Source organism: Epinephelus lanceolatus, chromosome 6 (genome assembly GCF_041903045.1).
Source record: "Epinephelus lanceolatus isolate andai-2023 chromosome 6, ASM4190304v1, whole genome shotgun sequence".
In the NCBI taxonomy this organism is placed as follows: domain Eukaryota; kingdom Metazoa; phylum Chordata; class Actinopteri; order Perciformes; family Serranidae; genus Epinephelus; species Epinephelus lanceolatus.
The window spans coordinates 37,924,197-38,068,375 of NC_135739.1; the positions used below are offsets into that span (position 1 = coordinate 37,924,197).

The window sequence follows — 144,179 nt, forward strand, 5'->3', positions numbered from 1 at the left end:
AAAGCTAAACATGTCTGTTTGACAAACGGTAAGAGTTCATGATGAGTCAAATGGTGGCGGCTAACTCAGACATGTCTGTAATAACAGCAGAATAGAGAGGACTGACAGCAGCAATTAAAGCTTAAAAAAAGTAAAATGACTGTAGAAGAGAGCTTTGATGAGAGTTATAGATATGGAGTAAGAGTACGATGACATAATGCTGCACTACAGTTAAAGTCAGAGGTTGGAAATTTCCAGTAGAAATGTCCAACTTCTGACCATGGAGCATTACAGGTGCACAACACGAGATGTAAACAAAAAACATGGCTGACTGTGAAGAAGCGATGTTTCTTTGGCAGATGTACACACAACTGAACAGTCAGCAGTGCAGCCTCCCTGCATATAACCAGAGGAGGAAACAAATTTACAACACTTTCATACTTGGAAAGGTATCAAAATATTGCATTCACTGTACTAATACAAATACTATATAATACCTACCCCCCTTCCTTATTGACTGAAATGTACAAGACAAGAAATAAATTAATGACATTAAAAACAAAGTAAGGGCGGCACGGTGGTGTGGTGGTTAGCACTGTCACCTCACAGCAAGAGGCAGATTGGGGACTAGGTTAATTGGTAACTCTAAATTGTCCTTAGGTGAGAATGTGAGCGTGAATGGTTGTTTGTCTCTATGTGTCAGCCCTGTGATAGTCTGGCGACCTGTCCAGGGTGTACCCTGCCTCTCGCCCAATGTCAGCTGGGATAGGCTCCAGCACCCCCCGCGACCCTCAAGAGGATGAAGCGGTTAGAAGATGAATGAATGAATGAATGAAAAACAAAGTAAATGTAAAATAAATAAATTAAAAAATGTACTTTATGTTGGCTTTAAGGTGATGGCTTACTAACAGTGCTTTCATGAAGTTAAGGTAGCTAAATTTGCCTTGAGTTAACAAGCAGGAACTTGTGCTTCTTTTTCCGAGTACGAGGTCGGAATATTTCAACTTGTGAGTTGCCTGAGATGCAAGTACAGGTGTTCTCACACTGATACATTTCATGATTTCATGAGAGCTGTAGTTTTGTCTGAGCTCACAAAGTAGTCCTTGTTTAACTTTGTTAAAATCATGAAGGTTTCTTACAATTACATTATAATGCACTACAAACTTTCTAATTTGTTATTAACGGCTTATAAATGCTAAATAGTGGGCTTAAAATAAAATGTTACCAGTAGTGAAAATCACTGCTAACAGTTTTGAAATTTTCCAAATAGTAAATTTCTCACATATTGTACCACTTTGTGCCATCCTGTTCTATTAATCTGAGGTTCTGGTACAGTGGGCAGCAGAAAGAGGACTCTATGTGTTTGCTTATCAACCATATTCATAGGCGAGTCCATGAAAAGCTTTATACACAGATTTGGAGCTTAAAATCTTCATGCTAACTGTAAGACAGTCTGGGGACTTCAGAATGACAGTGTGTGAGCTCTTTTCACCACCAGACAAAATCTTATTAGTCTCCCCTCGGATGGAGGTCAGATTGTCTTTTTTGTGCTGTTGTGATCTCATCTGTGTGGCCTATTGATTTAAGACACATTGGACAATAGTGGATATTGAACACATGACTGTGTGCATGTGCACACTTTCTGTTAGGAGGGCTAAAAGTGCTTCACATTGACTTCTTCATTGATGAGCCTGTCTAATGACTTCCTCACATATCTTAGTGATCTGAGATCACACATGGCAACAAAGCAAGGTCATTGGTCAAGTCACCGAATAACTTCTGAAGGTACGTGTACACTAAAGAGGAGCTGTTATAGATTTTAAAAGCCAGTTATTTTTAATTTCCTGTCAGATCAGATGAAAAGCTGTGAGGAGGAGGAGGAGGAGGAGGAGGAGGAGGAGGAGACAATCATGTAAGAATATGTGCAGATACAGGATTTTACTACCAGGGGAATCCTTGATTATTTTTTCTATTTCAGTCCAACTGACAGATTTGTATGTCCTTTGCTTAAACTATCTCTGGATGGCAAATCAGGCATAAGGGCCCTAGTCCCCCAAGGAGCCTCAAAGACCCAGGTTTACTATTGTTTTGTTGAAATTTGCTTAACTGAAATATCTGAATATACACTACTAAATCTCAATAGAAGCTCACACGATAAGAGCCATGATAGGTTTATTATTTATTTTATTGGCAATGTTGGCACTGTACGTTTCTGCAAATCTTGGATGTGTAAAATTTGCACATTATTAGGTAGTTTTGTTGAAACTTGACATCTCAACAACACTGTTGTTATATTTAGGCACAAAAGCCACTTGGTTATGGTTAGGAAAAAACCATGTTTGGGCTTAAAATTCTCAGTTTTGAGGGCACACTCCCTGCTGAAAACACAGTGATGTCCTGAGAGAAAACAACCACTTTTCATGCCATAATCTGGGCAGGAAATGCTGTGCTGTCTTGGTAAAAGGAACTAGTTTTCTTCGCACTAAAAAACAGCCACGGGGTGCTAAAGCAAATGCCCATGTTTGGGGCCTTAAAAGCCACAGGAAACACAGCAATGACTGGCTAAAAAACAACCAGTTTTGTTGTTTGTTTTTCTTCAACAGTTGTCTGCAGCTTGGCAGGCACCTTGCCTAGGTGACGTGCAATCCACCATCCCCTCTACCTCCTGATGTCGACTCATGTACTACCTCACTTTAAAAATGTGATATGTAATATCAAATATAGTATGAAATGTGCAAATGTAATGTACTCCTGCTTTGCAGAATTGTATAATGCAACCAATTTTTTCCCTGCTGACTTGGCTACTTCCACTGAAAATGTCCAAATGAAACATTCATAGAATATGAATATAAGGCCCAAACCAAAAGAAAAATAATTTGTGTGTCTGGCTTTGTTACACAATCTTGAGGTTCTGTCTTAAAAACCTTCCTTTGTCAAAATTGTTTTAAGACTGATTATTTCAACTGATACTAATGCATGCTCCCAAACTGTATTAAACCCCAGATTACCTGGGGTGATGCAATATTCCCACAGTACAGTACACAGTCCACAGAGATGGGGAGGAACAAGGGGTTAATAGGGGTCCAGCAATGCCCCGGGCCCCCCAAAGAGGTTAATCCGGCTATGCATACAGTATGAATCACTATGGACTTATCCCTATAAATCCTGTTTGGTGTTGCTGTATTCAAATATAATGTTATCATTATCACACTGTCACTTCTCAGTATGTATGTTGAACCTTTACATGGAATGTTATGATAAGGTAATTACGTAACACACATGTATGAACATATCATGCATGTAAATACTTCCCATTATGTTTGATTGGAACTCAGGTGAGCTCTTCATGTGATATCCTGAAGGCCTCTGTAGCAAACTATTACTAAATATTTTACAGTAAAGCCTCTATGGTACATTTTAATGATCTTTACTCCATGTTGTACTTCTGCTACTGTCAGTCTTGCTATTTATCTGATGTGTAATTCCCTTTTACATTTTACATGTCCCTTTATGATAATATAAGTTGTGTTTTTACTGGTGCAGATCTTTAATCTGATGATTTTTGTCCTGCAACTTCCTAATTTTAACTTGAGGTGAGTGCATTAAGCTCACATTTAATAACCTATATGGCATTGATATGCAAAAAAGTACTGCATATAAACACGTCCCATTTTGTATGACTCATCTCAATTTCGATACAGGCACATTTTTGGATATCCTGAATATCTCTGCTCATTATATTCTTATATAACACGTTTTTCTTTTTTTTTCTTTTTACTTTTCTTCATGTCAATTACTGCATTTTTCTGCTGCAGCTGCTGCTATTTTGCAGACCATTTATCCTCCGCTCATTTCCCATATTTTAATTCACATTTCTTCTGAATGATTTTTTGTTGAGTCTGTCACTTGCATATTTATATGTCCTTCTCTGGCGATCATTTCCCACTGCTATGCCTTGTTTTTGTCAGTATTTGTTCTGCAACGATCGGATTTATCCTCGTGGGTGTTGAAGTTTCAACACGAAGTGCATCATAATGCACAAATTGCGCACAAATGCACGCACAAAATATGCATATATGCCCTCAACCATAACAATGGTGCATTACATTTTAAGATGCACGTCAGCATTCTAACATTTTCCCTGTTAATTCGGGAAGAGAGAGAGAGCTATTTATAGCCTCCCTGCACGACTATTACCTTCCCTCTCTAACGGTTTTTTTCTGTTAATGCTCTGCGTGAAATGAGCACTTGACTCTGCAATAAAATATATGAGGGGAAGAGATGCGGGAAAGACCAAATTGTTGCTATATTGGACCATCCACCGGTGCAGCTGGGCTATTTTTAGCTGGGAACTACATCAGCTCTGACTGCAGACACTGTGAGGGGAAATCACCAACGCTGTTTTGCTGCTGTCTTCACCCAACCACTGACATTTCACTGAGGCAAATTAAAGCAGGAGAACGACACACGGCAGAATATAATATTTAGTGTGTGTTTCTGTGTGAGCTGTGTGTCTCAGAGGAGAGAGATGGAAAGAAAGTAAACAAAGAAAAATACTGTCAAATGATTTTTTTTTATTATTATTTTTTGCGACAAGGGTTGTTCGCTGAGCCTCGTGGTGAGCTTGTTTTGATTATCATCATACACAAGCGTGATCCTTCCTCTGAGTCCGGCTGCAGCGCATGAAGGATCACCAGTAACCCTGTGTGTGTGTGTGAGGCACCGCAGGTGGTCCGAGAGAGAGAGAGAGAGAGAGAGAGAGAGAGAGAGAGAGAGAGAGAGAGAGAGGCGTGCTGCACATTGGTCGGGCCACTTTTCTGACGACACACCAACAATCGTCAACCTGTGGATAGGGCGCGCGCGGTGCTCTGTTGTCTCCACTGCCACCCTCTCCCCTCTGACACCGAGCCCGACCCTCGGACATCCAGGACGCATGAACTGGGAGAGGGTGCCGGTTCGATTCCCGAGCGGAGGAGAGGAACCGCAAAAGTTGAGGGGGTCGTGCGCCATCCCCGCTTCATGAATGGCCGGAACATGGAGGAGATGCCATTCGAAAGAGTCAAGACCCGGCGGAGGAAGGGTCACTGCCCGGCCGGTGCACCCCTGGGCGCCATCGCCTGCGAGGACGAGTTCAATAGCCAGGAGCTGGAGGCTCTCTTCCAGAACTACAACCTGAAGCTGGAGCAGACCGCCACCCTCAAAGCGCTGGCGGTGCTCATCGTGGCCGCGTCGTCGCTGTCTCTGGTGGAGCTGCTGTCCAGCCCGCGTCTCACCTTGTCCAAGGGCTCCTACCCGGTGCACTGCGTGGTGTTCTTGTCGCTGTTTATCGTCACTAACGTCAAATACCTGCAGGTGACGCAGCTGCAGCAGATAGCGAAGCTGGCCCTGCTGTTCAGCTTCACCTTTGCGCTGCTCTGCTGTCCGTTCCCACTGGCGCTCGGCACGTCGGAGCTGCTGAGCGCCGCTGCCCCTGAACAAGGCGTGTGGCAGCTCATGCTGGTCACCCTCGTGGCTTACGTGCTGCTGCCGGTGCGAACGCTGCTGGCTGTGTTGTTCGGGGTGATGCTGGCTACGTCTCACTTTATTGTCATAGCGACGTCGTTCACGGGAAGGAAACAGAAGCTGTGGAGACCGGTAAGTGCTGCACCTGCATCCCGGTCAGCTCCTCAGTCACTCAACCAACTCTACTGCCGTATGCTTAGTTAACAGCTTCACTTAAGCCATCATCACGTCAGATAGACAGACAGCTTAGTCTCCATGTCACTCATAAAACACAGTCCAACTATCTTTGAGCAGCTGCTCCAGTGTAGAAGACTTGTAGTTGTACTGGGAAGCTCCCAGCTGGGCTATGAAGTAATTGTTTGAATGTACAGTGGTGCTGAGGAACAGCATGCTTACTCACCCGGCTTTCCCTGGTGAAGCAAAGGTTAAAAACACCCTCAGTGATCGATTCTAGCTCCAGGATAGTGTAGGTGTAAAACTGGAAGCGAGCAGAAAGTTTCACTTCTGCGCACCTCAGTAATGAAGCAGACGAGGAGCTGTCCAGCTGCCGGTGCTGAAACAGAATCCTACAGAGCCACATGCACAACTTACTGGGCAGTCTTAACTGGTCCCCGTGCTCCAGTGATAATTTTAGTATTTAGGATGTGCTTTTTTTTTTTTTTTTAACTAATATGGCTTCTGAGTTATGTAACATCTTGCTATTTCTGGTCCTGTGAAACAGTGGTTGCTAACCTTTTTGGCTTGTGACCCCAAAATGAAGCTGTGTCTACTTTCAACCCCTCCTCAGGTTATAAATGTCATTGGATGGTGACCAGTTCAACCAAAGGCCAATTTTTCTTTCTTGAATTGTTTGAAATTGTTAGGTGGCTTAAAATGTCAAATTATTCATGCATTTTGCTCATGGATTAGAAAAAAAAGATAGAAACATGAATATGATTTTGCGTATCAGTCAATTCTGTTTTCTCGTTACCCTTTAGATTTATCATGACCCCATGTCAGGAACCACTACAATGAGACACAAACATTCCTGTGATTCATATGAGTTTTTACAAACTTTTGTCATTGGTTGTAATACATTATAAGTCAGTGGTTGCCAATCTTTTTGGCTTCTGACACAAAAAATGAAGTCTACTTGCAACCCCATCTTGGGTTATAAATATAATTGGATAGTGTCGAGTTCAACCAAAGACCAATTATTCCTTCTCAAATTGTTTAAAATAGTTAGGTGGTGTAAAATGTCAAATTATTCACGCCTTTTGCTCATTGATTAGAAGAACGTCAGAAAAATAAATATAATTTTATGTAGCAGAAATTTTCAATTCTGTCTCCTCATTACACTTTAGATTCATAAAGACCCCCAAGTTGGGAACCACTGCAATCATCACCAGACGTGACCAGTTCAGTGTTTTTCCTGTGGTTTACCTTTAGATGCCTGAGGAGATAAATCACTCAGTAATTTAGTAGAAAAAAAGGCAAAAATGAGAGAAGCCTGTGGAAAATAAACTTAACTTTGTGCAGACCAAATATGTTTTTTTTCCTATTTATCATATCATGGCCCTTCAGGTTTATTTTGTGGCCCTGTTTTAGAGGTTCAGACCCTTTGGTTGGGAACCACTGCACTAAAACTGAAAGTGTTTCCTTTGTTCCATTAAGAACTGGAGTGAAGTCGTGTTTTGTGTCATCCATCTTACTGTGCTGGATAAGAGTGTTTCTTTGACCTTTCACCTCTGACCTTTTAGGATCAACCACATGAAGTGGCTACAGAGTTCATCCTTCAAATCGAGTGTTCGGCATGATCGATAGCCTCTGATCATTAATCAATAATGCACTTTGTCTGGCAGCCAATCCACCGTGGCTTTTGTTTCTTTGAGTCACACCTACAGTACGATCCATGATGTAATCAATGTGCTGACCTGGATGTCTGCCATTAAATCCATCCCATGGATTAATCAAGGATTGTAAAGTCTAATCCAGCCAGGATGTATGATTGAGTACAGAAATGCACATATGGACATGTGTGTTCCCCTTAGGCTCACATGTACATACAGTAAGGAGATGCTGCCAGCTTTGTTTGGCATGTCTGTTCTTGTTTGTGTGCAGCTGGTGGCCAACGCGGTGCTGTTCACCAGTGTCAACTTGTCGGGGGTGTTTGTGAGGATTCTCACCGAGCGCACCCAGAGGAAAGTCTTCCTACAAGCCCGCAACTGCATTGAGGAGCGGCTGAGACTGGAGGATGAGAATGAGAAGCAGGTGAATTTGCACATGCACCTAAAAAAAAGAAGCACAGATATATATAAAAAAAACTGCAAGACAACAATGATGCGTTTCACCTCGTCTTGAGTGCGTATGTTCATGAAATCTTCACAGTCTCGAGAAGTTGTTTTTCAAAGGTTTCAGGTGCCAATGTATTCTAACAACCTGCCCACAGGCACGCAGTAACTATGACAGCAGCTATTTAAGGAAAGAACAATTACTGTGGCACATGCACCAGTGCCACACGTTCCACCCCCTCTGCGCACACCTACATGAAGCGACTTAACAAAGGAACAATCAGGCAACTTCAACACACAGAAACACTTTGTTATGCGTCGCACCCTCCTCACTGGCCACGTGCACGGATCCCGCCTACACCAGTTTTTAAATACAGAATTAATTATCCCATGTATATGATATGCCTCCATACACGTCTTACCTTCGTTATACACAACGCCGGTGAATGCACACGCACACTTAGCACCTGTGCTTTGTAGATTAGATGATGATATGCTGTGTTTTCCCCAGCAGTAACAGGCTCCCTTCTGACAGGTAATTACACAAGCAGATTGCTTTCATGGCCTCCCTACTCCAGTAAAGGTCACAGTTTATCTGGGTGAGTGAAACACACACAGACCCCCTGATTGGGATCTATCAGCAGCCAGCCAACAGCCTGCAACCAGGCTGCCGCTTATGTGCCCATGAACAAATATCTTGGATTTGAATTTCAGCCTTCAAATAGGTCTCTGGTTATCACTCGGGTGTGTGCTTGGGTTTGTGTCTTGAGCTGGATCCATAGGTTGCATTGACTCCTGGACATGTGTGGGCTATGTGCTGTACGTCTGGGTGGTAAATTGACTTCTCAGGTCAATAGTAATCTCACAGTGCAGGGGAAATGCGTCATTTCCTCTTGACTTGCATTCAGGAACAATACAACCCCTGTTCCAAATGTGACATGACTCGAAAAGTGATTCTGACATCTCTAATGAAAACAAGTTGGCCAGTGTGATGGCAACAAAACTATCCCAACACAAGGTCTACTTGCTAGCTTTTCCTGAACCTTCACACCGTATCTGATAGTCTTCATTTGCAGAAGAATGGTCCTCAGTTGTCATGGAGACTGGTCTGTTGACACTACAGCTTCATCCACAGCACTTTTAGGACTTCTTGTCAAAATTTAAACAACAGTGTTAATTCTTGATGTTGGGACTGGTTGTTAAAAGGTCCCATCTCCTGGTCGACTTATGAGTTTATACTTTAACAGATCCATCTCCATTGACAAACTCTGCTGATGAAGATTATGTGTTATGGATGAAAGCTCTAGGAAAAAGGTAGAATGATGTACCTTGAGTTGGGATTGCTCCATCAAAATACTATTTCAAGAGACAAGAATGAACACGCCAGAAGTGATTAATACTATCGTAACCTGATCTGCTAACTAATTAGTCAAGGATTATAGGAAGGTCAAAGGTCAGTCACACCCCAGCTATCCAGCCTGCCCTTTTCCCTAAGAGGTTTTGTAACGCTGATTCTGTCTTTAGTTCTTTTTAGAGAGACAGAAGTCATTATTCAGATGACCAAAAGTCAAGAAAAAGTAGCTCATTTGCCAAACGGACCCTAAGGGGTAACTTCTGTATTTTTCCAACCTATATTTGTATGGTTTTGTGTCTAAGTGACTAATCAGAACAACAGAAAACAAATTTTTGAAACTGGGGGCACTTGAGCACCCTCAATTTACGTAAACTAAAAGTGCTTGATTTTGCCTCTGATACGCTCAGATTGTTATTCTAAGTGTTTGCAACATTATGGAAAGGATCCCTACAGAGGTAGACCTCTTTGTTAAAGAGTTAGATCCTTTCTGATTAACCAAAAACAGCCCTGAAATTGCTATCGTCACACCCACCAGACTCCATTTAAACAATAATTTTATCATTGTAAAACGCACTTCATTCAAGGTCCACAGAAACAAAATAAAACTTGCAAAAGCTGTATTTGTTTGTCTTTACGCTGTTTCAACAATCACCAACTCTGGTTTGGTTGAAGTAAAACCATAATTTGCCCAATTAGATGTGAAAATATGCTGCCTATAGGCATGCTGAAGTTACTGTTTATTTAAATGGAGTCTGGTGGGTTTTACGATGGTGATTTCTGGTCTGTTTCTGGTTTAAAAAAAGGGATCGTCCTCTGTAGGGATCATTTCCATGTAGTTGTCAAACACTTAAAACAACAAAACAAGCACTTATAGAAGAAGTAAACTGACAGTATCTAATTATCCCCAGGGATTACATTCCACCTTGTTTTTCCAGTTGTTGTTCTGATTATTCACTTACACACAAAAACATGGGAAAATAGGGTCCAGGTTGGAAAATGCAGAACTTTCCCTTAAACTCAAGGTCTAGTTACTTTTTTTCCACAGCTTTCAACCACATCTCACAGTCACTTAGTTGTCATCATGGGACAGGTTGGGAACTTGAATGATCCGTCTTCTTTCCACCAGTTTTATATACCAATACATGGACTCCTGTTATCACACCATTGAAGTTTAAGACATTTGCATGACAGCTGAGTAAACTCAATCTTTAGACTTTAAGTTATGGTCATAAGCCTCAGCAAAGCCTGGCAAGTTGACCTTGAATTAAGATATTTTTGCAAAACTACCATTTCCATGTTTCAAGAAATAACTTTCATGCTTAAACCCAACACATTAAACAAGTTGGATTCGTTCAGTTTCAAAGTGTTCATTTCAAAGATGCAAAGGTTTTCTGGGAATTCCTCCTTCATGTTAATCTGGACGACAGGGGTTCTTCATTTTTAATGTGAGAGAAAGTGGAGCCGTTGGTTCATTAATAAACCACGATGAGAAGAGCCATCGTCAGACTGAGCACACAGTGAATTAAACCTGGGACAGATCAGAAAAATGGGAATTATAACACATTTGGGGAGGAGGAATGGAAGAGATTAATGAAGCAGGTAAATGTATGATTTCATTTAAACAGCAACACCTTGATAACACTTTGTTTATGATGATTTTTTTTTTTTTTTACACCTGATGCACATGTGTGTATAAGTGAAACACAAGGACATATGGACCGACACAGTTTCACACACAGCCTCCGTCAGTAAGTGTGATGGCTGTTTCTAAAAGCCACTCTCCACTTTAGTGTTTCATTCAGCAGGTGAGGAGCAGTTGTGTGAATGGATGTCTAATGTGCAGCCGTGTTGGAGGGAGACACAGGAGAGCCCTGGCTGCTTTTATAACCTGCCTCTCAACAGCTATTCAGCAGAGCCGCCTGATGATTCATTGTGCATTCACAACCATTTGACATCCTGCGAGAGTTTCAAGAGTACTTTGTGCTGCTGCAACTGAGACGATTCACACACACAAAAACAAACATGCTGATCTGTGTAGATACGACTTCAGGCTGGCGCTGAAAGAATTAGCTGATTAATTGATTTGACTGAAAATGAAATGACACAACAGTTTTGATTATCTATTATTGTTCAAACATTTTTCAGTTTGAGCTTCTCCTCATGTGAAGATTCGGTCCTGTATCACAACCCAACACATTACATTTGTTAGTTATTGTGTAGCGGATATGTTGAAACTTTCCATTTCTTTACGTACTATCAACACTGTGTTTGGATGTGGCTAGGTTGGGCTTAAAATACCAGCTTTTGGTGGCACAGTCTCAGCAGAAAAAGCTGCAATATCATTGTAAAAAAACAGCCACTTTTGGTGGTGCTATCCTGACAGAAAACACAGTGACTGGTAAAAAAAATACCAGCCTTTGCTGGCTAAAAAGCTGCTGGAAATGTAGCGATAACGGGTATTGTTGTTTGTTGGTCTCAACAGTGTTCTGCTGCTTGCAGGCATCTTGCCTCAGTGACACTTCATCCACCATCCCCTTCACCTCCAGATTAAAAGTCAGCTCACATACCACATCGTTTTAGAAACACTGATATGATACATTTGAAAAGTAATAAAGTCCATATTAGATGATTCTGTATGTATATCCTCCACTACACCACTGTACTTGCCTAACCCTAACCATAGTTTACTGGCCATAATCACTGTTAACCATTTCCACTTATTGTAGATGCTAGATTTTGGAATGAGCAGTGGAAGTGAACATTAAGAAAACCCTGAACAAAATCTCAGGTTTTTCAGTATCGTCTGATACTGACATTCTTGTGTAAGGGTTTCTGTGTTTTATATCACTATATTTTATATTATTTCTACATTTTATATTGGATTATCTTTTAGTTTTGGACTGTAGGTTCCACACAACAAGAAATCTGAAGATATCATGTTGGGATCTGGAAAATGTGATGCCACTTTTCACACAATTGATTAATCGATTAATTGTCCAGTCGAAAAATCTCAGGTAATAGTGTTAATGCTCAGCGTTGTTCTCAGTGTTTCTAAGAGTTCTAAACCAAAGACATTGAACTGGGGGCTGCAACTTATGATTACCATCATTACTGGTTAGTTTGCTTCTTATTTTCCTGTTAAATAATTTCGTCTATGACATGTCCAAAATTGTCTTGAAATACCCTGCATGATTTTCTAAATGACTAATTAGTGTCTTCAAATTGTCTGTTTTGTCTGGCTAACAACCGGAAACCCAAAGATATTCAGTCTAAGATCGAAGGAAAATAAACTTCTTCACTTCTTAGCTGAATCTTTTATTTGAGCTTGAAAAATCACCAAATCGATCAACCAATTGTGCAAAACAAATGGCTTTAACAATTACTCAGGTAAAAAAAGGTTACTTTTCTGTTAATTGACTATTTATTTGGTCATTTCACTACAATACACAAAGAAGTATATTTATTTTTTGTGTCATTTCGCTCCATATTGCAAAGAACAAAGTGTTTCTGTTTGTCTGCTCATGCCTGCATGAAGAAGAAACCTACAGTATGTACATATATGTCCTCCCAGTTTAAAGTTCTCATGTTGCCTCCTCTTCCTCTGTTTTAACCCCTCCTTCCTCAGGAGCGTCTGCTAATGAGCCTTCTGCCCAGGAATGTTGCCATGGAGATGAAGGAGGACTTCCTGAAGCCGCCTGAGCGGATCTTTCACAAGATCTACATCCAACGTCATGACAATGTCAGGTACGTGGGGTGTCATGACAACTGTGGACCGCAGAGGTGTGCGGAGGGGCTGGAGTGTTTTGATCCAGGTGTCACCTGCTGTGACGTCAAGGTCAAGAATAGAAGGAGAGCAATTAAAGTAAGCCATTAACGCAGATGCAATCAAACTGTGTAAAGGTTAGAAAGAGAAAAGGGACGGAGCACTGTTGCCACCATCAGTAAGTTAGAAACTCTCCTCTGCCTCATCTGCCATTTGTGGTGTTGTTGTTGTTGGAGACAGATTTTTGATTCTGCATGAGAAATGTGTTAAACAAGCAGTGACTGTAAGATTATTTATCAAAACTTAAACCCTTGAGAGTGTTGTTTTATAAGAACCCCTATAGCAGCCAATAGGAGGAATATTTATCTCAAGGTCCACTTACTAGCTTTGTTCTGGAGCTTTGGAGATGCCAACTGCTATTTTCAAGGTTAACAATAAACTTTAATGCCCAGAACTGAACTCAAATAAAACAGCTTCTCTGTAGCATGTACACATCACATCAGGAAAGAGGTCATAAAGTTACAATTTCATCGCATCCAAACATTTGAGAAGCAGCTTTTTGATTGAACAGAACTGAAAGGCCCAGTGTGGAGGATTTAGGGGGATATGTTGGCAGAGATGGAATATAATATAATTATGTAAACTATGTTTTCTTTAGTGTATAATCACCTGCAAATAAGAATCGTTTTGTTTTTGTAGAATGAGTTGTTTATATTTACACAGCGAGTGGATCCTCATTTATAGAGATCGCCATGTTCACCACCTCTTCTACAATAGCCCAGAAAAGACAAACCAAACACTGGCTCTAGAAAGGGTCATTCACGTTTTCGCGTCAGCAACAATAGTTGGCCCCTTTGAGAAGAGAGCGTCGGAAAACATTGATGTTTTAAAATGTGAAACTGCTTTATTCAGTATTTTTACTGGTTTGAATTACTTAGTCTATTTGTTTTGAAGAGGAGGAGACCTCTGCAGATAATTCCGGTCATGGTAAAAACTTCCGTAATGCCTGGGATATACTAACAGATGCTAGCTTGTAGCCCATCTCGAACATGCCAAACAGCACTGGAGAAACATGGAAGGAATTCTAATTCTAACCATTCAGCTGGTTGCAATCTGCAATCCTCACCGCTGGATGTCACTAAATCGCACATACTGTTCCTTTAAATAACACTTTTTAAATGGCTATAATCGATATTTCCAAATATAATCTGCAGCTTCCCTTGGCTTTACAGAACTTTACAGTCAGTTTCAACTCATTGCTCAGCTATCTGGCCCACAACCTCAACCCGCTCTCCCTCCAAAGTCATCGAAATCCAGCACTTAGGCAGTGACCTGCAGTGTCAGACACTGTTGATTAAAGCTGTCGGCATGATACATAGCTGGTCGCCGTTATAGTTTAATGGTGCCTGGCGGGGTCAGAGGGAATCGTGGCAGGACAAGAATGAAAGTTAAGCCTGTGAAAGTCCAAGTGTGGCGGTCGGGAGTGGTGATGGATGGGTCCAACAAACACCAACGTTCACCCAGGAGATGGTGTTCACGTCCCGCAAGACTACAAAGCCAAACCCTACGTGTTTGTTGTTGAGGGGAAAAAAAAGTAAATTTGTGGTATTGTACCGATGCACTGCGTTTATTTTGAAAGAGACTGTATGTAAACATTACATTTCCTGTGAAAACGGAAGTGTATTTGAAAGAAGACAATGCACGTAACAGGCAGAACGTCAACAACCAACGCACCCAGGGTACCTTGCATGTCATATCTGGACATGGAAAATCCATGACCAAAGGTTGATATATGAAGAGGTTGAATGAGAATGTGTTGACAGCTTTATTGTTGTGGTTCGCTGCTCTCATAGTGTTATTTATGGTTGCAGCTGGAAGCTGTTGTCAGCATGTAGACTCAACCATAGAACACATTACTGGTGTTAACAAGAACTTGGTAATACTTAAGCTAAACACTTGTTGTTTCCAGAACCTCAAATATGAGGATGTGCTGCTTCTATCTGTTTAATGACGTTGTAAACTAAATATCTTTGGGTTTTGGATCGTTGATGAGACATTACTTTGGCCATGTGATCAGCATTTTTACACGTATTCCTCACATTTTATATACCAAACAATTCACTGACTAATCATAAACTAATTAACAAGTTGGTAACAAAAGAAAGTGTTAGTCTGTTAGTCACAGCAATAAATTAGTCAACTGATGAAAATCAACTATTAATAACAGATTGTCCTCCAAAATATGACCACATAGGTTGTTTTTAGCAAAGATACAACACTTACTTAAGTTTATTTGTCCTCAAGTAGCCATAGTAATTATTATTAAAGCAAAGGAGGATATTACATTACCTTTGCAACAAAGGTACTTCATGTAACCCAAACCATAATGGTTTTTCTAAACCTGACCAAGAAATGCTCTTGCCTAAACTCAAACACATAGTTTTTGTGCAGCTGTGACCATTTCACCACGTTACAAGTGTCACCTGTGACTTATGTGGTCATATGGGTCGCAGAACTTGTTGATTAATTATTAATCGGCGCAATTTGCAAATTGATTGAAGGTCATTTATTAAGAAAAAACACCAAAATACATTGGTAGCTTCAATATTGCTGATATATCACAAAGTTATATGATTTTAAGTGGAGGTTTTGACTGCTGATTGCACAAAAATTATAGATGAATAAACAATAAAAACAAGCTTTTTTCTGCTCAATCCCTGTACATTTTATCAGCCTTTTCAGCAGCCACCTCTGTTGCACCTGTAATGGAGAAAATATTACAGAGCGTGAGAACCTGGCCTGACTTTGTGCTGATTACATTCCAACGAGGCAGTAAAGAGAAATGGAGAGCTGTATCAGTGCTGCTGAGTGTGGGAGTGGAGGGCTAGGTAGCATGTCAACAGCACTCCTGTCAAGAGACAATCCTCTCCACTCTCCATCTCTCTCTGTCTGTCTTTCTGCTTGGCTCCCACACTCACCCACAGCTCGGAACATTGCTGCCCGTTCATTAGCCTTGCTGCTGCACTGGCACTCGGCCAAACATCATGCCGCTGCACCCAGTGAGCCAGCTCCTGCACGTCTCCGGGGAGCTGCTACAAACACACACATGCACCCGTAAACACATGGGGGTAGAAAAAAACAAAAGGCATCAGCTTTATTTTGCCGAGCAGGAGCGCGACATCTCCCTGATCTGGCCCCTTTTGATGTGGCCCGAAGAACGTTTGATCGCATACCTATTTAGCTCTGCCACCGCTCTGCTCTCCCCCTTCCCTACCCTCTTTCCTCCCCCTATGCCCTCCTCTCGCCTTCTTCTCCTCCTCACCCACCACACACCAGCACGACCTGCAGAACAGCGCCATTCAAAGACAAATCACACAACAGAGCTCCTCTGTCGAGCTGCAGTCGTGATCCCAGCTTTGCATACATCAAGCTCCTGAGCAACTATACTGCACTGCCAAAAAGAGCATGGCAACTCAGTCACGATGCGGGAGAAAGGCCCTCCTTACCCTACTAAAGCTGGGTATTGAACCTCAGTACTTATCGGGTACCAACCAAAATGTTTCCCTAACATGTTTCCCTGGTCAGATACTTCTTGATTATTTGTTCTCTGATCAGAGAGTTCCTCGTTTGGAGGGAAATGTCGCCAATTTTAGAATTTTTTTTTTTTTTTGAGGCAAACAAAATGTACAGCTGCTGGTGTTTGGACAACAAAATGTTTACAAGAAAACACAAGAGCATTGGCTGTTTGTTCAAATACCTTACATCTGCAGAGTATGCAAAATGCCACATGCAGGAGGTCGGGGTGCAGGGATGGATTAATAAAAAGAACCTTAAACAAGTAGTTTTTGCGTCTAAAGCAAACTGACCTTAAATAGTTGCAGGGGAAGGTCAGAAAACAATAATATAAACTAAGTGTTGAAGTTCATTCTTGAAGTAGCACAAAGTGCAGCTGAGGCTGGTGGGAATATCATTTGTTTTGCAGGTATTTGGTCATAAACTTAAGTACTGGACAAATTAGCGATGATGATTCCCGCCACCCCCCCCCCCAAATATCTTTCCTTATACCTATTGTGCTGGTAAAAGGTATTGTTTGACTGATCCATCTCCACTCCCACTTGCCCTATACAGACATTCTTGCTCTTTATACAATGGCATTTGCCGGTGGTGTTAGAAATTGCCACTGCCCAGTGCGTATCATACCCCTCTGAAGAGTGTCTCAGTGAGTCAGTGTCTGACGCTGACATAAACTGACAATGCGGCAGTATTTGATGTGTTTGACTGTGGCCAGGAATAGCGCAGATCAGTGTGTATTATACCTCTGTGAACGTGCCTCTGTAGCAGTGGTATTTGACGAGTTGGAGAGAACAGGCTGATTTTTCCTCTTACCTGTGGTGTTGTTTATTAATCTAGATTGTTATGGTGTGGGTTGCAGAGTGTTGGAGCTATTGGCCATAGAGATGTCTGACTTCTCTCCAAAATAATGGAGCTATATGTAACTCAAAGTGCCAAAAGAAAAAAACCCAACAAACATTTAAATACTCAGCAGCAATATCTCTCTCCAGAAATCATGATTTGGTTACTCAAGATAATCCTTAGACCTTGATGTGAGAAGTTTCATGTAGGAACTATTTTCTTTCTACCAAACTACACCCGCCTACCCTATCACAATGCAGGACAAAGCGTGCTGCTGCTCATGGACAAGAGGCTCGTGCTTGAGATGTAAAGATTAGAAGGTGTCCTCCTCGGCTGAGCTGTAATATTAGCTAGCTCAGTGACTCGAGGTAAGCTAGCAGTAGTTGCATGCTTGAGGCATTTCTATCAAAACCACAAATATGAACCTCATGGTGGCACTGTAATATAAAAGTTGCTGGCTAAAAAATTCCAAAAACTATCAGTTGAGCAAGAAGTAGCAGTGTGACCAAACAAATTGACTCAAGATCCACCAATACGCTTGCACGCAGGTAAACAGTCCACGTGGAGGGCGAAAGAGGCTCCAGATGCATTCTCAGAACCCACTGGCTATTGTCTGACCATGATTTAGCTTGTTATTAGTTAATTGGCTGGCAATTTGTGGAACAATCCAGTCATTGACTTTGTTTTACAACTCTTCTCACGTCTCAAGTTGCTAATCAGACTGTAAAAAATGACCTGCACACAAATGATAAAGTCTTGGCGTGGATAACAGCTTGCAACACTGGAACTGAGGTTTTTTTTCCTAAGATGGCGAAGGCATTAACTTCCTTACTCAGCCATCCTCTGCCTTTAATTGGTTCACATAGACATTTTTACTTTAGTGCTCACCAGTCTTACTTTTCATGCCCAAACCTAACCAGTCCAACTATCAAGGGCAATGGGTACTAGCCAATTAGAGGGAGAGTGGGGCAGTTCATGTCTTCACCATCCCAAACAAAATATTTGGCATGTTGGAACCCCTGAAATATTTACAGCTCTCCCAGAGGCTAAATTGTTGTCAGACTGATAGCCTATAGGTTCAGAGATTATGGAACAACCAACTGAGTTATCTCCATCCGCTGAAGAAGCTGCAAGATGTGGATGATAGATGTGGGGAAAAAGCTAGTCTATGCTGATGTATTTACTAATATTATATGTTAAAATCATTTTTGTAGCAGTCATTTGTAACAGTTGTCAGGCTGACAGAAGCTTCACATCAGAAAATGCACAAATGTGTTGTTTCTGGCAAGGAACTCACAAAAAAAAAGTATTTAGTTGCTTTTTCTTGGAAGATTCCGGACATCGAAAAAAGTATTGTACAGTTTTTTGAAATATTACCCAGCTGTAAACACAGCTCTAGCTCTGATGTATTTACTCCACTGGGAGTAGTGATTTTTTCTTTTGGACTGAGAGTCAATAAGATCCATAACACCTTGTTTTGTTGCCATCTGGCCTCCGAGCAAATGAATGAGGGGCTAAGTAGCTTTCAGCACCTTCTTCATCCCCACTACAGCAGCTAGCCAGCAGCAGCAGCAGGCAATTTAGCTCTGTAATGGATTTAGTGGTTGGCCTAAAAGACACTTTCACTTATCAGGGATTGGATTATGGTACTCTTGCTTCACTTTTGATCGCCATTAGCCAATCTCTCTGCTCCGGTGTGATCTGTGGGTATTTGGTGTCGTAAAGGGGAGAAAAGTATACTTGTTTGTACAGTCAACATACCCTCATTTATTTTTGCGTGTGTGTATTAGGATCTGCAAAGTGTTTCTGTCCTGGACTACATACGGAAATCACCTGTCAGGACAAGTTGAGTTCTTCACATCAGATTATGATTCACCTTTCTCTCTCTTTCTTCTGACAGCATCCTTTTTGCAGACATTGTGGGTTTCACCAGCTTGGCTTCTCAGTGCACTGCTCAGGAACTGGTCAAACTGCTCAATGAACTTTTTGGGAAGTTTGATGAACTGGCTACAGTAAGTGCTCTCCTTTCCCCCCCACAGCTAACCCTTAGTTCATTTGCTTCATCATGAAAATGATATTACATGCACAGTGTGATCACTATGCATCCATATCCATAGATTCATCCAGAGACGTGTTTCTGGCCACCTGATAAATTAAGCCAAATATTTATTCTCCTTTTAGCTCTGTTTCTGGTCTCCAGCAACTCCTGAGGGAAATATGCGGCTTGTTAGCTGTACATGCTCCTCGATGTTCAGCAGCGAGAGGCAGGCAGGTAGCATACATTGGGTTTAGAGTATGTTTTTATGCTGCCTGCCGCTAGAAACTAAGTTGATAACAGTGCAAAGACTAAAGCAAAACATGGGCTGAAATGAGCTGAAAGATGCTCTGTAGGGCTGAAGGGAACTGCAACCTTTTCACATTACACACAGTGATTTCATCTATTGCTCAGTGATTATAGCAGTGGGAGTAGGCAGAAATCTGGAAAAAAATAACCACATCAGAATTTTAAAAAATCACCCTCTTCCTGCCACTCCCCCCTCTTCCCTCTCTGTCGTAAATACCTCCTGAAAGATAACCACAGGCATATGCCAGTGCATTATACAGTAATTCAGTATTTCCCATACATTGATTTATTTAGCCTTATTTCATTATAGAGCTGCAGGCAGTGCATTGATTCACTCAGCCCCTTTTCCCCCCTCTCTCTCTGTTCATCAAATGAGATATGAATTAGCTAGCCACCTCATGGTCCCTCCGCTTCACTCCTCACTACTGTGGATTGCTTCGCTGTGAGGAGAGTGGGCAGCTAGTGTCCCAGGCAGCACCGGGTCTAACCTGTGTAATGGCAGCAACAGAAAGTTTGCTGATCTGGCAGAGAGTCAGGGTTGTCCAGTCCTTGAGCTGCAGTTTGTGTTACCTCAATTTGGGCTGCTGCAGCCGCTGATTGCCTCTGGAGCTGCTGTCCGCTCTCCTCCTAGCGAGCCTGTTTGTAGCGGCGAGGAGTGAGGTGGAGGACACACTTTAATTTGACATTAGCTTAATGTTAGCTACATGGAACTGCAGCTATGAGCCTTTCGCTCCGGTTTGCAATAGGCTAAACTACTGGCTACATTTTCTCTCCATCTCTGAAACACTTGACTAATATTAAAACATTTTTTTATTTTGTTAATTGTGAGACTCTCTTTAAGGCTCTCTTTTTGATACGTCTGGTTTCCTTTTTTGGGTTGCTTTGCAGTGCAGGGAATTCTTTACCAATGCTGGATGCGCATGCATCTGCATTTATAAAACAGCCGATAGGAAAACCCTCTCTCTGAAATGACCAGTGACCAGGTTATGTCCTAATTAAACAAACCTTGTCTGTGTTGTTTGGTGTGATGCTAGCAATGTTTGTAAGTGCCCTAAAACATATCTTTGGGTGTACTGTAATTTCTTGTTACTTTCTTTCCTCTTCTTTTTATTGATATTTAATGAGAATTGTTGGACGGAGCCTGAGATCTAAGATTTTCATTGCCAAGGACAGCTTCTCTGTAACTGTTGTGGCTCAGACAATAAATAACTTGAAACTTATCTGAATACGCTGATACTGATATTATTAATGTATTGGTCAAGCTCTAGTGTATTTGGTCTTGTTAGGTGCAAAACATGGTGCAACTTACACAGAAAAGTGGGCAGATTTAAATTATAGCCTCTGTTATGAAATGTTGTTGAGCCATCACAGCGAGGGAGGGAGGCAGGCTGGCTGCAAGGACTTTTAATAGTTGGTTGGCCTGTTATTTGTCTGAAACACAAAAAGCCTCCAAGAAAATGAAATGTATTATTTAGTCTTGGAGCTCATTTATTATGCCAAGTCATATATTGATCCAATAGTGTAAGTAAAGCTTGAAAGGCTGACTGATGTGGAGGAGGAGGAGGAGGAGGAGTAGGAGGAGGAGATGGAAGAGAAGGAGATGAAGGTCATGAAGGAGAAAGAACTGGAAGAGATGAGTGAACGGATTTTTAGACAGAGGAGAGATAAGGTCTGAGGAGGTGGAGTGTCTCTCTGTATGTGTGTATCTGTGTGTGTGTGTGTGTGTGTGTGTGTGTGTGTGTAAGAGAGAGAGAGAGAGAGAGAGAGAGAGAGAGAGAGAGAGAGCACTACTAGGAGTACTGCACTTGATAAAGACAGAGAGAGTGTGTATGGTAGTACACACTTTACACTGTGTGTCAGTAAGCCTGCGTAGCGTTGTTCTCCGGGAAAGAAGATTAGGTGAGTGATAGGTTATCTGCCGGCAGACTACTATCATATTAATACTGCATGAGACACACACACACACACACACACACACACACACACAGAGAGTTAAATAACCCACATGCTGCAGCTGTGAGAAATAGTATTACGCAAAACGTTTGTAGGTCCACTTGCCAGCACTGATGCTTTCTACCACATCTCATGGTCTTCATCAGCTTCATCAGATGGAGGTGGCTCAGTTTTTATCACTGCATGACCTACAGCCAAGTGTGTGACTCTGGTCAGATGATAACATGTGGTAGTATGTTCAAAGATTATCTCTGTCATATTTCTCTGAGCAAACTCAATGCACTAATGAAGACTGTGAGATGTGGTTGACTGAGTGCCCCAGATAGGTATCCCATGTAGACCTTGAGTTAAGATTGTTTTGTCAAACTCTAGAGTGCTGAGCCAAATTCAACCAACACCAGTCAAAGAGAATTATCACAAACACTGCAACTGCAAGGAGCTTTTTAGCTTCAATGAGCTCCTCGCTTTGTTTGTTATGCACATTTATGCTTTAGTGTCTCTGGGCTCTCATCAATGTTTTTAATCATGCAGGTTACAAGCTCTGATAAATGTACTGTACACCACCTGCCCAGCACCAAACAGCTTACAGACACAGTTAGTAACCAGCTGGTTGGTTGAAAGTGGAAGTGGAAAGTGGAACATTTAGCAGCTAAGAAACCAGGTATTTTTCCTCAGGAGTCTGGAGACCAAACCAGAGCTAAATAAAGAGAGAGTACTGGACATCAGGTGGACATAAAAACAACTCTAAGAGGATGATAATGTTGGATAATATAATCTGTCTGTTTAATTTGATGTTTTTCTGCCTCCTTGTGGCCAAAAATAGATGAATGCAACTTTACAGATGACTAAATTTTGAAATTCTTGACATGTAAATAGGTAATTGTTTGCAAACATGTTAACCATGGATGTATAAAGTGAACTGGATACAGCAGAGGAGGCAGGGCATATTCATTTCTATGTAGTTGCTCAGTGTTGCATGAAGCTGAAAAAAGTTCAACTGCTGCACATAAGATTACCTGGATGATTGGGACTGCTTCTGCACTGTGCGACCCAGAGAGAAGGTGCACTGGAGACTTCCTTCCAGTTTAGTGCTCCATTAACTTGAATGAGGATAAAATGATTCAATCTTGGGTTCTGCAAGACTTACTAGTCAAATGAGCTATTTCCCAGGGCTTGTGATGCTCAAAAAATGTATCCTCTGATCTACAGACGTGTTTTTTGTTGCCATGTAAGTCTATGGAAAAAAGTCTCTTTGGGCCACAGGGCATCACGTGACGGATGGAATTCCCCTGTTAGGCCACTACAGAAATTGGCTTCAAAGTCCAGCACATGCTGGGAACCTGATGTTAACCTCTGCAACTTTCTAAAGGAATCATATGTCAGGGATGTGTGTCCAGTTAATTAATGCAGCTTTAACATCAACAGTAAAAGTGCTTAAACAGCTGAAATTGTTGTTACTTTACACTGTATTGCAATTAACTGACTATGAGTGTTTTCCTTGTTTTAGTTTTGTGACAGATTTGGAGTTTGAATCATTTATCTATTTAGATATTCGTTCAAATGATAACAATTTCTCTAATATATTCATAATTCTAAGAATAATGTGCTTGTGTAGAGCGTTGTTAAAATCTTAGAACACTGAAGTATTTCATAAAATTCACAGGGTTACATTTTAAACATGTCAAGTTTAACCTGTTATCATTTCCAGGTTGTCAAATACCATTGCTTTGTCACACCCCTCTGCGTCTGATAGCGACGCACAGGGCAGCCTTTAACACCTCTGTGACGCACAGCTGAAACACACTGTAACATGTGGTAAATTTTAGGTGTAGGCAACAAAAGTACTTGGTTACTTTTAGAGCAAAAATCATGTTTTAGAATAAAATAAGTCATTGTTATGTAACATGATGTAAATATGCCACGTGAGTGATGTCAGTGTATGATGATGTGTAAATTACATAAAACAAGGGTGGCCTTTGATTTCACACAGGACATGAACTGTGATCTCCTGGGTGAAAGTCCAGTTGTTTGACCCATCTACCTCCCCTCCCCTCCCATACACTAGAGTTAGTTGAAGCCTGACTCATCGCATAAAGATGCCAAAGGGTGTCATTATTACACGCTGAGGGTTGTGACAAAGTGTTGGTATTTGATGGATTGGGGATGAGAACTGGCTGCAAATTCATGGTATACATAGATGCACATATGCCAGTGTTGCTTTAAAAGTAACCTCTGATTTTCACATGAGATGTTTCTTTTGAAATTTTATTTATCATATAATGATTTTAGTGATTTTCAATTACTATGTTGTGATCATCAAATAGATCTTATCTCTCAAGAGCTTTCTGATGACAGCATAAAAGCCAATCTTTTCCATAATGTCGGTTACACCACATTCACACCAAACGATCAGGGTGCCACTTGCCTGACCTCTTCTCTTCAGACAGTTTACTCTCTGCTTTCTACATGCACACACACATATACACACATAAAAGTCACATGATCAGCGGGATTATCCCTCTTGAGTTCATTCTGCATCTCAGCAATCAGTCATGGCTTAACGCAGGGAGAGAGAGAGACAGAAGGGGGGGAGAAAGAGCAAGATACAAGGTGATATGTGGCTTGCTATCAGTGCTCCAGCACTCAGAAAGCCATTATATGGAAATCGTGTGATGAGGATATATTGTGTGCATGTGTGTGTGTGTGTGTGTGTGCGTGTGTGTAGCTGCAGCTGCATCCTAATTGAGATTTATGCCCCGTCGTGTTAGCGAGGGAGAAATTCACTTTCAAACTGGCTCTGTCGCAGCAACTGAGCCTGTCTGACTGCTGTATGCTACACAACACATTTATTCCCCCGCAGGCTCAACCTAAACTTAACCATTACAGACACATACGCCTAACTTAACCCTAACTTTCACATAACCATAATGACATTCATCAAGCCAAACTGCAGACATTGATTTTGGCCCCAATTAGACAAACTGTCCCCAATCAGATGGTTTAAAATAAATCCCAAATTTGTCTCCAAAATCACACACAGATACCTCTCTCCTGGAACATGGCTTTCTGTAAGCTGATCTCTCTCATTTCTGTTCTCACACACACACACACACACACACACACACACACACTCCATTTCTCTTCCTAGCGCTGGGATAATCATCCACGTTGAATTCTCATATCCTCCCACGCCAGAATCTTTCTGCTCCCGTGAGCAGAAAACCAGAGCACCCCGTCTCCTCTCTTCTCATCTCCGCCTCTTACCCTGCAGTTGTCATGAATCCTCTGTATTTGTGTGTGTTTGTGTGTGTGTGCATGCGTGTGTGTGTGTTTGTCACTCAGAGGCTGCCTGCAGGCTAAGCTTTGTAGGGTCTACCGTTACGATTTTCTGATGACTGTGAGTGATACAGAGCCAAATGGAAACCCTGTGTGCCACCGAGCCGAAGTACCTGTACAGTATGTTTGCATGTAAGTGTGCTGCTGTTTGTGCTTTTCTGTAGGTGTGTTTGAGTGTGAGTTCATGTGATGTGATGGTGTGTGTGTGTGTATTGGTGTTTGTGTCATCGTTGCGGAGTTTGTGCACAATGTGCACTGTGACAAATAGCTGATCTGTCTGGGAATGTGTGGGAGGGATTCTACTTCAAGAGCATGTCGGAGCAATTAGAGTTGGCCTCAACTGCACACACACACACGGTTGCACAAGCACACACATCTGATTTACATGAGCAGAGAAGCAGCTGAAGCATCCATGCCGCTTCTGTACAGTCAGATCTCGTGTAAGAGGAGTTAAATACAGTCTGTCTTAATGTTACGCGTGAGTAACTTTCAGCTGTTAGATGTAGAAATGGTCTACAGATGTGCATCATGAGTTCAAACTTTTGCTTCTATCCCAAGAGAGACTATTTCAGTTTTGCTTTTTATCAGCAGAAGAAAAGGTTTAAAAATAGCAATGGTCCTGTCATAATCAATAACTGGTGAGGCACTGAAGCATTTTTAAATCTGTGATCCAGATCCAGAGAATTGGATCCTACTATGTATGATATACGATGAGGTCGACTGTTAAAAACAAGACTATGAATCTGCAGCCATGCTAGTGGCTCTGTGTACTTAGCATGTACTTAGGTACAGCTATGCTTTGTGCTAAATGGTAATGTCATGATTCTGACATGCTCATAATATCAGTGCTAACCTGCTTATGTTAAGCAGGTATAATTTTTCACCATGTTCAACATTTTAGTGTAGCATATAAGCATGCCAGTTAAAACATATGGAAATGTAAAGTGTTCTGCAGGTATTTAATTATAAACCATAGTACTGGAGCAATTGAAATTTTAACCTGGTGGTGATAATTGAGGAAAAATTAGGGGATCACCAAACTTATTACAATTAGCCAAGAGTGTAATGGTTCAGAAAATTTGAATTTTGGTTCGAATCAGATCTTTTCAGTACAGCAAAAAAATAGAAATGCTGGAGAACTTTCCTTGATTTTTAAAAGTTTTGACTTCATCATTATGAAGTATAAACTTATTTGATTTTGAGCAATGATGGAGTTAAACCTTAGTGACCAATCTCCTGGGGTGTCTTCATAACAGCATCTAAAACAAAAACAACTCCTTATAGAATATTAAATGTAGTAGGCCATTGTTCTTATAAACAAACGCAAACCAAAAAAACAACTCTGTTTCTCCAGTGTCAGAGAAATTTCCCCCCTGCCCCTTTTTCTTTTTAACATTTTTAACTGTTTTAAAACCAACATTATAATTATGGTCTGGCTGAAATGGTTTTTGAGGGAATATTGTAACAGGGCTCAATTACATTATGCATGTTTGTAAAGCCTGTGTTTTCCTCTACACAAATGGGTATCCATGGCTTTGAATTTACCAATCCCCTTGGTGATTTCTTTTGCCCTGTCAGAATCAGTTGGAAATGGCTGCCTCAATGCTGTGGAAATATCTTTAGCTTGTAGCTTGTTTTGCTCCTTGTTTTCGTCTAGTTCCACGTACTGACACACTGGGTTGAATTTGGCATAAATGAGTTGACATGTTTGAAGTATTCCCACTGATGTAACTTACAGTCTTACAGCAGATGCAACATACCGTTGTTTTGGTTTTTGGCTCCAAACACCAGACCTGTTGGTGATTGGAGAATCTTCTGGTCTGATAATGGCTTTACTAACAATACTGCAATGAGCTAGCTTAGCATGGCTTACCTTCCAGTGTGTCTCACTGGAGTAGAATGTTATAGTTTGGGGATGGGAGGGACAGACAGCGTGTTGCCTGTTTCATCGTGTGTGCTGCCTTGTTGAGCACAATGGCACTAAGAACACATAAACACACTTAAACACATTTGAAACTGTATATTTCATTTTCCATATGTAATAGGATTAGTTCAATGGATGATTTGGTGTATTGTGTACTGAATAGAAAGCCTTGTAACAAACAGTTCAATATGAATACGTATATTTTTACACCCCTAAATTAGCCTAATCCTGAACCTTATTTCAAGGCAATCCATCCAATAGTTGTTGAAATGTTTCAGTCTGGACCAAAGTATTGGACCATCTCAAGAACGACTTATTGCCATTGTAAACAGTGAAAGCACATCTTTATTATAACTGACATTCTGATGGACTTCAGTAGGTTGTTTCGGATTATCATCTGTCCGTCTCTTTCTTTGTGTCCATCTGTAGGAGAATCACTGCAGGCGGATAAAGATCCTGGGAGACTGTTACTACTGTGTGTCAGGACTGACCCAACCCAAGGCGGACCACGCCCACTGCTGTGTGGAGATGGGACTGGACATGATTGACACGATTGCGTGAGTCACAAACACACACACACACACACACACACACACACACACCTACATCCTCTCTTTAACATCCATCTGGGCGCCCACACATCTGTCAGGTCAACACATGAGGTTCAATCTCATCTCCATGAACAGGGTGACTTGAAAAGGAATTTGCCGTTTATTAAAACTGTAAATTAGAATTGATAACTAACATAAGTGGGAGTTTTTTTGTTTTGCTAAAACTGCTGTTACCTCCAATAAGAAACTTTTCAGTCCAGTCTGTTAGCAGAAATTCATCAGTATTTCCAATCTTTTTTAATTTGCCATTTTTTGATTGCTCTTTACGTACTTTTTTATATTAAGAGCCTAACAGGAAGTGCTGACCTCTCTGCAGCTGGCAGTGCAGATTTTGTACTCGAAGGGACAGTTTACACCAAAATCCAGAAATACATAATTATAAATAACTTGTTCTCATGCCAACTTGCAGATACCACCGCTTTGTTAGTGGACCTAAACATGAAAATATGACACACTAGGTACCCTCCTGCGTCAGTTTTAGATGTTCATGGTTGGCGTTTCAACTGATGCTTGTTACATGGATTGTGTCTTTTCAAAAAACATTTCTGTTTTCACAGGAAATGTACAGTTTCTGCTCGTTACTTGCATACAGACTTTTCAAAATAAACTTACTACGTAGGTAAAACACTTTTTTTTACGTATATATTTACTTAATATTAGGCAATAAAGTTCCTGGTTAGGTTTAGTAAAAAACATCATGGTCTGGATTAAAATAAGTATGGTTTTTATGAACATAATGTAACATCATGTGACGTGCCTTACCAGTGTGCCATGCTATACATACTAGCACACTGTGTGGTTATTAAATTAACTCGACAGCCACAGCTGTTTCAAGACACTCTGGGGGCCCCAGGCAAGAGGCATCTTGGAGCCCCCCCCGTACTCGCCTGTAGAGCTCTGTAGAAAACAAATCACTGTAAGTAAGTAAGTAAGTAAATTTTATTTATATAGCACTTCTCAAGATAAGATATCTTCACAAGATAAAATACAAAAAATACAATAACAGAAACAATGCAAAAAATATACAAAAACAAATAAAAAGTAAAGTGCAGCGAAATACAGAAATGATACAATGGACAATTAATGGAACACAAGCCTAAACACATGTGTTTTTAGCTGCTTTTTAAAAATGTCCAAAGAAGAGGCCGCTCTCAGCTCATGAGGTAGTGCATTCCACCATTTTGGTGCAACAGCCTTAAAGGCTCTATCACCTCTCGTTTTTAATCTTGTGTGAGGGACAGTAAGTAGGTGGCCTTCAGTGGACCGCAGTGACCTGACAGGACAGTGAAAGGACACCAGATCCGTCAAGTATGCAGGTGCTTGACCATGGAAAGCTCTGTAAGTGATGGTTAGAATCTTGTGCTGGATCCTGAAATTAACAGGGAGCCAGTGCAAGGATGCCAGGACTGGAGTGATGTGAGTGAACTTATGAGATCTGGACAGAAGCCTGGCGGCAGCGTTCTGGACCAGTTGGAGGCGGTCTAATGAAGTTTTATTTAGACAGGTGAAAAGAGAATTACACTAATCCAGACGTGAGGAAATAAAAGCATGGATGATCATTTCTAGCTCGGAATAAGTTAACATGGATCTGAGTTTGGAAATGTTTTTGAGGTGGAAAAAGCAGGAGCGAGTGACAGTTTTGGCCTGATCAAATGTGACCCCAAGGTTTCTCAACTTGCGGCGCACATTAGCACTGAGGGACCCTAAGCAGCTGGCCACTTTAGATGCTGAGGCGTCAGGTGCAATAATTAAAATCTCAGTTTTAGCTGCATTCAACTGAAGGGAGTTAGTAGCCATCCAGTCCTTAATTATATTCATACAATCGTACAGTGAGTCAATTCCATCGGTCCTATCAGGGTTAAAAGAAAAATATAACTGGAGGTCATCTGCATACATATGGTATGAGATACCTTCAAAATTACTGACAACTGCCAATGGATTGGACTTCTCCGTCACCGGTAAGCCCTTATCTTGTGCTGTATTTGACAGGAATACAGCGTCTGTGACCCCCATTCAACCCACACAATTGATGTAGCATATAAACAAATCTAACCTACAAGTAAAAAGAAATAAATAGTAACTTTCACTGCTTAAAGATACTCAGTAGCTCAGCTAATACCTGAAATGTCACTGGAAATCAAACCACCGCAGCAGCATATTGAGTGCCAGGTGGCCAGCACACGCCGTTATAAGACGGCGCATGGACACTCACCCTCTTGCAATTGGACTTTGAACTTATCCCACAGTAGTGGTACCGTGAGGTACCGTAGTACTACGGTACTCCAGCAATGCTAGTGCAGGTGGCAACCAGTCATGTGGGACATGGTCTCAATTTGCGTGAAGCATGAAAAGAGACAGAAATGCTGTGCAGTCCCGCACAATGCAGGACGTCTGGTCACCCCACTTAGCCACTCATAAGCAGCAGCTAGTAGGGGGCCCCATTAGGGGGGATTCCAACATGTTGTCGTTGTTGCAGTGTCTATAGGGGTTCCATCATATTGTCATTGATATGGACCAATGTCAGCCGTCTCTGTGGGCCCCGTTCCAGCGTGGGGCCCTAGGCAACTGCCTAGTTTGCCTGTCCGGTTGCGACGGCCCTGTCCGGTGCGTATCATACGGCTGCAAAAGGTCCCTCAGTATGTTGGTGTCTGACACTAAAATCATTGACAAAGCAGCCATATTTGATGAGTTGGGAGTGAGGACATGCTGATTTTTCCTCTTACCTGTAGTGTCATTTGATAATCTAATTTGTTTTGATGCGAGTTGCTGTTGGAGATATCTGTAGAGATGTCGGCCCTCTCTCCAGTATAATGGAACTAGACGGCACTTGGCTTGTGGTGCACAAAGCACCAAACAAACAAACAAACAAAAAAAACAGTTATTTAAGATATGTAGGTACTATTTTCTCTCTACGGAACTATGCTGAGATAGTTAACGTTACAGCTGAGCCGAAGAAGACTCCATTAATGTTTACATCTTGTGCTGCTGATGACTAGATCTTCGCATTATACTGAATTTATTAAGACGATGGTTAAGCATGAACAAAGTTTTGAATTTGTCTTAAACAGAATTAGGAAGAAAAGCCAGTCTAAATCATAATATTCAAAATAAAGGCCTAGTCCTCTCTGCCATGAAGGTTAACAAAGTAAATTAAATTAATCTTTTTGAGAATTTAAAGTTTGGATTAGCACAAAAACATTTATTAATTTGCGCTTATTATTAAAAAGTGCAGCTTTGTTGCATGAATTTTGTCTTTAGTGCTTTATAGTCATGAATCAAATATGTTTGACTGTTTCCTGTTTGAGATTTAGATCAGCTTAAACTAGATGGAACATTTACTGTATTTCCCAGTTTTCTCCTGCTTGTTGCGGAACAAGCTGTCAAACATTTAAATTTACCTACAGTAACATCAACGTAACACACATGTACAGTAGTGGTTTTACGAGACATAAGAGTTTAGCAGCAAGAAGTACTTTTTGTTTGGACATGACAAAGCAATGTTGGGGACTTCCACAAGTTTTAATATTATTGACAGATAGATTCTGTAAACTGAGACAAATTCAATCTGTGACAATTTTGCAATCACAAAGATACACATGTAGCATACCCCCCACCAGCATGTTGACACACACACATACACAGAGAGCCTTTACCTCATTTCCTTGTGCGAGCCCTCTCCTGTCATGTTCTTTCCCTGCTGCACTGTCTGAGTGGATGGATGCTGCTGTAGGAGTCCTTTATCTCAGAAGACAGGTGCTGCCATACACACTCATCATCCCTGTTTGTGTGTGTGTGTGTGTGTGTGTGTGTGTGAGAGAGACATCCCTCCTTCAGCCTGATGGGCAGACCACATTTTCTTTTCCGCCACCCTGTAAACATACACACAAACATCGTCTGAAGTGGCTGACCTTTCACTGGTGACCAGAAGCTTTATGTAGTGATTTAGTGGAGAGGAAGAGTCCTGCTCTATCTCCTGTGCGTCACAACACGGGGGAAGTTGAGATGGTCTGCACGTGTATGTACCTGTACATACATAAATGTAAACACTTTAGATGCAGGCATGCACGCACTCAAGTTTTTCCAGTTCAAAAGAAATTTTTATTTTGAGGATTCATTACATACATTAGTTATTTACACTGGATCAGAATAAAGTTGAAATGTTTCTTTCTTCCACTAAATGGGTCAGTGGGCCAGCAGATTGGCCACCTTGAGGAAAGGAAACCAGAAATGATTTGGACAGACTATATCTCCACCTAGACATGATAAAATGTTGTTTGAAAATTGGTAATATGCATAGCCCTAATGATCTAGCTCAGCATCAATGTAAACATGGTGATAGACAAGTCATAAACTCTAGTAAGTCAAGTCATTTCTAGGAAAACAGCAACAATACTAATAACAGTTTAACACCAAAATAAGCAGATGTATACCAGTTTTTTAAACCCTGGAAAACCTCCCTAAAATAGGGGATAGACTTCTGCTCTGTTCCATTGGCAGTAGACCATGTACACGGCTCTGCAATAGACAATGCATTTCTGTGTGTGTGTGTTTTTTCTTTTACTGGTGTGTCACATTCAATGTCTCAGATGGGCCAGAAAACAGGTTAGTAAATAGTAGATCGCAGCAAGGAGGCCTCTGAAAATGTTACAGTGGTTACTTCTCTTTTATATCTCTTACTTATTCAGTCTCGTTCTCAAACTCGGTGCAGAGTAATTTTGTACAATGTTCGAGAGTTGCTTGGATGGATACGTACAAGATTATGTGGCAAAGGAAAAGGGACTAAAATGAGCTTGTCCACCAGGGTGTTGTATTTATTTCTGCTGATCTAAGCCGATTGGAACTGGAGTCGATGAATACCCATGACTACTGCAAAGTCACTGGACCCAGGAGTGAATGCTGAATATTACCTTTCCCACTGAATACAAAAGCCAGATGTTAGTGGGTGTTGGTGTGTTTTTGGTGCTGTGGGAGACAGGCTTAAGAATACTGCCATGTGAGCAGCTCTGTGAGGCTGTTAGTAGACACAGAGGTGCTTTGCTAGCATCAGCTAGCAACATGCTCACAATCACAATACTAACATGTGGATGTTTAACAGGTATAATATTTACCATGCTCACCATCTTATGCCCACCATACACCAGGGGACTTTGGAAAGACTTTTTAAAGACTAAAGTCTGACACTCTATCACATCTGAAGACCATATGAGTTTTTGGTCACACGCTTTTTTGCATGAGCCAAGACTGTTTGATTTAATCTGAACGTCAAGATGAGAAAAAGTCTGACGTAAGACAACTTGGACTGAGCTATATGACCACCTTACACCAGATCGGGATCAAAGGAGTGTGCACTAACCGAGGTAAAACTTGTACGAGTTCATGCCCACTTTAGGAAATGTCTGTCTGTGGCAGTGAAATTGCTTGTTAAGTCATTTGGTGTTAGGCCAGCATTAGTTTAATGTGTTAGCATGCTAACACTTGCTAATTAGCACTAAATAAAAAGTACAATGGAGGCTAGTGGAAATGTCATTGGTTTTGGAGAGATTTGATGATAAGTATTGAACAAACTGAAATTACAACTACATAATGGTGCTGTAGATGAAAGGCAGGCGATCACAAATGTCAGACAGATTCATCCAGAGCAGACCATGAATATCTGAGCAAACTTTCACAACAGTCCATCCAATAGTTGTTGAAATATTTGAATCTGGAACGAAACAATGTACCAACTTTCCCATAACTGGAGCCCCACATATTCTTGGTTGCACACCTTGTACAAGATCAGCACACTGAAACTAATACCTGTTGTTTGATCCATTACTGAAAGCTACCAAAAACAGTTATACAGTATCCAAACAAACAAAAGAAAGACAGAGAAATGAATCATAACCTCGTGCTGTAGATGAAAGGCAGGCGATCACAAATGTCAGACAGATTCATCCAGAGCAGACCATGAATATCTGAGCAAACTTTCACAACAGTCCATCCAATAGTTGTTGAAATATTTGAATCTGGAACGAAACAATGTACCAACTTTCCCATAACTGGAGCCCCACATATTCTTGGTTGCACACCTTGTACAAGATCAGCACACTGAAACTAATACCTGTTGTTTGATCCATTGCTGAAAGCTACCAAAAACAGTTATACAGTATCCAAACAAACAAAAGAAAGACAGAGAAATGAATCATAACCTCTTAGGGGAAGGTTACATTGTCTTGGTTTTGTTTCAACAGTTTTAGAGATTAACCTCCTATTCCACTTACTCCCTCTTGCAGGTCTGTGGTGGAGGCGACAGAGGTGGATCTGAACATGCGTGTTGGTCTGCACACAGGACGGGTGCTGTGTGGTGTGCTGGGCCTCAGGAAATGGCAGTATGATGTCTGGTCAAACGATGTCACACTGGCAAATGTGATGGAGGCCGGAGGGCTGCCTGGGTCAGTGCTGACTCTTACACCAACTGAAACTGGACTCTGAGCAGCCACAGTAAAAACACAACACAAATACACACACAAACACACACACACACACACACACACACACACACACACACACACACAGTATCCCAGCAACAGAGATAGCCTCATAATGTGTGCATCCATCACAGATGGGGAAATGTATTCCTTATGAACTAGGCGCACCACATGTGTTTCCATAGACTTGTCAAATATCAGTCATAAAGGATAAGGCTAGACAAATTCACTGACAAATTCAAAGACAAAAAACTAAAATTATTTTAGCTGCCTGACAGGAATTGTCAGTTCTCACAACAGCCTCAAAGCATTCTCTAAAACTACAGATGCACATTGCATTCACTAGAGGAAGAAAAACTGAAGACATTGACTTGAAAATATGAGACTATATTATGATTATCTCTATATAGCATCTCTATTAGGATCATGAGATCTTTATCATACTGTAATGAGATCTGTATCCCATAATCATAAGATAGTTTCCTTAATTATGTGCTTATTTCCAGATATAGATGCTGTAATTAAAATGAGACTTAAACATGGTTATCAAAGATGTAGCCAGGATGTCATTATCACGAGAAGTGTTATTATGTGATATATTGTAACTATGAGATCTTTACATGTATAAGTTTAAGTTTAAGTTTATTCACTTTATTAATCCCCCTGGGGGGAAATTCAATGTCTTCACTCTTGCTTGTCAATTACACACAGGTCTGAAAGACACAGACATGCACAAACAGGACCTATACATGCACAAAGTGGAGAGATCTCAGAGTGAGGGGGCTGCCCTTTGGTCAGGCGCCCTGAGCGGTTGGGGGGTTCGGTGCCTTGCTCAAGGGCACCTCGGCAGTGGACTGAGCTACTGCTCATTATATATAAATGTCAGAATGTAATGTGGTACAAAAATCCAATAGCGGCATATCTGATATTCTGATATCTTTGAGTTTGGCTGATTAGAGTGTATTTTTACACTGTGGATTTTACCTCCCTTCTTTTATATTGGAAGCACATTAGGGAGGGATCTCTTAATGGCCAAAATGAACTATGAATTATCTTAACCTAGCTCTATATGATATTCAGAGCATATCTGTGATTCAGTGTCTGGGCCAGGGTAGCTGGTGGCTAGCAGCTAACAGTGCTAACAATGCGATCAGTGCTAAGAGCGCGAACAGTGCTGATAGAGCAAATGGTGTTAACTAAAGAGGAAGGGGAAGGAAAGGGAAGGTTGAATTCAATTCAATTCAGCTTTATTTAAAGTGTAAAATCACCATAAACATGGTCTCGAAACACTCTCCAGTTCACATAGAAAAAAAATACATTGGAAAAATACAAATTGCAAATAAAAAATACAATTTACAAATAAGCACAATTATATACAAAAACAATTAAAATAAATTAAAAAAGTGCTATCAAGTTGTACCATATGCTTGGGAAAATAAATAGGTTTTTAGTCTCGATTTAACGATGTCAACAGATTCTGCATCACTTACTGACTGGGGGAGCCAGTTCCAGAGAAGTGGGGCACGGTGGGAAAATGCTCTACCATTTTTTGTTAACTTTGGGGACTGTGAGGTAGTTACCATTCTGTGAGTGGAGAGCACGTGTTGGAATGTATGGAATGATTAGTTCAGATAAGTATGGGGGTGCTAGGCCATGTAGAGATTTGTAGGTGAGTAAAAGCAGCTTGAAGTCTGATCTGGACTGGATTGGGAGCCAGTGAAGAGTGATTAAAGCTGGGTTTATATGATCATATTTCCTGATTTTGGTTAGTATCCTGGCTGCTGCATTTTGAACAAGTTGTAATTTGTTTGTGCTGCAGTGCGGTAGGCCAGAGAAGAGGACATTGCAGCAATCTAGTCTAGATCAAACAAAGGTGTGAACTAAGATTTCTGCATCTGAGGTATTTAGCAGGGGATGGATCTTTGAGATGTTGCGTAGATGGAAAAATGCTATCTGATTGATTTCCCTGATGCGAGCATCAAAAGACAGAGATGAATCAAAAGTCACATCAAGGTTTTTAACTGTTGAGTTTGGGGTGACAACACAGTTGTTGATGTTTAAACTAAGGTCAGTGAGGAGTGGTAGTTGGGTGCTCGGGCCTATGATTAGTAGTTCGATTTTGTTGGCATTCAGTCGTAAAAATTTTTTGTGACATCCAGCGAGTAACAGCAGCTAAGCAGAATTCAAGATTTGTAAGTTGGGATTGATAGCGGGGTGTAAGTGGAATGTAAATTTGCGTGTAATCGGCATAACAATGGTAGTTAATGCCAAATCTACGGAATATGTCACCAAGGGGCAGTAAGTATATACAAAAAAGTAAGGGACCCAGGACAGATCCCTGTGGTACGCCAAACTGCACTAAGGAAGATATGGATGTAGTGTTTTTATATGAGACAGTGCTTTTTGTCACTCAGATAGGATTGTTACCAGGAAAGTGCAGTACCATGGATGCCTACGTGATTGGACAGACGATCTAGCAGAATGTTATGACTGACTGTATCAAAAGCTGCACTTAAATCCAGGAGAATGAGAAGTGAATAAGAATTGGAGTCTGATGCAAGGAGAAGGTCATTGGTTACTTTTGTGAGGGGAGTCTCAGTGCTATGTAGTGATTTGAAACCAGATTGAAAAGGATCGAGGAGGGTATTGCGTGAAAGGTGATCGGTAAGTTGACTGGAGACTATTTTTTCAAGGACTTTGGAGATGAAAGGGAGATTTGAGATTGGTCTGAAGTTGTTCAGAATTTCAGGATCAAGAGTAGTTTTTTTGAGTAGTGGTTTGATTACAGCTGATTTGGGCACTACCCTTCTGTGACTACCCTCCTTTTTTTTTAGCATTGTCAGCTGCATATTTAAACTTGTGGTACAGCTCTGACTGAGATTATGTCAATTTCTTTACAAATCTCAAATCAAAAATAGCAAGACACACACCATCAAAACTTTCTCATAACAGACCTGAGCATAACCAGTGATGTGTACGCAACACAATGTATTTTTGCAAAAAAAATGACTGTTGAAAGTTGTTTCAGAATGCTTCAAACTTCTTCAAACTTCTGCTGCTCTAATAGAGGAATATGTTATCCAAAAATGCAGTGGCATAAGTTTCTAACAACAATGAATTTTAATGGCACAGACATATATGCAATTCCTTGTTGGATCTGGTCTTTTCATGCAATTTGTAATGATAGTGTAAGTGTAACATAGTCACCTTATCTCATAAGGATTTATTCGGATTGAATTGTTCCTCTTTGATGTAGTTTCATAATTTTTTTTGAAAGGACAGCAACTTAAAATGAGGCGGGCCACTAGTACTAAATTAATACTTGATTCAGGGAAACTCATGTACAGTAACAAGCTGATTTGCATTTTAAAAGCACCGAAATGAGGTCATCTCATTGGCTCAATTTGGTCTTGTTTCAAGTGAAGTAATAAGATTTTAGGACTCGTTACCACATTAAATGAGTCGTTAGGATGAAAATTTCTTCGCTGCAAAGAATTTTGAGCAAGTTGAGGGGCTATTAGGCCGATGAAAATAATGAGGGGGAAAATTGTTTAAGACCTTAGTGCCAGACTTTTATCACTAACTGCCTTGCATCCTCTGCTCTGCTTGTGCTTCCAGCAAGGTGCACATCACCAGGACCACCCTGGAGTGTTTGAATGGAGACTACGAGGTGGAGCCAGGCTTCGGTCATGAGAGACATGCCTTCCTCCAAAAACATCACATAGAGACATTTTTTATTGTGCCATCACACAGACGTAAAGTATGCCACAATCATTTCTTTTTTTTTGATAGATATATCACCTGTCTCTCACTCGACAGGTGATATATCTATCAGTGTTATAATAGTTAATCCTCTCATGCAGAGAGGGAGGCAGGCCGTGTGTGAAGCTGGCATATGCATGACTACTATCATTGTCTCACACTTACTGTACATGTGCGCAATAGCCGAATATGTGCCTCTACTCGTAGCATTTTTAATCCGCAGCTACAGTATTTGTGTGAGCATACACACACACACACACACACACACACACACACATACAAATAAACACTTGACATATGCAGGTTTTCCAACGTTTCACTCACAGTTTGGCGTAAAAATCCCATTCAAGCTTTATTTATTTCCTTGAACAAGACAATACACTCCAAAGCATATTAAAATTCATGCCCTTGTCATGTCTTCCTTTTCCTCCCATCCTTGATGGGCGATGCAAAATTTTGTCTCAGGTTTATTACGGAAACTGTATTTTCTGTTTTCAGGATAATATACTGGAGGATTGTTGGTAAAAATAAGTTGTAAATAATGAGTTCTGTATAATTTAGTTGAATTTACTACAGTTAACCTGCCAAAGACCCAGAGGGCTCTAGTTTCCCGGCGCAGCGCAGGGTGGCAAACCCCGTGGAGAGCTAGTTTCAAGCAGCGCAACCCGAGGCGCGCTCAGTTTGGTAGTTTGGCAGACCGCTGAGATGGGTGTGGCGGCGCAGCAGGGGGAGGTGTCGACAGATCCAGCTTGGCGCAGTGACAGTTCCGTGCCAAAAGGCTTCGCCGAAGGTGCACTAGAAGCTCGCCAGCTGAAACCAGGTTTACTGTCAGCGCAGGCGGAGCGCAGCCGGTGTAAGCCGAAGTTTGGCTGACTGGCGGATAGTGCGCACGTTACCAAAACCTCACAGGCAGGTTTACAGAATATCAGGCACATTAATAATGCAATAAATAGCCACAAAACCACTATTCAATGCAACTATCTGCTATCAGCACATAAATGTATCTCTATATCGACTGTCCCGTCACATCTGATGTCAGATCAAAGGGGATTGGCACCGTTTGGCGCGTTTGGCACGCGTTATGGAAACCCAATCTGATTTGATTAACACAGCTGCAAACTAATGAATTCACATCCCTCTCAGCCAACCACAAACAGCCACAGCATCAGATAGGGAGTATATATTCAGCATCTGTCATCTTAGAAAAGTCAAAAGAAAACAGAGTGAGACTGCGAGAGAGAAAGAGAGAGAGCACGCGCGCACGAGAGAAACGCATCATTGATTTACAATTGTGGTGACCTCCTCCCAGGCTACCTTTGCAACATCAGCCCGTGGAGGTCTGCTCGTAGTTCCGTATATTCGGACACTGCGAGCTTGGACCTCCCGGACCAAAACATCAGTTTCCTCCCGGGAGAAGTTTGGCCGTCTGACGCTGCTGCTCTCTTCTGCCATGGCGAATTGAGTAAACTCTCATTACGCCTTCGCGCGGCGCATTTAAGGGCGAGGAGAGGGGCTCATTTGATTGGTGTGATGTGTGTAAAACCCACTCCACGCCTTCTCTCCTCCCTCTTTCCGACTTGCGCAGGTAGGAGGGACGGAGGTGGGAAAGAGGAGTAGCTGCGCCAGTGCGCACAGTGTGCCAAACTTGCAAAATCCGCCTGGCCGCACCCAGTTGGCGAAGCGCAGGTGCGCTGCGCCCCTGCCTCGCCCGGTCTGCGAAACTAGAGCCCATAGACTGTATAAAGAAATTGATATAGCCACTGTGATGTCATTTGTTCTTGGACTCCTGTTTTAAAGCCCAAAGTTTAGAACTTTGGCCAGAAGTCACCACGTGTGCGTGAGAGGAGCAGTGGCCGCTCGCGGTTTTGCAGCAAAAAATTCCTTGCAGGCCAAAAACATTTTCCCCATAGGCCACCGTTATATTAAGAGACATCTGTAAAACTTTTGACAGGATGCCTCGAACTGCAAATAAGGTCAATTATGAATCTTCCTTTTCTGATTTTTTTTTTTTATAGATTTCATAGTTGTAAAACCTTCCTTGAGCCAAGAAAAGCATTTAAAAATGTCATCACAATGTAAAGTCTATGAGCTCAGCAGGATCTTGAGGGTGGGGCTAGCAGGAGAAACACTACTATGCATATTCAGTGGGCCGCAAACTGCAGAAGTAAAAGCTAGAAACTTTTTGGCGTATGTGCCAAAAATCTATCTATGGTCGGCCACTATAGTTCTCCTACATGCTTGACGAACTGGCAGAGTTTCAGTTGGTTGCAATCTAAAACCTGCCCCTAAATCCTACACACTAGATATCTTTAAATGTACACAGTGCCATGAATACACATATGCCTCTATCATGATTGACAGGCTGCCTAAAGCATGCCTGGCACTATCATCTATTTTACTCAAAACAGGACCCTAATTTCCTAAATGAACATCATGCTGTATTGAAGACTTAAAAGTATCAACTGAGACCAAAAACTAATCATGAAAAAGTTTACTGAGATAATAAATCAAGTGAGAGGTCAGGACATTTTCCCAATCAATTCTATATAATCGCGCTTTTTGCAACAAGAAAAGTTGCATCCCGCTGGCCATTAAAAAGAATGCAGGTTTAAGGCACTTTACGCTGACTTTGCTTTTCTATGTCTGAGCTACGTCCAGTTCTTTTATACAGTTTCTGTAAACAATACATGATGCCAAACAGTAACATGCCTGTTTCCATTTGTTATATGCAAGTTTAATGTCTAGACTTGGTAGATTATAGATAAGAGGAAGTTGGGAACGTTTCATTTATGAAGTTTAAATGTGTTGAAAAAGGGCAGTGCACATACTCTAACCATGTGGGAGGCTATTTCAGAGAGTGAAGTGAATGAACACAAAACAGTCTGGTTTTGGTTTTCAGCCTTGGATAAAGAACTGTTATTATGTGAGTGGTCTCTGTTACATTTACAGTATGTCAGGAGATAATACATGTTACCAAAACCAAACCTTAAAGTGTTTTCTGTACCTCTATAGCGTCTAAGTCTTTCTTCTCTCCTGTTCATCTCATTATCTTTGTCCTCATTTCCAGATCTTTCCAGGTCTTATTCTGTCAGACATCAAACCAGCCAAGAGGATGAAGTTTAAGACGGTGTGCTACCTGCTGGTGCAGCTGATGCACTGTAGGAAAATGTTTAAGGCTGAGATCCCCTTCTCCAACGTCATGACCTGTGAGGATGACGACAAGGTATTTAACAGACACAATCTGTAATCTCAGAATATTATCAATGTTTTTTTCTGTTTGTATGCATGTGTGTGTACCACTACTGTACAGAAAAGATATAAATATTTCTAGGTTACGTAGTAAGAGAAATCCTTTTAATGGGTTTGTATGTCCATTTGTGATGGAAAAAATCCTGCTTCTATTCCTAATCTGCCAGACACACACACACACACACACACACACACTGTATTGTGGTAATCTGGATTTCTAGATTTCGCAGCATCTTTAATCCTACAGTATGCCTGCATTACAACTACTTGTTGAAAAGTAAACCACTGGAATAGATATTATGAGCAACTTTTGACCTAAACCCACTGCTCTTAAGATCGCTGAGTGTGTGTGTGTGTGTGTGTATGTGTGCATGTGTGCATGTTTATATATATATGTTGGTGATTTTTTTCATGCATATGAGCATCAATTTGAGCTTGCTCAGGTGTTTCTCATCATCTTTGTGAGTATATTTGCTTTAATCCAGCAGTGAGTCAGTCACAGTGCTGCTGGTCTGTTCCTGTCACTCAGTGTTTGGTGGCTGATGATTTGGTGTTGTGGCATCACAGGGTCTGACCGTCAGAAATAGCCTGCTAGCCGTAATCCGCCCAACTGTGTGAGCTTGGCCAGGCATTTGTACTTCATGATTCTGATGAGGTTGCATTATGACTGCTGGTAATCACCCACAGCATGGTATCATCTCCTATAATAGCATTAGCCACATTGTTACATGATTATCCAAGTAGCCAAAATCCTAGCATTGTGACACAGTGGAATTTTATAATGGAATTATGACACTGCAAATTGTTTGGCCAAAAGCATATTTAATCATATGATGGATGATAAATCATTTTTATGACCTAAAATAAATGGAGTGGTACATTGGATTATTGGACTATTAACTGTCACTTTCTAGTGAATTTGGATACTCGTGGTGTAGTTACTGAACATGTCAGTCAAAATAAACTTGTTTCTACGTGAGGCAAAGCTGTTCAGCTGTGTGATGCAGAACATGTGTTGGAGTTCAGTCTGAAAGCTGCTGGATAAGAGCTTCAGTTTCTGTTGGCCTGGCCGGTATTGTGGATATAAAGTTTTTAATTTGTGCGAATGAAATACTGTGTTTTGCATATTACAAATGAATAATTTGTATCCTCATATTAATAGCTTTTGTGCACTTTCAGGGACACTAGTATTTTTACACCTTCAGACTTGAGAAAGATGAAAATGAGACTGAATGACTCGTTCAAATGGATGTAGAATCTGTGGGAGCAGAACAGTGATTATATTAGGATCCTTGTATCACTTCCACTGAGACTGGATGATTAAGTGACAGAGCCACTGTTTTTAATGTTATTTTGTAGAAGCAGGTGTAAATTTAAAGAATACTTCACATTCTTTTTATAATGCTGCACTGTAGCTGTAAAATAATGAGAAGAAGAACTGACTGATTCCTCTCTAATAATAGCTACAGTTGAGACTCTAACTATAAATACCTACAGCATACCGTGTGCTTGCTTTATGCACACTGATAACATGCTTAATGATATAAGAATGGTGCAGAGTGTCTCTTATGTATGGCAGGATGCAGCAGTGCGTTTTACATGAATCTTCCAGTTTTTGTTGAAGTGACTCTTTGGCCCAGATTGAAATCAGGCAGCGTGTTTTGTGCGTACTCTATCCACGAGAATCCATTTTGCCTGTTGATGCTGTTGCCTGTTGTCACACTTTTATATGATGCTGATTTTAATATGACGCTGTTGGTCTGACTACATACTTCCACTCACACAGAGGATGCCAGCTGAGTAGACAGTCCTTCAGTATCGACCAGGATACATTCTCATACACACTGCTAAAAGAAAGTGGTCATTCTGTATGTAGCCCGGATCACCTCCAAATGTGGTCTGAGTGATTGGATCTCAATGAGCCTGTTTACACCTGGTACAGAGTGGAGCAGGAATGAGTCCTAAGTTAGCATTTTTGCACTCCCGGTTCCCTCTCGGTCTTTGGTTCAATGCCTGAAATAAGGTCTGTGATTAACACAAGCTGAGGAGACTTTCAAGATTTGTTCTGCAACATAAAAGACGTCAATATTGAAGTCAGTCGTGAATATTGAAGTCTTTATGTGTCTTAACAAAGGCAGTTGCTAACAAGCGGCTAAAGGAGACTGCAGAATGTCATCACACTGAACATGGCTTCACAGCATTGTTGTGGTGGTGTGACCGTGGTGTAGTTTGTTTTCAGCCTAACATTAGCATTTTACCTCTGGCGATTGCATTTATGCTTCAAAAATTATAAAAGTGGTGTTCATTTGTGAAGATAGTCTTGCTGAACAAAACATGCAAGAACCATAAACGTATGTTTGCCACATACTTTTTGATGAGGGAACAAAAGCGATGCTAACTACCACGTCTGCCTACAATATAACATCATCCCTGCAGCGCTGTATTAACATGCTTCTATTATCGGTCTCCAGCTTATCACTTTTGTTCAGATTTTGTCACTGTTTAGGTCCCTTACACCAGAAGGTCAAATGGCCCTACACACACTTGTGTTTATACTCTCATTAGCAGCTTGCTAGCATGCTCTCTAGTCAACGGTTGACCAAATGAAAGAGGACCAAAAAAATTCTGAGAATTATCTCAAGAACATTAAAAACTCCTGTTATAGAGCGTTGTCACCAAAACATCCACCATGTTCTGCATGATAATGTAGTCCTTGTCAGGGACGCATCAGAACTCATGAGCGTTTACACCACAAAAGATATGTAGTCAAATATGTCCCACGCCTCAGAAAGTGGTTTGAGTGATCAGATCACAATGTGTCTTGATGGTCGTTTACACTTGTATTTAGCACTATCCACTCGTGATGGGATCACCAAGATGCAGGTTAATACTGGGTATAAATAAGCTCAATGTGTCCGCAATGCATCTTGGGTGCATTAACACCTGTACCTAGAGCTGTCAACTTATGCATGGATCACCCAAGACGTTAATGCCAGGTGTGAAAAGGGCCTTAATTTAGCTGACAGTTTAGCTCACAACTCTCTACCCCACTAATGGTAATGAGGTGTAAAGTTTTCTGTCTGTATTTCATCAAGCAGTTTCGTTTTTTGGTGTTTAACAAGCATTGCAGCCTGACAGGGCTGAGCCAGCATGGCTGTAGATTTCATATCTTGTTTCCACTGATGTTTGTGAAGTTATTACAAAATCTTATAGCAGTGAATGCTGACTTCACAAAACTCTGCATTGGTATGCCTCAGCACACCAGCTGAGAACCAGCCAAGTTTAACACATCAGACAGGCTCAGCCTCTGCAGAGGCTGATTGTGTTGTCTGTTTGGTGTCTGACAGCGGAGGGCCCTGCGGACTGCGTCAGAGAAGCTGAGGAGTCGGACGTCCTTCTCAGCCACCGCCGTGCAGCACTCGCCAGGAACACGAGTCAACCGCTACATTGGGCGGCTCATTGAAGCGCGGCAGACCGAGTCAGAGACAACAGACCTCAACTTCATCACTCTGTTCTACAGGAGCAGAGACAGGGAGCGCAGGGTGAGGACACACACACACATGCATACACACTGAACATCTGCAGAGAAGCCAGCAGTAACTTGGATTTATATTTACAAAATGTTACAAATATATACTTTCCTCATCACAAGGTAACATGCTTCGTGACTGCCCCCCCCCCCAACCTTATTCTCTCACATAGGCTACACACCCTACACAGTCTCTAATTCTTTCTCCCCTTTCTCCCTCTCTCCCACGCCTGTTGTCTATGATGTCTGTGTGTATGTGTGTGTGTGTGTGTGTGTGTATGAGGAATCCACCCACCCTCTCAGGAGGGGGTGCAGATAATGATTTGGGAACGTCTGAGCGGCACACGTGATAGCTTTCTCCTGTGCTTGCGTGGGTGAGCCATAAAGGGGCCACAGAACAGGGACGGGCATGTGTGTGTGTGTGTGTGTGTGTGTGTGTGTGTGTGTGTGTGTCACAGTTTCTATGTCTGTGTCTTTGTCTGTGTGTAATCTAGACATCCAAACTGGTGGCAGAAGAATCATAGCCCCATACACAGTAAAAACTAGTTAATTATTACTCATTTTCAGAAGTCTTATCCATCAGGAAAATGCCACCAGCAGAAAAAAAAAATCAAGACTCAAATTAGTGTTTATTTACTCCCACGCAGCTACAGTAAAAATATTTCTTTCATAGGATGCTGGTAGAGTTCAGGACACACCATTGTCCCTGAAGTATAGATCTAACTGCACATCGGATTTATAGAGCAAACGTTAGATTGTTTCATATCCAACTACAGAATTTAGATCCATTCAGTGTCATTTGCCTCTAAAACAGTTTTTTATCTCAGGCAGAAATAAAGAATAACTTCTAAGGTAGTGGCTCTCAACCTTTCTTGTGTCAAGGACCCTGAAATTGATACACATTAGGTCATGACCCCCATTTGAGAAAATTTTGCTTCAAGGACCTCCATCTGAAAAGATTTTGGTTGTTAGATATGATTACAACCAGAATTTTATAGCTGTAAACTACAGTTGTGGAGATAACTAAGGAGAAAGTGAGACCTATGATCAGAGTAGTCACTCATACCAGAGCATGTGAACGGAGCGGGTATAAATTTCCGCTCCTCGCTCGCAGACCTGTCACTCTGTGCCGCTCGTCCGCTCCGCTTGGTTCTGCGCATTCTTCACTCCGCTCCGCTCCATCATAAATTTTATCCCGCTCCACTCGCTCACCACTCCGCTCAAAAAACTGTGTCGTACTACCCTAACCTGTAATCTTCTATTCACAAATAAAACGGGGTCTGCCCAATTTTCCAACAGCCCATTGGTCCGACATCCCATTGTTCCGACCATATTAAACCCATTGTTCTGAAGTCCCGTTTTTCTGAAATCATCATGATGCCCTGTGGTTAAGGTCTGGTTAGGTTTAGGCACAAAAACCACTTGGTTAGGGTTAGGAAAAGATCATGGTGTGGGTTAAAATGAAAAAGAAAGTGGCAAACACATAAGCCGTGAGCGTGCTCCACCTCAAGCCTTTCCCAGCTGACCCAGAGCCGGTCGCGGCGCACCATCAAGGCAGAAATACGCCCGTCGGGAGCCGTTCAGCATCGCGGAGCACTCCCCACACAACCCGACCCCAGAGTTAATAACAGGAGGTTATGGTGTTTCACTCTCTCCTCTCTATGACACTTGTATCTCGACCAGTAGCCTACTTTTGTTGCGTTGCTGATCCTCTATGGTACACAAATACAGTAATAATCACATATTGGAACAACGGGACGTCGGACTCATGAGAGGTCAGAACAATGCTACGGCACCAATAAAATATGAGCTTGGTAGATTCTCTGGGGAAGCCCTCTCCCCGCAGTTAGGGACCGTTCTACATGGTACCGCTGGCAGGGTGGAAATAAGTGAAAGTGTGGAGGAGACGGACCAGGTTAAGCGGCCAACCTCCGAAGCCCTCTCACCTCTCCCCACAGTTAGGGACCGTTCTCCAAGGTACCGCTGCTTCTCTTCTCAGTTTCTTTTCTGAGGTACACAGTAAACTCCATAGTTTTGAAAGAAAATAGTGTGGGTGTGCGCAGGTGCAAAGATGCATTCTGGGTCAGGCATGAGCGACCGGAGCAAAATTGGAGCGAGAGATAAGGCTCCGCTCCACCTTTTAAAAAAAATAGCCGCTCCTCCCTCAACACAAAATCCTCCCGCTCCCCGCTCTGCTCACATGCTCTGGTGAGATCTGAACTCATTAAAGATAAAAACAATAAAGCTGTCATGTAACGTAGGCCTCTTCCACTTTATCATCCCTCATTTTCTCTTTTTCTCCAGAGGTCAGTCAGTAGTCGCTTGGTTGGTCTATTGCCATGATTCTTTAGGCCTTTGCACAATGAATCTGTATTTTTTGTCCAAGTGTGTTGCATGTTTAAAAATAAATCAATCACGTTTAAACGCAGACTTCAGACAAAAGTGGACAGCGGGCCAGCAAGAAAAAGAAGTGGAAATATTTGGAAGCAATTATCTTTTTGAAATCTTCCACAACAGAGACAATGTTATCTTAGCCTATCCAGAAATGCACAACAGCAATGATGATACTTACAGCAGAGTGCAAAGCCACACAATATTGTTTCATAATTCGATAACCAAATGCAAGACGCCTTCAGGGAGTGTCGACGGGGAGGTACCTTCAGTGGAGAGAAGCAAGGGAAGCAAATGCTACTCTGCATTTTTGTATAGCGAACTTTCCCAACCAATGGAGTAATGAAATGCATCACACTCAATGTGCAAGATTTCTGTACATAACATAATCTATCAGATGACGGATCAAAACGCATGGGAAAAATACAGACTTGGTCTACAAAGGCCTTTAGCCTGTAACATATCTTGACAACCAGTGAATGGATTCTTTCCTTTATGATCAGGGACCTTATTCTATGATGATGACAGCTGTATCAGGATTGGAGTTGCCATCCTTCTGGTTAGCTGCTGCCTCTCATAACTGAGATGCTACCCTAAGTGAAGGAGTTAACAATCTTCAGGTCTTGTTCACAAGGGTTAGATGGAGCGTGAGAACAGCAGGTGGAATTAGCCCCTCTCAGGTGGCTTATGCTTGAGGCTGAGTCCAAAGGTGAAGCTCCACTGACACTCCAGATATCACCTGTGTTTCAGGAAGGAGGCTTTGGGTACCAACCAGAAGGATATGATGATGGAGGCAAGCAGGTGAAATTAACTTCCCTCTTGGTCTGTCTAAGCTCACCTTGAGGGAGAGAATAAGAGGCTCAAATAGAGAAGAAGAGTGAGCTACTGCTTCTGCACAGTGGAAGGTGCCATTTCAGGTCAATTGTTGGAGGTATTCTGGGCATGCCAAACTTTAAGGACACCCAAAGCCAGAACAGTCTGGAGGGATTCTGTAAATCAACAATCCTGGAGCATCTAATCTGTCGTTCATACCAAGCACACAAGCTTGCATAGTTTGTGTGAGGTTGAACATAAACTGAGAAGAGAGAATTATGTGTATTTTAAGCAAGACAATTACTAACCACAAAAGGTGGTGGTATTTTGGCCACAAAACTTGGCAGAAAATCAATGTGGTGTTTACTTCCATAGCTAAGGTGGAAATTATGATTCTCGGAAGACTCTTTAAATGTCTCAGCAGATCTACGCAGAGAAGGGTGGTATGGATAACTATACATGTAGGTCACCGAGTTTTGCAAAGGAGCTGATGTGATGAACTCAAAAAGTCTGAGTGTGAAAAAAGCTGTTGTTTTATGTGACTCCTGATGGTAGTTGGAAGAACCTTGAACAGCCATGCAACTCTCTTCCAAAGACCCCATGTATATTTGCTGCAGCCCAGAGAAGCATATTCCAGCCTTAAAGGGTAATTTAGGTATTCTTTAATCTGGGCCCTATTTTCCCATGTTTTTGAATCTAAGTGACTAATGGGAATGACAATATTTTAATAGGTCCATAATTGAGCCAGGCAGTACTGGCCAAACAGGCTGCATTGTAACCATTCAGGGCCTTTGTGCACTGTCAATTTACACTTTTGGTGGATGTAAACTGTCACAGGGAATATGCCCTCAGTGTTTACATTGTGGCCTGGCCACTGATGTTGCTCAATTTTGGACCAATTTCAAGTTGTTGTTCTCATTAGTCATATAAGCCCCTTTCCAACTGCATAAAAACCCCACTAACACCGCTAACATCTGGCTTTTGTGTTTAATGGAGATTGTTACGATCGGCATTCACTCCCTGACAAATGACTCTGCAGTAGTCAGGGGTGTTTATCGGCTCCTGCTCTGATTGGCAGTGATGGCAATACAACAGCCTTGTGGATGCACTAATTGTAGCCCCTTTGTCGATGCGACCCAATGATCAACATCCACAGAATACCACCTGTCTCTGTCCGAGCAGCGCTTGAACACCAATGACAATGTAGTCGGCACCAAGTTTGAAAGACTGAAAAAGTAAGAGAAATGAGAAACAAAGTAACCACCGCAAAATTTTCACTGGCTTCCTTACTGCTCTCTACTGTTTACCAGCCTGTTTTCCAGTGTGCAACCCCTCTATGATGTGACACATGACACACCAGATAAAAAAAGGCACTTTATTCACCATTTTTAGTGGGTTTACCGTGTTTAAACGTACATACATACATGCACTAATTTTGGTGGAAAAAAGGTCTTAGACACAAAAACATGCAAAATAGGGTCTGGATCAGAGCATGTGAGCGGAGCGGAGTGGGGAGCGGGGAGCGGGGAGCGGGAGGATTTTGTGTTGAGGGAGGAGCGGCTATTTTTTTAAAAGGTGGAGCGGAGCCTTATCTCTCGCTCCAATTTTGCTCCGGTCGCTCATGCCCGACCCAGAATGCATCTTTGCACCTGCGCACACCCACACTATTTTCTTTCAAAACTATGGAGTTTACTGTGTACTTCAGAAAAGAAACTGAGAAGAGAAGCAGCGGTACCTTGGAGAACGGTCCCTAACTGCAGGGAGAGGCGAGAGGGCTTCGGAGGTCAGCCGCTTAACCTGGTCCGTCTCCTCCACACTTTGACCATTTCCACCCTGCCAGCGGTACCATGTAGAACGGTCCCTAACTGCAGGGAGAGGCGAGAGGGCTTCGGAGGTCGGCCGCTTAACCTGGTCCGTCTCCTCCACACTTTGACTATTTCCACCCTGCCAGCGGTACCGTGTAGAACGGTCCCTAACTGCGAGGAGAGGGCTTCCCCGGAGAATCTACCAAGCTCATATTTTATTGGTGCCGTAGCATTGTTCCGACCTCTCATTAGTCCGACCTCTCATTAGTCCGACGTCCTGTTGTTCCGATATGTGATTATACTAGGATATGCTGTATTTGTGTACCATAGAGGATCAGCAACGCAACAAAAGTAGGCTACTGGTCGAGATACAAGTGTCACAGAGAGGAGAGAGTGAAACACCATAACCTCCTGTTATTAACTCTGGGGTCGGGTTGTGTGGGGAGCTCTCCGCGATGCTGAACGGTTCCCGGCGGGCGTATTTCTGCCTTGATGGTGCGCCGCAACCGGCTCTGGGTCAGCTAGGAAAGGCTTGAGGCGAAGCAGGCTCACGGCTTATGTGTTTGTCACTTTCTTTTTCATTTTAACCCACACCACGATCTTTTCCTGACCCTAACCCTAACCCCTAACCCCTAACCAAGTGGTTTTTGTGCTTAAACCTAACCAGACCTTAACCACAGGGCATCATGATGATTTCGGAAAAACGGGACTTCGGAACAATGGATTTAATATTGTTGGAACAATGGGATGTCGGACCAATGGGCTGTTGGAAAATTGGGCAGACCCCGTTTTATTTGTGAACAGAAGATTACAGGTTAGGGTAGTATGACACAGTTTTTTGAGCGGAGTGGTGAGCGAGTGGAGCGGGATAAAATTTATGATGGAGCGGAGCGGAGCGAAAAATGCGCAGAACCAAGCGGAGCGGACGAGCGGCGCAAAGTGACAGGTCTGCGAGCGAGGAGCGGAAATTTATACCCGCTCCGCTCACATGCTCTGGTCCGGATTGAAAAATACTTAAGTCACTGTGTAACACAAACACTTTAGACAGCACAGATAAACTCTACACTGGAAAAAATATCACACTTGTGCATTTGGTTTTAAAGCAGGGTAAAGATTCTCCACAGAAAAGTATATTTGACCTGCTCCTACCTAGACACAGATAAACATCTGAGTGGATGGATGAATGAATGATTCTTATGTTGACTTTTTCCTCTCTGTTTTGTCCTTTCTTAGTATCACCAGGTGTATGACGACCATTTCATCAGTGCAGTGGTTCTCTCTCTGATCCTCGCTGCTCTGTTTGGCCTTATCTATTTGCTAATGATCCCACAGTACGTACACACACACATACACACACAGACTCTTCCACATTTGCAGCTTGTCCATTCGTGTAGCGTAATTGGATCGCTCTTGCTAGGGTGCAGTGAGACAATTAAGAAGGAAGGTGTTTTCGCTGCAGTCAGTGGAAAAGTGGGGAAGCCCTTCTCACTCTGGTCTCTCCTCTCGTTTCTCAGGGGGATGCTGGTGCTGCTTCTGCTGGTGCTGTGTGTGTGTTTCCACGTGGCCTGTGTCATGTACCTGCATCTTACCAGTGTTCAGGTAGGACTCCCAGACCTCCTCCTTCAGGATGCAGCTCAGAAACCTGATTAAGATTATTCAAAATAACAAATTTATATATAGAAATCAACTAATAAATTGTAATTTGTTATTATGGATAACCTACTGTAAGTAGTAGTAAAATATTAGTAGTAAAATTAGCTTCACCTTTTCCAGCGGCAATGTTAAAGTGATGAACACATTAATGCATCAGTATTTATAATCCAGTTGTATAATATTTATTGTTCTGAAATGAGCCATTCTTTACAATGAGTACTTTTATCAGTACAGAAGTACATACATTTTAACTGCAAGACTTTTACTTGTAACAGAATATTTCTACACTGTACTATTGCTACTTTTACTGAAGTAGAGCCTGTGTGCTTCTTCCTCCACCGCACACTTGTCAGGTTGTGAGTGACCACGCCAACTTATACCCTCTATATGACACTGTGGCATCATGCTACATTGAACTCTCATCATATCCTTTAAGCTTCTCCTCTAATAGGCCTGCATGTAATGAGCCACACCACAAAATGCACCCATTTCATTTCCACTCCTGGCTAATGATGTGTCCAAAATGCCATTGAAGTAGATAAACAGGTGCTTCATTTACTCACTCGTTCTATTTTCCAATCACTTCCCTTCTCTCTCCTCTGGTTTTAGTGCCAACCGGGCTGCCTCACCATCCAGATCCGAACGGTGCTGTGTGTCTTCCTCGTTCTGCTCACCTACTCTGTTACCCAGGCCTGTGTGGTAAGAGTGTAGATTTATATAATAATTAGTTTAATTCACGTTTAGGATTATTTGTAATGCACAATATAATGCTAAATCAATTTGAAGCACTGTGCAGGGGGAAGCAAAAAACAATAAAAACAAATAAAAATAAAGTTAAGAGTGAAAGTTTATTTTTGACCTAAGAGACAGCAGTTTGACAAAAAAAAATCTTAACTCAAGCTATATGTCACTTTTTCTGTAGCTTTCAACTGCATGTCACAGTCCTTCTTAGTGGATGTCTTTCTTTTGCTCAGGTGTCATTATGTGCCTTCAGTTCCATAATGTCAACCGCCACTCTCTGAGAAAGACCATGAGATGCAGCCGAAAGCTTGAGGAGCTCATGGTCAAGACTTTTTGTGTGAGATTAAAACATACTTAAACAAAAACAAAAAAAACATGATAAACTAATTACAGGATACTGGTTTATACTGGCTTATAGCTATATATAGCGAATCATAAAGTATTGATAATGTATTTACTATCTTATTTATTATATGATTACATTTATATTATAATAATATAATATGTGCTCAACCTAGATCAATCTCCATCAAGGACATGTCTGCAACATAGATGATCAGAAACACATATGACTCATGTATGAGATATAATAACCATCTCTGTTTTGCATCATATCACTGTGAATGTAAACTGGTGACAAAGAATTTATTAACTGCTTATAAAAAATAAAGACAGGGGTTCAAATGCTGATATCATACAATGACTTAAAGGCCTAGGCTATGTAAAAATAATAGAACATTAAAGTACACAATGCAGAGCAAAGCAGTTGAGTTAGACACAGTGTCATCATTTCATTGTCATTTCAAGTCTCTGCAGTACACAAGTTGGCAGAGTTGCACCCGAGCAGATGGTGCCGCGGAGTCTCAGAAGAATAAAACATTTATTGTCCAAGTGTAAAATACCCGTTAAAATATTTTAAACGCAAACTGGTTGGTGTCAGCAACGGCCCCAGAACTTGGTCAGGCTGGTGTGTGGGTGTGTGATTAGCCCACTGTAGGTGTAAAAATACAATAAAGCAAAGGTGTAGCAGCAGGGATGTAGTGAAGGGATGGCCCCGCTAGCTACAGACTTTGATCATTTCCTTTTTTGAATAATCTAATTGTTTTCTTTTTTATCTAATTTCTTTTTTTTTTAATATTTCAAGGTTACAAAATACCAAAGATGAACCAGAGCCTTAAGAGACGTTAACTTGTAGCCTCTTTGCTGAGGCACAGCGCTCATTTGAGCTAATTGCAAACGTCACCATGCTACTATACTCACAATGTCAATGCTACCATATTGATGTTTAGCAGGTACATGTTTACAATGTTGACCATCTTAGTTTAGTGTGTGACCATGCCGAATATTAGCATTGTTAGCGTGCTGACGTTAGCTGAAAGCACCACAATACAGCCTCACAGAGCTCCTAGTTTTAGATGTTTTTATATGGTTCGCACAGCTCCCTCTTCACCATAACATTCTGGTGCAGCGCCCGCATCACTACAGACACCGCACCAAACCGCCTATCCATCTCAAGCTCCATTCTACCCTCAGTCATGAACAAGAGCCTGAGATACTTGAACTCTTGAGGCAGTGACTTTCTCTCAACCCAGAGGGGGCAATCCAGTGTTTTCCAGCAGAGAACCATGGCCTCAGATTTAGAGGTGCTGACTCTCATCCCAACTGCTTCATACTCAACTGCAAACCGCCCCAGTGCATGCTGGAGATCACATTGTGATGAAGCCAACAGAACCACATCATCTGCAAAAGCAGAGAAACAATTCTGAGGTTCCCAAATCGGACCCCTTCCTCCCCCCAGCTGTGCATTGAGATCCTGTCCATGAATATCACAGACAGGAGTGGTGAGAAGGGACAACCCTGGCGGAGGCCAACACCAACACCCACCGAGAACGTGTTTGACTTTATGCTGAGTATGCAAAGGCAACTCTCACTTGACTGCATGGCTCATATCAACGATCCTGGTGCCCTGTAACCCCACAGTAGCCCCCATAAAACACTTCTATCTGTCTGTTAGGTCAAATATGAAGTTACAGCCAGGGTGCTATTAGCTTAGCTAGCATAAAAACTGGAAATGGGGAAGCAGAGTCACATGTAAAAATTCAATTTACACCTGAAATTGTTTTTTTTTGTTTGTTTGTTTTTTAAGTCTTGTCAACTCATTTTGTTGATTGACTTAATTACTCAACTAATTGTTTTAGCGCTAAGCCCACAGTTTTACTTAATACACATTTTTAGATGAATTAAATTCACCTCCCCAGCATCACACACAGTACTGTGTATCTTTTAAGTTTATTTCATTGTCATAAATTGCCTTATGTCTAACATAAAAGCATAAAAGGCATTATTAGTGGTTGTTTGTTTATCTAACCCACTTTCCTGTGATATCTCCTTCCAGGTGGGATGTGTTCCTTGGGGGAGAGTTGGGACAAACTCCAGCCTCTTGGTGGAAGAGGTTTCTGCAGATGCCAACAGCACAGCAGTGGACAGAGCTTGTACAAACATGGCATACGCCCTACTGTCCTGTGTGGCTGGCACCCTCACTCTTGTCCCCTACCTCCGAGTCTCCTCGCTCCCCAAGATCCTCCTGCTCCTCCTCCTCTCTGTCACCTACACTGTCGTCATGGAGACCAGCGGCTATCGCCAAGCTGTGGGGTGAGACTGAGCTACATGTGATGTGTAGTGTGGTATGGAGAATATGTATGTTTGTGGCTCATGTATGTGTTTTAAATTCATATTTCTTCTCAGTTTTTTTAATTTGCCTATCAGGATATTTAAAGGAGCAAACAACCCATTTTTTTTCTGTGTGTGTGTCTTTCAGGGGAGGGTTTCTCCACACACGGGGGTACGATCCTGTGTTGGCTGCCTTGCTGTTTTCTGGAGCGCTGGCTCTGCATTCAAGACAGCTGGACCTGAAGCTGCGGCTCGACTATCTCTGGGCCACTCAGGTACGTCTGTTTGTACAAGTAGCACATCGTTACTGCTGATGCATGCATAAGGCTTTGTATGTGCACACCCAGTTGCTCTTGCTCACTCCAAGAAAATCTGCTTAGGGTTATTAGTTTGATCCACAGCTCCTCCTCATTACAGCTCAAAGTGTCTTTGAGCAAAACACTGAACCCCAAAATTGCTCCTGTTGTGTTTAAGGGAAATTGTAAGTTGTGTATTGGATGAAAAACATACATAAATATCTGCAGTAAGAAAATCTCAACCAGTGCAGATTATTGATTTTAATGATGATATTAATGTTATAAGTGTATCATAGTATGCACTCACAGATGATCTTAAATATTTAAAATCTATGTCAAATTGTGTAACTTTTGTTGGTCTCTATCTTCCTTTTTTTAAATGTATTTATCTTTTATGGTTTTGTATATTCACCTATTTCTATTGTAATTAATAAAAGAAAACTAAATAAAACACAATTCACAAAAAAAGAAGATTTTCATGTCTTGAAACAAGTTAATTTCTGGTGGAAACAAGATGAAATATTTTGACTTGACTGGCAGGTTTTTAAAACCCAAATTTTAGGATTCAGTTTCAGGCACAAATGGCTTTGAATAATGCATATGTTCTCAGTGTGTGTGTGTTTGAATGGTATGTGTGTGTGTGTTTGCATGCACAGTCTTGTGCAGTCCCAGTGGATCATGAAAGTGTCTATGTTTCTATTTTAGGAATGACAGTGAGCGTTTGTCTTGTTTGCAAATCATTATCTCCCTCTAGTGATAAAGATAAGCAATTACATCTCCCTCTGAGCTTTGAGCTACAATAAAGGTTCATTGTATTGGGACAATAGAGTATCAGTTTCATTTTGGATCTACATATCACTGTCACTCTGTAAAGACTCACCTCTCTTTCTCCTCTTGTGTGTTGTATTTATTGCTGATGGTGTCCAGGCGGAGGAGGAGAGAGGCGACATGGAGAAAGTGAAGCTGGATAACAAGAGAATCCTGTTCAATCTGCTGCCGGCTCATGTGGCTCAGCACTTCCTCATGTCAAACCCCAGGAACATGGTGAGCATCAACAGACATGTCCAGGCTCGTCCTACAAGCATTATCAGTGTAAAGGGAGTTAAGACCTCTCAAACCAGCAAACACTTTCCAGTGTTTCCTGACGCACCTGGGAGGAGCTGGTGTAGTGATTTACAGGTCAAAAGACACCCAGACATCTGGGTTAAAAGTCAGCTGAATTTGGCTGAAAGGTGTTCTTTAGATGTCAAGGTCAGTAGTTCCCTACATGGACACAGGTTTACTGGTGACCCTTTGGCCCTGTTTACATCTGGTATTACCATGTGTCCTGGATGATTGGATCGCAAGTGGACAGCGTTATCTACAGGTGTTAAAGCATCCGATGTGTCCTCAATGCGTCCTGAGATCTGATCGCTCAGACAAAATTTGGACATGGTCTGGGCCCCATATGGCCACATTTCCAGCAGTGTGCATGGTAATGTGTCCTGGGCCACATTAAAGGATGCCCTCTGCAGTGTCAATTCATTGACAAAAACTATGATAAAAAGTTTTTTGTCATCAAACTCTTTTCCATGACGAAAACGAGACAATAGCTATGTTTCCATCCAAAAGTGATTTGAATCATTGGGAAATGCGCATTAAAAGAAATACGAATCCTGTGTGTTTCCATTAAATGTACAGACTACGAGAAAACTACGAACTTGAGCGAGTTTTCCACAGAACCGGAAACAAAACAAGTCTCGCATTCTTCTTCTTCTACGTTTTCTGGCGGTTGGCAACCAGCTTGTAAATGCATTACCGTTTCCCGACCCGGAGTGTGGATATCACCATGGAGAGAGGTGCGCTACGTCAGACTTAATTCGAACATAACTGTTTCCATCCCCCGTTTTGCGAATCAACATTTTTTTTCGAATCAACCAAAACCCGGCTAAAGCAAGCGTATATTAGTTTGTTCAAATTTAATTTGAATTTTGGCGTTTCCATCATAATTTTCCGATGTGATACTTCTAGATGCACATCTAAACAGGCTGATGGAAACATGGCTAATGACAAGCTAAAAATAGACCTTGAAAATAAAAAACTAACATGAAACATATGTTTCATTTTTGTTGACGAGACCAGACGTGACGTAATGAAAATGTTAGTGGTGGACTATTGCACCTTGAAAGCCGAGAACAGCCGTGGTAGCAATTATCTTCAAATGGCGCATGAGTGACAGGCTGGCAAACTCCATTAAATAGTCAGCACCAGGATATTTCACAAACACTCACACCAGAGCAGCGTCAGCTGTTGTTGCGAGTTATGAGCTGTAATTCAGCAGTAAATAATCAGCCATGTGTGTCTGACTGTGAATGGTAGAGCTGCTGAATGGATTTGAGGAGTTTGTTAGTTACAATGGTGGCTGTTAGCAGTTAGCTCCACTTGTGAGCTGCTAAATGGCAGCGGAGCAAGGAGTCACCAGACTTCATAACTGTTGATCCCCGCAGGACTCCCCTCAGATCTGGACTACCTGGGGAAGGTTTATGATTTGATGCTGTCTGACAGGCAGGTAGGCTCAGTTATCTGTGAGTGTAGCTGTGCTGTAAGTTAACAGTCTGAACTCAGATCAGTTTTCACCGACAGAGAGAAAAATTTAGTTTTTTTTTAGTTTTTTTAGTTTACTCTGTGAGACATGAATTTAAACTTCCAGACTTAGACGTTGAATAAGTTATTGTTAAAGGACTTGCACTTGTGTTGCCCCTCTCTAGTCTTCTGACCACTTAGAACACTTTCATACTATGTCACATTCATTCATTCACACACACACACACACACACACACACACACAGTTTGGAGCTCAGTATCTTGCCTAAGGATACTTTGCTGTGCAGGGATCAAACCGCCGATCCTCCCATTAGGGGACGATCCACTCTAACTCCTGAGCCACAGCTGCCCCAGAGTTATCCGCCTGTGATCGGATCAGCCAAGACGCATGTTAAAAGGTGTTAACAGGATCTGTGTTACAGGATGTATGTCTGAGGTGTGAGCAGTTTAATCAAAGAGTTATTTTTCCATTTCAGATTGTTTCATTTGAATGGCTTTTACTAACCAGGAAAGATAAAAAATATAAAGATTAGGGAAAAGTCTGAAAAATAAACAGAATCTTGCATCTTACTCTTGTATTCCTCCCATGTAGCCTTCCCTTAAAGTCATCTTCAGTCCCACTGGAAGATCCTGATCACACATAGAAACTGTTTTAGGTTATGTATCCTACCATTGTTCCAACAGCATTTAAATGACTATATTACACTTAATAGCAAGCTCTAACTACATACTAAAACAAGCAATCTACTTCTGTTGTTTTAACGTGTTTTATTACCAACAGGGCCTCTAGTTTTAGAGCTATAAGCTGTCCATGATGACACAACATTGTGTGCGTGCACACAAACACAGCCTGATTTAAGAGAAACATATTATAAACTCACTGTTAAGTAGCTGCAAGAAAATGCACGTCTACTATATGATAAATTAAAAGGGAAATTTCGGTTTATTTCAACCCGTCTCCTATCGTCCTAAATTTGGTTCAAGTGACTAGTGACATACAGATAATAGTTAGCATGTTAGCCGTTAGCCCAGATACAGCCGTAGCGTCAGACCTGTTAAAACGTAAGTGAACGGGCATCCCTTCAAGTGCAAAGTTAGTCCACTAAACAAGCTTTTTTTTCCACAAAGACCGCCTCATATCGTTAGGATAAATATCAGAGAACATATAGAAAACAACATGTAAACGTGTTGTCTTACCTTACGTGTGCTGCCATGTTTGTTTATCCCTCTAGCTCTGCTTTCCAAAGCGCAGCCGAAATATATCTCGCCAGCTCTAGATAAAGCCCAGCTGGATACTAACGTTACTCCAGGTGGAGGTGTCTTGTCCTTGGTCACATCCAGACCTTGAAAATAAGGCTGCAACCGCTCCCATTCCTTGCAACAGAGGCATTCCTCTTCTGTGGGCACTGGAGCACAGCATTCACAGGTACACCACCAATCTCCAGAGCTACGCAGCCTTGCAGCACCCATTCCTCCTCTCTCGTCCTCTAACGTTACCTGTTGCGCCTCTCTCTCTCCTCCTCCTCCTCCGTTCAGGCGACCCTCCGGTTCTGCCTTCCCGCTGTTGCTGCTTGTTCAGGCACGCTATGAGATCTCTGCTTGTTCTCGCGATATTTCCGCCCGCTTTGGAAATCAGAGCTAAATGGTAAACAAACATGGCAGCACACCGGTAAGGTAAGACAACACGTTTACATGTCGTTTTCTATATGTTCTCTGACATTTATCCTAACGATATGAGGCGGTCTTTGTGGAAAAAAAAGCTTGTTTAGTGGACTAACTTTGCACTTGAAGGGATGCCCGTTCACTTACATTTTAACAGGTCTGACGCTACGGCTGTATCTAGGCTAACGGCTAACATGCTAACTATTATCTGTATGTCACTAGTCACTTGAACCAAATTTAGGACGATAGGAGACGGGTTGAAATAAACTTAAATTTCCCTTCAACAAACTGAACCCTCCCAGATAACACAGGAATATTATACAGGGCCTGATAAAGGTACTTTGCCAGTTCTCCAGAACTTATTTTTCTCAGTACTTACCCACTCCATTTTTAACACAGTTGTGCTGAACAACATAATACTGTACATCTCCTGCTGTCTTAATGAAACATATTGTATTGAGTGTAATCAATAACAAACTTCTCATTTAGATTTATTATTTTGATGTACACAGAACTGGATTTGGTGAAATAACCCCCGTAATGAAATGAGATGGAGCAAGTGTTTCCTCCCAGTAGCTGGGGGTAAAATTTAGTTTGTGTAGCTCTCAGGGGTGAAAGTTCTGCACACAGTAATGAAGTGCATGATATCAGTAGCTGAGATGGCAGTTACAGGGACAACCAATGCAGATCATTATTTTTAATTAGTCCCACCTTTTCAGTCTCATCACTGCTCGCTTTGCACATACTGCCACTGTTCTTAAAACCAGTTTATACTGCCAGATCATACTGCTGTTAAACTTGAGGCCTAGATGTTTTGAAATGTCTCACTTTTCAGCCAAATTTAGCCGCTAGCAGTTTGACCAATGTATCAAGATGCCTCTTGACCCATAAATGACCAAATTAGTGCTTATTGGCTGGTGTGAAATCTAAACTTGCCATCTTGTGAACTTAATTTCAAGCTGGTAATCAGCTGAAGGAATATATTCTGCTGATTAGAACATGAGCAGGTTACTGGCTTCATGTTTAGTTTCCCCATTACAAAACAAAACAAAAAAAAGTCTTGTGTGCCCTCAAAGTGTCGGGGGCTTAACGTGGAAAAATATCCCAGCTGTTGAGGACAATGGCACAGCTTGACCTGACCATGTGTTGCGGTGGTAGAGTGGAAGTGTGAGCTGACAGCCCTGTGAGTCTGTCTCCACTGATTGATGAACATCCCCTCCACTGATCTCTGTTCCTTCCTCAGCCCCCTCCTCCCTCTCTCAGGAAGTGATGAAAACATACATCCTTTCAGGAAATTCATAGCCCCTCAAGAGGACAAGTTTGGTTTGTAAACACTAAAGCTGTGTCCGAATTCTTATGCTACATATTTATTGTATTATAACATTTTTGTCAATTATTTACAATTTTTGTCCCTATTTCGCATGTAAAACTTCTGATTGCAGGGGCGTAATTTATGGCAGACACAGGAGACATGTCCTCTGCACTTTTTCAGATGGCAGTATTGGATCCTTCTACTTCTTATGCCGGATTTCCACTGGATGCGTGTCCGTTGCGGAACGGCAGCGCTGGTTATCCACTGCGTGCTCCGCCGTCCGTCAATACCCACCGGCTGCGTTTGCTGTGCGGTGCGGTGCAGCTCCGCCGGAAGACATCTCGGTGCACTGCCATGATTAATATCTCCTCGTCCATGGTGTTCACGGGGTGAAATGACGTCTGAAAACCTCTGACCTGTTGACTTCAGGCCTGCCTCTGCCCATTATGTAGTTTTTAAGGTGTAGTGCAGGGAAATATGATCCGCCGTGAACACTGTGTATTTTATTTTGAAAATTAACCGGATGTTTTATTGTGTTTCTGTGCACGAGTTCCTGCCCCGCACGATCTGCTCTGTGCTGAATTGCTGCGTTGTGCTCCGGCGTCCGGCAAAAATAGAAGTCCTGCGTATCTGTTGCGGAGGGCTCCGGAGTGCCGGAGCTGAGACGGAGCCGGAACGCAGCACAGCCGCAGCTGGTGGAAACAAACACATTGACTAGAATGGAATCCTATCGGCTCCGCTGCCGTGCCGGAGCGCATACGCAACCAACACGCATCTGGTGGAAATTGGCCTTTACAGTCTGAAAACTGACATTATATTAAAAAAGGTGTAGGAGTTGGGATAGTGTTTGCATCTTGTAAGTTATAGAGATGAATGGAGAGTATAAAAATGAGAATAACCTAAAAATGAAAAAGAATTTCAAAAATCAGTGTAATATCTTTTAAAGTAGTAGCAGTATCTATTATAGTGGAGCTTGGAGTGTCTGGTGTAGACACTGTGAGAGGAGACACATTTTGTGATCTTGAGCTCTATTGGGTTCAATGGAACTGACATTTATTTTAGCATATTTTGTTACATATTAGCATGAAATAAATGCATTTTACTCCTCATTTTACACATTTTGTGTCACTGCACCATGGCCTGAACTGTACCAACAAACCATCATTTGTTTCCTTAAGTCAAAGTAACTTTCCTTTAAGTCAGTATATTGATCAGTTTCTTCACTTTTTGCTGTATTTTTGTTACGACCATCCAGTTTATGAAGGGGACATATCAATATTATGAGAAAAACATGGTCGTATTTGTTCTACCTCAGGTTTGGGTATCTGAAATCAAAGCCTTTTTGAGTATTTGTGTAATTACTATCATATACAACATGGACAGAAAAAGTTTGGAGCTGATGGTCCACAACTAGTAAAAATGTTACAGCAATTCCTGTCAGGGGACATTTAAAAATTCACATAAAAGGCAACAAAGTGAAAGCAAACTTGCACTCTAAGCTTTTTTTTTTTTTTTTAACAAATCCTTCCATTAAAAAGCATATAAGCAGAAAACATGATGCAAACCCCTGCACTACCATTTCCTTCATTTTCTTCCTTATATATTATTCTTGTCTGTTTTACCATTGCAAAGTAGATAGAAAAGCAGCAAATGTTATTATGAAGGGTTACCTTCATCTGAATGGTAATTGTGTAATTTGTAATACTCTGTATAATACAAAGTATTCAGTGCATATTTTTGTGTAAATGGAAGAGAGCTACAATTAGGACACTGCTTTGATGTCTCAATCCATAATTTAGCCTGTTTAGCATATGAGAAAGAAAAAAAGCAGGGCTAAATTGTAGCATAATGAGCTCAACAAGAACACTGACCACAGGGGGGTCTTTGACTGACATGCAAAATGACCATCTACAGACTAAAGGAGCCAAGCTTAAGACAGATTTAATGCAACTTAATAATGCACTTGAACACAGTTTTGGGAGTTGGCAGAGAGAGATTGAAAGAGTGGTCAAAACTGATGCAGCAGAAGCCAAGATATCCAGATGTGGGTCACACTCCAAAAATGCAGGAACCTGCATTTCCCATAATGCGCACAGACAGCTTTTTTCACAACACCTGGTAGATGCTCTTATCTCTCAAACTCCGCATCTCCAGTTTGTAACTTGGATCTTCTGTTAAAAATTTATTTTTTTTAAAAAAAAGTCTCTGATCCCAAGCTGAAAGAACCCAGATGACATCACAATTACATCATCCATCATCCAACTGACAAAGCACCTGCAGAGACATTTGTGAGGTGAATAACTGTTTCAAACATGACAGCATTATTTCATCTTTTTATTATCATCAGTAAACCCCTGAATAAATCAAAAAACAAATAGCTTACACTTTGTGTTTGAGTCCATAATTATTCCAAAACTAATAAAAACCCATAAAATAGCATTACTTGAATGAGCATGGTCATTGTAGTGTATTTGAAACCACCTCAGGACTGCAGCAAAGCTATGTGGTTACAGGCTGTGACCACACAGACAGCAGTGGTTAGTAGGTTAAATTCATTGTTGGTTTAGGTCTTGTCAAGGGATTTGCTAATAATAACAAAAAGCTAAAGTAACAGTGGCCTTATCCTTTAACAATCAGCGGGCTATGCGTCAGACGGCACAGGGATCATCTGGGGCTGAGACTAGTAAACACTGGGGGCAGGAAGTCAGGAAGTATGTTTCCGGCACATTGGTGACCCCTCGCAGCTACAGTGTATAGAAAGACTTCCTTTCTTTCCTCTGGGCTAAAGTTCACCCATACACTGTATTCATAACACAGCACAGTGGGACTCTGCAGCCTGGAATTTAAAGTTTCATTGCTCCAACATCAGCATTGAAAGATTGTCTTTGTTGCGTTGGGAGCTACAGTAGCCACATGTGAGCATACTGGTTTTATTTGCCCTTTATACATATAAACTTGATATATTTGTGCCTGAGTGTGTGCCACGACCTCAGTCAGTATTTAAATTGCAAACAGTAAGTTCTCTTAGGTTGTTTTATGTCCTGTAGTGCAACTGCAGTTTAGCTGTGGGAAACAACATGACAATAAAGCTCTCCTGAATCTTGAATGTGAACCAGCAGCTGCAGTGCATCTGGCTTTTAAGTTCTTTAACATTTCTAACCACTGTGTATCCCATGTGAAATCTATTTCTGTAAATTCATGAGGAGCATACAGTGTGTGCAAGTAATATTTTTTTAAAAAATGAAATAGAGTGGATTTCCATTACAGTGTGAAATTGTGCAATATATTTCCAAATAACAAAAGGCATTTTTGAACACAAGTATAATTTTGCAAAACTAATGGAAAATGCATCATTAATTTGCCTACAGAGAAGTTACAGTGGGAGACTGCCTCTAAAGGCAAAGCAAAATGTTCTGGTCTGGTTTCCATCGGTTAAAGTAAATGAAATATCACTTGAGGGTGTTCATGCAATAAGTATGGGTACTCATGTGGGCTAAGATCATATGCACTGAGAACAGTTCAAGCCCTGAGCCTGATACAATAAAAGTGAATAGACGTGTCTTTGTGATGCCCACACAGGGACGGTTTTTGCTATGGGCAATGTGGGCGACTGCCCAGGGCGCAATCTATGTGAGGCCGCACAAGCGCCCTCCAAAAAAAAACAAAAAAACAAACAAAACTCGGCAGTTTTCTAGACTACCGCTCATTTCCACGTCAAGTTAGTGGAGTGGGCGCTGGGGCGCCCCATTATCACGTTTCAACCAGCAGCAGAAAGGAAAGGTGAATCCTGGCAGTTGTGGGTTGAACGGGGGTCACAGACAGGAATACGGCGGAGGCTCATAGTGCTCTGCGGCGCAAGATAACAGCTTACCGGCGACAGAGAAGTCCGACTTCAGGTCCAGTAATTTCCTCTTTCGATGGTGTCATGACTGCCCAGTAGTACCTGGACAACCGAGCCGTGGCGGCACACAGGTATGTGGCGTGTCAGAGGAGAAACGAGCCGTTCACATTTCTCTCTTTGTGGCAGGTAACGGCCCACAAACCTCACTGTACTTTAGGGACTGTTCTTTATTTATGAAGGGACTGTTCTTTACTTATCAGGGGAGGAGGGTGGCTGGTTGATTTCTAGCCAGGACCGCCTCTGTGCCCACAGCACTGGAAAAAATAATTTAAAAAAAGCACAGCAATGCATCTTTCCTGTTAGTCTGGATAATACAAAAAACACAGTTATTAGTTTTTAAAGGGACTGTTTTCTCAGTGGAAAGTAATACAGATGTTCACAGCAGTCAGTAAAAGTAAAAGTAAAAGTAAAAGTGAAAGTACTAGTACCACACTGTGGAAAATACTCTGTTAAAAGTAAAAGTCCTGCATCAAAAATGTTATGAAAGCAAAAGTAAGTTTCACCCGGAAAATGTACTTTACTCGTGGCCCAGTTGTTGAAAAACACGTGCTAAAGTGCCCTCCTGGGAGCCAAAACATGCTAAAGTGCCCTTTTGGCAGCCAAAGTGCCCTCCTGGGAGCCAAAACGCACGCTAAAGTGCCCTCTTGGCAGCCAAAATGGCCTCCTGGGAACCAAAACACGCGCTAAAGTGCCCTCTTGGCAGCCAATCATGTTTTATCATGGTAAAAACATGATAAACTGCCCTCTTGGGTGGTAAAAACATTACTGTTGCAATTACTTTTATGTTGGGCCCTTTTTTGATCTATATTGAGCCAGAACTATATCTCACAGAACCAGTTTGGATTATCTGGTGCTAATATGGTGTTAAAATGCACTAGAATACAGGAAATGGCATCTACTTAATTGAAAATTTTCTGGGGGAGGACCTCCAGACCCCCCCAGGGATTTATTTCTTTCATACATCCATGTCTCTGTGTGTTCTTCACAGTCCAACATTGAATCTACACAGTTCTCGTGGATGCTGATCCTAACTACAAACTAACTTGAGTAGTCTGTCTATTAGTCTGTTTTAAGGCTATATAATATGCCATTTGTATAACATATAAACATGTCTAAAGTGCCCTCGAAAACACACAGAACTTAGTGCCCTCTTCAGTGGCGAGAACGCGCTGTATGTGTCCTTTTTTTTTCTTTTCGCCCCTGCCCTTCAAAAAGTCTGTGCACGCCACTGCTCAAGTAAAGTACAAGTACATTACTTGAGATAATGTACTTAATTACGTTCCACCACTGGTTCACAGTGAGGTCTGTGGATTAACGGGGACACCTCACCTCCATTGTACTGGGATGAAGGCAGAAATGTCAAGGACAGATTTGAGCAAATTAGACCGAATTTATATTTACTTTTACTAGAAACCAAAGGGTTTCCACCAAAACAAACAAACAAAAAAATCCCATGTTTTTCATTTGTTACAAAATACAAAATGATAGATGCACGCTACTCTCTGTGCGGTGATGTGGTTGAGAAAATAGGAAAATAGTTCCTACATGAAACTGCTCACAATTTGAGTAACCGGGTCATGATTTTTGGAAAGAAACTTTGATGTTGAGTTTTTTAAATGTATTTTTATGACACTTTGAGCACCATCTAGTTCCATTATATTTGAGAGAAGACAGACATCTCTGTGGCCGATATCTCCAACACTCAGCAACTCACACCAAAACAATCTAGACCGATAAATAGCACTCCAGGTAAGAGTATAAATATGTGTTTTTTATTTTGGGGTGAACTGTCCCTTTAAATGTTTTTTGTAATTTGGTTTAAGTAACCCTTAAAAGCCTTCTGAATTCTATGTCCTAACAGGACCTGTACTACCAGTCCTATGCTCAGGTTGGAGTGTTGTTCGCCTCCATCGCCAATTTCAACGACTTCTACATTGAACTGGACGGGAACAACATGGGCGTCGAATGTCTCAGGCTGCTCAATGAGATCATCGCTGACTTTGATGAGGTGAGTAAATGTTTTGTTGCATCGTAAATCAGCAGTTTTCATTTCTGCCTCCCTCTGCCTTTGGAGAATTTGGGGTGAAGCTCTGGTGCAATGTGTCCTCCATAATGTCATTTTCAAAGATGACATTGTGGCCATGACTGAGGGTTTAAAAAAATACTGTGTTTATTGACGCAATATAATAAGCAATGGTTGCGGTTGGGAAAGTTCTTCAAAATAAGGAATTACTTACAGATGACTTTCGGCCTGCTTGAATCTATAATCAGCAACATAAAGCATTAATTTACTCAAACACGCTAAAATAGTTCATTTTAAATTGCGTTTGGATTTGTTTGCCAACACAACCTATAATATATATGAGCTTAAACTGACAATTTACTCCAATTTGATTTGAAATTTGTAATAGTAGTAATGCTTTCCTCCTGTTTTTATCCCTGTTTTCTTTTTTTTCTTTTTCCTACCAGCTGATGGACAGAGAGTGCTACAGGGATATTGAGAAAATCAAGACTATTGGCAGTACATACATGGCTGCAGTAGGGCTGGTTCCTACAACTGCCTCCAAGGTACACATGCAGCAGCTATATTTAGATCCTGTATGAGTTTTTGTGTGTGTTTGCAGGGTATTAGCACATTTCGAAACTGTTTCGAACGCACACGGCAGTTTTGAGAGGCCCGGTGTTTGCAGGTAGCTATTTTCTGAGTGTTGATATTTAGAGCGCTGTCACGTTTCACTCCACAAATCCTCTGTGAGGGATTATGGGCCTCTGTGGCGTCAGCATATTCTGCGTTCATAAAGTTCCTTTCCTTCTGCAAACATAACAACCTGTTGCAGGGGTGGTTTTGACTTTTTATGACTAATTATGTATAAATCTGTGTTTTCCTGATAGTTGTGTGTTTCTCTGATTCACAGGTGAAGAAGTCCATCACCTCACATTTATGCACAGTGTCAGATTTTGCCATTGACATGTTCGACGTCCTGGATGCCATCAACTACCAGTCTTACAATGACTTTGTCCTGAGAGTAGGTGAGTGAAAAGACACACACATGCACACACACACACACACACTGGTCTACGTAAACATTGGCGTTGGATGTTCTGACCTATTGCACTGGACAGAACTGACACTCTGTGCCGGTAAAGTTGGAGGGAAATGCATCACAGAATGAGTGTTCCCTCCAGGAAGCTCGTCACAGCGAGACCTGAAGTTCTGGGTTCCATTGTGTTGGGTATCCTGTGGGGAGCCTGCAGCAGGAGCCCTTGTTTAATCCCAGCGTAACCTGGTGTACACAATGCCATCCTGTCTGCAGACTGTGGGACACCATGTGTAAAAACTCCATGTGTTTGTGCGCTTGGCTGAACCCCCTCTGCAGAAAAGCAACTTTTGGTAATTTGCGTAATGCTGTATTTCCAGAAAGGGCAGAAAAACAAAGTTTGGCCTAGTTTCATTTGGTCTGCACATGTCATGTTGCTGTCTAACCTCTAAAACCTACAGAGCTGTGGCTATAAAGATGAAGCAGAGCCTTGGACTTGCAGAGACATGCTGTCACAGTGGTGTAATTAGTAACAATGGTTTATTTGTTTTGCGATACTAAAGATAGATTAATGTAGTAATCAAAAGGTAATTAGGAAAAGCTTATTACCTCCGCCAGGTATCGCCCGAGAGGGGATCATGCATTTCGTTGTGTGTGTGCATGCATGCGTTTATGTGTGTGCGTGTGTATTGTGTGTATCTGTCTGTCCGCAGCTAATCTTGCAAACTAGTGGATCAATCAGCCTAACAGTTTGTGTGCGTGTTTATGACTATATGCTCAAGGATCTCTTGCTACGTCTTGGCCATTTTAATCTGTATTGCCATATAAAATAAAAGCATATTAATTTTTGCACAAACTCTACAGTGTGCCTTGGATTGTTTGTGAAAAAGACTTGCATTTTTATATTTTTTGATTGAGAGTTTACCTTACTCATGCAGTGAGTAACAAGATGGAGTAAACACATAGAAAACTGACTTCAATAGAAAAGTTTGGTCTAATATGAGCCCAGAGCATCTGCAGATTAATTCCATACCCAATATGTTATGGTCCACCAAAGTTAGGCATAATTAATACGAGATGAAAAAAAAAGAGTTTAGTTCTCTTTGCCACCATCTTGACTATTAGGGAGCTGGGACTGACAGTTCCATTGATACAGCTGCACCACATATATTGCTACAATCAGCTCTGGCAGCTTTGTTGCAGCTAGAACATAGCTGCCTGGCAATGATCTGCACTGCACCGAGGGCACTTTTAGTTAATGATGCATTTACCCTATAAATCACAACTCTCTCCCCGACATGGAAGTGCAGTAGCAGCTTTTGAAGACTATCTGTATTTCTTCTCCTGGTGTAATTTAATTATTATTACATTATCTAATCTAGTACATTTGTAGAGCAAACAGGGAACTGCATTTGCTATACTCCTCATATAAGGCTTTGAAGGTGCACTGAACAAAACATAAGGCTCAATACATAACACAAAATTGTATTCATGATAGTTAAAAACAGATGAAAATTAGATAAGTTTATTGTAATCTGACTGAGAGCACTTACAACTTGAGATTTTGGGCTCAAGTCAGACTCCAGTCACGAAAATGATTTTGATTCTGTAAAAACTCTGGTTCACATGAAACATAAAAGCAAAAACATGCAAGTCCTAAGCTTAAACCAGTGTTTTCATTGAAAATGAATGTTTTGTCCATGTGTCCAGGTATCAACGTGGGACCAGTGGTGGCAGGAGTGATCGGAGCCAGAAGACCACAGTATGACATTTGGGGAAACACAGTGAACGTAGCCAGCAGGATGGACAGCACTGGAGTACAAGGAAAGATACAGGTAGAGTCCTTCAGTCCACTGTGGTCTCCTTTGTTTTCCTTTATATCATCAGGTAAAAGTGTTAATAAGATTAGAATCTGTTTCAAGGGAGACCTGGTCAAAAGGAAAGCATAAAAACCGAAGAGCATTCAAACAGAAAAAACAACAATTTGTGCTTTTAAGGAGACGTCAGTTTAGTTTGAACTAGTTTACCTGGAACTGTTTCTTGGCAAAGAGCCTCTGTGTGCAGTGGCTGTGTGTAGCTTTCTGATGTCTTCTTATTATAGTAAAGTTGCCATGTTTGGTACCACTGTGACTGCACAAGGATCCAAAACCTGTCTCACACCATATCTGGCAGCCCGTGCTATAGTCTAAGACACTGTGCAGAAGTGCTGGGTGAATAAACTGTTATTTGTCAAGAAATAGTCCAAATCTCAGCTCCGTGTAAAGCCACACATTTCTGTGCAGGTGCAGGTAAAAAAATAAAGAAAATGCATCAGACAGAGCCAGGCTAGCTTTTTCCCTCTGTTTCCAGTCTTTATGCTAAGCTAAGCTAATGTCTGATGGTTGTAGTTTCATATTTAGCATACAGACATCTCCTTATCTAACTCTCAGACAGAAAGCAGACTTAAAAACTTACTATAAGTCACCAGTAATAACCTCTGACAATGTCATGTTCTTTTGTAGATTGTTTTAAGTGAAAACACTGTGTCCTTGTCTTCAACTATCTCCTAATATGAGGATCTGACATCTGTAAAACATCCTGAGAAACTTCATCCGCCCATGTTTCCTCTCCAGGTGACGGAGGACGTTCATCGTCTCATCACAGACTACTACGACTTTGTCTGCCGGGGCCAGGTCAGTGTGAAAGGCAAAGGTCAGATGCTCACGTACTTCCTTGAAGGCCGCAGACAAGGCAGCAGGCCGTCTCAAATCCAGCAGCAGCCCACCAATGCTGAGCGCCGGTCAAGCGCGTTCGCTCAGGGCAGTGTGTGCACAAGGCTGAGCCCTGCCCCTACCATCACCACCTACAGCACCACAAGGACCCCGAGCCCGAGCACGGCCAAGCCGACCACCTCCACCAGCACCACCAGGTACCTGCCCTCTGTCCCCATGGCAACAGTGTGACGGATCTCCATGGTGATCGTGGAAAACAAGAAAATAAGAATGGAGGTGGGGAAACAGCGTGGATGATCAACAAGGCAGCAGTAACACAGAGAGTTTATCAAAACAGGAAAAAGTAGAGCTGACCTCCACTCTTCTTCTACTGTCTGTGGGATGCAGCTGAGACACTGATTGTCCAATGGGAGGCCTGCACTCAGGCCTGGACTTTAGGACTGAGGCTGCCTCGGTGGGACTCTCCCTGCACACTCGAGCCCTGTTTGTTGTTTGATGCCGCGGGATGTCGTGAACATGATACAGGATGCTTTAGCCACGTTGCTCTGTGAAACAATCAGAGTCGACTCCTAAAAAACTGTTTCCACAACTATAATAAACGAAATCAGCATCATAATCAAAACAATTGCACAATTGATAGTGTAGCACGCAAGCCTCTAGCAACAACAACCACATCCGGAAAATTCCTTTAAGTACTTTAGCTGACCCTTTTCTCTCAGTATAAAACCAAATCAGTGCTGTTGCCTTAGCGACCACTCCTCACAATGAGTTTCTTGCCATCTTTTTTGTTGCCTTTTAGATCCTCCATTGATTTATTGGACACCAATTCAGATGAGTTAATTACAAGGGCATTGTTGTCCAGATATCTGTTTTTAAAGTGGATGAAGCCAAATGTATAATTGTAAATGGCAGTTAATGGTACAAACTCGCCAAAATACGACAGGGCATTGACCTCAATCATTTCCTGGACGTTTATGCCCCTTCACTTTAACCCTGCGACGGCACATGAGGTAAACTCTTGATTCCCTGAGCCGAACCGCTCAGTGTCTTTAAGTGCATGATGCCACTGCTGCATTTCAGTCATGTTTGCTGTCTGTTTCCCTGTGATGCTTGACTTCCAGATTCTTCCTCGTCAAAGTGTAGCAATAAATCAGTTCGTCTCCTATCTCAGCCCCTTGCATGCTGTAGCCAGCTGGATCCTATTTTGACCTGATAGTGTATGTAGCCAATAGAGTGTGCATAGCTAGTCACACTGGTCTGTATCTCTGTGGATTTGAAGCATGACTTAGAAAAACTTATTTTCTGTATTGTGTGAGTGTGATTTCCTTCCTCATGGAATTCTATTTAAAAAGAAGAATAAGAAGAACATTTTTTCTGCGTGCTTGTTTATTAAGAAATATTTTCTATTGTTAAAATATTCAGTTCTACTATTTTTATGAACTAAAAGCTGCTTTGGTCAAGAGAAGAAAACTGCTGTTTATGAGGAGACACCCAAACCTCCGTGTCTGGCTTCCTCATACAAATCCAGATGATTTATTCTATGGTAGAGCATGCTACTCACAGTACGGCTTACCACAGCCATTAACTCTCCTCTAATCTGTTCTAGCATGCACTGCCTGCAAGCCTGTGGCTCTTACATGCATGCTTTGATGAAACATTCATACAGGCCGAGCAGCGGACACACAGTGACTCTGTTTTAATGTAGTCCTCATGCATGCGCTAAAGGTAGCGGTCCTCTTGAATGTAAGGTGCTTTTTTGACCCGTGTCTTCTTCATGAGCTTGGTGTGTGAAACCTTTTTCGAGGACATTTTCAGGACGGTTTGACATCAGGCCGGGGGATCCTCCTCCTCCCCGCTCCTGCTGTAGTCAACAGGTAGCTGGTTTTTCAAATGTGCCAACCTATTTTCATAAACATATCAAACTTTTGGTGTTGAGCTGTAGCACAACGGAATGTTTGGCTACGGTTATTGTGGATTTTTCTTTTTTGTCGAATGCCTGTATTTTTACTGTTTGAGCTGTTCCTTAATGGTTTTGTAACTCAATGATCAAATGATGGCAAGTGTTGATTTTTGGAGAGATTTATTTGGACACCATAACCTGAATGAAATGATGTTGTTGTACTTCTTATCATATTTCAAAAATAGATTTAAAGTCTATATAGTAGCTTGAATGCTTACTTTAAGTTTCTAAGAGATTAAAAATGAGGATTTTTATACACTTGCTTTAAACAGTTTGATGGAAAGTTGATGGAAAGGAGTTATGTACAATATTTTTTCCTGTAAATTGGATATTTTCATACTGTATGATACGGGTTTCAATTGTTACATGTAGGTATTACTTGCTATTATTGTACATTGTAGAGTCTTTTTTCAGAGATATATTACGAATGATCCGATATTTGTCAAGTTCTTTTGTTGAAGATGTATTTATTGAGATGTTTTATGTGAATGTAAATTTTGTTAAAGACGATATTTTATACTAAGTGTTTGCACTGCAATGATATTGACGTATTATGATTATAAAAATAAAGCCAGAGGGGACGTGTCTCCTGGAGTAAAAACAGCTCTTCCTGTGCTCATTCTTTTCACTTACACACACACACACACACACACACACACACACGCACACACACAAACGTGGTGCATATGGAGAGGCCATCAAACTCAGTTATAAAGTTACGTAACAGTAGAAAAACAGAGTAGCTGATGTAAGAAGTTTGGAGCAACATGCGGGTCAATGTCAGCCAGTTGTCCAGGAGGAACCTCCTGCTGATCTTGTGAACACAACTGCGACCAGAAAAACATGACAGCAGAGATTATGAAAGTGTAGAGAGCAGATCCTGTACGATATGTGCAGATAAACACCACGAGTGTTGCAACATTGTTGGGAGCAAAAACACAATGAACTGTAATAGAGTACAAGTGATGAGGGCTGTAGTTTTTTTGTCTTTGTTGTTTTTTTTTATTTTAAAAAATAATAATTTAAACATTACGTAGTAGTAAAAGTAGTAGTAGTGACAATAACAATAATAATAATAATTATAATAATAATAATAATAACAATGTATATATCACTTTTCAAAACAATGATTCAGGACAATACAAAGTTGAGGTTAAAAGTAACGTCAAAATAAATTAATGCAGAAATACAAGTTTATTCAAAAAATCAAAAAACAAAAAAGACGTACAGATGTAAAGGTCCTGTATGTGGGACTAAGTACCATCTAGCAGTTAGTTTGCTGAAGTTAAAAAATGCCCTATCTAGAGTCAGTGTTAGGTTTGTCCATTCTGGGCTACTGTACAGACGACACAACTCTATGGATAAGGACCCGCTTCGTATGGAGATGTAAAGGTGTCATTTTAAAGTAACGCAAACTCAACAATTCTTACTTTCAGGTGATTATACACTAATGAAAATATGTGAATATAATGTTCCATCTCTGCCAATGGAGCCCACTAAATCCTAAATCTTTGACCTTAAAGAAAGGTCACTGTGGTAATAAGATGGATTTCAACAAATGAAGAGCACAAAATAGAAGAACTTTGCACTGGTCCAATCTGACATCATTACATTTGCCCAACTAACCTCAAAATGGGTGCCTTCCTCGAGGAGTGGCTGTAAATTTGTCTTTTTAAGGAAAATGATTACCAGCTTATCTGAAGAACAATTAATCACCTAACACGTGTATATGAAGGTAGACACATTAAAACAGAAATGTTGTGGCACTCAAAATGATATTTGTGCAGATGTCAGTCCATGCACATCAGGTTAACTGTAAAATAAGACACCAAAGTATATCAGTATGTAAGTCTCATCATGGCATAGTTTAAAATTAGCCTACATACTCCAGCACCATAATAGAATCCATAAAATTCAGTTATGACTTTTGGTTTTGGTGTGCCACCCCTCAGAATTTCCGTGGCCCCATCTGGCCACCACTATGAAACATTTCTGGAGGAGCAACTGTCCAAAATCCTAAGATATCATATAAACAGAGAAAAACAGCATATGTTCACATTTGAGAAGTTGGAACAAGCAACTGTTTAAAGACACATTACACAAATGTCTTCAAAATGTTGCTTACACAGTATATTTAGTGTAATTGGAAATATCTCAGGTCTCTACAAAACTTGAAATTAGAGTTTCAAAAGTTTAAACAAAGCCTGACCAAACAACACAAGTTCATAAAGAAGAGCTGACAACAGCCAAGCAGTCTGTTACAGTTTAAGATGGTCAAACAAAACTTACAGAGATTTCCATTAATGTGAGACGTGGTCTTTTTCACTGCAGACACTTTGGCATTGAATAGCAGAAAAGGCACAGGTGGAATCAATAACACCAATCATGGCTGCACATGATTCATGTAATTAATTACACCTGTGGAGGTCCTGAAACCTGAGCTCTGAAGCCCAGATAGTCACCTGACACATCACTGTTAGTGACTGAGTGCAGTAGTTGAAATGATTTTGTGGAATCATTTCAACTGGGCAGAGACATTTTGTGATGAGTATTTTAGACTGTATGTAGTCTAAAATGTTTATAGTTTGCATCCTGTAAACAATACTGTTGGACCAAATCAATATATTTTGAAGTCACTGTTATGCTTCCCTGGAACGGCAACTGTATTCTCGAGAAAATCCATCTTGCAGGCTTCATGTGATGCGTTTGTGTCTGAACCACCAATCAGCGTCCTGTGGGGATCTACTGGCAGCTACGGGCATGGTTTAGGTGTGTGTGACAACATTTATGATGTCTCCGCTGGTGGTGAAGAAAATCGGAAGTATGCAGTATCCCATTTGTTGGTCTGACTGGTTGAAGTTAGCCCTTTGTCAAACAGTTTCCAACGACAGCTTCTCAGATAGTTCTGTGTAACAAACCATCTGGTGCGCCAGGTTACTGTTACGTGTGTTTGTTCGTACAGAAATATGAACATTTCTTGTTGCCAACTCCTTCCAAGTTTGTTTGTTTCTTTTTCACTGTGTGGAGTTTTACAGACATCATCATCAGACATCTCTTAAAGTCTTTACGCAGTGAGGATTATTCCCCTTGGCAGAGTCTGCAGAGCATAAAAAGTCAGCCAGAGACACCAGAGACACAGCCCTTTAACCTCATGTAAGGCGGACAGCAGAAGTGGTCTAGCATCTGCCTTGACATAGGCATGATACAGCCCATATAAAATCAAAAATGGCACCTAAACATCAATGATTAAATGTAAACATGATTTGAACCTGATGTTGTCAGTTAAAGCATCAGACCTTTTATTGTCTGCATTGAACTACAGAGGAGAACAGCTTGGCAAGCCACAAGACTACTTGTCTCATAATTACCTGATTGTAAATCTAACCGTAACGGAAACTGGGAGAGGGGTGATGGGAAAAAAAGGGGCAGAGCAGCCATAAAATGTTAGACCCTCCCCCCGATATCCAAAGCATTGAATCCAAAATAGCAAATCAGCTCTGATTCAAATAAAGCTCCAGTATCCTCAGATAGCCCAACAATACTATAATACATCCTGGATCAGAGCTAGACAACCCCGAAACAGTAAATGACTTTACTTGGACATTTGACATTCTTGCCGTCAAACAGCTGCAAAAACCCACTGCCAGTAGACCAGCATATAAACATCAAGGCCACGCCTGTTTTGGGGGGATAGAAAACACTACACATTCCCACTCCAGCCTTGTCACGTATCAACATTTGGTAATGGGCTTTCCACATCAAGATATGATGTGCAAGGTACCCTTAGTGCATTGATTGTTGATGTTTTGAGGCGCCTTGTCAACTTCAGCCTGTTACATGCATTGTCTGTCCTCAAAATACACTTCTGTTTTCACAGGAAATGTACAGACTGCATACAGTCTCTTTCAATGTAACAAAGTGTTTACATTTTGCCTACATACGCACATGATTTAGGTTTAGTCAACAAAAGCATGTGGTTGGGTCTAGGAAAAGTGAACAAAGTTCGGCTTAAAATTACACAGGAAGAGAACACTGGCCTCCCAGGTGAAAGTCAGTGGTTGTTCAGCCTATCCAGCACAACTCCCACCCACCCTAGTCAGACTTCCACCCCCTAAACTTTCATTGTTGTCCCTCTGTGTTTCCCCCTGACATTGCCATTAAATAATAACTGTGACTGGCTGCGTATCATGCAGACGTGAAAGAATGGCTTTTTCTTTGGTGTCTAACACTGGAAGTCACTGACCAAGCGCCGGATTTTGACAACTTCGGTGTGTATTGGAAAACCAAAGATCCTACAGATGTCAATGCCTTTTGATGTGTTTGGATTATCATTTTGACATGTCTGTATGCATTCATTTCATGTTGAATACATATTTGTTTTATGGACACGTCTAATAATTATTTTGTGACGTTGCCTGAACCCGAGTCTTTGCGATACCTTATCTAGTTAAGGTTGATGGTCGTCATGTCCCATCAGTCTGCCCCTGTTCAAGTGAATCAATGAGTGTGCTTACAAGGTCTTTAGTATCCCGGTTTTGATTGGGTTTTTTAAGTATCCCATTTTTGTGTTTGTACATGTAAATACCATATCCCGAATTCAGAAACCAGGTTATGCCCTTTTCCCGGTTTCAAGAAACCCGGTTTTGCCACCTGGAGTACTCCGATAGAAGCCGGGATACTGGAGCATGTATACGCCTTACTCTGGTCTCTGACGGCTGCCCGCCGTGTGCAAAGGCGCCAGAGTGACGCACCAGATATACAAGCAACATGGCGCCAACGAGAGCTTCCCATTTTTGGAGCGACGAATAGACTGAATTTTGCCTGAAAATGATGAAAGAACTCAACATAACTACGTGTTTAGACGGCAGAAGACACAGAAATGCCGACCTATTCAAGTCTGTTGCGGACAAGCTACGTGACACTGGTTTTCCACCTCGCACCATTGAACAAGTTAGGTCGCGGTGGAAAATATTAATATTTATAATGATAATAATAATAATATAATTAATAATGAAATATAATTAATAAATATATCACATTTCCCACTCAATCTGTTGTAAACAAAAGACATAAGACATAACACACGTCTGTGCAGATAGGATGTAGTGATCAGAAAACGGGTTACTGGTATTTATCATGTATACAGAGATATGAATAACCAGGTTTCTCTGTGTTCCATGTAAACATCATATCCTGGATATGCTCAAAGCCGGGATAAGCCTCAAAACCGGGATAAGCCTCAAAACCGGGATACTAAAGACCTTGTAAACACAGTCAATGACTCAACAAACTGGTCAATGTGTATTATGTGATACTAGTGACATTACAACAGTCACACAGCACAGCACTAGATTTTAAATTAATAATACAAGGACCGTATTTTGTGTAACGTTATTTTCAGGCCTGGAAAACAGTTTTCCTACTTTCAGAACCTTTCCAGGAGTTCCTTGACCGTGGGAACTAGTTCTTTTCTACAAAACTAAACAAGAAAAAACATACAAAGCACAAACAATGATACAGTGAAATGACCATAAAACTTATTGAGAGTCACTAGATCATTCATGGCTACATACATACATCTTTAAAAACGAGGAAACACATCCGTTATCAGTGCCTTTCCAAACAAATTTTCTGATCTGCCACCTCTGTGTTTGAGCTCAGGCTATGAAGGCTATGTTCAGACTGCGGGCAAATCTATAAGACAGACTGCCTGCACAGTTATTTACAAGTGATCACATCAGTTTTGTGCGTCCAGACATCACCAACCTTTCTGCTTGGGTTGCTGTGGTAACAACGTAGGCATCACAGAGGTTTTGACGTCGCCTTTGTGTGGCCCACTGTGAGTGAAATCCAATTTGAGTGGCCAGAGTGTCTGGACTGTGACACATTTTTGTAGAAATCTGATTAAAAAAAGCATACTTCTAAACCACCTCCAAATGTAGTTTGGATCAGATGTGCAAAAATCGCATTTCATGTGTTTTCCGTTTATTTCCCAAAACTTTCTCGAATCGATCTGGGTACAATCTAGATATGCCAAAAATGGATTTGGGCTGTCTGTCTGAACAAGGCCTGTCTGAACATTTTGTTTAAAATGAACAAAGAATCACTGGAAACTCACTTTCTGGTGTAAAACCACCAGTTCTTTATTTTTCTGACGAGGGCAGTCTCTCTGTCTTACAGGACACTGCAGGAGTCAGGAGTGTGAGCAAGGTGTCAGGACCTCAGTGGGTTAGACATGTTTCTTTTTCTCTCCTCACCCACCCACCCTCCTCTTCACCCCTCAGCAGAGGAACTGGGGGTTTTAGAAGGAAAAAGAAAGCAAAACAAACGTGGGGCCTCATCATTGTGTCTGTTTGTGTATGGAGCTGAGTGCGAAGGGATGTTTCAAGTCCTGTTGCAGGAAGAACCAACTTCCAAACAATCATCAGTGATGTGACAGTGTGTGTTTGTTGCTGGTGTGTGTGTGTAGTTAAGCAGCTGGAAAGTACTGTGGCATGCGGAGCATCCTGAGTGACAGGTTGTCATGGCAACACAACAAGACCATCCAGGTTGTGTTTTTCAACGAGTAAATGATAAACCAGTCGGCCACCCTCTTTCTTCCTCTATTAGCTCTGTGATTCATGCTGATTGTGTGCGATCACTACAGAGGACGTCAATACTCCACTTTATGTTGATAACCCCAGAAATTAAAGGCCAGTGTGTTTGCGTGTGTGTTTACCACCTGCTGCACTCTCTGATAGCATCAAACAGGCTCGACTCTGGAGTGCCAACATAAACACTCACACACTCAGATAAGCGAGCGGAAATGGGCCTTTTTACATCTGTGGTGCAGCAGAATGGCCGTCTATCAGCAGCCTGAGTCAGGAGCTGTTGAGGGGAGATCGGAGCAGTGATGCAGACGAGCGGAACACTCTGCAGGGTTAACGATAGTTTTACTGCCCCCATCCCTCCCTCGCACTGCTTACCCAATGACCCCATGTGTCATAACATCCCTTACTGTAAACCCTGCTGGAATCTGGACACTAGAGCGTGGGAGGGAAAACACAACCCCAGTGCCTAAGTGTGTGTGTGTAACTTTGTAGACTTGCATGCATGTTTGTATATCTCTGTTTGTATCCATGTTAAGTGGGTGCATTTTTTTGTGTGGATGTCAAACACGAGGTAAACTTGCAGCTCAGCAGCAAACATTTGGTACAAACTGAAGACTTTCTTGCCATGAAAATGAAGAAGCCCTGGTCCCCTGGATCAGTGGCTCCTAAACTGATGGCCAAGACCCCTTAAATGTGTCGGAAGATAAATCAGATGGGTCATGAGGTTATTAACAATAAGAAAGAAGAAGAAAGAGCTTTTGGTAGACAACCATTATAGAGGGTTAATACGATGTAATTAATGGCTTTATCAGTGGTTAATACATGATTTGCTAATGCTTTAATGGCTCTGCACACAAACTTCCATTCAAATTTACAAAAGCATAAACAACCAGAGACCATTTTGCAGTGGGATCACTCCAGCTGTGATACAGTGATCTATGACTTAAAACAAATTCAATCAGCAAGTGGAGCTGTCTGTCAAATGTAAGGCGGCAGATATTCCTAAAGTTGTTAAACATCACAGTCTCATATGATGAAACTGCAAAATCATCCAGTGTTCCTGCTGGTAACATTCTGCAGTTAGTCTGTTGATTGTTACTGGATGAATCTTCAGTTTTACAAGTATGAAAACTGCAAGGAGAGGAAGCGGGAGTGAGACAGCGCCTGGAAGTGGCAATATATGTGATGAGTTCATCATAGTTTATAAACTACGAACACAGTTGATCACTGACAATACAGACATTTCATACACCACAAATATGTGACATAGACTTACCAATGCCATTCAACCTGGGATGGACCCGTTCATATGAGTCAGCATCTTGTTTGTCACTGTTACATTAGCTTATGCTAATATCATTTGCATGTTGTATTCCTAAGGAAAACCTGTCTAGCAAAAGACAGTTGTTTTGTCTGAACCAGGTGAGATACAATGGGCCTGAATTTTGCACCTTAGTTTAATGTTGCTGCAATTATATATGTTTAGGTGTGTTAGTTGACATAATCAAAGGTGACTGCACTCAGTACACTTAATTTTAAGATGATATTAAAAAGTTTTCTTTTACACTATTTAATTAAACATTGGATGCTTAAAGACATTTGAACAAAGTTTTGTAATGGACTTGTGGAGTTTGTATTATTCTAAATTTTGACACTAAGATTTAAATTTTTACAGCAAATGATTATCAGTTCCAAATATAGGTTATCAGTCTCTTTGATCACTAATAATTGACATTGCAATCAGACCTGAAAAAAACATACTTGTTGATTGATGATGATGTTGGTTGATTTTATAGGAAAACATTCCATAATATTCTATTACCATTTAACTTTTTTTGAAATCTTGGTCTGTTTGTCAAATCATGGAGATTTTTCGTGTTGCAAGTCCAAGAGTCTCAGGGCCAGTATTCTGGATCATCCAACACCAGCAGCGAGTTCAGGCGCACAGACTATTTGCTCTACTTTTCATTTCCCGAGGCCGTCATACTGTCAGGCACAGATTACAGTTTTGGGTTAAAGCACATGATTCATTCTGAAAGATTGCATATTAGGTTTGATCAAACCCATATGCAGGGATTAAGTGCTCATATGCTTTTAATGTACAGCCCTAAAAATGTTCTTCCAAGAAATTCTGGATCAAAACAGAGTTTCTGCGAAAGCAAAAAACAGAATGTCTCCAAGAGGTCTCCATCAAAAGCAAAAACACAAACTGCTCTTTTCTGATTAGTCAAGAAAAAACATCCACTCACAAGATTGTTTTTCCATCAAGGATTTCCCCAGCGCAGGAGTGTTATTCTCCGTCTTGTACGTTGTGTTTTCCCCGTTAACACATCAGCACAGATACACACATGGTCAATGAACTCCATGTTGTGTAAGAACAGCAGTGACCCTTACTAACCTCTGGCTTCGGCTCCTGCATGTTTGGTCTCTTCTGAACGTCCACGCAGATGGAATGTGACGTGCTGAGAGAAAACACGCAGAAAATGTTAAATAACCCCTGATCAAGGTGACCTGAGGTAAACTGATAAACCCTGTGAAAAACAGATCTGATCTGAAGAACAATACTTTGACAGACGTGGGACATCCCATTGTTACAATTACATAAAGACATATTTTTCCCTGTTAGCCCTGCTGGCATCTCATAACACAGATAGATATAGATACATATCTGCCACCATTCAAATACAATAGAATATACTCCAAGTATTTAAACATTTTAAAAAACAAATGTTCACCTCCTTCTCTTACAGATGCACTTTATAAACTGCAGTCTGTCTTTAATATTTTGCAATCTCAGCTCAAGCTTTATTGAATGCAGACAAAACAAAGGCCATGTGATTCTCTCTAATGCAAGACATCTCTCCTCTAATGTCCCCCCTCCAGACACATGTTAAAGTATGTAAAAATACTCTGATGCTATGATTAACATTTTTGTTTAACATGGTTTTCCTCAAATAAAAAGTAATAATAATAAAAAAAAAAATCTACCCACCATTGCTGCTTGCAGTAGGTTTTGTTTTCGCTTTCCACTATATCCACTGTAGACACAGCACTACTTGGGTATAAACCCATGACAGTTGACCGGTGAAAGAGCAGTGCACATCAAAATGGCTAACTTTAGAGTTTTTGGAAACATTGGTGAGATTCAGCCATACATGTTGAGTCAGACCCAGACTCAGATAAGGAGTCTGCTGCGCATCAAACTTAATGTCTAGCAGATGTATCAGAATGGTGAGTGTAGTTAGCATCTTTATTTGAATGGGGTTTTAGTAGATAGTGGAAGGAAGCTAAGGCTCTGCTTCACATCCCAAAAACTGCACACTCCATTTTTGCTGTCCAAACTTTCACTATGCTAATGTTAACACCTGCGCTCTGTACTGACAAGTCCACTCTGCGCCGGAGGTTTCAGGTTTCTTTTGCTGGTGTTGTTTCAAAATCTTTCCCTCTGTCAGTATGTGTTTCCTGTGTTAGATAGCGATTGGCCTTCATATTCGTGACATACCTAATCTATCTTGCTCAGGGTATGTTTGAATCTCAGATTTTAGGGGAGTGCACAGACATCGCCCCCTTCAGGAGATGAATGTGAAAACACCTCTCTAGTGACAAAATCTACACAGATGCAAGTCAGTATAGTCAAGGTCAAACATTTTAGGGGACATTAAAAGAAGAAAAACATTTTTGGGTGGAGGAGGACTATAAGCAAGATTTGAACATAAGACACTGATACTGATGTATGTTTCTCTTCTGAAGCTAAGAAGCAAAAGGCTAGCCACTGTGATTTGTTGCACATGAATAAATCAGCAAAATTTATTCAGCAACAAACTTAATTCAGAGTTCTTCTTACAATTATCATCTCATATCACAAGATGCATATCTGTTGTCTTTTGTCTCTAAAGAACAGATACAACAGTCTGCAAAAAGAATTGAAAACAAATGTGGGGCAGGGGCATGAAGTGCTGGGTGTGGTGGAGGCAATGGCCCTTTCCTTGCTTCTTCACCCCATACTTCCAGTGCACTTGGTTGGACCACATCCATCTTTCAACTTGGCCTTCATTTTGATCTCAAATACACACCTGTAAAGTTTTGTGACTGCATCTTGACATTGGCAAAATTGGCGTCAGGAGGGCCAGATTCTGCCATGACGGCAAACACACACACACACACACACACACACACACATACACGCACGCACACACACACACACACACACACACACACACACACAAATGGACTGACAAGGTGAAAACAATACCAGCTGTCTCGACATTGATGTTGCTAGTAAAGACCATATTTTTTTAGGGTAAAACTCTTTTTTATTAACTTCCATTCTTGGCTTTCTTGGAAATCCTGATATTGTTGTCTGGTTTCATTATTGTTTAGTGTGCTGCCAGATTTTGTATTGTTTTGTATTAGTTTGTCTGCAACCTTTTATGATGCTATCTTGGCCGGATGTCATTTGCAGAAGAGATTTGATGTAAAAATAATATTTCCGAAGGCATCGGAAATTCCCAATTTTAGAAGATAAAACTGAAACCATCTGCACAGCTAGACATCATTAGCAACATGTTCCCACTCCTAACTCGTCAGACATGGCAGCTTGGTCAGCAGCCCTACACCTCAAACTAGGACACTCTATGTACCCCGCTAATGTCAGCTTTGCACGTGTCAGTTTTGCACATCAGATTCAGCACCAGCATGCATACAGTGCCTTTTCAAAATGAATTTCTATGTTCACCCTCACAGGAAACAGCTAAATAAGAATAATGTCACCAATACGGTGTGAAACTGTTGCAGTTTGATAAGGTTTAGGCAACAAAACTACTTGTTGAGGTTTAGGAAAAGATCATGGGTTGGGTTTTATCTATGTTTGCTACTTATACATAAGTTAAAATATCTCAAAGTTGACTTTTGGTTTCACAGAGGATATGAACAGCAGTCTCCTGTGTAAAAGTCCTGTGTTTGTTTAACTAACTCATCCATTCCTCCCTATGCTGACTTTGTTGCTTTCTCATATTACATCATTTGATTTCCTCCTTTGCTCCCGCCATGTACAGCATCATAGTTTAAAGTGTAGGACCACCGACCAAGCTGCTGTATTTGATAAGTTGGAAGTGAGAACAGGCTGCCATTAGATGTGAGGAAAAATAAGTCTTTTTGTAATTTGCATGAACTGACTGAACTGCAGAAGACATTTTTTTTTTACCTTTATGGGGGCTCAAAACATTCATCTGAAGCTCATTATGTGCTTGTTATGATCTGTGAAAAATGTTCTCTTCAGTACAAAAACACACTCCTCCTGCATACACTGTGCTGTAATTCCATGCTCCACAATTATCTGTCCCTCTTGGGGACAATGAAGTTGAAAGTGAAGTGAAGCGGAGCCAAAGAAAGTCAATCCAGTCAACATTTCAAAGAGTGGTGACTGTAGCTCTTCCTCACTGTATATGATCTCTCAGTCTTTATTTACTGTGGAGAATCCTTTGATGTGTGGGCAGACTGTTCTATTGTAAATGGGGAAAGGATCTTCAGACACAGATCTGATGGAAGGAAAGGGAGGGAGAGTAAAGTAACATTGAGTTTGGATGGAAAACTCCATTTTCTTGCATGGGGACATAATAATGTTAAATCCTATACCAACACAGCTCCCCTGACCCATTCACGAGATTGTTTCCAGTTAACTTTGCCAAGTGCAATCCACTGGCTCGGACTTCCTCCTACTTCTCATTAGAGCCACAACGAGAGGGAAGCACTGCAGCTAAACACTCACACACACACATACACACACTCAGAGAGAGAGAGAGAGAGAGGAGGAAACTAAACACAATGGATGCTGGCGCATGGGAGCCTAGATTTCCTGGGTTTCCCACACACAAGTGTACAATCACAAGCTCACAAACATATACACTTATTTGAAAACACACCAAAACAAACAGGCACACAGACACACATGTGAACCGTCGCACAACATGCCAAGACGCTGGGGTCGAACGAATAAATCCATTTCCCCATTCACCATATTAAAGCAGTGAGAGCATCCCGGGACTCCTCCACCATGAATGACCCCGGCTCTGTTTCAGTGTTTTTCTCCCAGACCTCGATCTATGATCTGCGTTGCCTGTTTAATAAGACATGGATTATCCGATTAAGGAAATCTTGTGAGAAGGAGGGGAGAAGAAAAAGAACAACTTTGCTGGGGATTAGCGTCATTGTGCCCACTCGCATCACATTCCTGGCTGCTGATTCTCAGCCCTGGGAGAGGACACTGGTTAACTAGACCACGCCACTGACGTGTCCTGGGACCGGAGACAGCACTAGCTCACTCACTGAGACCAGAGTTCCCATCGGCACCAGTACAACAGCTTTAAATATTCATCTCTCTTCTGCATGATCTCTACACAATCATATACAAGTTTTGTGATTTAAATTAAATCCTGAAATATTACACATTTTCGGCCAAGTTGCCCAACAAATCCTTGCTTTCCCTTAATAACCCATAAACCTGTCCTATCAGAGGCTTTTACTCAATTATAAATCTTATGATGCCAACCTTGTAACACCTGATCATTTAGACTTTATAAAAACAAATGTTCTAATGCTTTATAGATCACTGACATCAGTAACATCCCTTTAATGGACCATTCAATCATTCAGACCAAAGACCATTCAACTAATTACCAAATACAAATGAATTTAACTGCTGACCTGATGGCTTATGAAGTGAGAAACCTCTGAACCTTTATTTGTGCATTATTTACACTCATGTTAACTTGCTAGCAGTTTTCTTCTTCACTGTCTTTGTTTACTTATTGCTACAGCAACAGGTCGCTTAAAAAGCAACCAGATTTGGTGGCTAAAAAGTAGCTTGAAACACAGTGATGACTCGCTAAAACACAACTGTTTTTTGTTGTTTGTTGGTCTTGACAGTGGTCTGCAGCTTAGCAGGCGTCTTGCCGACATGACACTCCATCCACCACCCCCTCTACCTTCCAGATGACAAAGTCAGCTAACACATTTCATCACTTTAAAAACATTGATATGATACCCATGTTATGTACCAATGTAACGTCTACATGGTTTGCAGAATCATTTTCTTCTGGTGACTGGGCTGGAAACCAAGGGTAAGATGTGATTGTGTATGTGCATCTTTGTGCGTGTGAATGATATAAAACTGGGACTCACTTATAAAAAGCACTGGTCTGTAATGCTGCTAGTGGTCACAAACTCCATGAAGTACCTTTAAAATTAATTTGGTACGAAAACATGAACATTTTTAATTTAAAATAACTATATTTTCTACGATGTGTGGATAGCACTGTAATGATTGTGCTCCTAAGTCTCAAAGTCAAATCTTCAGGACAACAAATCTCATACAAGTCAAGTCTCACAGCAGTCTGACTGAAGTCCAAGTCCCACGTCTGCAGCTCTAATAACTGCTGACCTAAAGACTTACTATTGCATAGTTTCCCAAAGTGCAGCCCTAATAAAAAACATTTTATGTGGGTCCCTGAATGTAACATGAAATTCATGCATTTCCCCATTCCCCCTAACAAATGTCTGTTAGGGTAGGAATAACAACTTGTAGGACTGGTCTGTCACAGAAATTACGTTCTGTCATCACTGCTAGTGCTGTTAGTTAAAGTTAGTGATTCGATTCAACTCTGCAGTTTAATGTTGAGGTGAGATGGAAAATATATTTTGTTTCATCTGTGCACTTTTCCTGTGTAGCCCTCAATCAGGCTGGCACTGTAAATTGACACCCAGTCATCAAAACTTTGAGAACCCCTGCATTATAGTAATATTAAAAAAAAACAATGGTTACATATTAGTTACTTATTAACCCCTTTAAAATATATCATACTAAAAAGTGACACTCCAAACAGTAGCTGTCCCACATTCCCACACTCCCACTCTCCCAAGGCCCCTTCATTGCAATTGTCTACCTGTCCACCAGATGCCCTGACAATTTTCCACCTGTTTCAGTCACCTGACACACACATCCAGCCACTCCCTGACCTGGAATAACCCCCCTTTCCTGCCATTCCCATCAACTGCTCTCTCGCCTGCACACCTGTCCTTATTTTATTAGCCAACCCATTTCCCCCAGTGAGACTGTCATTGTTGTTTCAGACCTTTGCTTTCAAGCCACCTGAACCTGCAACCTGCATCCTTAACCCTGGAACCTGCACTGGTGGACTCGGGGCAGTAGGGGTAGGGTTATGTTAGGGCAGGGGGGGGTGCCCTCTTGGATGCTACTGTGGTAGATAAAACATGATAAAGCGCCCTCCAGGATGCCTTTAAACTGAGAAAACATGCTGCAGTGCCATGTAGGCTGCCCCACATGCTAGAAAACTCTCTGCCCAGTGGTGCCCCTTTTATTTTTTTCCACCCCTGCCCCTCAGACAGCCTGAGTCCGCCACTGGGAACAAGTTCCTGTACCTGAACCTGAACCTGACACCTTGACCTGGGAACCTGTACCTGCCTGCCTGTAAGCTTCCATATGTTCACTTCAACTCCCTGAACTGTTCCTGTGGTGTCTGATTGTCTGTGTTTATGTCCTCCTCTCCTTCTGTTGTCTCTGTTACCGGCTCTAACACTTGTTTAATAACCTCTTTAGTATTACACCTGACTGCGTTTAGCCAGGTGTAATACAAGTTGAACCTCTCCTGAGGAGTGACGGAGGTACATATGTATACGTTAACCTCAGATTGCCTCTGGGTGTCGGCCTGCGTAGTACTCACACAGGTGTGCATTCTTTCTGTGGGTGTGATTTCAAACAACTCTGTTTTTCTGAGCTCATCTGTCGTAGATACCCCTCTTTCGACGCCCACCAAAGGGCAAGGTTTAAATCACCATAACTAGAACCTGGAGGGTGTGTATGTATGTGTGTGTGCATGTGTGTGTGTGGGTGTGAGCAGCTTCTGAGACAACAAGACTGTTTTTCCCAGCGTTCTTGTCAAAGGTAAACATTCCAGTCTTGGGACGTTCAATGCCAAGCACCGTTTGATCTCCATCATGTGACATCTGAAAGAGATGGAACAACCCCCCCCCCCCCCCACACCTCCCTTATCTTCACTCTCCCAAACACAGACCCTGCAGCAGCCACACAAGGGCTTTGTGGTTTTGCTGTCAGGGTCTTGGGGCTCAAATGGATCCTGCTGTGTACGTGTGTTTTTGAAAAAGTGGGTCTGTCCCTGACCTGAGATAACTCTGGTCTGTTTGATCACTCTGCTGCCCTGATCTGACAGCACAAAAAAAACCTGTCAGCTACCACATGTGGCTTTTCCAAGAGTACTTCATGTTTTAATCCCTCATGTCTCTCTGTCTTTACATCAACCTGCTAATTACACACACACAGACGATCCAGTGCTGTGCTTTACATAAGCAGCCAGTCAGCCATATGAGGCCATATCATAAGATATCACAGACAGACCGGCTTTTCAGAGGAGTGAAGGCCTTTAAAAACTCATTTTAGAGTTAAGGAGTGTGGTCTATAAAAAGTAAAGCTGAACATATGGGTGAAATGAGAATAAATGTCCTGCCATGCAGCGCCAAATCCGCATTTCAGCTCCCAGCGGTCACAGAGTCCACATTTCCTCACAAGGACACAGAGTGCATCCTCAAATCACAGTTCAACTGAGGACAGACTGAGTCAAATACACTGCATGTCATACCACATATACATCAGGAAACCTGTCACTGGTAGCTGTGAAATTAAACTTAACACTTCAGTGACAGTCCATGATTTTAGCAGATAAATTAGGGGTAGAACAAGTATTTTGGTTCTTTACTTAAAGGGGACAGTTCATGCCCAAATCAAAAATACACATTTTTCCTCTTACTCGTAGTGCTGTTTATCAGTCTAGAATGTTTAGGTGTTAGCTGCTGAGTGTTGGAGATATCGTTCGTAGAGATGTCTGCCTTCTCTCCAGTGTAATGGAACTAGATGGCACTCAGCTTGTGGTGCTCAAATCACCAAGAAATACATTTGAAAAACCACACAGTACTGTAATGTCTCTTTCCAGAAATCATGACACAGTTACTCAAGATAATCCACAGACCTTGTTGTGAGCAGTTTCATGTAGGAACTATTTCCTTTCTTTTAAACTACACCCACCAACTGTATCACTGTGCAGAGGGAGGCATGCCTCTACTCACACACAAGAGGCTCGTGCTCATGACATCGGAAAATGTAAACATAAATAGCATCCTCCTCGGCTGAGCTGTAATGCTAGCTAGCTCAGTGGTGCTAGGTGAGCTAGCTGTAGATGTACACTTCCTTCCTGCACGGTAATGCTGTTGGTGGGTGCAGTTTGGTCGAAAGAAAATAGTTCTTGCATGAAACTGCTCACAACAAGGCCTGTGGATTATCTTGAGTAACCGGGCCATGGTTTCTGGAGAGAGACATTGCTGTTGAGTTTGTCTGTTTTTTGGGTGCTTTTTTTAGCGCCATCTAGTTCCATTATATTAGAGAGAAGGCCACTGTTATTTCCAACACTCAGCAGCTCACAGCAAAATAATCTAGACTGATAAATAGCACAACAGATGAGAGGAAAATATGTATTTTTGATTTTGTGAACTGGGTGAACTGTCCCTTTAAGAAAAGTAGCTGCATCACAATGTAAAAATACTCCTTTGAAGATAAAACTCATGCTTTCAAAGTTTTATACATAAAAGGATGCAGACTTGGACGCTACAGAGCACAGTGGTGTAAAGTAACAATGAAAATTTAAAGGTGCTTGTACTTAAATTAAGTATTCCCATTTTATGGTTACTTGCTTCTACTTGACAATATTTAGGAGGAAAAAAATATACTTTGTATTAATCTGACAGCGAGCTATTAGTTATTACACTGTGTTTTTGCTACTTTTACTTGTAAGTAAAAGATCTGGGATACTGTCAGAGTGTTAGTCATTAAATTAAATAGTATTTAATTGAAATACAAGTACCTCTTACTCCTCCTACTCCTCTTACGCCTGTTCAGTTATGCACTTAAGGACTTCCTGTTCAGTGAGAGTGAGAAAAAACAAACACTGGGACATCCTGTAGGGACATGCTGTCTTGACTGCATATGTGCATCCATCACATGAATTATTTATAGACTGGACTAAATAAAACCCTTCAACTCAACTGTCATTACAGACATTACAAACTTGTGCCATGCAGAAAAACTTTGTTCACACCCAAACAGCTTCATTCTACATTTCAGTGGAGAATACACCAGATTAAGTTTTGGGGAAATGTGAGTAAAATTATGCACAAAATAAAAATGTAAAAATGTAAGGACCTTTTACCTTACTTAAGCATTTCTACTTCACTTTTACTTGATAACAGTCATTTACTAAAAAATAAAAAGAAAGTACTCATTATACAGACTAGCCCCTTACAGAGTTCAATGGTTGAAAGTTACCACAGTAAGATACGATAAAAAATTTGGAGACAGATATACAGTACAGGCCAAAAGTTTGGACACACCTTCTCATTCAATGCGTTTTCTTTATTTTCATGACTATTTACATTGTAGATTCTCACTGAAGGCATCAAAACTATGAATGAACACATGTGGAGTTATGTACTTAACAAAAAAAGGTGAAATAACTGAAAACATGTTTTATATTCTAGTTTCTTCAAAATAGCCACCCTTTGCTCTGATTACTGCTTTGCACACTCTTGGCATTCTCTTGAATGAGAAGGTGTGTCCAAACTTTTGGCCTGTACTGTATATTTCTAGTAAAATTCATGATTCAAAATGGAATTAAAGCCAAAGAAAATCTTTCAAATATTTATAAAATATTGCAAAAGCTCACCATCTTAGATAACAAAGTAAAAGAGAAACAGAATTAGAAATAAACATATCAGCAGAAGCATGGAAAGACTCCATAAGTGGAAACTTTAAGACTTCAGAATCAAAATACTGGAGGGAATTAGCTTGGAAAGTTTCATTACACCCTATATGAGAAGTGTTACCTCTGAACAGGGATTAGCTGCTGGAGAGGATGTGGGGAACAAGTACACACACTTTCTTTACATGTCCAATATCGATACCTTTTTGGGAGGAGGTTGAAAAAAACCTAAAGTACATGAAAGAACCTCTGAAACTGTAAAAACACCCATTTTGGGTATTAATTTATGAGGACAGATCAAATCAGGTGACATGCAAACAGTTAAATCCATCAAAACTAAATCAAGGCTATTAAGGATAGAACAAATGTTGGACATGGAAGAATGAACCTTAACAATCTGAGATCACATTAAAACATTGAATGAGAAATACCCCAAAGATAGACTCCATAAAATAACATCTTTATGCAATGTAGCCCAAGACTTGCAAAAATGAGCACGCCTTCCGCATCCTAAAGCCCCCTTTTGCTGTTGTCTTTGGGGTGGAGGTTATTTTAATCACCTTATAAGACATATCAAGTCAGTAGTAATGTATCATATTTTATTAAGCGATCAGGTCTTTTAAATGAAAATCAGAATCTACAAAGTAACTAAGATGAATGTGAAAGGTTCGGCCTCTCTTTCCCTCTGAGTTATAGTGGAATAGAAGAAGGCCTCGAAAATGGTTGAAAATGAGAATTCTCAAGTTAAGCAAGTACCTATACTCAAATAAATATACTTATTTACTCTATACCACTTTTAGTAACTGCACAACCTGCACTATTGTTGTGTAACTAGACTGCATACACCTTAACACACATATGGAGATGCCAGCATGCCTTGAGGGGCATTGGGGGAATGCTCTCACGCCACATCAGATTACACTATAAGCTTTATTTAGCTCGGGGCTTTGAGGAATACAAATCTGAGCATCACGTGAGAGTGACTGTTAACACTAGTTGACAGATGATGCAATACTATAACGATATTGCATGGAGCCGATCACACTGCGGCCCATTGCATCAGAAATAGTCGAGGTCATTGTTTAAAATGTAAGTGGAGATAAGTGGAGGGATGGAAATGAGAAAAGTGGAATGCGCTGAGATAAGAGTTCACAGAGTCTTTTTTGAGTCCTTTTGCAAATGAAGAGAACATTGTCACATACCCGCCTGGGGTCAGCAGTGACAGGACGCCAAATGCTTTGCAGCAAGCCGCGAAAACGTGCATGTTGCATGTTGTCCTGCGTGGGACCATCAAAGCCCCCGGAGAGTGGCGAGGCAGAGGGACGTGTCTGTGCTCATGTCAGCTCAGCCCCCATTCAAAGCTCTGTTCTATAATTAACCCAGGAAACAAGTAATTACAACGGGACATCTCCTGGACTGAGCCCAAAGCCGGCTTCAGTGCGCGCGCGCGAGGGACAGAGGGGGATCACATCCCACAGAGAGAGCCCCGAGCCCTTCACTCGGTGGCGTAAACGGTGAACCTCATTTGCGCAGCTATTTCTGAAAGTTTGTTTTTATGATCCCTCTGCAAAGTACGGATGCTTCCTCAAGTCAAACTGGGGGCCGCTGGTTCGCTCTCAGCGGGCCCACGCTCTCTGCGTGGGCGTGCGTAATTTGCGCTCATTATTAGTTTTCCAGAAAGTTGTGTAAGGAGTCCGGGAAGGACAATGAATGGAGAAAACCGTCATGAATAGACAACGTTGTTCCTAAAGAGGGAAGCTCATTTGTGTCAGCACAGAAAACAATGAAGGAGCCGGTTCACCTCTGAAATCGATTAAATCAGCTCCAGTGATGCTGTGTGGACTTATTCTCATCTCAACTCATGGAGGCAAGCAGCGAGAGAGTCGCTGCCTCTGCTGTTACTGTAGCTGGCAGTGTGGGGCAAAGTAGTTTAGTGTAGCACCCGGGTGAGAAGAGGGGGGTCCTTGTTTGCAACATCAAACACTAGTGTCGTCACTCATCGGCGATACGTGCAGGGACCGCCTATTCCAAAATAAATATTGACGTGCTTGTTGTATTGAAATGAGCTGCCTGACCGGACATAGGCGAGCCAATCAGAGCCTATCGTATCATCACACCTTCTTTTCAGAAATCATTCATAACGCCGATGCGTCAAACACTCACAGAGCACCCGGCTATAAATACGGCTGCGCGCAGCGCACAGTTAGACATTTTCCCAAAATCAAACGAAAGACACAACTGAGCAAGAACCGTGGGAATCCGGCTTCTGCCTTTCATAATCCTCTCTACCTTGCTCTACATTTTATAGCCTGTATTTAGTATCCAGCTCACTATGTTGGCCATGGGTGGATTATATTTGAAGCACGTCGTGGTCGCAGCGGTGTGCTCCGTGCTGGCCACAGGGACGCTGGGGTCTCCGGTGGTGGGACCAGAGCCGATCCGATGCGCCCAGTGTTCTCCGGAGAAGCTGAGCCAGTGTCCAGCGGTGGCGCCCGGATGCGCCGAGGTGTTGCGGGAACCCGGCTGTGGATGCTGCCTCGCCTGCGCCCTGAAGGCTGATGAGCTGTGCGGGATCTACACGGCGCCGTGTGGCTCCGGACTGAGGTGCACCCCGAGACCCGGCGACCCCCGACCGCTGCACTCCCTCACCCGGGGACAAGCCGTGTGCACGGCGAGCACTGCGCCCGAGCCGACCCCCGAGCCCCAGACACAAGGTAGGCCCATCACCTCCACATTTATACATGTGCTCCACCACATTCAGCAAATCCTCATTCTTAAAATCCTCCAAACACATGACAGATCTAAAGACAGTTACATTCAGTCAGTCCCGCTTCACGTTCATTCATTTTCTTACTCCAGATCAGGGAGAGCCAGAGGCTGAGATGGAGAACACAGCCATCGTCTCGGACCTCGGCTCCAGCCACTACCTCGCCGGCCACAGTAAGCCCTACGACCCGACAAGGGCTGCAGCCGACGCTCAGGAGAGCATGAAAGCCAAACTCGTCGCCATCCGCAAGAAACTGGTGGAACAGGTGAGACTCAAACGCTGTACTGGCATCAATGTGGGAATTCTGTGAAATCCCCCGTGTGATATGTTAGTAAAAGTTTTTGGGGAGGTTTAGGGGGAGAGGACACATGCACCACAAGGGAGAGCTCGTGTGCTGTTTGACGAGAGGATGTAGAGAGAGAGAGAGAGAGAGAGAGAGCGAGAGAGAGAGAGAGAGAATGGGGATGCTTGTTATTACAAGTTTTGATGTCAGCCCACGTGCTTGCTGATAAAAAGCAATGTTGATTATTAGTTCTGTGTGTTGGCACCGTGCAAGCACAGAGCTCAGTTAACCCTTCTCTCACCTGTTTCCTCTCCACAGGGGCCCTGTCACGTGGAGCTGCAGAGAGCCTTGGACAAGATTGCCAAATCCCAGCAGAAATTAGGAGACAAATTAACTAGATTCTACCTCCCCAACTGTGACAAACACGGGCTTTATAAACCCAAACAGGTTGGTATCTTCAGCAAAATGTGCCCTGAGTGTGTGTAGGATTCATGAAAGACTCTCACCAAGTTGTGTGAATGTGTGTGCCAAGATGAGGTCAAATGTATGTTGCAGGCAGGGATTTGTTCTGCAGTGTTTCATTGGTGTGTGATGTCACACAGTCAGTGCTGCATGACCGTACATGTGTGCATGACATATGGAATGAAAATAAAAGCAGTTTCATAATAATAAAAAAAACTTTATCTGTTCTCCCTGCAGTGTGAATCTTGTCTAGACGGACAGAGGGGTCGATGCTGGTGTGTGAGCCCCTGGAACGGCAAGAAGATTTTAGGTTCGACCGACTTGCCTGCAGATGCCGAGTGCCCTTAAAGAGATCAACCACTGATGCAGATCTCACAAAAAGAAGAAGCAAGCCACTGATTTTTTTTCCTTTTTGATAGCTGTTTATTTATTGATCTTGTCCATGGTGGTGTTTTATTCAGGTACACTGTCATTGCGGGGCCTCTGGAGCCCAACCACCCCACACCCCTCCCTCCCTCCTCTTCAAAACACCCGTCCCAAAGAGAAAAATATCTATTTTTGTTTTTCTGAAACAATTTTAATATTGATGCATTTACTTCTACTCTTCAGCCTTATTTATTTCAAGTTTATTTCATTTTATTTGTTATTTGTAATTATTTTTTAAGTATTTATATAATTTTTTGCCTTATTGTTATTATATTATTATTTTTTATGGATGTATAAAGTGTACATATGTATCTTGGCCCTGAGTAACTCCACTGCTGAGTTGAGCTCGCTCTACCCTTAAAGGAGTTGTCTGGAGGTTTGGTTTGTGACAAACCAAGCAAGAACAAAAGCACTGAGTGACCAAATGTCATTTACAAGTATTTCTAAATGTTGTTTTTATGATTCCTTTTTCATATTGTTGCCATTCTTATGTCTTTTTTTGTTACTGTCCTTTTTTTCCTGATGTGACACATGATCAGCTTTTGTCAGTGAATGCACAACTCTCAGTTGGGAATCCTTACACAGTACTCAGAAAACATTTCCCATGGTTCCATGGGGTTACAGATAACAGGCGCCTCTCAGACGGGTATTTCTACATTTACCTACCTCCAATATTTATGTGTCTACTGTCACATGTGTTGATGTATCTGTCAAAAAAAGACTTGCTATTTTACTTTACATGTTGCTGTTCTCTCTGACCAAGAACACATGACCACAAAGAGCGAGTCCCACAGTGAACCATGACGTGCAACGCCTCTGCTCTATCTACGTGCTGCTGTTGGTGGGAGAATTATTGTTTATGTGAGTCTATTCCAAAGTGACCAACTGCTCACATGTGTGTATGTATACTTTTGTAATTGAGATGTAATGTAAGAAGAAAAAAAGGTGATATATTTAATAAAAACATTAATCTCAGCTATGTGGTCCTGGCCTCCCTTTCACCTCAAGCAGGTTTACTTTGTGCACAAACATCCATAGGTGGCAAAACACAAGAATCATAACAGCTTCATCTGGACGTGATTATGAAAGCCTGTGTGTAGATGCAACTCCTGCACCACGTCTTTCTATATTGGGTGTGTTTGTGTGCAGTGTTATCAAGGTGATCTAAAGTGGAGGTCCTTGTCTAACTTTAGGCGGCTCGTGGGGACATGCAGCTCCGCGCTGCCTTTTGACCCGCTCTCTGTTTGCCTTGGTCGGGCACAGGAATTCGCCTCAACCTCTCATGCCCACTGCCAGCCTGCCTGGCACCACCAGATTTATTTTTATTCTTTACAAATTGAACCTTTGCTTTATCCTTATTGACACATTCCAAGACTGAGGGGAGCCTGATTGCATTCAAGGACTTCAGCAGGAGCAAATTTGTGTCCTGATTGTGCTGCACAAATGAAGCCCAGATGATCGGGCCTATTAGCTGCTGATGACAACACAAGCCTGTTCCTTCACAGTGATTTAAAAGTCATGGGAGAGACAAAAACAAACATCTGGGACAGTATCTTAAAATGTGTTCACTTTTTATTTAAAAAAACAGACATTAAATACAAATAATATTTTGAATCAAAATCATTTCCTTTCTCAGAGAAAATAATAGCTGTGTGATTTCTAGTTTATATCATGAAGAGCTTGAATCAAGAAAAAAAAACTCTTTGAAGGATAAACTTGAAAAGAAAAACAAAAGACATTTACCCGTGAACAGAGAGATTCTTAACGTGACCAGCAGGGAAAAAGAATGATAAAAAGTAAAAAGTGACATTACAGAAGTGTGACCCTGGCTCTGCACTAACAGACTGAGGCGGGATGGCTGGGTGTGCATGGAGAGAAGTGACTTACTGAGAGGTGAGAGGTTCACTGGCATTAAGAAGCAGTAAACTAAGATGACCAGAGACCTGAGTGCCTGACTGACACAGATCTTTTGGCCCAAGGCTGAAACTCGCCTGCTGGGCACAGAGCTTACAAATGACCCTGCTGTGCAACAGAAGGAAAAGGTTCATTAAAAAATAAAACATTCATTAGTGATTATATTCCCCAAAATACACTGAATCAAATAGACTTTGCTGTGCAATCGGTGAGTCACTGAACTGTTCATAAGAAAACCTAGTTTGGATCAGCTTATAATTCTTTCTTAGATAAATAATTTTTAGTTTTAAGTACTGTACATGATGTCTAGTCAGACACATAGCTGGCCAGGAAATAATAATAATAATAATAATAATAATAATAATAATAATAATAATAATATATAAAAAGACACACTTACAAATAATAGGGAGGGAATAGCTTAAACATATTTGTATGTATGTTCCTCCCCGTACATCAAGTCTTTGAATAGATGGGATATAGCACCAACAGGTTGGTTGTAAGTTGCTGCTCTCTATTAAAGGAAGTGTACAGCCGATTTCATGCTACCAAGCTACTGGGCAAGCATTCTTTGTCGGCACTCTCTCCACTTTTCAAGTCTTTACACAGGATGTGGGAGAGCATCGGACAGGAAGCTCCTCGGGGAGGACCCCGCCTCCTCCCTCAGACCCCCTACCACTTGTGTGAATGCATATTTGGTGCTGTGTCCACCTTGTGGAGATTTGTTGGCATACGATCATACAAGCATTTTTCAAAGAAACAAAAACAACAACAACAAAAAAGAAAATATTTGCATTGAATGGAAAATTTCTGAGGGGTGTTTGCTAAGTTTGCTGTCAGAAGTCCTGGTGTAGCTTCGTTTTTTTTTTTCGTTCTTTCTGTTTTTCTTTTCCCTCCTCCCTGGGTTATTATTGTTTTCATACAGTATCACACTGTTTCATCTGACATTACCTCTGAGGAAAGGTATGCAGATCCAGATAGGTCCAATTGTCTTTAACTGCATGCATTGACGAGTAGCGGCGCAGCTAAAGTGCTTTAAGTGCTTGTGCTTGAAGCATAGGGGCAGCTGGCACCTGCGGCAGGGCGGGCGGGCGGTCACACCGGGCTCGCCCCGTTCAAACAAGCCTACACCAGGTTGCACCACTGACAGTAAGAGGACCGGAGATGGGGCAGGGTGCTTGGGTGGGAACTGACAGCTTGGGTTAGTGAGGTTGTAGACGGGGACGGGATCAGGCACACAGACAAAGACAAAGATTCAGACAGGGTGAAGACAAGTAGGATTGGAAGACCTTAGCACTGCATGACGGACAAGGACAGGGATGAGGACACAGGAGAGCAGGTTAGAGTTACAGTGGGACAGGGACATGGATGTGGACAGAAACAGTAGGTGGTGGGAAGGAGACAATAGACTAAACTAATCCCTAAGACACCAGGGTGGCATGTGAGCACCTCATAATGATACTCCACCAGGAATCTATCCTTTGAGTTTAAAATACTTGCCCCCTGTCAGTTTAAAAAAGGCTCAGAAAAGGTTGGAACTGCTTTTTTTCACTCAGAATGACAGCTGTCCAGAGTCACACAAAAGTATTAAAATGTCCATGGAAACTTCTCAAACCACTGCAGAAGCATAAGCCACCTTTCCCCTGTCTGTCTGTACTGGTGTGGTCCATACATTCATATTGTTTTCAAAATATGGCTAAATACACAGGCCAAAAAACAAAAATCCAAGTAGTGGTCAAATAAAAATTATAATGGTTTCTGTCATTTTAGGTCGTTTTTATGAAGCTGACGTATGTTCAAGTGATTGTTTTTCTAATAGGTTTGCACAAACAAATGAGTAACGTCTGTCATTTGGTTGACATGGAAGATGTGGTAACAGATGCTATGAACAGAAGCCCAACTAATATTTTGGCACATTTTGCATCTTAATCTCCAATGTTGATCTGTTCAAAACACATATAGTTTCTCCAGAATATAGCTAAATACACAATTTCCATTTCACAGTCTCCCTACCTCTTGGCTCAGAATGTCTGCAGGGAGTGGATTATATGCTGGAGGAGTGGTTTCAGAAGTTTCTTTAGATGATTTCATGCTGTTTTTGCAATATCACCCTTCAGATCTTCTGTAGCTGTTGTTAATCCAAGTTAAATACAGCTGCTGTTCACCACAAAGGTGTAAGCACATTTTTCAGAGCCATATTTCAAAGCCGCGGGAGATGAGTATCTCATACTCAAAAGGTCGATTTTCAGTGAAGTACTCCTTTAATTGAGGACTACAGGGGGTGAAGGGGAGGGGAGGCATGGAAAGTACTGTTTTAAGGCACTGAGACTGCATGGTTTGCCTCCATTTCCTTCCCAATAGCAGGAGCGAGGAGCAACCCAGAGGCAGCAAGAAGGGGCCCTTGGTGCTGGATAAAAGTCAAAGACCTGCCATCCCATAATCCTTCACTTCAAAATGGACCCTGAGCCAGAGAGTGTTTTTTTTTTCTTTTCTGCATTTTTAATTGAGCAGGGGCTGGGGACGGGCAGTCTGACATCGCTAAACTGAGCTTCGTGACATACAGTATTTACACAAATAAACACTTTTCGGAAAGCGCTCACTCGCACGGAGTCCTGCACAGACATGCAGGTGTGCACACGTATGTTATGCAGGTGCTCACACATTAAGATACACACACAGACTCGCAGCTACACACTCACAGACAGACACACACAATAGAAACGGTGGTGGTGCGGTTTTTCGGGTCACAGTCACAAATGAGTCCTCTTTAAAGTGAGTGGAAAAGTCCCTCCTTCCTCTCTCTCTAAAAGAATAGTGCAGATGGTAGGATTCTCTCTTTCGTCCCATTCTCTCAGCTTTCAGCTTAATTGTTTTTTTTTTTAAGAAAGGATAAAGGTTCCCTAAGCACAGGACAGATAGCTGTGATGGACAGGAGGCTTGGCCGGTCGCTGAGGCTGTGCTCCACCCCTTTCCCCTCCCCTCCCCCTTGTTCTCATCCTAACTCTCTGACAGAAATGGGACCTGAAATCAAAGGTCCAGAGCCCGTTCAAATGTTTACATAAAACTACATGCAAGAGCAAAGTAGGCTTTCTCTCTCTGTCTTCTCCCCCCGCCCCCCCTCTTATTCCGTCTTCCTCTCTCCATCCACTCGTTGTTTCTCCATTTTCTCATTTGCTCTCCAGGTTGTAGCACTGTGTCTCGCCCCGCTCCCTGCCGTCGTAGCCGGGCAGAGGTTGCCCGTATTTGTCCACGCACCAGCAGTACCCCCGCCTCCTGCCTTTGGATGGACGGCACTGCAAAAAGAGGTTGGGAAAAAGAATTAGTGTGATGCTTGTTATCTTTCACTAAACACTATGCAAAGATTAACATGTGCAGCCTTCCACAGGAACACAGACAGGTGGCACCAGCAGGACATGGACAACTAGCTCTGACTTCCATCTTTAGTTTACAGACTGCAGGAAGAGAAGAATGGAAGGCAGCAGAGGACTTATCACTTTGAGACACATTGTGAAAACAGATTAGGGTTTCCAAGGTGAGGAATTACCCTGACACAGCTTTATCAACACCATCTTCAAGATGTATGTGTATATTATAATAAGACTCTATCTCTCTCTGTTGGCTTTTAGATTTTGGATGCTTGTCAGGAGGCCAAGTCATGCCTCAGCAGAACATCTCATCGATCATGGAGAGGAATGCCCTGCTGTCTGGAGCTGCCTCCCAGTTCTTATGTGCAGAAATGATCAGAGATAAACACTGCAGATGATGCAGCTGCTCGCCTCGCGAAAGATGATAATAAATGTGTTACGATCAGAGTGGGAGAGCCTCGCTCAGGCATCCACGTGCAGCCAGCATGGTGTAGAGTTTGTCCCATCTATGAGCTGTTTATTTATCAGGCTTATGCGCTCCTGACCAGTGGGGGTGAAGGATGAAAAAGCAGATTATTTTCGATGGACAGGGGCAGGGAATGAGGGACGCACTGAGTGAGTGAGAGTGAAGGAGTGTGAAGGTAAACATGGAGTTGCTAAAATATTTGCCAAGGCCAGTTGGAGGGCTGCAAGGAAACCAGCGCTGCTATTCTGGGAAACTGGCAGACACTCAAAATCATCTGGAGCTGATTATGGCCTGCGCGTGCACAAGCGCACATGCATGTGCGCACGTAAACACACAACAGCAAACATGTAGGCGCACAAACAAGAGTTGTATCTACTGTAGGTACACATATCCCCCACCTGTTTACACACACACACACACACACACACACACACACACACACACACACAGAGTACTATCAGATGTCCCACAGGGGGCCGGCCTTTGTAGAGTGGCAACTTTATGAGCTCCATTTGGGGTACACATGAAACGACATAATCAGTCAGGCCAGGCTAAACTCTGGCTCAGAATACTCCTCCTACCCATCACCTCCCCCCGAGTAGTGACAGAGCGGCGAGGTGACTAGCCAGGGCCGAGACACGCCTGTCTGTCTCTCTAGCGGTGCAGTCTGAAAGTGGAGGTCATGCAGTCCATGAATACATATACAGCCTATACTATATTTGGCTCTCTCCATTGAAATAATGGCTCAGAGGTTTAAATTTGAACATGATAGAACCAAACTAGAGGTTTGGCATTACTTTAGCCCATTTACTACAAACCAGCGAATGACTTTGGAAATTTGTAAGTACTTTTTCAGCCATTGGTTGCCATTATTCATGTACAATATGAAAATGAATAAGCAGACTCTTTAAACGTGCCAGATTTCTACAGTCCATAAAACTGAACATCAAGTTCACATTAATTTTTTCTGTTACCTTATTGTTATTCAGTGCAGACCTTTCAATGACAATCTAAGGCCCTGTTCACATCTGGCATTGACATGTGTCTTGGGTGATCTGATCACAGGTGAACAGCTGTAAGAAAAGGTGTGAATGCAAGGACACACTGAGCCTGTTTACACATTGTATTAACATGCATTTCAGTAATCCTGTTTCTATCATGCGTCTCCAGTTGACAGCTTGTGTTCAGATTTTGTAACTCCCTATGTCACTCATGCTAGAAGGTCAAAGGGCCCAGGGCACAGTCATTACTTCCACATTTTCACTAGCATGCTTGTTAGTCACATAAGTGGTTGTGTTGGTACAGCTGGAGATATCACTGTTGGCAGATTTTAATCTCCTTCCATAGGGCAAAATGATGGACGGTCATGCAACAAATACAAAAATAAAATGGTCAAGTTATAGAGCATTGGCACACTGTCACCAAAACATCTACCACATCCTGCACTGATGATGTAGTCCTTGTCAGGGTACACATTACCAGGCATTAGCATTTAAACCACATAAGATAAGATGTCAAATGTGTCCCAGACCAAATCGGCAAGTGGTTTGAGTGATCAAAGCATTTACCATTGTTCACATAACATCACTCAAAATGCATGTTAATACCAGGTATAAACAGGGCCATAGAGGACCCATTGAGATCTTACCGCTCAGACTACATTCGAAAGGGGTCTGGGCCACATACGGCCACATCCTTTAGCAGCGTATGTACTCATTTGCATGCCAATGGCATCAAAGTGTGACAAGAAACAAAAACAGTGGAATCTCATTGATGGAGTACACACAAAACATACTGTCTTATTTCCATATGGGCTGAAAAAAACATCGCGGGCGATTTGGTTTGACTGGAACACACCAAGAAATAGCCCCAGTCTGTATTGATATGATTTCTTCTTCTTCTTTTAATTTCCAGCAGACAAGTCATGGGAAATGCATTGTCCACTTGTGATTGCATCTCCCAAGACACATGTTATTGCCAGGTGTGCACAGGGACTAACACTGACTTGATTGTTTAATAGAACAGTTCAAGCAAGTTTTATGCAAATACTTAATTTTCATATCCTACAGAAATGAAGGGGAACCACTGGCTGCCAGGGATGGTAAGAAAAAAATATCAAAAATCAAGGTGTACATTATGCATTTGAAAATGAGCAAAAATTTAATGCAAATATGATTTTCAGGTAAGGATCTAAAACCTGTACACCACTGGCATGTATGGTCCTATTTAGGGTATCTGGTCATGTTGACATCCATGTCAAGACTGTCAGTCGTTAACAAACGACTTTATTATAATGCAACCTGTATTTACATTATTATTTGCCTAACCTGTTGTGGTTGAGCAAATAATGTTGGCTCTCTTTACATTACATTAATTTGCAAGCTTTTGTCTACAGTGCATTATTTTTATTTTGTCGTTTACTTAAATTGGGAGCAATATGATTCAGTGTCATGCTCAAGAAAACTCCCCCCGTTGAAAGGAGGAGCCTCGCTGGGAAGTAGGACAGTGATTCATATCGACACTATCGTGTGTTCTGGCATTTACGGGAGTAAGTCTGGGTGAATGGTTGGGCGTGATGCATCAATCTCCAACATTTGAGATTGATGCATCTTCTATTTACAATCAACATCTTTTTCTTTTGGTTTTTACTTTCTTTCAGTTACACAAGATTCATATGACTCTGATGTCTGTACGTTAAGTCACATGGAGACTACTAACCTAGCTTAGCATAAAGACTAAACAGCTAGCTTGACATTTCCAAGGTAACATCTCTAAAGGCCCTGACACACCAAGCTGATGGTCAGCCATCGGTGAGCATCTGGTAAGATTATTTTTCTTTTAGCACTGAGCTCTTTAGCAGAAACATTTGTGATGGTTTGTGTTATTCTTCACTGGCGCCAGGTAAATTTGCTCTGTTCTTTCAACATTGCATTCTGTTGTTAGTGTGCTAACTGGCTAGCTAGTGTCAAGATGTTCTTCCAGTTTTCCTGCGTTAATTACAATTACAGATTACCACTGTCTGATGGTGTGGAGAGTTACTTCCTCTCACGCAGGCACAGAGCGTATGTGGTGGTTAGCCGTCAGCTGTAGTCTTTGCGGTGTGTTCATGTGCAATGCTAGTTTAGTATCGCAATATTTTGCACAGCGATATTGTATCGATACACAGATTCTAAGTATCGATCTTTTATTATATACATTCTTAATTTTTGCAAATACACATTTAGATACAACTTGAGATACTACAATAATAAAAGCAATTGCTTTTACAGTCCACTAGATGGTACTGATGTGTTTTTTTCTGGTGAGGTCAGCTGCATTTGGTAGGAAGTTCATCAAAACAAAGATGGAAGAAATCAGAAATGCACTGTCAGCATTTGAATCAAACATCTGGACTTATTTTGTTTTTTTTTTTAACATGAAAGCAAAGGAGGACTTATGACACATGCAATTTGCAAGCAGTGTCATATGAGAATAAAATACTCTGGGAATATTACAAACACGCATTCTCACCTCCAACACCACTATCCATAGATAGCGTCAAGCTAACGCTGTCAAGCTAACACTAAACCTACTCCGTTGAAAATCAACCAACACTGGACACACTTAGCTTGAAACTAAAACTACCATCAAACTCTGAGAGAGCGAAGAAAATAACACAGTCATCACCTACTTCATGTGCAGAGATCTGTGTCCATACAGTGCTCTTTAAAACAAAGGCTTTTGTTACATGCTAAAAACACTAGAACCCAGGTACGTGACTCCATCGCAACATTATTTCACTGACACAGCTGTTCCAAAGCTCTACATAGAAGTGAAGCATAAAGTTGAGGAGTCTTTGAGGAAACTTGTGACGCCTGGACTTCAAGATCAGTGGATTCATATGTGACTATAACGGCACATTATCTAACAGAGGACTTGCAACTGCTGTCTCACGTTTACCAAACTAAGGCAGTACATGAAAGTCACACCGGAGCAAACATTGCAGACCTCCTGCAAAATGCAGCACAAGAATGGGGTTTGGCAGACAAAAACCTCGTCGTTGTCACGGTAAACGCTTCTAATTAATTACAACCTGTACATCTTGGGTGAACAGTGTAGGATTCATAGTACCTTTTACGTTAAAAAGACTATGATTTCTACACAGCTTATAAAATGTGAATGTAAACACGTTCAAAGTAAATCTGAAAATCAGCACTTTAATCCCAGTCATTTTTTCTCAATTAAATTGCAACACTGAGGTATGCAGAGCCAAGACAAAACTCTCCTAATACTTACAAACTGCAGCAACGGCTGCGCAGCAACACAGAGGCAGACAGACAGACAGGCTTTAGAGTGTGACCAGGTGTCTGTTTCCGGCATAGTCAACATCCACGTGCAGCCTGAGTGCATGATCAAAGGCAGCTTTATAGAGACAGAGGCCTATTAAAATACCTCGCCAACAACTACCGCAACAGTCTGGGGCAAGTACGCAGCCCAGCACGCCCCATGCTCACACACTAACATCATCGAGGGATTCTTTTTGGTTTTCCTCCTACCTACCTCTTCCTCCTCCTCCTCCTCCTCCTCCTCTGTCTTACTCTGTTTTCTGTCTCTCTCTCTCTCCTCTCCTCCCTCCATTCCCCCTCACGGTGCCATCGTCTGAGTCTGCGGCCAGCTTCTATTTTAGCCCTGACCCAGTGGACGAGACTGCGGAGAGGAGCTTAACATTGTGTTCCTCTGCTCTGGTTAATGATGATGGAGTCCAGTATGTGCCTGGTGTGTATGTGTGTGTGTGTGGGGGGGGGGAGAGAGTTGAAAAGCCAAAGGAGAGGCGGAAGGGAGAGGAAGAGCAAAATGTGCATGTGTGCATTCCCCTGTTGCTTGGCTACCTTTGAATTTCCGCTCAGTCCCTCTTTCATCTGTGAACTATTAGCAGTCATCTCAAGCAATCCTTTCTTTACTGCTTCAATCACACACACAAACGCATGTCCACATGCACGCGCGCGCACACACACACACACACACACACACACACACACACACACACACACTCTAGGAGAATGTCATAGACAGCCAAATGCCTGCTGAGGACTGGATGTCACTTTACAGCCACCTAAGACAGATAGATTTCAGTGTTTTACACAAGTCTTTGTTGAAAAAATAATTTTTTTGCATTGGTTTTCTTTTACAAACTAATCCTGGTAGCTAAAAGGAATAATCCACCAAAAATTTGACTTCTCTCACCACCTGTGGACTTGTTAGGTGGCTCGGATAAGTTTGTAGCTTGCTTTGATTCATAATGACTACAATGGATTCCTACAATAATCCAATTTCACAGGGGAAAAAAAGGATAACAGCAACAGTAGAAACATTTTAAACCATCAATGCAGCATATTCCACTTCCCCTCTGCATATTTGTCTCTTCACTGTGTCCAAAACATTCATGGTTGCACCAAAATATGGCTATATATCCAGAGTCTGTTTGTTGCTAGCAGCTAGCACTTGAAACTATGCTGAACTGCTAACCATGCTAGTTACAGACGTAAGCTGTGTTTTCAACCATACTTGGCATATTTGGGGGAAAATGTCAGAATATGGCTAAATACACAACTTTCATTTGTCACTAGCTTGACATAATCTCAAATGACATATTTATATGGCTAACTGCGTTAAGCTTGACGTATGCTTGTTACACTTGCAAATGTCCCCAGGGCCATAGGGACGTCACATTATCAGACACGCCCCTTTGCAGGGAGTCCTGTGCAGTGCCATGGATGTATAAAGAGACCTGGATGCAGCATTGGGGGTGGGCCTGAATTCATTCCTATCAAAGTTGCTCAGTGGCACATGATGCCAGCTCAATTTCCACAGTATGAAATTACCTGGAGCTTCCTTATTGTGGGGCCCACATAGGAAGTGCAGTAAGTAGAGATATTTGGCAGTCGAGTGTGGCTGAGTGGCTAACTTCCACTGGCCAAACAGCTAACTTCCACGTAAGCAGTCCACTAACTTGAATGGGGATAAAATGATTTAATCATGCAGCTTTTCTAGACTCTCAAAATGTTATTGGACTAAATGGATCAAATACTGATAGTGAAATGGGTCATTTTGCAGGGACTGTCACACTAAAAAAATGTCACTGCTGATTTTCTTTCACAAGGTAACTTTTAGGCATTCAGGTGAAAATTTAAATGTTTGGAAGCAAAGCCCAATCTGTCGAAGTGTTTAAAACAAGAGAGTATAAAATATTTCAGGACAATATTTAGGCCATTTGTACTCTTCTTTAAAATTTCACAGAAACACACAATCATACATTTTTGATCTTTTAAGGGTCTTTTAAACTGACCAAGAGATGTAGGAGGATATCTAAACCTAAGACATATTTTTCCTGTTGCGTCCATCTTAAATCCAAGCTGACTTAAGTTGGTGTCCTCCATGAAAAACAAGCTACAAACCTTTCAGAGCACCCTTAAAGCACAGTTAGGTGAGTAGTTGATACTAAAAACAGAAATTTGTGGAGAGGTGTTCACTAATCCTAGCACGGTGAACCACAGAGCCTGAACCTCAGCTCCTGGGGTCAGCTCAGACCTTGTGCCCCATATTCCCAGCCTCACAGCCCTAACACTGGCTCTGCGTGATCCACATGGCCTTCACTAAAAAAGCCCATTTCACCCACCCCGCACATTCATAATGCTACCTTTATGGGGTGTGTATGCGTGTGTGTTGTACGTATGAATGCGTGCTCTTGTGATGCCGGTCTTTATAGCTAATAGCAGCACCGCTGGGCTTCACGGACATTAAAAAGAGCCTGGTCGGACCACAGGATAAACACAAGCTCATAAAATGTAATGTGTGTGTGTATAGGGGCGCACGTATATGTATTTGTGTAGAGAGGGTGCCATCTGTGTGTGTTTGTAAGTGTATTGGGAGTAGCTGCAGGATATTGCTTTTTCTAAAAAAAATAGTTTAATGAGAGTCCCAGTGAATTCAACTCCAAAATAATTTGTGTTTGTTTTAGAAGAATGAAGCCACACAAACTTTAAATTAGGGGCCTAAAGAATCAATGTAGGCAGTGAATGTGGTGAAAGATGTTGGAAAGAGAGACTTTATGACATATTTAGTCAATTATCTATTAACAGTAAAATGTATCTATGGCAAATCTGATTACCACCTAGCAATTTATTAACTAAAAACGTAACTACCAGTTTCCAAATGTTAGCATGTTGAAAATAATTTAATATAAGTTGCTTTGCTCAATTTTGTATTACTTTAAGTGGAATACCCTTTAGGCTTATCAACAAAAAGGACAAAAAACCATAAAACAATTTGAAGACATGAATTTGGTATCCACTAACTTGTTAAGAGCATTTTTGTGACATTGTAGAGATTATAGAGGCTCAAATACATAGTCAAATATGTGTCTTTTTATATTACACTGGGTGTTTGCATACATGCACCAGAGGTTGCATTAGACTTTCTCTTTGTCTGTCATTTTTATAGACAGAGTTGTATAAAATTCTGTCTTAATCTTTACCTGTAATTTTAATTTTAGCTGCCACTGGCTGATAAATGTTATCGGTGTTACCTGCTTGCCCTTCATCCTCCACTGCAACAATGCCTTTTTTAGATTATTTTTTCAACAGCGATTTATCATAAGACTGCTCCAGGTGTGTGAGCTCTGCGATAGGGACAATTTGTGAGAGCCTGGCCACATGCACACAGTGACAGGGTTAACTGTAAGCAACACACAGCTAACATTACCTAACGGTTATTACCCAGCTTGAGACAGAGTCGAGCCTTTTTGGTGTCAGTGTGAGTTTGTTGGGACCACAGACTTTATCATTTGACAGCTCTTTGTCGGATGTTAGCCGCTGTTAGCTTACTGTGTTAACTCGTGCTATCCAGGCAAAAGCTGAACTGATCAATCCCACTTTTTCACCTCATTTATCAATGCCATTACAATTATTGGGCTTTATAAAGAAACTTAAGACACTTAGCTGCCGTGATATTTTGCAACAGTATGTAGCGATATGGCCTATCAATGCAATGGCTAAAGCAAAGAGGCAACCCTAGGTAATCTCTTTAACTAAAGCCAGCTAGACAATGAGGTCATGTACATGAGATAAAAGACAAGACTGGACAATAGCTAATTAATATGCACATGCCACCAACTGGACAGGGGTGTGAATTACTTAAAGATATGGTAGATCTACTAAAATGATGGACTGCCTTCAGATTTTTTCGTCATTGTTCAAAAAATCAGTCAGCGATGGAAAATATTTGGTAACTGCTACCTCTGACACTGACATGTTCACACAGTTGTCATGTCGGCTATAGCGCAAACCCTTGTGGACATCATCAGATTAAGACAGTACATGAATCCTTGCAGCCACACTGGCGCGGAAGTATAATCTGGGGTCAAATGACTGTAAGAAATAAACAACAGGTTAATCAATAATGGCTGATTATTAGCTGAAGCCGTAAATACTTCATGATGGAGTATCTATACTGTTTGGATATACACTAAAATATGTCTGTAAAATCAAGTATTGAATCAGTATCAAAAGTTGAAACTAAATGCTTGGCAAGAACTAATTCTTTGTTGATAAGATATTTCCTGATCTAAATCATGATTTTTCTTTTTTAAGTCCTTGCACAGTTGTTTGTGTTGAGATTATACAGAGATGCATTGCAGTTTGCTCAATTAAAAAATGTTTTTTATAGAAAACCTGTTTTTTAAATAAGGTATTGACAACATATAATTTTGTTATCAATTCCAAAACTTAGGTACTAAATTGGCACTAGCGCTGAAAAAATACTCTACATATTATGCAACAGCAATACTTAAAAAAAAAAAAAAAAAGAGTTTATATCCCCAAGTGAGAAGGAAGGCAATGTGGATTAGAAATCCAGAGAGGGAACAGAATGAGGGAGAGAGACAGAGTTAAAATAGCTGTCTGGGTCCCCGAAGGTTGACCAGTTATTATAAAGCCATTGTGGTCAGTGTGTACGTTTCCACAGATCCTTCTGAGTCACGCTCAATAAGTCAGTCCTTATGGGCCTGGCACTGTCAGGACCCAGTGAGGGAGGAGGGATAAGGGTACGCAGGCACCTGGCTCACATCCTTAACCCACTGCCTCTTCCTCCTCCTCCTCTTCCTCTCAACACACACACTAAACTCTGAAAGAGTACACAGAGAGACGCAGACACTGTCGTCCCATTCACAACCCTCTGCGGGGTGATTCCTGGCCAAACAAGGAAGGAAAAGCCAGGTGGGCGGAAGGGCAGGATGGACAGAATGATGGAGCGGGCAGGCAGAACAAAAGATGGGTGGATGACTGTAGGCAGGGCACAATGGGGGTAATGATGGGTGGGTGAAATGATGAATAAGAGAGAGAGAGCCTGAGAGTGACAGTGAGAGAGAGAGAGGCGGAAAGTGAGTTAGACTTTGATGGGGTGCAGTGAGTGGGTCAGTGTTGGGCATGCATGGCCTGAACTGGGATACTGGGCCAATTCATATAACTGCTGCTAAAAATAGGTTTCTCTGTAGCCGAGGTAGGGCTAACATGGCTCAACCTTCTCCGACAGTGCTAGTGCACTCATATTACCAGCAACATCTACTCTGAAAAAAAACACATACATGCTTGTGACTTTTTCCTCGTGATAGTTGACCCTTAAAACAATATTCTACCCCTAATCACTCTCTTTAGACTGCAGTCTTAAAACATTTTTGGTTCAAAGTCAGGATTTTTGCCGATTCTAATGGATTCCAATCGTGACAAGTATTCTGAGCAATGGGTTATCTCTGGTTCTGAAAAGTGAAGTCAATGCCCAAGTGCCTTAAACCTACATTCTTTCTATTGGCCAGCAGGGGGCAACTCCACTGGATGCAAAAACAAGTTTGATCATATAAAAGTCAATGAGAAAATGACCCAACTTCTCACTTGATTTATTACCTCAGTGAACATTTTCCATATGCGTTTATGGTCTCAGTTGCTAGTTTCAAATCATCTCCAGTACAACATGTTAAATATGTAAATTATGGTCCCATTTAGAGTAAAACAGACAGTAAAGCAGAGTATGTTTGGGCGTGGCTATCTTGCGATTGACAAGTTGCTACCATGGCAATGTCCTAAAATGCCAAAATGCCAAACTCGAGGCTTCAAAACTTTGGTTCACAAACCAATGGGTGATGTCAAGGTGGCCACGTACACTTCTTTGATATAATCCATTGTTCTCGGGAGACTAGCATCAGGCAATTCCATAACTTTCCAAAACCAACAATCATGTCCACTACGCAAAATCATAGATCAGCTAAAAAACCCTTATCACTTCAGATGTGGTCAGACGACACATAGTACGAACTAGTTCTTTCAAACCCCAGCCTTCATCCACTTCTCCACAATCCATCTGTTAGCTCAATATGCTCAAAAAGTCATTTTTCCCCAAAGCATGGCTGTATAAAAGCGTGCACAGTTAGCAGCTTAATGACCCATGTAGCCTACATTGTAACAAGTGCCAAATGTGTTGAAAAAAAAACAAAATCCAAGGCAACTCTTCTCTGGTGCAAAAGTTAAAAGGCCTTTATTAAAATCACCAACATGTTTCGGCCATGCTCACTGGCCTTCATCAGGGCATCATCATCTGCTGTTGTCTTCAAGTGCCAAATGTGCTTGAGCTACAAATGACAGCAGTGTGTGTACAGCCACATTTTGGCAGAACATGATATGTTTGCAACATACTGAGCATAGCATGTTGAGGGGACAGTGTTGCATGAGAGGTTTCAAAAGTTCCTATGGTCATTTTGATCCTTTTCTTCAGCTGTGAAAACCTATCATCACTGGAATCCATTGTAACTGACATGAATCTAAACTGGCCACAGTTTCTGTTCTTTTGAATAGTAGAGACTTTTCCAGGAACCAAGAGATCTTTCTAGGAACTCAGAAACTTTTTCTGCTTTTCAACCAGAAAAACCTGTTTCCAGGCTTTGTCCCTACTGCCAAAGTATTTTCTAGTGGGCCTGTAACTATCGTTGCATAGTCTGCAGAACTTAATATTCCGCACTGGTCTCCCTGATCAAACACAAGCCTCAAATCTGCTTCAGCATCTGGAATGTATTCATACAAAGTAAAAGCAAGAAGTGGCTGTTGCTAATATCACCAACTGGTATAGGGATGTGACTAAACCAATGGTATCTGATTGTCTGATTTCCTAAAGGTACCCTAAAAACGACCAAAGGTTTTCCACCTCTGCATGTCTCACACAATATCTCTATGTTATTGCATCTTTGTGTGTGAAAACTGTTACCTGTTATCTACTGAGCAATTCCATGTGGCACTGTAAGGTTCTATTCTGCAAAACACCTTTTGCTCAAGACAGCCTTTTCTGTGAAAGGCACAAAGTCCTGAAACTCGCTACCTGATCATTTGAAAATTGTTGCCAGGGTCATTACTTTTAAGAAAGCCACCAAATTCTGGTTAATTCTGCAACACAGGTTTTATTTCTAGTTTTAAATGCACTGTTTTTAATGTGTGCTTTATGGTATTTTCATGTAATCATTTTACCTTTCTTTACCTCACTGTTCTAATCTCTATTTTCTATGAAAGCCTTCGAGGGAAGGCTGTTACACACTAGCATCCGCTAAAAACACTATGATACTTGCACTTGATAGTTTTCATATTGTTTTTGTATACTATATCCTCTCCTAAAAAACAGACAAAAAAACTAAACTAAATTGAACCAAAGGGATTTAAATATCTTTCTTATTTTACTTCCTACTGATCCTTCATTCCTGGAAGTACTTGGTTGAAAAGCTGTGTTAGTTCCAGTTTAATTCCTGTAAGCATCTGGAAGAAAAGGTCCACCTGGAAGATGAAACTACCAGCCACATTTCAACAGTTCCTGAGAATTTGATATTAGAAGATTTCAGGTGGGGCATTTCTTCAAGATGCTAAGACAGCTTGTGTATCATGTGCATGGTTATGCCCCTTTTTCCTCTGCTTAGTCCTTCACCCATCCACCCCCTCACCCCTCCCTCCCACCTCTTCCCCCCCTTGCTCCCTTCTTTTCACAGTATTGTCACCCTAGACGGTTCACACGGTCTCCTCTTCGCTGTGTTTCCGGTCATAAATCTCTGCAACACACCGTGAAGGCACATCCCCTCCGATGGATTTAACACAACACCCTGCACCCCACCGGCCCTCTGAGAAAAGGGCAACAAGGGCTGGCATACTGCTGCACACACACACACACACACAAATTTACACACACACACACACACACACACACACACATTTACACACACATTTACACACACACACACACACACACACATTTACACACATTTACACACACACACACACACACACACACCCACACACACACACACACACACACTTAGACCAGAACTGACACTTCCCTGGTTGGTATTTGTTGATGAAATCCAGGAAAAGAACAAGGAAGAGTCTGATTTTAATAACAGTAACAATGAAAACCGCACTTTGGGGAAAGACTGAGGTAAGAATCTGAGAGGATGATTTTATTCTGTATGTGTGTGTGTGTGTGTGTGTTATGGCTCGGGTTGGTCTCTGACTCATGGTGCTTGTCTGGGGGGGGGGGGGGGGGGGGGGGGGGTTTGGTGACTCATGCGTTTCTCAGAACAGGCTCTAGGTCCGTGGAATTCCTTCGATAAGGCGCACAACCTCAGGAAATGGGATGGTGATATTTATTTGATATGCCGTATGTCTCAGCAGTGTCCCACAACACCTACCATCCATCACCCAGCTTCCCCACCTCACCCGTCCTCTCCTAAGGTCAGTTTATCACCAACCAAACTACTCCAAATGAAATTTAGTTTCCTCATTTTTTTCCCCCTCTTACAAATGAGCAGGCCATGGGTGGCCTGAGTTTGCTGTACCACGGACAAGAAAAACTAAACCAGTGACAGCCTGTTTGTTTTTTTTACCTCACCAACAGCACCCCACACCTACACACCCTCACCAAAACTACCGCCATCAAACAAGCGCCATACATACACTCCCCTGCCGCCACATCTACCGTGCCACACACACTCCCAGACCACATTCTTACATCCCTACCCCCCACATTCTCCCACACCACACACCCACAAACACACCTGACCGACTTCATTTCCTGTGAGGCATGAGTCAGACGGCTGCAGTGCATTTACCGGAGTAATACATAGTTATTAGCCATTCTGATAATATAGTGTTGATGTGGCTGTCAAGGCAACCCAAGCTGCAAAAAAAGGGGGATTGTGCATGTGTGGGTGGGTGGGATGAGTCGGTGAGGATTCTTTGGAAGTGTTCAGGCATGCGGTGGGTCTATCTGCATGTCCGCAGGTGTGTGGGTGTTTAAGTGTGTGAGAGAAAAAGAGAGATGAAACAGCAGGGAGAGCCATTCACCTGTTTTTTCTTGTAGAAGCCCTTTCTGTCACAGTTGGGTATGCGGAAGCCTCTCGGGTTGAGCACGTTGCTGATTTTAAGACTGCTCAGGATGCTCTCCATCTCCCGCCGACATGGCCCCTAGCAACACGGCAAACACACCCCAGCGACGCCAGTATTACACACGCATCCTTACACAATCACAAACATGAAAAACATAAGGAGTATTCATGCAGTTATAGAAGTTCATGGTCAACATCACAAAAGTTAAGTCCCAAAATGAGACATCAACTTTCTGGAAAAATTGGTACATTCTTTTACAAAATGTTTGATAGCATACAACCAAAATTATGTTGTTTACATGATAGAAGACAACTTGAAGGTACCCTATGGTGTGTTTGACCACAAAGTGCAGGTACCCTATGGTGTGTTTGACCACAAAGTGCTCTGCAGAGTAATGTTGTGTTGAGAGATTACCCAACTGTTTGTATCTTGTGTTTCTCCTGCACGTGCATGAGGCTGCACATGCATACCACCTACCACAGGTTGACAGCAATATGCATTCTTGCCAAATGCATCCTTGTGCCAAAGAGAGGCAGCAGTCTGTAGGGTTTAATTTCAATAAATTGCCTCAGCAGGTGATTTCCCCATTGAGCATTCACTTTACTGGAGTGCTAATCAGTGAGTTGGTGGAGTATTGGACTGACCTAAAAAAAAAACCTGAAGACTGATTCACTCCTGTGGATTTATAATTAAGGCACTGACCATGAACTGCAACACCAGCCAGAGACCTTTATTCCCCATCTCTCTCCCCAAACTTCCTGTCATTTCTTTACCATTAGCTTTTGAATATTGAGGCGTCAAATGAAAAGTTGCAGACTGCTGTCTTTCCATTGCAAATGGTGATGCTGCCAATCAACAGAGGTTGGTGGTAATTAGAGGGGAGAAAAGGAATAATAAAGTAGGCAGTAGTATGCTTCCATCCAAAAGTGATTTGAATCATTGGGGAAATGCGCATTAAAAGAAATACGAATCCTGTGTGTTTCCATTAAATGTACGGACTTTGGTGAAAACTAAAGTTTTCCGCAGAACCGGAAACAAAACAAGTCTCGCATTCTTCTTCTTCTTCTACGTTTCTGGCGGTTGGCAACCAGCTTGTAAATGCTTTACCGCCTTCACAACCCGGAGTGTGGATATCACCATGGAGAGAGGTGCGCTACATCAGACTTAATTCGAACATAACTGTTTCCATCCCCCGTTTTGCGAATGAACATTTTTTCTAATTAATCAAAACTCGGCTAAAGCGAGCGTATTTTAGTTTGTGTGAATCAGGGGATTTTAATTAGAATTTTGGCCTTTCCATCAGAATTTTCTGATGCGATACTTCTAGATGCACATCTCAACAGTCTGATGGAAACATGGCTACTGATAAAGATATTGGCCAAACTGCTGTTAAAAAGCTTTGAAAATGTTTTATAAGACAGATAACGTACTAAATATGCTTGTTTCAATGGTTCATATGGGCACCATACAATTGTTTTGAGATGACAAATTGTGAACAAGGTGTCTTTACAATTAAATCACCACTGGGTACCTTTAAGTAGGTGTTTGAAATAAGACAACACTAGCAACATGTTCAACTTCCATAGCAGAGGTTCATGAAGACAGTTTAATCTTGTTAATTGGAATCCAAACAAGGTCACACAGTCAGTTCAAAAACAACAGACACTTTTTAAAGCAGGTGACATGTCATAGTAGGAAAAGCACAGGTGTATTCAATAATGTTAATGAGAACTGCATTCCACTTAGGGGAAACCCTGGTGTTGTCCATGTTAGCTCATGAGAATAGCTTACTGGGACACTAAATGGAACTGAGTCATTGGTAATTTTAACAATTTCACCTGTGCTTTTCCTACCATGACAAGTCAAAACATCTGCTGTATAAAAGGTCTGTAGTGGTTTCTCTGTATCCTGACAAGACACAAAGACACAAGGCTGCACCGGGTAAGTGTCACTCTAAACAGCTAACAATTTTGAAAGTGGCTGCCAAAACTTCAGGTAACAAACTAGAACTTGTCCAAAGCCTAAACTGTATACAAAGTACAAGTTAGCCAACGAGCAAACTAGCTAACAAGCAAGCTAACTAGTTAGTTAGCTGGCTTGCTGACTTTGTCCAAATTTGGTGAGTTCTGACAGCAAGTGAACTCACTAATTAGCAAACAACAAGGCAAACACCTCATTGACAGACTCGATTTTTCACTGAACTAGGTATTGACAAATTCAACTAAAGTTTAACATTTGAATTTGTCAAAAGATAAATATTGTGGACAAGATACAAGGTGGCCAGAGAGCTAGCGTTAAATAGCCAGCAAATTTAAAAAACTGTCTACTTTTAGCCTCCAAATAGACCTTTTTTACAGACCTGACTTGTCATAGTAGGAAAAGCACAGGTGAAATTGATATCATTAATGATGGCTCAGTTCCGCTAAGTGTCCCAGGAAGTTATTCCAATGAGTCAGCATGCACAACACCAGGGCCTGCACTAAATGGAATGCAGCTCTGCATAATGTTATTAAAATACACTGTGCTTGTTCGACAATGACATTGCAAATGCCTGCTGTGAAAAAGGTTGATGACTCTCTTCTTCTCCTTGGGTATGTTATTTTCTATATTTTTAGTTTTCAAGTGACCAGCTTTATTAACTTTAAATTTTACTTTGTCCAAAGCTAAATACTATGCTCAAAATGCAATGTAGATAGAGCGCTAAGTAGTTAGCTAGCAAAAAAAACCCCTAATGCTAACCTAAGCTAACGATTTTAGCTGCTTAATGCCAGTATTCTTTTTTCTTTTGTGTGTAGTAGGCCTAATGGTTATGATTTCTGTTTTCAAAAGGCCAACAAAATAAAGCTCAAATGTACAGTTGTATCTATTGTCAATAAGATATCTTAGAAATATTATTAACAAAGTGCAAAGGAGCTAGTCAGATAGTTAGTTAGCTAGCTAGCAAACAAAAAAGAAAGCAAGCTAAAAGTTTTCACCCAAGACATACTCTCTTCTTCATTTGGTTGGTTCATGGCATTAAAAACGTGGTTGCCAGCCTGCATAACAGTATATTTTTTTTATAGAAAGCAAGTCATTTATTATTATTTGTAAGGGACCATAGAAAATGTAACGTTAAACGTTAAACAGAAATGTTACTATTAGAGGAAACGTACCGGAGGTAACATTAGCTTAAATGTAGCTACAGTCATGGGGGTTCACTGTCTTTCTAAACCTCTGCCACTAACCACTAACACAGTTTTTTTCCAATTAATGTAGTAACATTGTAACATTTTTACAGAAATCTCATTGCCTCTGGATGTGACTTACATACTCGGTCTCCCTCTTGTTCTCCAGGGAGAAGTTGTGCATGTCCATATTGGCTCCTCCTGACACTGATTCCACCTTGTAGCTCTGAGTCTTCCTGTTCTGATCTTTCTGGATCAGCTTGTTGTGCAGTGGAGGCCTGGTGTCCATTGACCCCCGACTGTGCCCACCCTTCACGGTTGCCACGCCAGGCAACACTGTCATCGCCACAGTCACATTGGCAAAGCCGTCTTCTACCTGATTTCCAGCGTTCTCTGGAGGGGTAAAAGTAAGTCATCAGTTTTCAAATGAAGAAGGACTGTTAAAATAGCATCTGATTTGTAGCTGAAATTTAGTGGTTGATTATCCGTTTTTGCACCACTTGCAGTCGTGAAAACATGTTATATATCACATTTAAAGAATAAAAGATGAAAGGAAAGGCCTTTTGAAACCCACTCCTAGATTTGTGAAACGTTTATTTTATTTCTTTGGAAAAAATGGGGCTATTTTTCCATTTATATACATTAAGACTGTAAAACCAGGTCTAGATAAAAACTACTATAATTACACTTGTCAAAACTGGAATAGCCTAGATCCAGAGACTGCTTTTATACGTGTTTCTGTCTTATGTGATGTGAATGTAGGAAACACAGAGGAATCACCTTTTTTCCCAAAAAGAATAAAGGTTTTACAAATGTGAAACTGTGTTTTACACAGTCTCTGGAGTCTAATTGTTATCAAGTCCAGGTTTGAGAAGTGTAAGTTTAGTGGTTTTTAAGTTAGACTTGGTCTTATGTGGTCTTGATGCAGAAACATAAATTATATCATCCTTTTTTGTTTTCATAGATAAAATAAAGGTTTCACAAATGCTAAAATGGGTTTGAAAGGGCCTTAAATGTATACTATGCCGGATGATCCTTAAAAAACAAACAAACAAAAATAACACAATCCCTCTCACTCATCACTGATGACCCATTAGAAGTGTGTGTCAGTGAGACCCTGCCCTCTGTTTATATTTTCTTATTTTCCTCTTTTTTTGTTCTGTTTTTATTTTTTTATTTTTCTCAATGTGGATTAGTTTACTATACTGAGAAGACATTGCAATGCCAGCAGTGCCTGCTTCTCTTAATCCAACAGAGTTCTCGACTGTCTAAGTGAGGCCCGTTTAAAAGAGACAAAATAAAGTTAGCTCATTGCCTTGTGGGCTGTTTGGAGACAGAGCTGAAGCCAAGTAATAAACAGAAACATGACGATTTCATATCCAAAAATTTCCACAGCATGCAGACCAAGAGATAGTCACAGAGAGGAACTAAGTGTAAACAAGACTTTTTAAGGACGCTGTATAGAAGAAAATGTTGTGTATGTGTTTATATGTTTAGGGTGGAGGAATAGGGTATTGGGGCTAAAAGAGGAGGAGGTTAGGGCAATAAGAGGTAAAGTGGGAGATGAGGGAGCCAATATATATTAGCGTGTGGTGCTGGCAAAGATTTCTGTCAAATCGTTAAAGACAGAGTGGGGACCATCTGACTGAGAGGAAGAGAGGAGGGGGCTCCAAACACTCCCTAATATAGGAAAGGACCAAACTACCCGCCATGTGCCACCCGGTCGGCCACACCACCACAAGGCCACAGTCGGAGAAGCTAACTGAGCTTGGAGACGTCCTGAAGAGGCAGAGGGACGATGGGAACACACATGCAGCGGCTCACACACACCCAAACACAGTTTTAAACCGTTAACTCAAAGCAGATTTTGTGTTCGAGAGCTGCGGTGAGGGTGGCGGACGGGCATGTAGGGGTGTAGCTCGTGTGGGCAGGCAGGCTGGCAGCCCACCCTTTCTCCGTGACCACCTGATCAATTAGTGACGTGGTGGGGCTCCACAGTCTCTCAGGCTCTCCAGAACTTAGAATAACAACATGGATGTCACCAGCAGCATCAACTGGAACAAGACAACGTCAGAAACCAACAGATGCTCTTTAACCTGATACGACCTCCATGTGTGTTTTCTGATCTCTGCAAAAATGTCCATGAATGTCCATAAATGTCCATAACCAAGGACAAAAATATGGAGCCCTTTTTAAGATTCCTGCAAGCATTAATTTTTATTGTCAATATAAACTTTTATATAACCTTTCTAGGAAGTCTGGGGCGTTTTAGATAAACACATTACGCAATTTGTTTGTATAATGGCACAGGGGTAAACAGCACAAACTGCGGTGAGGAGAGCTTGTTAATGTCTGGGAGGAGAGGCTGCTCTGGAGCTGGGGAGTGATGGTGGTGGAAACCACTGGGCTGCATGTACATACTCTCTCCAACAGGGGCGCTTGGGATCTTTTCACACATTTTTTTCTCCAGTGAAGATACTGGAAATAAGCAAGCACTGATACATTGATACCTCTCTCACTGCTGTTATCTACTGCATTCTGCTTTACAAGGTTAAGAAGTGGTATAACATGGATCTCTTTGCTCTCACATTGGATACAATATCAGTTTTGTCTTAAATCTGCAAATAAATAAAGATAAGCTGATACAAAATGACACAGAGACAGAGAAAAGGAGAGGAAATTAAGAGAGCCATATATAGGCTAAGTGACAGGAAGTTAGAAAGTCATAGGCTACTGTGTGTGTGTGTGTGTGTGTGTGTGTGTGTGTGTGACAATGTGTATGCTGAGTGCTTGCACACCACACATTACTGTGGCCAAACCAAATAACCAGGAAGAAGAAAACACACACAGAGGCTCCTGGAGGCCTGACGTCAGCAGTGCCTAAACACACACCAGTGTGTATTCACATGTAGGTGGCATGTGTGCCATTTTGTCAGTGTGAGCAGCGTGCATCCATTCACACAAAACACCATACAGTCAGATAATATGAGGTCTCCCATTATTAGCAGAGGCACTAGCATGCAATAAGGTGATATCCTCTAGTTTTGGCTCATTGATAATGATGTCTGTGCTTGAGTGTTGGTTGCTTGTAGGGAACTCAGAGATACGACCCCCCACCCCCTTTGCCACACACCCGAGATGTTTTGGTCCACATCCTGGGCAGCAGCAGCACATATTTTCATGCTGTGTACAAAAATCCATGAGCTTTACTTGAAGGAAAATAAGGACATTACAGAAGACAAGGACATGGTCTGCGCTCAGCCTCAGCTAAATACTGTATACTTACAGTATGTATGTGGCATTCCTTAACTATTGGTTTGAGGGAGCCAGGCTGTGTGTGTGTGTGTGTGTGTGCGCGCGCGCGCGCGCTTGTGGGAGTGTGTGTGTGTTAGTGAGAAAGAGAGAAGGAACCGTGTTGTGATTTTCTTAAAACAAACAATGTGCAAACCCCAAAACGACAATCTTTTAATTCCTTAAATTTTATTTTGCATTTTACCCATGATGGTCCAAATCTGTGCGCACATGGAAAAAGAAGTGGCCGCCTGGTGGGAAAGCAACGATTAATTGCTGCGTAAACCTCCAACCCATAGCTGGTGTTATCTACTCAAACTTTCAGGAGCCTATGGGATTTGTTAAACACAGGCGCGCATATCACTGTGCAATGTCAAGCTTCTACTCTAAAACCCCACGGCTAGAAATTATCTTTTACATTTTGGCAGGCTGCATAACAGCCCACAGACTACATTTTGCGCATTTTACTTGCCGTGCCTTTTATCTCCAGTAGATCAGTCTTTACAGCATCTTTATCTCATCCACTTCCAATACAACGCACTTCATCGTTTTTTCCATGAGCAGGGAACTCCCCGGTCAGCACAGAGCAACACCTCATGGGGTGAGCGTCTGTCAAAACCTCTACATAACACATGCACAAAAAAGCAACAACATTGGCTCCAAATCATTGAAAGCGCAAATAACCCCCTGCTTCTTACCTTGTTTTTGCGGCGGTATGAGAATGCTGTTGAGCTTTTTGGACGCGGCCCTGGAGCACACTCCCCGTCCCTCCAGAAGAGCTTGCAGGGGTCGACTCTCCCCCGGCTGGTGCTGGCAGGTCAAACCGGAGCCACAGCGCGCCGTATAAACTCCACACGCCAGTCCCTCGCCGAGGGCGCACGTCATGCAGCAGCCGCAGCCGGGCTCCCTCACCCGCTCCGCACAGTCCTTCGGCAGCGGCTTGCACTGCAGGAGCGCCCCGGCATCGCACGGCTCGCATCGGACCACCGGCCCCACGGTGCCGGCGAGCCGGGTGAACGCAGCCAGCGCGGCGGCGAGACAAAGCACGCAGAGACCGGGCATTCTGCCGATTAAGCTAGTCACAAAGGGACCGTATGTGAGTTGTCACGTAGGCTTAAGGGGACTCTCTGTGACACAGCGAGCCGGCTAGCCTTCTCCATCTGTATTTTGTTTTACGCGAACTTCTCGTTTTATACAGGCGGAAAAAAGAGCCAACAAGTCACACCCTCCTCCGTATGAATAATGTAAACGGAGAGCCCCGATACGAGGGACCGCTACATCCAGTCTGAAAAGAGAGCTGCTCAAACGTTCAGCTTTTTTAATCCCTTATAATAATTTACTGAGGACTGTTCATCTTTCACCCTCTCCCTGTTCTGACAAAAATGCAAAGGTGTTTGTCTGGAAATGTGGTTTCTTGTCAAAAGAAAGGCAAGTAAAGTCAGCTGCAGATGGCATGTAGCATAAATGTGTTGATTGGTTTCATTCACAGTAATATTAATATGTAATATGTTACAGATAAGATGCACAGATGCAGATTTCCAACAGAAGAGAAATGTGCCGTACCAGGGGAGATTTCTTCTGTGTTGACTGTTCTCAAACCTGTGGAGGTTTCCACACCACTGGCCACATCCCCTGCTGGCATCAAAGGTATGTGAGTGAATGCCATTGGCGGTACCCCCCACATGCAACACTGATAAAACATTCCTCTGGGCAGGTGTGTAGGTGGCCTCCATGTTAACCCACTAAAACAATAATTTCTTTGCATATAACTTATGTGTTTGTGTGTAAAACCACGTGCTCGGTGGTGGGTGCAGCCAAAGTGGTATTGCTTTACTGTTCTGGGTTGTAGAAGCTGCGGTGTTTGGATGCACATGTCAGTCAGAACACCAACCACAGCTACCGCGCACGTGCAGGCCAGACTGCATACCTGACCCTTTCACCCAAGTAGTTTCAGAAGCCTGCTCACCTTTCACATACCCCAAGCAGACCTGGTGATCTGGCACTTTGCATCCCCCCCCCCCCCCAATCCTCCTTCTATGAGTCCCACCGGCAAGCATCCAGACCCCTTGCACTTTCCCTCCTGTATGCCCCCCTAGACCCCGCAGGATTTCAAATTATTAGAAAGAAAATGTTGAGATTCTGCAGGCTCAGCATCGCTCCCCCTGTCCGGCATATCCTCCTGTTCTGCAATAACAAACGCAAGAGGGGGGTACACATTGAGAAAATAAAGCAATCAGTATCGGCCATTGTGTGATTTCCACCACAGAAGCAGAAAAAGTGTTGAGACTGCATTATGAAAAACAAGCAGAGGGTAAGGAAACACCCCCGGAATAGCAAGAAAACGTCTCCAGCTAAGATTACTTTTCATATTACTTGATGTTTTTTTCTCTTTCTGCATTTTTTCATGTCTGAAATGTTCAGCGTATGACCTTTGGCTTGTTTATTGTCTGCCAGTCCGTCCAGGGTATGATTTACCTAAAGTGCCCTTACCGTTGAAACTAATTCAGCAAAAAGACACTTTTGGGAAACTGTGCCCCCTTTGTGTGAATACAGTGCAATCACAGTTTATTTTGTCATACCATAAAGGTGACAGAGTTCATCCTGATGAGCTGTAATTGTTTCCCTCCCTCAAGATAGCTGCTAAACTGGTCTGCAGACAATATATAAGCAGCCTAAATGGATGTGACATTCTCAAGTCTTATGACATTTTTTGCTTGTTCAGATATCATGCAAAGCAGACGCGACAGCATGTGGTAAAAATCAACCACTGGGGACACAACAAAACATTCACCTTGTCCTGCACACCCACTGGGATCCCTCAGATTTCAGTGTCAGGACAAGGTGTCCTGTAATTTGCCTTAGGACAGTCTGGGTATTATACAACGATAAAATGAAACCAGACAGCTGCTGGTTCAGACCTACACATCTCAGTTCCCAGACCACGTGTTTAACCCATCTGTGTTGCAGTCTCAGCAAACTGCAATAAGAGGTACTATTTGTCTTGCTCAACGATCTTGTCATGGTTATGCGTGTGCACCTTTGTCTTTCACCCTCTCTGTCCTCTCCCCCTCAAGGAAACTGATATTCTCTAGTTATTAATCTCTCCTTTGTTACAGCATCATTCTCCCAACATCTCAACATTCATCTGCGTTACATTCCCACAATGCAGCACATTTCAGGCCATAAATCATTAATTGGAAACCCAAAGTCGATGACGGTCCTCAGTAACACTGGCACAATGCACTTTATAATTTGAGGTTTTGTGGGAACGAAAGGATCTGGACAGATTTATTTGTTTCCTTCCTCCACAAGTGATTCGAGCAGCAAATTTTCTTGCTGTCAACATATGCTGTATTCATATGTGAGCTATAGCCTAGCATCGGCACGCGCCACGCTCACTGACCACGTCATGAACTGCATATCCCTTCATACAAAAACCAGGCATTTTACATGCTACACACCATGCATCATGTTGACAGCACTGTTATTTAGTGTTTAGTCAGTTGGACGACTTTCAAGTTTACCACAATATGCTACAGTTGGTCTACAGTGTGCTTACAGTGGATCTAGCTTTGGTGTTTTATTTTATATAAGTTATTAACTCAGTGTTAATTCATTAGTCAACTGACAGAAATTACAGCAAAACTGTTTTATTGATGTTTTGTGGGTCATATGGTTGTAGTTTTGGCCATAATTACGATATTTGAACCTGAAAATCTCAAATCAAGGTCTATTAGTATTTTCCAGAGCTTTTAACCACATCTCATGGTCTTCATCAATGGACAGAGTTTGCTCTGTTGTCATGGAAATAGCTCAGTTGTCATGTGGCCTAACTGCAGCCTAAAATAGACAACTGAGCAAACTCAATCTGCTGATGAGCACTGTGACATGAGGTTACAAAACAAAGCTAGTAAATGGGCATTAGCAGGAATTGTGGCTTTTGTTTTGTTTGTAAACAGTATCGCCAGCGAAAGTGAAAACAAAACCCAGCTTTTTCTGCTTGGTGTTTCGCCTTGCTATATTTGCTTTATTTATTTTTTTGGTGCTGTGTCCACGACTACCTTTTTATAAAGCCACTACCTCAACTGTGTGCTGTGCCCAGAAATGTCTTGAACACAGCAGAATAAGACAATACAGGCAGAGGGTGGGGTCTCTGCAGATAAAACACCACCACACAGTTCTTGTTGGTCATAAGTGATGATTTAAAGGAATTACTTTTGTGTGAGTCTATCAAGCGGCAACCTCTGCGGCTGCACAATGGTGCAACGCAGAAGTGCCAAAAACTTCAGTTCCTCAAATGGCCGATTGAGGCTGTTTTCAAAAGCAAGTCGATCCTCGTGGACCCCCATGTTAAATGCCCAACTTTAGAGCAGAAATAAACATGTTTATAGCCTGGTACAAAAAATGGTTTTGGTCTCCACAGCAGTTCATAACAGATGTAGAGGTGTTGAATTTTTATAAAACTCACCCAGTTACATTTTATTTAGGCTTTAATTTATGCATTATTAAGGGCTGCCTAAAATGACAGGTGGGCGCTGTCTGTTGACAAATTGCTACCACAGCGACAGTGTTGATTATGTAACCATTATGTAACCCCAAAGTCAACTAGTATAGGTGTAGCCATAGTTGTCACTATTTCACTGGCCGAAAAAGTCTATTTTTTTCCAGGTAAATGCATTTGTTTGAATGGATTTAAGTGTGTTTGTTGTCAGAGAAAATTAGCATTAGCATTATCACAGTTAACCCTGGACTGTAAATACACCATGCTAACCAAGTTAGCAGCGAGTATTAGGGTTATCTCCACCCTCTCATTTTGGCTGCAAAAATCAAAGATAGTGAAGGCCAAAATGTCAAACTGAAGACTTCAAAACGGGGGTCCACAAACCAATAGGTGACTCACAGTGGCTACATCCATTATTTTATAGAAGCTACGGAGTCTATACATAGTATGGGGAAAATCTGGCATAGTAAACCTTTAAAGGAATACTTCAACCACAAAGTGACCATTTCTTATTCAGTTAGTCATGTCAAATTGCCCTGAACTCGTGAAGAAAAATTAGTTCTTCTTGCATACCTTCACAGAAAATGGTGAACATATTGATTTACTGATTGAGAGGAGCACCATGTTAAACAACAGCAAAACTACATCAAAATATCCACTTACATGGTGATCTCACTTAAAGGAAGTTTGATTAAACAATTCTATTACAAATTAAACTCTACGGCAAATTTAAAAAAGTGTATACCCAAAAGGTCAAAATATCCCATAGTGTACAGGAACACTGTATACACAACTACGGTAATAGCAGTCGGAGTTGAAGCAGGAAGCGGCTCCATAAACTTTGATGGATGCTCACAATTGAACAACAAAATTGTTGACTGCTTCATCATATGTTTTCTTTTAAAGATATTTCCGTACAGGATTCAGCACATTCCAAGGGGCTGACAGATTTGTAATTAATTAAACATTCCTTTCAGCAGCCAAATGAAGGCTTTTCTTATCAACAGAATCCATTTCAACTTAGTAAACATCCTCATAACGCAGCCCAAATGTTTTAAGATAGTCTGCTTTGTGTCTCACTGCTTTTATTGTACACAGTTGGGTTGCTTTTCCTATCAGGAGAATGATTAAAATGTAATTTTGTTGAATGATGTTGACTGTGGCTTACGAGGGAAAAAAGCATAAATAATGTGTACTGTCAGCTTCGTGTTGAGAAAAATCATTTGGTGCTCTTTAACTCAGCCGGAGTGCTGACAGCGAGGACAGGCCTCGTCCGTCATGGGGGAACATGAAGACCGGCTAATGAAGCGGGGTTCATTTCTGAAGGCTGATAATTGCATCTGGGATGTTTTAGGGCCTTTAAACAACAAGACTGTACAGCACGTAGTAGAATCTGGTAAACGTGCAGTACAAAAATATAGGGATAACTTGATGGATGGTGGAAATCTGCTACTTCCATCATTGTCAGAATTGACATCTAGCATTACCACCTAATGCTTTAGACTGTTTTTTTCTGCTTGAGTAGAGCAAAGAAGATGGGATGCAACCATATGTAGGATGCCAACTTGGGTGGTAGACATCTGCCTTGTTAACCACCATCCTCAGACCCCATTAATTTGGCTGTTTTGAGGTTAGGACTGACAGTTGAATCATTTTCCAGAAAGTTCAAGGCCTATAGTTGTTGTTGTTGTAACTGTGTCTGAAAAAGTTAGAATTTCACTATAGGTTTTCTGTGGATATGAAGCAGGTAAACAACTGTGTCAATACAGTCTTGTTTAATTTTTATGTGTTTTCCAACTTGGCTAAACCTGAAAGTTTCCATATTTTCCTCAGTGACGGTCATACTAACATGGGTATGTACTTTCTTGGAAAGCACAGGACTGACGTTTGACTAAATGATCCAGAAATGATAAATGTTCTCTTTATAATATTAAAGACTTATACAGTGCATGCTGTCATCATTTTTTCAGAGATAATGCTGCAGCTTTTATTGAAATCTATCAAATGCCACACACGCTTTTAAAACCACCCGTTCTTTATTGATTGCTATAATGGGGGGCTGCTCTACAGGAATGAACTCTTCCTGTTATATCTGTTTTCAATAAATTGATGGAATGAACATGGCCTGACCACTCTCTGTCACTGTCTGCATGACATGATTAGAGAAACATCTGGAGGCAAGGAGAGGAAGACAGAGGGAGGAATGTGTTGAGCTAAATAGGTGAAGAGAGAGAAAAAAAAAGCTAACTGTAGTTAGCTGTAGGTTTTTAATCAAGACAGCTGCATGTGGGAGCAAAGAGAAGCAAAGAGGTTTGGGTTCGTGCATGTGTTATGATGTGTTTGTGGTGAAGCCTGTGCCGTTTGTTTGGGCTGCAGTTAGATATGCCTGGCAGCTCTCAGCAGGAGGCCTGAGCCCTGCCCAGCAGAGGCTCACTCTAATTGGTCAAACAGGCAGTGTGGCACCTTGGATTGAACTCATGCCTGGAGGCCAGGTACGGCATACTTAGCAGCATACTGACAAAAGATCACAGTCATGTGCCCGCAGTCCCAGACTGTCTTTAGGTCAACACTCCTCGCACGGCTGGCAGGGCTGAGGAGGAGGCTGCTACGGGAAGGAGATACAAGGCTAGACAATCTCGCCTGGCACTCTCAGGTTGACCAACTCAAGTGACACTTTCCTGAGAGTGGGCCAATTCCAGGCTGCTAAGAGGATCAGTTTCCCTTCCTGTCCTGACACACATACCCAGCTAGCGCCACTCAGAAGTCTTCAGGGCCACTGCTCACTAGGCACAGCCGCTTCTGACACTCTTCCACGCTTTCTAAAAGCCACGCGGCCCTGCAGCGTGGACAGGATCAGAGAGAGTTTTGCTGCAAAGACAAAGTCCTCACTAAGAGGATTGAGATCTTAAACCTAACTCTCACAAAGTCTAACTGTAACCACAGGTAGGCAGTAGGAAAAGGCCAGTAGTGTAGTCCATACAACTTTAAACAGACTAGAATAGATCCATCCATCCATTTTCTGGTGTTTGCTTGGGGCCGGGTCATGGTGGCTATTTGACTAGAATAGATTGTATAGAGATGACTTTCGAGGGAATGTAGTGGGATTGAGATTAAGAAAAGACTGAAGGAAGAAGAGCAGACAGAAGAAAAGCATGACACAGTGGGGGAGAGACACACAGAGAGGTGTCTAATCTTGGAGTGATGAGGGCCTGAACCTGATGTCACCTCCGAAGAGATGGACGTTTACTCTAAGTCAATAGATCCTGTATTGGCATTACATTTCACAGACAGACAGAGGCTTGGACTTGAGTCAGACTTAAAGCTGCTCCAGTATATATACAGACAAACACACACACACACACACACACACACACTATGGGCCCTATTTAGATGGTCTAAAGCGGACGGCGGAGGGCGCATAATCCATGTCACAAGTGTCATTGCTATTTAGATGCAGGCGCAGTTGTCATTTTCACGCCCTGCGCCCTCGTCGTCTAACTAGCAAATGAACTTGCGCTTCTCTGGGTGTGTTGGTCTAAAAATGAGGAGTGGTCAGGCGCAGTCATGGCACGTTGCCAGTTAGATGACGTAAAAAGCAAATGCGCCAGTGACCAACAAAAACCTGGTCTAAAGACAACAGCGCAGTATTTCACTGTTAAACAAGTAAGTAATATGTGTATCTAGGCAGGTGCACAACGCACATGCACTCTGCTCAGACACACGGAGCAGCCACACATATGCAAAAGATAACAAATAAAAATATGATTACAATGTGAAAGGTTATTATTGTGCACATTAAAGTATTTATCAGAAACACGTCTTAATGGTCAGTCATTAATCAGAATGATCTAATCACAGTAATAATGATCATCATAATTTGTAATAATGACAAATGAAATTGTGAAATCCTCGGGGAGCTTGGGTGCCTGTCTGCTGTCACCGTAGATCTGGTTCTGACGGGCCTTCACCTCCCGCACGAGGAGATCCGTCTCCTCAGCTGTAAAATGCTCACTCTTTCCAGTTTGTAGGTCCGCCATCTAACTAGCTCTCCGCCATGCGCTCCAATTGCGCCTCTTTTAAAGGGAATGAGAGGTGACACTCTGATTGGCTTATTGAATGATACGCCCAAAACACACCCATGACTAATTCACAGAGTAAGTCCAACCCTTTTAGACTCTCCGCCATGGCGCACAGTCTAAAAACACGCTGTCTAACTAGCAAGTGACTGGGACACGCCCATGCGCCGCACGCCTGGCGCTTCACGTTTTAGACCATCTAAATAGGGCCCACACACATACACACACACACACACACACACACACACACACACACACACACACACACACACTTTGGCCCTGTGTACACTTTGTATTAATAAGCATCTTGGGTGATCAAATCTCAAGTGGACAGTTCTAAGCACAGGTGTGAATGCACCCAGTAATTCCTCAATGTGTCTCGGAATCCGATTGCTCAGACATCATTTGGAGAAGTCACTACTGAAAGAATGTGGCCACATTCTTTCAGCAGTGTGAATGTTAATGTGTCCTGGTCCATACCAAAGATCCGCATACTGATGACTTTGCATATCTGACTCTCCACTGGATAAGAAAACTCTGTTAAACCGGAGCAACCATTAAATGGTCCCAACTAAATCATGAGACAGCTTGACTTGGTTGTCAAAACTGTTAATAACCAATAAGTAATGTTAGCTGTCGGATGCTAACAGTTAGTCCTGTGTGTGTAGGTGGACTCTCACCAACTGTCCCTGTTACTTAGCTCAAACTCCCAGGAGTGTGACCACAGGGACCCCAGGATGCACTTGTCTCATGATAAAGAGAGAGAGAGAGCGGGGAAAGGAGGGGCTGTGAGTTAGTGTGCTGTGCGCAGCTCTGCAATGGGATAAGATTTTACCCATTTTAAAAAAGGTTGTAAGTACATATGGCATGACAAACTTCCTGTCAGTCAAAAACGAATTTGGTCTTTGCAAATGGAGCTGATGTATGTGTTTATTTGCATGTAGAGCAGGGAAGTGAGATCTGAGCACAGGTGGTCACTTGAAATGCATAAGGAGACACATTCTGATGCTAGGTGTAAATACATGTTAAGTTGTCCACTTGTGATTGAATTACCCAACACGCATGGTACTACCAGGTGTAATCAGGCTCTTTCTGCTCTCCGTCAAGCACCAAAAGGCAAACAGACAAAGTTAACAATTAGCTAGTGAACATAGTGTAGCACTTAGCAGCTAAAGAATCTGATATTTCCTTAAGCGTTGGCAGAGACCAAAACAGGGATAAAAGCAGAGTGAGTAGGTGGACAGAAACAAGACCTTAAATAAATGCTAATGTTGGTCCATGTTAACTGGATGTGTAAATATGGAACGGTGTGCCCTCATGCTCACAGTAACAACTTTAAGTGATAATGTTTCCAAATGGCCCAGGAAAAAAGTAAAGTAATGTAAGTGTAAGTCACTAACAGATGAACTTGACTGCTATATGAGTAACTTGAGACTTTTCACCCTGAAACTTGTCTTGATTTGAGAACTGAGAACAAAAAACATTGCTGTTAAGTATTAATCTAATAAATACAAAGTACAGACATCACCAGAGGAGCCTGGCATACCTACATGCCTCAGTATTTAATTATTAGGCCTAGGGCATTTAGGTGAAGTGACTATTTAAAACTTGCATGATTCTTGCAGTTTAATGTTGTATCCATGTGGATGACTGCTGTTATTATAAGTCCTTTTGTGTAGAAGCGTCAGCTAAATAAATGTAATGTAAAAATGTTATTACAGGGAGATGATGAAAAGCAAAGGGAGCTTATGGATTTGAAATCAAAAGATGAAAGCCAAAAAAAAAACTTTCTCCCTGATAAAGGGACAGGTGTTAGAGCTGCAGAGAGCGCTGCCAAAAAGGCCAGAGTACAGCCCATTATGTATGAATGTAACCCCTGTATATTTTGACACATGTTGGAGCCTGACCTGACACTGAGCAGGTGTGTGCCAGAATGGGCTAAAAGGCAGCATGTCCTGCACACCAGCTGCAGAGTGGCTCTGGCTGAACCCTGCTGCCTGCTAAACCTGTGCGCCTGACGTGCTGTTTGGATTGTGGGTGACTGATTAGGTCGTGATGTGGAGCCCTTTAGCCACAACACGCCTTAGCTGCTGCACTCAGGCAGCTAAGAGCTGCTCCAAGCAGCACCTAGCTGTGGCCTAATGGATGGCTTCTGTGTCGTACATGTGGAGGGGCTGACAGGCTGTATAGGAAAATTTAGGTGTGGCCATGATGTTCGACATGTAAGATGGTGTATGGAGCTACCTTTCAGGCCCCCAATTTATCAGCTCCTGCTGTTAAAGCAGTATGTACATTATGAACAGGGCTGCAGCCAACATTTTCCATATTGGTTAATCTATAAAATGTCAACGGTGATTAACCATAACATGCTACAAGAGCTTAAATTGCTTGTTTTACCCAACAGCACACAGCTCAAAGCATATTATTCTCTGTAAGATGGTACAAAACGGACTAAAGCAGCAGAAACTCTCATTTGAGAAGATCAAGCGGCAAATCTTTTGCATTTCTGCTTGATATGATAAGCAAAATTGGTTAGTCAATTAGTTTTCTGTTGATCCTTACAAACAGATATCTGCACGTGTGTGCAGAAAATGTAGGCAACGGGACACAATTTTGACATCAAAAGTGTTATGTTTACATTTGTAGTCCAAGTAGTACTGACCAATCAAGTTTTAGTAGGCTTTGGTTGCTGGCAGGTAAATAGTCCTTGAGGAGAGCAAAAGAGGCAGAACGCACTGGCCTAAAAAAACATCTTGTAACCCACTGGCTATCATCTGACAACACTTTTTATTAGCTTTTTTATCTGCATTGTGCAGATATGTCTTAATAGCGATTAGTAGAAATGTTGTCTGGACCTGTCTCAAGTCGCTAACTGAACGTTGCCCACAGAGCCTTTACTGTCATCACAGCATATATATATACAGTACAGGCCAAAAGTTTGGACGCACCTTCTCATTCAATGCGTTTTCTTTATTTTCATGACTATTTACATTGTAGATTCTCACTGAAGGCATCAAAACTATGAATGAACACATGTGGAGTTATGTACTTAACAAAAAAAGGTGAAATAACTGAAAACATGTTTTATATTCTAGTTTCTTCAAAATAGCCACCCTTTGCTCTGATTACTGCTTTGCACACTCTTGGCATTCTCTCCATGAGCTTCAAGAGGTCGTCACCTGAAATGGTTTTCCAACAGTCTTGAAGGAGTTCCCAGAGGTGTTTAGCACTTGTTGGCCCCTTTGCCTTCACTCTGCGGTCCAGCTCACCCCAAACCATCTCGATTGGGTTCAGGTCCGGTGACTGTGGAGGCCAGGTCATCTGCCGCAGCACTCCATCACTCTCCTTCTTGGTCAAATAGCCCTTACACAGCCTGGAGGTGTGTTTGGGGTCATTGTCCTGTTGAAAAATAAATGATCGTCCAACTAAACGCAAACCGGATGGGATGGCATGTCGCTGCAGGATGCTGTGGTAGCCATGCTGGTTCAGTGTGCCTTCAATTTTGAATAAATCCCCAACAGTGTCACCAGCAAAACACCCCCACACCATCACACCTCCTCCTCCATGCTTCACAGTGGGAACCAGGCATGTGGAATCCATCTGTTCACCTTTTCTGCGTCTCACAAAGGCACGGCGGTTGGAACCAAAGATCTCAAATTTGGACTCATCAGACCAAAGCACAGATTTCCACTGGTCTAATGTCCATTCCTTGTGTTTCTTGGCCCAAACAAATCTCTTCTGCTTGTTGCCTCTCCTTAGCAGTGGTTTCCTAGCAGCTATTTGACCATGAAGGCCTGATTGGCGCAGTCTCCTCTTAACAGTTGTTCTAGAGATGGGTCTGCTGCTAGAACTCTGTGTGGCATTCATCTGGTCTCTGATCTGAGCTGCTGTTAACTTGCGATTTCTGAGGCTGGTGACTCGGATGAACTTATCCTCAGAAGCAGAGGTGACTCTTGGTCTTCCTTTCCTGGGTCGGTCCTCATGTGTGCCAGTTTCGTTGTAGCGCTTGATGGTTTTTGCGACTCTACTTGGGGACACATTTAAAGTTTTTGCAATTTTCCAGACTGACTGACCTTCATTTCTTAAAGTAATGATGGCCACTCGTTTTTCTTTAGTTAGCTGATTGGTTCTTGCCATAATATGAATTTTAACAGTTGTCCAATAGGGCTGTCGGCTGTGTATTAACCTGACTTCTGCACAACACAACTGATGGTCCCAACCCCATTGATAAAGCAAGAAATTCCACTAATTAACCCTGATAAGGCACACCTGTGAAGTGGAAACCATTTCAGGTGACTACCTCTTGAAGCTCATGGAGAGAATGCCAAGAGTGTGCAAAGCAGTAATCAGAGCAAAGGGTGGCTATTTTGAAGAAACTAGAATATAAAACATGTTTTCAGTTATTTCACCTTTTTTTGTTAAGTACATAACTCCACATGTGTTCATTCATAGTTTTGATGCCTTCAGTGAGAATCTACAATGTAAATAGTCATGAAAATAAAGAAAACACATTGAATGAGAAGGTGTGTCCAAACTTTTGGCCTGTACTGTATATATATATATATATGCACACATTTTTCTGCTAAAATATGGCAAAAAAATGGCTAAACACATAGTTTTGGCTTTGTCATCAGCAATGTTAGTATTTTATCTCTGTTGATTGCAACTATATCTACCAACTTAGGTGTGTTTTGTTGAAATATGACAAATACAGTATATTGTTCATGTATAAATGTTTGGAACATACTGCTTTAAATCACACTAAAAAGCTTACCAAGTCAGTGATAATTTTGGAGCTCTGTATGTTGCTGTATTTAGACAACAATCTGAGCATTTGGGATATAATGAACATACAAATAGACAAAGGAGAAGTGGAAACTTTTCAGAGACCTTTTGGTGAGTGTTTGACTCTAGAAAATGGGCTTTCAGTAAATTATTCTTTGAAATTACCCAATGTATGTGTGTGCTCACTGTATGTGCATACTTACACACATGTAACTGTGCTCCTCAAATGAGAGATTCTGTAAAGGGCATGTTGAGCTCTGCAGATTGTTTAAGTGAAGAGAGAGAGCGAGGATATGTGGGGGGAGAAATTAATGGCTCCCCCTGCTTATCGCTTAGAGAAGCAGAGTGAGGCGGTGGTGGTGAGGTGGTGGGGGGAGTGGCAGTAAAGTAGGTTGGTAAAGTAAATACACACTGCTCCTCTTTCAGCAGTGGAAAAAGAGAGAAGAATAAAAATGTGATCTCACTCCAGCTTTTAAATCTGTCCCTCCCTGCAAGACGGTGAGAACAACACATTTCCCATCAAACAGCAGATTAATCTTGTGTAACTCATGCGTGGTCACATCCCGGTTCTCTCGCAGTGCCGGGAAGGCTGTGTGGGAGTCCGGCGGCAGAGGGATGACAGGGGGAGATGGGAGGAAGGGCTCAGTGCGTGCATCATATCATCTGATTTGTCGGGAGTGGGGGGAGCAATAATAGAGATGCCTGGAGTGAAAGCAATATCACCATCTGGGCGGACATCTCTCTGAAGAGCTGCCTCCTCCTATAGGTTGTGTTTCCATGCCACCTGCTCTGCATTACAAGGCTGCAGAGCTGCTGACAAGGAAGGAAGTCCGTTGGCTGGTGTTTTTGCAAACCCTGTAGAAAATGAACACATTTCTGATTGAGATGTCAGTGCAGACATGTCAGTGAACAAACTGATGCACATACGTTTAATAGACAACAAACCTGAGCAGATTAGTAGCACTGTCAAAACAAAGCAGAAACTTCCACAGTGTAACAATGACTAAAGAAAACATTCAAGATTTAAAGTCCTGTTAATTTTGGAGAAAGAAACAATAGTTGTTAAGTCTCATTCTGAGGTTGTGATATAGAGATGCTTTGGGATAGTGGTTCAGTCTGACTATGAACCAAGGTTGTCAAAATTTGCATTGTCAAAAAAAGTATGCTATATTCCACAGTTTATAGTCAAGAAAAATTCAAAAAGTTGGTTGTACTATGCTCACATTGCAGTGAGATATTCATTCCGTTGAAAAGTTAAGTACAATCCTCAAGGCATCCGTATGCTTTGAATAAACTAAATCATACAATGCACACAGTATACACACAAATCAAACTCTTATAAACTTGTACCTTTTACGTTTCCAGCTGGTTGACCATATTTGGATAAGAGGCTGGTGCTGTGGAGGAGCGAGGGGTTGGCAGACAACCTGTCGCTCAAAGCCCTTAACTATAAACTTAACTTTAAAATGTAAACGAGTTCTATGAAAATTTACCCCTCGTGTAGTTGTCCTGAAAGGGGAAATTAGCTGTAGAGACCAAAACAGTTTTTATACCAGGCTGTAAACACATTTATTTCCAATATAAGGTTGGGCATACTAATGCGGGGATTAATGGGGATTGACTGGCTTTTGGAACCAGCTTCAAGTGGCCATTTAAAGAACTGTTGTTTTTAGACCTTCCGTGTTGGCTTTGTCTTTCAGCCCCAGGGTTTGCCACATGGGAACACCTGTGTTTACAGGTTTCAGTTCAAAATGGGTTAAATGTATTGACCACTGGGGACAGCAAACACACCTTGAGCAGTCAGAAAAACAACAGATGAAGAGCAACTTGAGAATGTCTTCATATCATGTTGTTTTAATAAAGAATAGACAGACAGGTCAAATGGCCAGCTGTCACCTTCCACAATATGTGAAATGCGCATTTGCTCTGATTTCACATCCAGTATGTTTGTAAAAAAAATTGTCTTTTGTGTTAAAAATTTCAGCATGAAATTTCATGATTGCAAATGCACCTGCAGCTGAGGTTACACATACAGTAGATAACTATACTTTGCAGTTAGAAAACCTGAGTGCTTCTTTTCGTGTTGAACAACTCGTTCATGTCAGATTCATATTTCCTGACCATATAGTCTAATGTATTTTTTCCACGACCACCTGTGAAATTCCTCATGTGAACTTTATTTCTGACACAAAATATTTGGAAGCTACTTGACATAATGAAGAAGAGAAAGTGAGTGAGTGAGAGAGAGAGAGAAAAAAAACATACTGTCATGTACTCTTACACTCACACGCACACGCACACACACACACACACACACACACACACACATATATCCTTTCTTGGAAAGCCACAAGTTTCTAATTATATCCTGGGTTTCAAATAAAAAGCGTTTACAGCCAATTCGTTTGCGTAAATGCCATTCCTGTCTGTGTGGAGAGATGTAACCATTTCTACCCCCGAGACAATAAATAGTTTATTGCTTTTATTTGTCATGGCTTTATGTTGTATTGCCAAGCCCTCAAAAGAATAGAAAAAAAAAAAGCATATTTTCCCACTAATGACTGTGTGTGATTTATAGAGTCTGCCTTTGACATAGGGGTGTCTGTGCTTTCAAACCGAGCATAATTAGACCTCTGGAGCTGCATGCAGTGCAAAACACATTGGACAGAAACGCTGTGCTTCCCAGAGGGACTCTGCAGTGCGGTTTGGGTATGATGCTGAACAGTCGGTGCATGAGAAAAACGCCTGGAGCTTCCAAACACATGCACGGATATGTGCGCGCGCACACACAGAGGTCAATGATATCTGAAACAAACATAATGATTGGCTTTGACACACTTTCAGAATCAGATACAAGGGGAGAAGAAAGAGCATATAGATTGGCTTGGTGGGGATCCAAAGAGTTAGTCAAGCATGAGCTGTTCCCTGCCGAGCGGAGAAAGAACGGATTCCCCTCCCTCCTTCGTCCTCACTGACCCTGAATGCTCACTGAGTGATTTTAACAGGTCACAAAGGAGCAGGAGTTCACACTTTTTTTGACACCCCTCACCCCCTCTCACTCCTCTGCCTTCTTCTCCTCTTCTCTCCTTCTTCCTGTCTCTCTATGCCTTTGTCTGTCTCTGTTTCCCCCTGTGTGGATGAGAAGAAAAAGAGTAAGGAGACATTTCTGTTTTGGGTGTCCCTGTCAAGTGATTTCTAATGACACACTGCTCTAGTACCCACAACATGTATTTTGGAGTAAATGAATCAGGCAGTACATGGCCTCATTAAGTTGAAAGTGCCGCTCAGTGCCGCAAAAGTACATGGTGCTCTGGAGCCGAGCCGTTCACACCAAAAGGCCGAGCTGCAACGTCAACATAACGCGTGCAAGCAGAGAATGTCTGTGTGTGTGTGTGTGTGTGTGTGTGTGTGTGTGTATGTGTTTGGTGGTGTACTTACTGGAGAGGCAGGAAGTGTGACCGAGTATTGAGCAATAGGGTAAATCAACCAAGAATTAACTTGAGATTTTCACACAACACTTAAGCTCCCCATTCAAAACCAAAGTGACTTGACTTGATGTGTTCAAGGCCTGGTACACCATGCCGACGGGCTGCCGTTCAGCGTCTGTGGCTGTCGACCATCACTTGACGTTTTTGCGGCATCTCTGACGACTTTGGCTGTAGCTGGCCCTCACCACTTGCTTATTCACTCATTTTGTGTGGTTTCTATTTTGTTCCTTTGACGCTTCATTTCGTTTTCCGCAAGCAAATAGACTGTGGGCTGCAAATACAAAAAAACAAAAACAAAACAAAACAAATGAACAAACAAAAAAACACAAAGTAAAAAATCTTAAGTATCAGTTGCAATTTTTTTATCAAACATGTTCTTTGTCAACATTTTGGATTGCAAAGACACATCGGCACAGAAAGTGCAGGCAGCTGGTGCAGTCATTGATTGTGGTCTGTGCAGTGTCTTCAAATGCATCTTTTAAAGGATGAGATGAGATATTTGATCGAATTTTGGTCTGCTTTTGTCAACACTTCATCTTCAAGTTGTGCCCAGCCTGTGCAGGGATCTAACCTTTATTATATTAAAGGAATACTTCACCCACAAGAAGACCATTTATAAATCAATTAGTCTTGCCATTTGTAAATGGATGTTTTGATATAGCTTTGCTGTTGTTAAACGTGACCCCCAATCAATCAACGAATCAACATGTATGCAAGGGAGGAAAAATGTTTTCTTCATAATCTTGAGGTGTAACGGCATGAGTATTTGATTTACAAACGGTCATTTTGTGGGTAAGTATCCCTTTGTATGAAAATTTCAGTTTTTCTCAATGCAGATCTTTTTTTTAAAAAAATCTGTTAATATTTCACATACTGACCTGGAGTGGAATTACGGTTCTCTGAAGACACAAGTAAACATCTTAGATTTTAGCAGATATGTTATGGACAATCGTAGGTCACAGAAGCCGGCAAAGGAGAAGACACACACACCTCCCAAAGAAACCCTCCAACGAAAATCAAGTTTTAACCCTGTTAACATCCCCTTATGGTGTTTTTTACAGGGTACATGACATATCATGAACTGGTGATCAGGAACAAGGGGTATCTAACATTAGCATTAGCTGTTTGATAACATAGTCAAGCTGATGGTTCATGTTATCTATTAGTGTTACGCTTCTAACGTTGTAGAAAGGAATGAGTCAAAGGTAAGCAGGTGTGCTTGAATTGGCAGGTGAGCGACTGAGGGATCGATGAAGATAGAGGCGATGACTAATTTGCACATCCACACATACTAAATGAGGCAAAGGTGTAGCGTTACATCAAGCCTTTTTACAGCAAGAAAAGATTTTTTTCATGGAAAATACTTTTAAACGGGTCATTTTACTGAACAGCAATAGGTTTTTGGGCATAATAGATTCCAGGAGAGGCACTTTAACAATGCATCATGCTGACCTAAAGGGTTGCCAGACGTGTTTTTTTCAGTTGTCTGTCTTACGCACATGTGACTCAGGCCATATAACAGCATGCATTTCACTTGCGCTGTACCTGCATAGCCATGACCTGAATTTTTATCTTTACACCTAAAGTCTATTTTCCTCTATTTTATGCATGTAACTATGGTGATTGTGTGTTGACTCTGGTCGCTTAAAGTATCTGTACTTTTCTTTTCAGACCTATGTGTAGTCTTATATTGTTATCATGTTATTGGAGAACTGAGGTGACAGGTTAACTTCAGATACACCAGTGCTCTGTGTGTGTGTGTGTGTGTGTGTGTGTGTGTGTGTGTGTGTGTGTGTGCGTGCGTGTGCGTGCGTGCATGCGTGTGTGTGTGTGTGTGTGAGTCAGTGCAGAGGGTTATAAACAATACATGAGGTCTGACAAACACAGATGTCTAAATGTGATAAAACATTGTCTACATTTTTCAAGTAACCACAAATTCTGCAGAATCAGGATGTGACAAAGGATGTTTAATGTCACCGATTACGCACATAGACACAAATTCAAATACTCAAGCCCAAACAGGTGCAGATTCGTTTCCCGTCAAGTTGTGTCAAAACAACATTACTTACAAGGTACTTTAGCTTTATTAGGCTTAATTCTGCTGACAAAAGACAATAGACAGGAGAAAGAGCGTCATCTGATGACGTCTGAGAGCCAGATTGAAATTAGAGTCATCAGAAACCCTGCAGTTTGTGCCTCAGCAGTGCTTAGTAATGATCATTTATGTCCAATAATGATTCAGTGTCTATGAGGCCAAGAGGTAAAAGGAAACATAAACAGCTCATAACCCATTCGATCCCCAAACTGCCCCATGATAAAACTAATCTGCAATAAACAAGCTACAGGAGGTAAAATTAGGCTTTTTCCTAAAGGAGAGACAGAGGAAATATTTATTGCATTGATACATTTCATCTCTCCATTTGCAGTGTTCCTGCTGATTGTGAGGGTAGATTGATAACATTGATTTTGCAGCGTGTCACAGTCACCTGACCAGCAAAGACTGGTGGAGACAGATCAGGAGGTTTCAGCAGCGAATCACAGCTCAGCCGTGCAGTCTGTCAATCAGCTAACCACAACCAATGGTCTGTTCTGCAGCTGTGCTGAAGCCCTGCCTCCTGAGCTGTGCAGTCAAAGGGTTAAAAAGAAATTCATAATGGTCAAATGATCTGGTAGCTTGATCGAACAGAAAACAGCCAGGCTTATTTTACTCCTCACTTGCGTCCCCCAAAATGCAACACCGGAGATGAACTGTCACCATGCATCTTATGTAGCTAAATATTACATGTTGCATTTATTTGTTTATTTAATATATTTGTTCTTTATTTACATGGTTGCATGAGATTTACTAGATATTTTTTCTTGAGGGAGTCCTGCCAGCTGCAGTGATGTTAAATTCACCAATACAGACACTAAATAAAGAAAAAGAAAATGGACAAAATGTTTTAAAACTAACTGATGGCTGATGGATTAAAATGGGGAAAAAAGTTTAGAATACAGCAGCACTTATTTATTTGAGCATACATTTTTACCAGGCTCGGTTTTCACCTGTTAGATTTAGATCTTTTGACATGAAACAATATAGAGAAAAAATAAAGAAGAGAAAGAAACAAAGAGGAAAGGTCTAGAAAGATCCAAGTCATCCAGTCATTGGCAACCTGAATAGTGGGAAAAGGGAAATTCAAGTTCATAAATCAACAAAAGGAAAGAAAGAAAGAACAATTAAAGAATGAAATAAAAATGTATGGTTGCCTCGAATGATTGGCAAGTTGTATTTGAATTTGTGAATGACATAAGTAATTTATTTAACCATTCACTTGAACTGGATGATCTCTTGCGATGTAAATTTCCTTTTAGAGTGCCGTGCCCAGCACAATTATATTGCAAAAACCAATACAGGCATGAAATAAGAAAATGAAATAAGGGAGAAAGAAAAAACTTTGAAAGAATTGAAAGTAATGACTGGAAACGAATGGCTGCCTACAAGGGTAGAAAAAGTAGTTTTCAAATTTATAAAACACAGTCGCCTTAATTTATGTAACCATGAATTTAACAAGGGTGGTCTCTTGAGATTTCTTTCTTTCTTTCTTTCTTTCTTTCTTTTTTTCTGAGAGTGCCCTGGTCAAAATGGCAGCATGACTATGTTCCACAAACCAAAACAAACAGAACCACACATTAAAAAAAAGAATAAGAAAAAAGATTAGAGAAAGGAACAAAGCAGAAGAAAAAGAAAAAAACATTGAACCACATATGAAACAGAGAAGGAGGGAAAAAAACATAGAGTACATTTAAAACATATTAGAACACCATTTCTAGAAAACACAAAGTTGCCAGCAACAGTACCAGTAGATACAAAGGGAAGGGCTCTCCATGCATCCCCCAGTTTGTGGCTCCTGCTCTCCCAGTTCAAGGACAGTTGGGGACATGGTTCTAAGCTCTGATGAGATGATGTAACTCCTTTGCACTCTTACATCAGGCACAGCACATACCTGCGCTGCAGCCATCAAAGGGTTAACCCATCTTTGCCTGAGTATATACATGCAATAATACACAGATCATTAAACACATGTTAGCCACGCATGCTGTTATTCCACACCCCTCCTAAATCTGCAGCCTTCTTTACATGTCTTTATTTTAATACCCCCATCTCCTCCTCTCTACTCTGTGCGCCACCACCCCCACTTCTGACCTAAGTGGCAGGTGGGACATAAAATGTTGGGAGGTCTTGAGCTCAGGACATCAAAAGGATGTATCATGGGTGAGTCACCCCCACTGGCTCCAGATCGCTGCCCTGCATCATGAAAACAGAGCGAGTGTACATAAAACACTCGTTGGCAGCAAGGAGAATGGAAAGTGGGATACAACCAGTCACAGAAGAATGTAATCAAAGTGTGTTTTATTATGTTCCGCAGCAGGACCACAGGACACTGCTGCTCTTACCTCACACGTCATTCCACTCAGTCACTGTATGTGTGATGCATGCCTGCTTTCATTTTGGAGTGTGTGTGTGTGTGTGTGTGTGTGTGTGTGTGTATGTTCATTTTTGTGTGTGTGTGCATGTGTGTGTGCTTAGATGAGTGTGCATGCATTCCTCTCATTGGTTACATGAGTGTGCTGCATGCCTGCATGCTCTTGAGGGTTTTTTTGTGAGAGAATGCCTGGGCTGTTGTTTGTGGCATTTGTCATATCTAAAGGACCATACCAGCATGTTTTCAAGTTTTAACTGCCTAACATGTATAGGGGGCTGACGTTAAAGTGGGCTGACGTTTGAGTGAAACTTCCGAATTCTATAACACAAATAAGAAAACCTTTGATGTTGGTAATAGTTTATATTAATAGAAATCCATAAAATATACAGTCTCTAAACCTGCTGGCTATAGGTCTGACTATGACATAACCTCTGGGGGCAGCAGCCAATATTTGAGGAAATCTGGTGTAGCCCGCAGATATCTAGGCCAAGACTTCCTCTTTCGTGCACTTCTCATTGTTTACAGCATCTTGAGACACATTCAGAAATCATTTAGGCTAATCTCTATAAACAGATATCTGCATAGCGAGGGTCATAAGGACAGAGGGATGTTGTATGCTGTAAAGCCCTGTGAGGCAAATTGTGATTTGTGATATTGGGCTTTATAAATAAAATTGATTGATTGATTGATTGCATATGTATGCAGATAAATTAAAAAAGAAACTATTATAAAGCAAAATCATTGTCAGACATTAGCTGATGGGTCCCAAGACTACATTTTGGCCAGTGTGCTCTGCTGCTGTTGCTCTCCACATGTACTTTTTACCTGCAGGCAACCAATGCCTGCTCAGATGTGATTAATCAATACTACACAGACCACAAACGGAATCCAGAACACTTATGATACCAAAATTTTGTACCGTTCCCTACAGATTCTTTAACCATATCCAGATATCTCTTTATAGAGATTATGAAGTATCATACCTTGCTCAAGATTATTTGATGTGGTCACACTCCATAGAAATGGTAAACATTTTGAAAGCAAACATTTTTAGGAGCCTTAAGGAATACCATTTTCCACAAGCCCACGACTGAAAGTCCAATATTAAAAGTTGGGGTGTCTTTGAAAAGCAGTGGTTGAAGGTTCATTTATCGTCATTCTACAACACAGGGTTTGACAACAGAATGCTGGTTGTAGTCTGTTTATGCTACACAAGAGAAAAAAAAACAAAACATAACTACTGTAGTCTGATCGTATGACAGTGGGTACTTCTGCATTGCTTGCCCAACAGCAGCAGGGTGAAGAGGCTGTTGTTGGGGTGGTTGATGTCTTTTAGAATCCTTTGGGCTCTGTCTGTACATCCGTCTTATTCTTGTGAGCAATCCTCAGAATGCCTTGAGGAAATTTCTTCAGATTTGGCACAAATGTCCACTTGGACTCAACGATGACAGGTCAGAGGTCATTGGGACCTTGCGTCCATTTCATTCTTGTTAATGGAATATCTCAAGAAGGCCTCAAGTGAATTTTAGCCTACATTTTACCTAGTTTTTTTGTATGACTGGGCCCTAAATGTCTTATTCGCTTAGAAAAAGCAAATGAAATGACAATCTGCCAGTGCAGTAAGATCATTTTGTGTTTCCATTGCAAATCAACTCTTTTAAAAAATACATTTCTAGTAGTAAGTGTCAGTATGGTATAACAAGACAGAAGATGGTAGGTCAGTGAAGAAAAAATGACACAATGACACACATTAATGAAACAAGTAGAGTTTTATAACATTCTAAATAAATATTCTAATTATATTCTAAATTATCACTGGCAGAGTTTTTTAATATTTAAGAAAACAATACTTAGTATATACGCTACAGTTAATGTACAGGGTGGTTCAAGAAGCCTATAGACTTGATCACTGATGGATTACAAAAGCAAGTTTTAAGTCTTCATCCATCTATTTTCATCCCCTTATCAGGGGGTGGGTCATGGGGGCAGCAGGCCAAGCAAAGCACCCCAGACATGCCTCTCCCTTGCAACGTTTTCCAGCTTCTCCTGGGGGACCCCAGGGCATTCCCAGGCCAGATGAAATATGTAATCCCTCCAGCATATTGCAGAAGTTGGACCAAACCACCGGTCCATCTCATGCTCCATTATACCCTCACTCATGAACAAGACCCTGAGATACTTGAACTCCCTCGCTTGAGGCAGGAACTCTCCCCCAACCTGGAGGGGGCAATTCACTGGTTTCCGGCAGACAACCAAGGCCTCAGATTTGGAGATGCTGACTCTCATCCCGACGGCTTCACACTCAGCTGCTAACCGCCCCAGTGTATGCTGGAGGTTACGATGTGGTGGAAGCCAACAGAACCATATCATCTGCAAAAGCAGAGATGCAATTCTGAGGTCCCCAAACAGGACACCTTCCTACCCCTGGCTGCGCATTGAGATCCTGTCCATGAAAATCGCAAACAGAATTGGTGACAAGGGACAACCCTGACAGAGGCCAACACCTACAAAGAACGTGTTTGACTCCCATGGCCCCTCCAGCAGCCTCGCAAGGGTAAAGAGCTGGTCCACTGTTTCACGGCCAGGATGGAATCTGCATGGCTCCTCCTGAATCCAAGGTTTGACAATTGGTCAGAGCCTCCTTTCTCAGCACCCTGGATTAGACTTTACCCGGGAGGCTGAGCATTGTGATACCCCATAATTGGAAAACACAGTTTTTTGAAAATGGAAACCACCATCTGGGTCTGCCATTCTGCAGGCATCGTACCTGACATCTACGTGACACTGAAAAGGTGTGTCAGCCAAGACAGTGTCCAGAGCCTTCAGCATCTCTGGGCGAATCTCATCCAAACCCA

At 41.7% G+C, this 144,179-nt stretch overlaps 3 protein-coding genes across 3 annotated transcripts; 2 read left to right on the top strand and 1 right to left on the bottom strand.

The window, feature by feature from the left end:
* Positions 1-4,663: 4,663 nt before the first annotated feature.
* On the top strand, positions 4,664-72,598 carry LOC117254244 (adenylate cyclase type 1-like). The gene is made up of 20 exons (XM_033622377.2): positions 4,664-5,613; positions 7,582-7,731; positions 12,731-12,849; positions 19,182-19,293; positions 27,268-27,395; positions 33,725-33,883; positions 37,538-37,679; positions 40,749-40,904; positions 44,278-44,472; positions 50,702-50,799; positions 50,983-51,067; positions 51,731-51,820; positions 54,258-54,514; positions 54,681-54,807; positions 55,756-55,872; positions 66,148-66,294; positions 66,756-66,854; positions 67,202-67,316; positions 69,035-69,159; positions 69,937-72,598. Exons 1-20 carry the CDS (start codon positions 4,999-5,001, stop codon positions 70,264-70,266), a joined length of 3,366 nt encoding a protein of 1,121 aa, XP_033478268.2. The 5' UTR covers positions 4,664-4,998; the 3' UTR covers positions 70,267-72,598.
* A 19,982-nt stretch (positions 72,599-92,580) lies between these two features.
* On the top strand, positions 92,581-95,338 carry igfbp1a (insulin-like growth factor binding protein 1a). The gene is made up of 4 exons (XM_033620728.2): positions 92,581-93,139; positions 93,285-93,457; positions 93,794-93,922; positions 94,175-95,338. The coding sequence occupies exons 1-4, from the start codon at positions 92,758-92,760 to the stop codon at positions 94,283-94,285; spliced, it is 795 nt and encodes a 264-aa protein (XP_033476619.1). The 5' UTR covers positions 92,581-92,757; the 3' UTR covers positions 94,286-95,338.
* Positions 95,339-95,910: 572 nt separating this feature from the next.
* igfbp3 (insulin-like growth factor binding protein 3) lies at positions 95,911-121,282 on the bottom strand. The gene is made up of 4 exons (XM_033622778.2): positions 120,707-121,282; positions 116,860-117,110; positions 113,512-113,631; positions 95,911-99,570 (listed from the first exon to the last, which is right to left on the bottom strand). Exons 1-4 carry the CDS (start codon positions 121,068-121,070, stop codon positions 99,445-99,447), a joined length of 861 nt encoding a protein of 286 aa, XP_033478669.1. The 5' UTR covers positions 121,071-121,282; the 3' UTR covers positions 95,911-99,444.
* Positions 121,283-144,179: the final 22,897 nt, after the last annotated feature.

Excerpts from the sequence above, each read along its gene's own strand:
- LOC117254244 (XM_033622377.2), top strand. The coding sequence starts at position 4,999 with ATGAATGGCCGGAACATGGAGGAGATGCCATTCGAAAGAGTCAAGACC. Across the intron at positions 44,473-50,701 it reads GCAGAGACAGGGAGCGCAGG|TATCACCAGGTGTATGACGA; the intron begins GTGAGGACACAC and ends GTCCTTTCTTAG. Across the intron at positions 66,295-66,755 it reads TCATCGCTGACTTTGATGAG|CTGATGGACAGAGAGTGCTA; the intron begins GTGAGTAAATGT and ends TTTTCCTACCAG.
- igfbp1a (XM_033620728.2), top strand. The coding sequence starts at position 92,758 with ATGTTGGCCATGGGTGGATTATATTTGAAGCACGTCGTGGTCGCAGCG. Across the intron at positions 93,140-93,284 it reads CCCCGAGCCCCAGACACAAG|ATCAGGGAGAGCCAGAGGCT; the intron begins GTAGGCCCATCA and ends TTCTTACTCCAG. Across the intron at positions 93,458-93,793 it reads GCAAGAAACTGGTGGAACAG|GGGCCCTGTCACGTGGAGCT; the intron begins GTGAGACTCAAA and ends TCCTCTCCACAG.
- igfbp3 (XM_033622778.2), bottom strand. The coding sequence starts at position 121,070 with ATGCCCGGTCTCTGCGTGCTTTGTCTCGCCGCCGCGCTGGCTGCGTTC. Across the intron at positions 117,111-120,706 it reads CATACCGCCGCAAAAACAAG|AGAACGCTGGAAATCAGGTA; the intron begins GTAAGAAGCAGG and ends TTACCCCTCCAG. Across the intron at positions 113,632-116,859 it reads ACAAGAGGGAGACCGAGTAT|GGGCCATGTCGGCGGGAGAT; the intron begins GTAAGTCACATC and ends CCGTGTTGCTAG.